The 144,179-nt window shown below is 40.2% G+C and overlaps 1 protein-coding gene across 1 annotated transcript; it reads right to left on the bottom strand.

The window, feature by feature from the left end:
• Nucleotides 1-15,122: 15,122 nt before the first annotated feature.
• Nucleotides 15,123-69,475, bottom strand: ENAH (ENAH actin regulator). The gene is made up of 13 exons (XM_069484609.1): nucleotides 69,321-69,475; nucleotides 63,173-63,350; nucleotides 41,425-41,509; nucleotides 35,764-36,083; nucleotides 33,753-33,863; nucleotides 30,813-31,117; nucleotides 29,734-29,879; nucleotides 29,515-29,572; nucleotides 28,652-28,700; nucleotides 24,804-24,870; nucleotides 18,876-18,954; nucleotides 15,966-16,023; nucleotides 15,123-15,459 (listed from the first exon to the last, which is right to left on the bottom strand). The coding sequence occupies exons 1-13, from the start codon at nucleotides 69,450-69,452 to the stop codon at nucleotides 15,422-15,424; spliced, it is 1,626 nt and encodes a 541-aa protein (XP_069340710.1). The 5' UTR covers nucleotides 69,453-69,475; the 3' UTR covers nucleotides 15,123-15,421.
• Between the last annotated feature and the right edge of the window lie 74,704 nt (nucleotides 69,476-144,179).

Raw genomic sequence — 144,179 nt, forward strand, 5'->3', positions numbered from 1 at the left:
AGGGAACATTCCAGCTCCTTCTCTGCTGAACCACAGCAGTGCAGTGTGGTCCTCAGCTTGGACCTTTCTAAGGAGCCACCGCAGTCTTCGCAGAGGGACAACTGACCTTAACATCTGCCTTCTTTCCGTGTCGTAGAAACTGTCCCCAGGTCCCTTACGTTCCTCACCTGAGACTATGGGACAAACCTTTTATACACGCAAGCCAGCAGCCACGGCTGATCGGTTCTTGGATTAAAACATTCCGATTTGTGGTCCACACAAACACATCACTACCCATCAGATCAGCGATCCCACTTTTAGCACACAGGTGTGACATGCACCGGCAGTGCCTTCTGGAACTCCGCGTGCCCTAACCTTCCTGGGGACACAGAGGAGCCCGTGACCGCGGCCATGCCCGCCTCTTCCCCACTGGGCAGCGAGCTCGGGAAAGCAGGCCGGGTCCTGAGAGACGAGGGGTGACTGCTCTGAGCCCATTAAGGGACTCTCATTCCTCTGGGCAGATGAAGAGTCGTGGGACGGGCCCAGATCTGCCTGGGATCTGTGGGGACGTCGCCAGGGGCCATGGGAAGACTTTCCTCCCATGGAGAAGAAGGGGACGGATGCACGAGGGGAAAATCTCCCTGGAGCTGGGGCAGAGACAGTGACCCTGAGGGCAAGGCTGGAGCCTGGCTGTGGCATTTGAAACTGTGTAACTCGCCCGCCCCGGCCCCTCCCACCGCAGGATCGTGTGGGCGAATAGCCCCGACGTGCAAGACCTAAACTAAGACCTGGCATCGTGTGCTGGGTCACCTGATGTGACCCGGCTGCAAGCTCCCCTCCTCGCTGTTCCCACCGGCGAGGTCCCCCCCGCCACGCAGCCCCCCTCGCCCGGGAGACCAGGCTCGGTTCCTGCGTGTCCCCGAGTGGCGGGTCTCACGTCCCGACCAGCCACGGAATTACTGAGACAAGCCAGTCCCATCCTCCCGAGGGAGCCGGGGTCACCACACCCTGGTGCTGTCACTCTGCGAAGCCTCCCGCGGCCCCTGCTGGCTCACTCTGTCCCCCGCGTGGCCCCCGCGTGGTGCGGCGTCCTCGTCCTGCGCTGTGCGTGCAGGTTCCCAATCAACTGCTGCTGGGCTCAGCGGTCCAGCGTTGGGGCGTGACCCAGGCGGGAGTCCCTCCGTCACCGACAGGTGACCAGGAGGCAGTCAGAGCAACACTGCTGCTGCGTAGGTGGCCTTGAAGCTGGGCGTCCTGCTACCCGTGGCTGGAAGCCCAGGGGCTCCCCTAATCCCCAGGGACCCCTGCTCTGAGTGCCCCCACCTGCTCTCACCTGCCGTACACTCGGGAAAGCACCAAGCCGCTTGGTTTATTTCCTGTGTCCCCAACCTGCCAGGTGACTGCACCTGTCCTGTAGCACATCCACGAATCCAGTAGTGATGACAGACCTGCTCCCAACCATCGGCTAGGAAAGGAGAGGCCACTGTTTCCTAAAGGGACCAGTATTTTTTTTTTTTTTTTTTTTTTTACTTTCCCTCTGGAATACTTAAAAACAATTTGGATGAGATTTTTTTAAATGGTTATATATTTTCCACACAGGGTCTAAACGTGTGGAAGAATGTTAACCCAGATACCACTGTGGTTTCTAGAAGACAGGGACCGGGTCAGGCGTTTACCTATCTTCTGTATCAGCACCTTAAAATCTGTTTCCTTTTAAAATCGGAATCAAACTCGCTGTCTCCCATTAGGACCCCTGAAGCTCTCCAGAAGCCACGGAGTCTGAGGTGGCACGTGCAGGATTTCATGGGAAAGAGCCAAAGGTTCCCAAATCCGTCCCACCCCACCTCCACCCTGCACTCCCGCCCCCAGCCGCGCCCACTCATGGGCTGCCTGGGGTGGCCCTGCACCCTCACGTTGCCGAGCCCTGCGGGCTGGTGACACCTGTCATTCCTGAAGCCCAGCTCATCTGCCGGCTCCAGATGAACTGACTCCTCCATCACCTAAGCGACACACGGTGATTCTTCATCTGTTTCTGTATCATTCTATGAAAGTTGTTACACTTGCACTGTAATTTTTTTAGGCTACTTTAGGCAACTAATTTAGGCTAAAATCGTTCACTGATCTCCTCCTTGTCCCTCTCTCCCCAAGCACATAGGGACTCAGGGGCAGGGGCTGCATTTTAGAGGCAAATAACAAACGCTGCTCTCTCCCCGCTCGCCTTACAATCCATGGGAAGGAAGGACAAAAAGCATCGGGGCCGCGTGACTTGTATGTTCCACTCTGACCCGGATGTCGAGGCTCCTGGGCATTTGTGATGGGCTTTATCGTGGAAAGACAACTCTAAGCTGAGCTACCATCTTGAGTACGATGATACTGGACCTGGCTCCCACCTGAATTCCAATTACATCCCACCCTCTCCATGCTCAGAGCTTCCTCCGTCCGAGGCCGTGAGCTACGGTCCGGGGAGGGGGTGGACGGGAGGCACCCGCTCTGCCAATGACCGACAAGCTGCCTCTTTGAGACGTCACTGTCTGGCAGGGCTGGAAAAGCTGGTTTCCATGGTTACCCCCCATTCTAAGCTCTAACCGACAGTTCTTGGATCCTTGGCCCTGTGGCACACCCTGTCTGTAATCTCGCTCGTTGAGTTGACAGCCCCAATCCCGTCCCTGCCGATCAGCAGCCTCTCCTGCTCTGTTATTCCACGAAGATTCCAGAAAGCAACTCTAAAATCTAGAATTCCAACTCTTCTGGCCCTTTGCTAACTTGCAGGCGTTTCGAGTAGCTATTTTTATCCTTTGTTTACATCACCAGGTTGCAAGAAAGCATGTGAGGCGCGGTGCCAGTCGGGGTTTAGGAGACAAAAGATCCACAAGGAGAAGTCAAACCCGGCTTCCTCGGCTTCCGCGCTAGTCTCCTGTGGCCTCAACCTCGTGCTGACCTGCCTGGCTCAGTGTTCACCGGAGAGCCTGACATGTGGATGATACTAAGTGAAAAAAGTCTTTTCCTTTTCTTGAAAACTTTGGAGAACAAAGGGGTTTTAGGGATTTGAACAGCTCCCAATTAAAAAATAATAAAAAATAATTTTCCGTAGTTCCAAAAACTATTGGCACTTAGCACCGGCGATCGGTATCTTACCGCCCACTCCAAGCCCTGAACCCCCAGACGACCAGGCAGAGTGGAGTCACCGCCTCGAATCAAGCAATTTCCCATTCCCATAATGATGAAGCCGTGGGAATTTCTCTAGGGAACGTCTTTTAGGAAAAAACAAAAAAGGCAGCTACATCCTTGGCTCTTGGGTCTGTGCCTCACCTCTCTGGGCCCGAGAGCGAGAGCTTTTTATAAAACCTGCAGACCAGGAAGGAACAGCTGGTCCAGGAATCCGCATCTTGTTAGGTGGCAATTTGAAATGCACTAAGAAAAGTTTAATTTCATTGAGTAGAAACTCACCTTACTGGAGGAAAAAAAAAATCTTCTAAGCGAATGCTTACAATAACTGTAGACACGAATAGGATTTTTGGAAAACGGGAAAGGAAGTTGTGGTGGGAACTTCTTGTGTCATGTTTCGGGGGACGATCAGCCCGCGGTTGGTGACCGAGAGGGGCAGGTCCAGCCCTTCCGTTTGCTGTCACCGCCATTCAGAGGGGGCCTCTGTGGAGGGGGCCCGTGAACGCCTCTCCGTGGCCACCGCCGCGTGCTTAGAAGTGGGTCAGGATCCACTGACGCCGAACACAGCACCCGCCGTGACCCACCAACGCTATTCTCGGCCACACACCCGGGAGAAACGCATCCATATGTTCACGAAGGCACACGCTGGAATATTCCTAGCAGCGCCGCCCACATCGGCCCCACGCTGGGAACCACCACAGCGCAGCGAGGAGGGACCGGCCGCCACTACACACGCCACGGCGAACTCACATACGACATCACGGGAAGAGTCAGACACGGAGTAGAACGAGTCCACTTACAGAAAGCACAGGAACGGGCAACGCTGACTGATGGGGTCAGAGGTCACTGGAAGATTCGGGAGCTTCTGGGGTGCCGGCAATGTCCTTCCTCGACCCTGGTGCTGGGAACATGGGGGGTCGGTTTGTCGGAAGTCGGGGAGCTGTACGCACACGCACACTTTGCTGTGTGTATGTTTTACTTCAATGAAAAGTTAAGGGGAGAAAAAAAAACAACCCAAGATGCAGCCGGGAATCCTGGCTGTGAACTCCCTTCCGTGGGTTTGAGTGGCCCGTCAGCGGGGACCTGTCTGTCCCAGGAGGGGACAGCCTGCTCCTCACCGCGGGTCCCCAGCTGGCTGCGACGGGACCACCCCAGGTGGCAACACCCCACCCCGTGGCAGGAGCGGTGGCAGGAGGGCCACCTCCCCGCTCCACGTCACAGCCCAGCTTCCCGCTTCTCAGACTCATCTCTGTGTTGGGCTCAGGAGTGACGACCGAGAGCCACAATCCTCCAACAATGACAGACATCCCTGTCACACCCCGGGTGACGTTTAAAAAGAGCTTTGAAGACCCGATCTTCAATGCCCTTTCCCACAGGAGCAGCTTCCCGATATTAAAATCAGTTCAATATGACGCTACCCCTTGGCCACAGGCTGTGACAGGCCTTGTGGCCATGGACAAACAACAAATTAGTATTAATAGTTCTTCTTACCTTGTCCGCAGAGAGGAGCCTCGAGCCTTGAGCTTTACTCACATGACGTCTCCATGCTGGTGTCTGCAGCTGCCAGGGAGGTGACAGGGTGACAGAGGCTGTCTCGGGCTCTGATTCCGTCACCGTCAGCCCGGGCCATCTGCGGTCGGGACCTGCAGCCACCTGCAGCCAGGTACCCTCAGCACACGAGAACCACCGAAGCTAGAGCAGGCAGGGCCTCGATCACCCACACACTCCACTCCGCAGCTGAGAGAATGGAAGTCCTAGGACACGACCCCGAAGGTCAGGGTCCACGGGACACGTCACCCTCGCCCACTCTGCCTTCTCCGCGGCAGCCACCCAGCAGCCACCATCTGTCTCGCTGCCACGCAACTGCTAAGGCAGCATCTTAGGATGTCAGATCTCACGACAATAATCTCCGAGAGTATCTTACTTGAAACCAAGGGGCCTCACCCATCTCTCCGTCATACGGTTTCTTAGCGTGTCCCCTCTTTGCTCCAGACAACGGGATTTAGCCTGGAACGAGTAACATCAAACGCAGAAGGCTGGGGGCAAGCTCATGACGACTTGGTCCAAGTGCCGCCTCCCGGCCTCTCTCCCTCGTCCGTCTGGGGGCTGCCCCGCTGGGCAGGGGAGGTGGAGACAGACAGCCCGTTCAGGAACGAGGCTGGTGACCAGGGAAAGGGGCCCGAGTCTTTTCACCTCCCTGAGGTCAGAGAACAAAGACAATGCAGAAATGAAAATGTGGCCATTAAAACGGTCACGCCCCTCCTGCTAACGTGCAGACAAGCTCCTTCCCAACCACAGACCCCAACCAGAACACCAAGTCTCCCGTGTGCTTTGGCTCCGCACCTCCGAAGTCCTCGCGCCCCCTCGTGATCGTGCGGGAGTCCCAGCCCCGGCTCACACACGTCCCAGAGAACGCAGAGCAGGAGCACACAGGTCACCGGGCTGGAGTCTGTGCTGTGGCCTTGGATGTCTCCAGGGAACAGGCCACTGGGTTTCCGTGGACGTGGTTAGACAGAGGAGCAGCAGCATTTGGGGAGAGGAAAGCGACTGCCTGACACTGTCCTCGGTGACAAACTGAAATGCAGAAGCCGATCGGGGACAGCTCCCCCAGCTTGCAGAACTGAGCATATTTTAAGGTCAGAATCGAGAAAACAAAACCACTCAACGCTTTTTCACGTCGTATACCTTTGGTACACTACGAACAAACGGGGAAATAAATACAAGTCTCCTTCGAATGAAGTATTTCATCTTTTTATTTCAAAAGAAGAAAGGATACCAAGAAGCAGGAGAACGAAGCAGTTAAAACCACAAAGCTGCAAAGTGGGAAAGAGAGTCCGAGAGGGGGCGATGGATCAGGTTCCAATGACACGGTTGCTTATGCGGACGCAGGAGTCGATGCTGCAAACCTAAGTCACGTTGCGTCCAGTGACTTCAGCAGGCCCACGGATCCACCGCAGGGACAGCACCAGGCCCCTTGCTGCTGAATCCCGACTTTACACAGTCTAGACACATGTCATGCACATACAGGTTAACACGTTGTGGGTACATGAAACTGCATGCGGTTCACACAGAGAATCATCTAGAAGGCACTGTATTGTGCAGCGGGAGCTGCTGCTTTCTGGCAAGTCCTTCCTAGGCTGGCTCACAAGTGGTCCTTTTTATTCCTTCCTACTTGAAACTTTGATGCAAAACCCAGGTGCCAGCCCGATCCCACCCTGCCGGCTATTTTGGGTTCGTGTCTCATCCTCTCGTCTGCTTCCCCGTCTTCAAAGCAGATGCCAAGCTTAGAAGATGATGTTGCCTGACAATGAGATGGATCCTGTTTGATTCAGATGCTCAAATGGTTTAAGTCAAGCAAGCGGAAATTTAAAATACCACCTTGCATGTGTTTAAGTCAACCTGCACTTTGAAAACACGGTTTCGGTGTGTGCCACCCTAGCTAGGCTCACGCCCAGATCGTCAGGTCCCGGCTCATGGGCTGCAAACGTTTACATCTTTAGCAAAGAAAACAGCTCTGCAGCATCTTTTAGGGACATCCGTACACATTTCTAGTTCTGAAATTCACAGCAAAGCAAGACGACGAGCGATTCCAATTCCAGTGTATACCATGAAGGGTTATGGGCTGCGACTACCCATTGGGACCGCAACAAATTCACCTTTACATGTTTTTCTATTGTGCTATTTTATTGTATGCTTTTGGTTTATCAACTTGGTAGGCCTGAAAAGGAAAATGTATTTAATATTCTAAATCTCCTGATAGAAACTGTGTATGTTGTTCTTTCACCAGGAAGGTCCATCACTGACTTCTCCACCCCTCAAAAAAAATAAAAATAACACAACAAAGCAACAACGCTTTCCTGCCATCCACTCACACGCCTGTTCTGACGCCACAAAGTCTCAGCAGAAAGCACGACCGAACGAACCAGCTTTCCTTTAGGTCAACCAGAGGGTTTTTTTTCTTTCTTTTTTTTTTTTTTTTTTTTTGAAAGAGACAGGGTCAGGCTGGGCATGGTGGCTCACGCCTATAATTGCAGCACTTTGGGAGGCCGAGGCAGGAGGATCACCTGAGGCCAGGAGTTCGAGAACAGCCTGAACAACCTAGGGAGACCCCCATCTCTACAAAAAAATAAAATTAGCCGGGCATGGTGGCGCACACCTGTAGTCCCAGCTACTCAGGAGGCTGAAGCAAGAGGATCATTTGAGCCCAGGAGTTTGAGGTTGCAGTGAGCTATGAGGAGGCCACTACACTCCAGCACCCTGTATCCAAAAAAAAAAAAAAAAAGGGGGGAAAGACAAGGTCTTGCTACGTTGCCCAGGCTGGACTTGAATGTTGAATCCCCTGGGCTCAAGCAATCCTTCCACCGCAGCCTCCCAAGCAGTGGGGACTACAGGCGAACGCCACCGCGCCTGGCTTAGGTAGAAGGTTTTGAAATCCCCTAGAGGCTAGGCAACAGAGAGCTTTCAACTAGACCTTACCAGGGTTCGCTTCTACCTAAAATTCTGCTCTGCTCACGGCATGGCTGTGGCTCTCCTCCTCTCCCTATCACCCTACGAGTGCTCCTATCATTACAGACCGCAGAGAGGCTTCTTCAAAAACAAAAACCTGCGAAAATAGGTATGCACTGTAACTGAAGATTATAGAAATATTTTGCGTCGACTACAGATGTTGCAAGATAGAATTCTTTCTAGCTCATTCACTGTTGTGACAAACATTTCATTTTCCCCCCAGAAGAAAAATACACATAATGAAAAGCACGTCTTATTGGGACAGGAAATGAATCCTAGAACACATACACACCTCCCACGCAAAGAACCAAAGTAAAAGAATGTCGGCAAAACAGGACTCATCTTTTATCATCCCAAACCTCAGACCTTTTATCCCCTTCTCTTGGATCTTAAAAAAGCAGTAAACCAGCCACTGGCTGCGGAGGATACAGTGAGTGAAGAAACTCGGATGAACCGTGGACAGAGGCAGGCGGTCCAGACCCATCACTGGGCAGCCCAACTAGGGGCGAAGCCGGCCGGCCCCGTCCGGTGACCGCCCACAGTCCCCCCCCAACACAAGGAAGGACCAAGAGCAACAGAGTGGAGAGAACAGAGAAGGGGTGGTCAAGTCTAAGAACACTGCAGAGACATGAGCTCAGCAACACTCTTTCGACAATGTTTTCTTCCAGAAACAAGGATATTGTATGCAAGCATCAAATGCGCTCCCAAAACTCAATTTCTGCAACGGGAACTTCCGATGATGAGGCATGGGTATCTACAACAAGGAAACCAAGTTGTTAAACTGGCTCAGGCTTCAAACTTCCACCCCTTAGTAGTAAGTACAAAGAAAACGATACCCCAACTTTAAGAGCACTTTCTTCTAACGATCTAAACTTTCTCAGTTATTTTTCTCGGAGAGAAACTCTTCTTCTCCCTGGAAATTTTAGTGGCAAAGTCAGTGCCCATTCCCAACCCTGCAAGGTCTGCTGCCCGGGCACAGAGCTGGCTGACGTCTACACAGACGCATCACTGCCGACTTTGACCGTGACGCCCTTCCACCTGCACCGGGGTGGCTCGGCAGTTTATGGTGACCAGACAGGATTTAGGATCACGATGTCCGGTTAGTCCACCGAGAATACACAGAACAGATAAATCTCAGACTCGAGGATAAATGAGTCTGGGGAAACTCTTATTTAACATTCAAAACATCTAATGCCACGGTCAGCAGAACAAAGCAAGTCTACGCCTGAAGTTCAACCTGGTAGTGGCAATGAAAATCTTAAAGTGATAGATACTTTTCACCTACAACTAGTTGGAAGCTGTTTTTAAAAATGCCGTTACAACTTAAAAAAAAAAAAAAAAAAAAAGGCAGGGTCGGGGGAGGTTCCACAGATGTGACTAAGGGCATAAAATGCGCTTTAGGGACCAAATGTTTTCTGTGACATACGTATTTTTTGAGACAGGGTCTCGTTCTGTCACCCAGGCTAGATTGTGGTGGTATCATCATCGCTCACTGCAACCTCAAACTCCTGGGCTCAAGCGATCCTCCTGCCTCGGCCTCCCAAGTAGCTGGGACTATAGGTGCACCACCACGCCTGGCTAATTTTTCTATTTTTTTGTGGAGATGGGGTCTCCCTCTTGCTCAGGCTGGTCTCAAACTCCTGGCCTCAAGGGATCCTCCTGCCTCAGCCTCCCAAAGTGCTAGGATTACAGGTGTGAGCCACCACGCCTGGCCAACATATTTCTTTTGTAAGGTTACAACAGGGTATATTTTAAGTATAAGCCAAGAACCTATTTTCTCAGTTTCCATAGATTAGAATGGAAACTTTTGGACATGATGGAAGAATTATCCTTCAATCTAAACACCATCCATGTAGATTTCTTTTCTTCTGACTGCTATTTCCCGTGTCATCCAAAGTACCAACTGCATGATCTTCTATTCTACGCCTAAGAATAACCCTAAAACCAACCAAGCCCAGAACACTACCCAGTTCCTTCATTAGTGGTCTCTTTGTGTCTTTTTAGAATCCTGACATCTACTACTAAAGACAGTTTTCTTGGAATTGAAGGGTTAAATCAGATTTACAACATGATAAACTACAAGGCTGTCATTTATATACAGATCTCGATCTTATGTTTACGGAATAAATGCTAACAAACTTGGTTCTCTAATGAACTACGCAAGCTTTTCTAATAAATGTTATTAAAATGGATAGCTTTACTCTCTTGGAACTTAATTTTTGCTGAGAAAAGGCTGAATTCAGTGACCCGTTCACAGGTATCCTTGAACTTTCTAACTACTAGGAGTTACATGCCTTAACAAGGTGAGACAAAGAACACTACTCAGACGGTTACGTTTTCTTCACTCCCGGTCACCGACCCGGGCCCGGAACTTTCTCCCTCCGCCTAGGACTCCCGTGGTCCCTCGTCAGGACCCCCAGGGGCTGTTCTGTGCTGTTGATCTGAGCGTTTAATGAGCTTCACAAACTAGGGGTGCAGCTCAGTGACTGCGATCCTTTGGTGCAAACACTTAACTGAGGTTTCATCTTCTATTTCTTCTATACATTAAATTAATCAGCAAGTACTCAAGGCCTGCTCCGTGCCTTAAATGACAGGAATACTTCAGTTTAGAGCGTTTATGGGCAACAGAGAACATCTACCGTAACTGCAAGTGAAAGTCATTTTTTCCCCTTGATCTTCACATCTGTAAATACCTTCAGATTTCAATGGAAATAACCGATGAGGCAACGATTCCTAAAACATCCTAAGTCACCGGAGCAAGTCATTTGTCTACCCTTTCACAATGATTCTGTACTTCGTAAAGAAAGCTGTTTGGAAAGACATAAATTTACATAATTCATATTTTAGCAGTTTTCAAATCTCTCTCCTCACCAAAACACTCACTTTTCCTCTTATGGGACTTGACCGTTAGTATTCCTTAAAGAATTTATCCTAGAACTCCATTGATGTTGACGCTGAATATCCATAACCATCCTGAATTTACTCTGTTTAATTTTACTTTCTTTTCTAACCAATTTTAGACTGTTTTAAATTTGAAGGTTTCATCTTTCCAGTAGTAACAGATATAAAAATAAATCTCTTGAGGTCTCAAAAATTATCTGGAAATTACATAAAGGGAACAAACCTAATAATCCACAATTTATTCTGATGCTGGGAACAGAGAAAACCTACATCACAGACTTCCAACAGTACTTGGCTTATGTAAATGGTTTTCCTTAAGGGGTTACTGACTTGAGCTGCTTAGTCAATTCAAACCAGCATATACTCAAAAGCAAACTATTCCTACATGTAAATGTTCTCCACCACGTCTTTATGTAGCCAAAGATACCTAGAACATTTTTGTTCACTCAGGGTTAAGGAGATTCCTGATAAATACTTGCATATCAAGTTTTGACTTCAAAAGCATCTAACTTACAAATATTAAATGGCTTTCAGTGAAAAGTCGGAGGTATTAAACATCAGTAATTGCAGTATTCTCTCAGGATCTTTTCCTCATTCCTTAGAGCTTTGGAGAGATGAACAGATACTACTTCATCTTCCCATTAAAAACAAAAATGGTACTACCAGGAACGGGTTTGGAGTTTGGAAGTGAATACTAGAGCAAATGTCTTCAGGGAAGCGGATTTCGTAATACCTACATACAGGAATGAAGAGCGCACAGAGAGTTCCTTCACATAGTTTTGCTTTATATGGTGTTATTTTTATGCTTATAATCAATAGAATTTAAATAAAAATGTGGTTATCTTTAATTTCTTTTTGTGGCCATTGTAACTTTACAACCCCATTAATATAATGGTTACACAAAAAGGAATTAAAGAGATCCTGGGCATACTTTTGGAAACTGCTTCCTAGGATGAAACTATGTAGAATTTAAAGGCCAATTCCTCACGATGGCACTCAAAGTATACATAAATTTAAGACACATAAAAGTTGTAAGTAGACAAATGTAAAAGGTTAGCATCTGTTACTTCATTCATTTTTGAATGAGAAATGACTTTTAGTTTTACATTCTGAGTTAGATATGAAGAGAAGCAAGAACCTGAGACAGGACAGAGCAAAAAAAAAAAAAAAAAAAAACCCAGCTGGTATTTTTACAACTGTGGACTCTGTAATGGCTGCCCATTTTAACGAATGACAGGAACACAGTTCATGAAAAACTGAGATAATGGGGGGGTGGGGGAAGAGGCAAATCTGGGTCTGGTAAAGAAAAAAATACGAGGATTACTGTATTTCTAACGAAGACATCAGAATTATAAATGGAATCAAAATTAATTCTTTATAAGAGATAAAAAGTACTGCTGCTTATACGTAGAACAGGTTTTAAGAAATCAGCGTAACGTACAGATAAACACACAGAATCTACTAGATTTGAAATTCACTACTTGGTAATATAAATGCCCTTTACCATACAATGTCCTTTGCCCTGCAAACTACAGAAAGGAAAGTTTTAACTGCATTAATGAGTTTAAGTATCTGACCATGTTGTAGAACAAAAGGAGCAAAACCAAACATTTATCATCATCTTGACTGTAAGAGGAAGACACTGTGTCAAGGCAGGCCGAAAGAAAATAAAAACAAACAGGAAATACCCAACAGTTATCTCAAACAGAAAGTAGATACAGTATCACATATTCCCTTTGTTTACATTATTTAGTATTCGTGACTTTTACGAAATCTTTAAAGAACAGTGACGTGATATGTAAACTTTAAATAGTGAAGTCTTGGACTTTAAAAGGTTGTTTTTCACATCCAATATAACTTATTTTAGAACTGACAAATCATTTCAAAAGATTATCTAAGTGTCACAAACAAGCAACATATATATACTGCAATTTTATTTCAATCGCACAAACGAAGTTAGCGTGTAGGAAATTTAAATGAAATAAAATTTAAATGAAATAGTTACTGTAAAAAGAGCACAGAATGGAAAAATCTAAAGAGGAGTACACCTAAAGCATGAGAATTCGACATTCGTTAGGGTTTCGCCTTCAGTTCTGATTGACACTTGATGCTTGCAAATTTTTAAACAAACTTTTAAATCATGATGACTATTCTGAAGAGATTTCAGCACCAGCACTAAGATTTGTACATTCAATTTGTTTGCAATTGACTTGTTAGCCATTTACATAGTGTATAGTACAGGTTTGTCACAGGTCAGATCACAGTGTTGAGGAAAGCAGTGCCTTCCTGTGATTCAAAAGGATCCCCAAGCTGTACTCAGCTTAAGACATCCAATGTACAAGAGCACAAAAACCATCATAATAATGTGGTTCTAAGGAACATAGTTTAGATAAAGAAAGTAACTTAAGCTTCTGTTTCCCATTTTCGTTACTGAAATCTCTAACAATGACACAATTGTCACGTATGACAGCAAATGTATAGAATTCAATCTAACTTTGTGGAAAGAACACATTTAGCAATCTGGGAGAATGCAAAATGATGGGAAATATAGCGTGATTCAACACTGGTTCTTTTTTGTCATTTTACACAAGACATCATGTTAATATTAGACCAAGGCACAAAACGTTTAGTGCATAAACCAGTTTAAGATTTAGCATTTTATTTTAGTCTTTTATCTTAGGTTGGACCACTTGTAGCCAGTACTCTACCTATATAGACTATTTAACTTGCCCAACAAAACCAGAAGAGCTTTCTGACCAGATTTACAGGGGACATAAATGTTTGTATTGTCAAAGTGTTTGCGTAACCAAAAGTACAATGATAAAGATGAAAATGCCTCCTATTTCTTTTAGAAAATAGTACTTTATGAGCTTGCTGCACCCTTAATGTCTTTACTGTTACTGCAGGACAATGAATACTTGATAGAAAAAAAAAAACTGTATATTTGAATTATGATAGCTCATCCATCAGTCTAAGCTAAAAATGAAATTTATACAGAAACAGGAACTACTTTCACAAGGAAAAAATTTCCTTATTGAAACTTCTTTGTAGTGGTAATGGCTGCAAATCTGCAGCACTAAGACTGTGCGATCAACAAGCTTTGTTTTATGAACTGAGATCTTAGCATGAAATCTAGAAAGCACATGAGAGTAAATTATTTCTTCAAAATTTTAGTAGAACATCTGATAACTGAAGATTTCAAAGCAAATATGGCACGTAATAACTCAAGCATAAATCAAGATGGAGAGCATGGAGAACTTTTGTTTTTCTGAATTTTCCAGAAAGCTACCATTGCAACATATAGGATTACTTCCCTATTTTCATCTTACCAGTTTCAAAGAAAGGGAGTGGGCTACATAGAGACAGCACGTGTGTGCACCGTGTACACACGCAGGGTGGTGGGCAGAGTGTCTAATTCCTTTGTCCCAACACCTAAGTCTCACTTTATTTACTAAAAGAAAACTGCAGAACTCCTCATTGGTTTCCCTTGATATAATGATTTCTGTGACCTTAATTGCTGCCATCATTGTTATTTCTTGTATCTCAACATAACAAAATTCAAAAGCAGCTGCTGAGTCAGGAACATGTATCTGAACACCTGTATAATTGCAGGGGCACCTAGGTAATAGTAACTGCCAAAGTCAGTGATCAAACTTTTGAGTTCCACACCAAGATATAATTCATGTGAAGCTCAGAATCATGTTTCAGACCATTGAAATTACGGATTAAAATACAAACAGCTGAAGACATGATGTAAAAGATTAAGTACTTGGTTTTGTAACGTATTTACCAATTAAAGTCACAAAATATTCCTCATTATTATTCATGCAGGTAATTGAGAAAAAAGACAGTGCAGAAATTAACTTTAAATAAAAAATTATTCCTTCCCTTCCTCCCATTCCCCTATACTCTACAAAATGTTTTCCCTGGGACTAGGCCTTGAAAAGGCCACTACATATTAGTGTGACATGCATTACTGTCTGCGATTAAAAAAGCTAACTTTGTGGTGATTGTAATTACATTATAAAAATGTCCACATGCATAAATCTAAAAAAGGTTGAAAACCTACAGTAAATCTACAATATATTGTTTTACATTTGACCACTGGTTTGTGTTATGTATAAGTCATAGATTTGGTAAAGCATTGTAACAATTTAGGAAGGCATCTAAATCTTTAAATTCTGGATGAATTTTATGTTTTAATCTACAAAATTGCATGAAGGCTAATTCAAGAGACTTCCTATCATTCTAAAATTCCTCAAGCTGGACAAATCATTTTTAGGACACTTTCTTATAAATATCAACCTCTGAAAGCACTTACAATTCCATTTGTTCCACATTTTACGATCTTAACCTACACAGGGCTGACCTCAATTATTCATGGAATATCAAATATGATAGGAAGACAAACCTGAGAGAAACATTTCCAATACAATAGCGTAACTTGCTAAATTCTTCATGAGTACTCTCTGAAAAAAAACTTCTTAAGCCTTTCTCCTCTTTATATTAGCAATGTATTGTGGAAAATGTGCAATTTTATCTTGACATGGAAATATCTCAATGCACGGTGATCTTGCCTGATGAGTTTAGTATTTTCTGCATAACTGTTACAGGAACTTTTATGCGACACTCTTCCATTCTGTTGTAAAGATCAGAAAAAAGCAGCAAACTGAGGGGGAATAGCTTATCGCCAGAGTCCTGGTATCTGAAGGCTTCCAGAGTATGTCGGGTTTTCCCTCCTTCCGACTGTTTGTCTCCATCTTCTTCTGACAGCTCATAAAATGTAGGGTTTGCTGTTGTTAACAGTTGTTGTTTGTAGGAATTTTTTTTTTCTCCAGATTAAAGTCCTATCTCTCCTTAGTTTGCTTCTCTATGCAGTATTTGCCTTGCTCAGTTCCTGCCTGATTGCTGGGTAGAAAAGGAAAAGCAAATATAATGATAAAGTAAAATAAGTGTGTGATTCATTCTTAAGTACTGTGTTCAAACTCACAGTAATAAAAAAATATATATTAATTTTGCATCTTTCACTGCATAGTTCTTTTACTATTACAATGATGGTACTAATTTCTATACAGGTGTATTTATTTTCCCTTTTTGTATACGAAATGCAAACACTGATCATCTGGGCCCCAAAACAAGAGGGCAGTGGAATGAATGCGTACAGGTAATCTAGGGAAACGTGTTCATCTGGTTTTCCATCTAATAACAGACAATACCTCTCCCCATTTTTACAAATAATTTCCATTATATGAAGGAGAGCGCTCCTCCCTGACACCCTAAGCCAAGTAAAGGGCGAGATACTATGGAAAAGTAATTGCCCTCAAGTAGTAAACTGGGTATTTTTAAATTCACATTTTCTAAAAATAACTGTTCTTAAATACTGTTCTAAAGGGGTAGCAAATTTGTGTACTTACCATCAATGAGCTCTTCTTTTAGCTTTGCTAATTCTTTTCTCATTTCATCTAAAATGTCCTAAAATATTAGAGAAAAACAGCAATTAAGAAATTAAAAATTACTGCTAAAAATATTCTTACTGATATAAAATTTTAAGAATGTTATAAAATACAATGTGAGTTTTTTTTTATTTCCAGTCATAATTCTACTACTTGGAAGAGACCAGCTTTGGTAAATTTTGTTTTAATATTATTCTTCCCTTCCCAATCTTTGCTTATTCTAGCCTAGCAAGGTATGAAATAAAGTGCTTTCTAAAACTAAAATGGGCCAGGTGTGGTGGCTCACTTGCGGCCAGGAGTTCGAGACCAGCCTGAGCAGGAGCGAGACTCTGTCTCTACAAAAAATGAAGAATTAGCCAGGTGTGGTGGCCCACACCTGTAGTACCAACTACTCGGGAGGCTGAGGCAGAAGGATCTCTTAAATCCAGGAGTTTGGGGCTGCAGTGAGCTATGATGAAACCACTGCACTCTAGCCTGGGTGATAGAGCAATACTCTGTCTCCAAAAAAAAAAAAAAAATTCTGTCATCCAGTGAAAGGTTTGATTCAGACAGTTTCTAGAAAAGAAAATGGCTCTGCTGCTGATCTTGTCCTCTGGCAGCAGTCTGAGAGGGGATGCAAAAGTTTCAAGGAGGAGGGCGTTACAGTCCAGTGGACGGCTGGCTCCCGGCAGATCTGTCATCTGATTTGAAGGATGGGGATGTCTCAGGAATCACCACAGCTGCCAGACCACGTCTCAAGGAATCTCGGATTTCCCTGGAGGGACCTCAGGGGCTGCCCTGAAGGGTGGGGATGGAGGGGGCGCCCCACGCAGCGGCCCCAGCCACAGGCAGCGGCCGCGCACTCGGAGCAGGGCGGGTCTACAATGGGACGTGCTGTCCGTGTACAACACCCGCCGGATTGCAGAAATTTAGTATGATAAAAATCACATAGAGGAACTCATTAGTGATTTTCAAAGCTTGACTACATATTTAAAATATTTTCAATAAATTAAGTTAAGCAAAATATTAAAATTTTACCCTTTTCTTTGTACTTTTTAAATGTGCCTACTAGAAAGTTTTAAAATGGAAACTATCAATTAGTTTAATTCTTTCATTTTACCAGTGAGGGAACTGAGGCAGTGAGTTATAGAAGTTATTGTATGGACTAACAGATGAATCAAATTCATCTTTAAATTATATCGAAAGTCAAATCTATTCTTTCTTCTACTCCATTACTTCAGATAACCAAGAATTTACCATATTTTCAAGTGTGTTCTTGAAAGTGTTCTATTTTAAAGCATTTTTCAAGAAGAGGGCCATATTCAACACATAGCAACACATGGTCTTGGTTATTAATGACCACATGCTTCCTTTTTAAATTATATATCTCCACTTTGCAAATAGCTTTGCAGAATAAAAATTAAGTTTATCTAAAAAAATATTTTATCTCTTCTGGGAACAGATATTTTAAAACTTACAATCTTACCACCTATTACTTTTTTCTGGAGATATATACATATTAAATATAATGCATAAGTATCTAAAATACGCATAGTATCTTTTTCTTTTTTATAAAACTGAGATAACTGTACACATTGGTTTTGTTACCTGTTTCACCTAACATGGGCAAGTCTTCACAATTCATTATTAAATATTCTTTTTTTTTTTTTTTTTTTTTTTTTTTTTTTTTGTTGAGACAGAGTCTCACTTTGTTGCCCAGGCTAGAGTGAGTGCCGTGGCGTCAGCTTAGCTCACAGCAACCTCAGACTCCTCGGCTTAAGCGATCCTACTGCCTCAGCCTCCCGAGTAGCTGGGACTACAGGCATGTGCCACCATGCCCGGCTAATTTTTTCTATATAGATTTTTAGTTGTCCATATAATGTCTTTCTATTTTTAGTAGAGACGGGGTCTCGCTCAGGCTGGTCTCGAACTCCTGACCTTGAGCGATCCACCCGCCTCGGCCTCCCAGAGTGCTAGGATTACAGGCGTGAGCCACCACGCCCGGCCAAATATTCTAAATTATGATCCCTTGATGGCTACAGAATCCTCACCATATATTTGCAAACTTCTACACAGTATTTTCTTTGCATAAATTCCTGGAAGCGAAACCTCTGAGTTCAAAGGTAAGACATTTATTTTTCAGGCTTTTGTTTTCCTGAACTGTTTCTTAGAAAGCAGAAACATACAAGTGTCTATTTCCTTACATTCTTATCAAAATCAGATTTGTTGGGTCCAATTTTGCCAATACAGTAAGTAAAATGTAGAAGCCTATTGTTTTCTCTACAACTGAAACCATGCACTTATATTTAATCTTTACGCTCTCATACTCATTGGGCCATGGGCCCACTCTCCACCACTGCTGGAACTTTGTATGAATTCACTGAACCAGAAATGAGAATTTGAAAAAAATAATACAGTACTATGCTACTAACTTATATAAAAATATTTTAACTCTGGCCGGGCGCAGTGGCTCACGCTTGTAATCCTAGCACTCAGGGAGGCCGAAGCGGGTGGATCGCTCGAGGGCAGGAGTTTGAGACCAGCGAGACCCTGTCTCTACTAAAAATAGAAAGAAATTATCTGGCCAACTAAAAATATATATAGAAAAAATTAGCCAGGCATGGTGGCGCATGCCTGTAGTCCCAGCTACTCGGGAGGCTGAGGCAGGAGGATGGCTTGAGCCCAGGAGTTTGAGGTTGCTGTGAGCTAGGCTGACGCCGCAGCACTCACTCTAGCCTGGGCAACAGAGTGAGACTCTGTCTCAAAAAAAAAAAAAAAAAAAATTTAACTCTATTCTTTTAAAATACATTCAGGATCCCCGTCAAATATATGCATATGGGACGTTTTAAAAAAAGAAACAAGTACTAGTAAAAGTCACCACCGAGTACGCACCTGTTTCAGCCTGTCGTAGTCGAGTCCTTCGGTCTGGACTCCATTGGCACTGGGCTGTGATAAGGGTGTGGATTTTGGTCTGTACAAATGAAATTTCCAGGACAGGTAAGCAACATTTTTGATACTGAATGAGTTCATAAACACTGGAAGATTGTGTCAACCCAACACCAGATTTAAATACATTTCTTAAATAAAACACACTTTGTGTAAAAGTTAGTTGTCAAAATTGTAGGACTGATTAGAACATAAAGCAGAAAGTATTTTTCATTTTTCTCAGCATTGCAGTTATTTATAAAGAAACTACAGAAAGGTGACAAGATGGTGAGACTTCTTCAGAACAAAGTAGAAGACAGCATTCTTTAGGCATGAGGCAGGTAACCAGGTAACATGTGCATGTTGACCAAGCCGTGATGAAGAGGCCAGCTGAAACATCTGAGGCCCAAATAACATAATCTTGTTTTCTCCTTCTTTTGAAATTTTACATTATCTACTAAATTACCTGGCAAACCAATGGAAGGAAAAATATAAAGACTTGACTATTTTACTCTAACACAAATCAGTTTACAAAGTCTATTATTCCTTGGATTGCAAGAAGAAAACATTTTAGTAAACATGATCTCTTTGTATATATTTTATTCCATTTCAATATCAAAATAAACAAGAATGTTGGAAAAATGATTAATAAGTTAGACCATATGGCTATTTCCCCATGAAGTTTTTATGGAGACACCATTTGAATGGTGTTTCACATTAACTACATTTATAAACTTATTTTGGTTTTAAAAAAAAAAAGGAAATGCCAGACAGAAGCAGATTGTCAATTATTATTGCATTTTCAAAAGTTCAGTTTCCATTAAAATTTTATGTGAAGAAATGTACCTAGTGATTAGGTATATTTTAAGTAGTTTTAAGTTTCAACATCAAATAAGTCAGTCATGGCACCCTCTCTAATTCTGGCAATAAGAGAAAATCCCCAGTGGAAAACCTAGAATTTTAATTGGCACTCCTCTGTTTTCTGGTTTGGTATAGTAAGTCGTCACTCTTTAAGGGCCACAAATCAGTGAAATTTAGAACTATTAGGCAAATCATATGTTTCCAATTTTGCAGAGAACCAATTTTAGAAACCTGAACCAAGACACAACAGGCATAATAACTTTTTCAAAGTTATAATTTCATAGTTCTTGTAGGACATACAAAACTTTAAGCCCATAGTCATTGCTCATGAAGATGAAATACTGACTTAATTTGCTTTAATATCAAAACATATCACTGCTTCAAAGATTGTTATGCATCAAGTCAACCAATTTTACTTCATTAGGTATCTGCTTACATGAATAAGGAAAAGAGTAACTTTCAAAAAATTTCATTCAGTAAGCACTGAGCTTATTAGGGGATAAGAAGATTTACATGAGCTGTATCGTTTCCTCTTGTGAGGATACACGGTCTTACTTTGCTGAGGAGACTACTTAATTCCACAGTCACTTTAGATTTACTGAGACCACAGTATGCACGTCATGGGGTTCTATGTAGAGTCACGTCTAGTGATTATTCTTGACGCACACTGTGTGTTTCACATATTCATGCTATTTATTCCTGTTCTCCAGAATTAAATTATTAATTACCCTGCTTTTCTTTTACTTTTCACATTTAAGTGGCACAACTAGCTAGTTATTTTCTCCTAAGTTATATGAATACCTCTGAAATTCATATGAACAACTACAGTCTGCTACTTAACTGGGCAGGATGTTATCAATAGATCCTTATTTACTAAACAATGCAAAAATTTATTATTTAATAAACAATTGTGGAAACATGCAATTTTTAAAAAATTTAATTCATGCTGACATGCAATCCATCACCACCACCACCACCATGATAATTAACTAAAGGGGGGAACTTTTCATACTGACGGAAAGAAGTAATCACCACTTTTTTTTTTTTTTTAAACAACAAAAAGGTCTATTGACATTATCCCAGGGATATGTGTGAAATGAGTGAGATAACTGAGAAGATTTATTACAAAAAAAAATCTCTGTGTTAAATGCTACTTTTCACTTTTCATACTAGCAAATTTTCTAAATAAGTCTTTTGGTCAGAACAATTAAACCACCTCAAAAAAAAAAAAGGCAGGAAAAAGTATTTCACTATTGCAATATAAACATTTTATGAAGATTTAACTGACTGACAAAATTAGCTTATCAAATATTTTGATTATCAATGGCATGAAAATAATTTTTGAAAACAAGGATGTGGCCAAAGGGTCTGATGGCAGAACGCCCTACTCACTGTGCTAGACAACCCCTCACGCACGCTATAACTTCTCTTCACAGCAGACTTGGTGTGTGCAGTGACACGGATATAGTTCAGTTATTTCTAACCTATGGGTTTCACTATAATTGATAAATGAAGTATGAAGGTTTCTCACAGGTTTTTATTACTTTATAATGAGTGTTGCCTTTAGACACCTGCCTGTAAAATAACTGTACTATAATGTTTAAGTCCCTATTCTGCCAAATTCTATAAATAGCTGAAAAGCATTTGAGGATTTTTCTAATTATCTGTTTTTTTAATTAAGAAAGAAACAGAAAGTTCATATCTTAAGCCTTCTTAATTAAAAAATGGTATAATAGGGCTCATCCTAGAAAACAATTTGCTCAGGATGTTAGATCTTAGGTTGCTAAAGATTCAATTTACTATAAAATATCTAGGAAATAGAAATTTTCCTCAAAGAATGAATTATCCACGGTTGTGGTTGTCATACTGCCCTGCGTTCCAGTAACAAACAGTAAGGGATCTTCTCCACTTTTTAAAACCTTGTCTCATTATCATAAGGAGAACAGCATTTAACAGAAAATGCTGAAGCTACAAATGGCCTAGATAATACATGTGGCCTTAGATTCTCATTCAAGTATTTCTGGTATGTTTACCATTTATATTCATCCTAATCCAACTATAAAGTCATGGCAGGATTTTTGTTAAAGTATTCAAAATAAAGTAAAAAACAAGGGATTCGATCTTCCTAAGTATCTCCGTGGTGATTACCAATCCAGGTAGAAAAAGCTCAGCCCTATCCTGAACATGTTATTTCAAAGTCTCAAATCACAAAGTCACAGCAGGATGATACCTGTGTAATGAATCATAGGACCTGTTGTCAAAAACAATCTGATTTTTCCTTGGAGAATCCCGTCTATGAAGGGGAAAAACCATTTAAAGGAATATACAATAGAACTTTCAAAACTAATTCTCATTATGTTACCATTTTATAGGTTTTCAGTTATAGCAAACAAAACAAGAATTAAAGGACGTCCTTTAACCTTAAAATAATCGTTTTCCCCAATAAAAATCAAGATATTTTAAGACTAATTTTAGTTATGTAAGGATACTATTTATTTGATAATTACAGAAAAAAAAAAGATCATCTCAGAATGGCTACCCTTATAGGCTGTAGGCACAGTAAAACCTACCTGCAAAGACTCAAAAAGTATCAAAAACACAAAGACATTTCTATTAGAGTGAATATCAAGCAACAGACTCAAAAAACATCACAACAATCACTGTAGCTTAAAGTATACAAAATTAACTCTCTTCAGGAAGCATGTAAAGCACTTCCCCCCCATCCTGAATACAAGATTTGTAAGATCTTAATAAAAACCAGAAGAATTCACAAACTTTCCAATGTTATATTCTAGTCATAGTTTAAAGCATTTTTAACTACAACATTCTTGCTTTTACTCTACTATGTCATGTCTTCACTTACGTACAGCATAACACAATATTCTCATGTACATATGGGGTATTAATCCATCTTACCACTAACATAATTTTGACACGGATGTTCAGAAGACAAACAGGTACTTAAACTTTCACTACAGTGGAAGGATGCGGTATACTTAAATAAAAACATAAAGTAGCCAAAATATTTGCTTTCAGAAGGAACAGGGGAGATAACTTAAGAAGAAAAGCAATGTAGTTCTTAGTCTTTTAAACATATTTTTAAAATCTTTTATGGTTTAAATCTGCTTTTGCTGAAATTTTAAGACATATGTATTAGTGGTTGGAGAAAATCTATCAAAAGATACATGAGTGGTCAGGAATAATCAGGTATTTCAGAATTTCTATTTTGGGAAAGGTGAGGAAAGCCACCTAAGAGTTGGGACAGGATTACAATGCACTACTGGATAATGAGAACCAAGATTCAACTAATCCATATAAAATTATTTTCAAAATGGTGACCTTTAGAGTATTTATTAAATTTCTTTTAGAAGTCTGAAAAAGTCTTTCAAAGAATATTTTCTCTTTTACTAAGCGAGAGACCAAACACACCAAGGAGCGTACTATGTGTGAAGAACCTCTTCCACGTCTCTCCTAAGACATGCCTTTTGGCATCAGTGAGGCTTAGCTTTAGGATCAACGGGGAATGTCTACCATGAAGTGGGCTGAACAGCACCATTTACATCTTCAAGGACAAACGGCACATCACAGTTCTGCTCCTGGTTATGTACTCGATAAATCAAGCCTCGTAATACACCACTGAGAAAAACCCAGAACAACCAGTAGAGACGTGTTAGGAGGCCCCCTCAGGTATCTGAGAAATAGATGCGCAATTTTTCTACTCTATTGAAAAACCATGTCCACTAAAAGCAACTCCCTTCTTTCATCTAAAGTCAGACACGATCATCTTTCAGTCACTTAGGAACTAAAAGCTCTTATACATTCAAAAAGATCCGGTTTCTTTGTGGAGCTTAAATAATTACATCATCACCAAATCTTCTTTCCTCCCAGCAGAAAGAATCACACAAAAGCCAAAACCAAATTTAGACTTAGGCTAGCACAGAACAGGTTTGTGATAATGTGAAGTCTACCGGGGACTTTAACGAGGTTTCTACGATTAAAGACACGTTTGCTTTTTATGAGGCACAAATAAGGCAAATGGCTGAAAAAGTAAAGACAAAAAACTCCAGTCTCTAAATACATACCTTTTTTTTCTGGGAAAAATGAGCCCTTTAAACTGTCTCATAGAACCAAGAAAAAGTTTCATCTACGTTAAAGATCTGTGATACAACGTAAATCCAGCCATGATAATTAGTACGCGAGCTAAAGGGACAATGACTTCACCCGACTCTGCCCACCTGTCGCTTACGGAAACCACCACGCACCAGTCTCGTTTCTGGGCACTGTCTTTGCCAACTTGATTATGCTTAGAAGTTTCAACAGAGATAGAGAAATCTTTCTTTACAAAATAAAAGTTTTAGGTTTTATTTTGCTTTCTCTTAAAAATTACAGTCTTTTCTCTCCAGATGATTTTTCAGCTTAAAACATAAGCTGAAACAAGCTTCTTCCAAAAATTGTATTTAGAAAAAGAATCTATGAAGGATGTCACCGAGATTAATCGGGGAAATGTGAATATATACTGTATTAGATAATATTATTGTTCAATGTTAAATTTCTTGAGAGTGATATAATTGTGTAGGAGATGTTCTGGTTCTTTGGGGAAAAGCTAAATTATTTAGGGTGAAGCAACATTTATTTGGGAACTGCTTTCAAACTATTCAGAGGAAAAAAATTGTGGATGTGTAGATAGTTAAGACAAATGTGGCAAAATGTTGACAATCGGTGAACACAGGTAATGGGTATACAGGAATTCTTTCAACAACTTTTCTGTAGTTTTGAATGTGTCAAACAAATTGGGAGGGATTAAGCTATCTTAAAATTTCAGATAATCTAGCTAATAAATGTAGGGTAGGATTTATCAGACGATCACTAGTAAAAACATAAGGAGTCTCAGTGCTTAGCCAATACTAGTGGGATTACCGGTATTTTATGTGCTTCTTGGTATAATTTCTAATCTATCTTCAATTTTTTTCTATAATGGTATTAATTTCTTTTTTGATACAAGTGAAATATAAAACTTAGAGAAAAAATTGGTACCTGGAGATAACAGGTGACTTGCTGCCATTCATTGTGTTTGTTCTTTCCCAAGGTTTTCTTGTTGGTTCTTTAAAAATGAGGACCAAAAGTCGTTATTAAATATCTTATATGCTTCCAGAGTTGTTATAAAACAAATAACAGAATACTAAATGCCATTATAACTGTTCATGTTAGCAATGTAGATAAATAAAAATGTTAAATGTAATTTTAAACGTTAAAATCTGAAAGGATGCTAATTTGTACAATTTCAGACCTTAAAATGAGAAAAAGTTAATAAGGAAATACGACAAATTTCCTAGGAAAAACTCAGATTGTTAAATCTAAATTATTATAATTCTATATACCAGATGGTAAGAAGTTTCCCTAACAAAGACAGGATAAGAATAAGGGTAGGATAATTTTAATTAATTAGGATAGTTTTAATTAATTAGAATAAGATAGTATTACCTATACAATTTTTAATTACTTTTAGTGCTAACGATAAAACAAAAAATATAATTTATAATGTGTTCATGTACTTCAACATTTCATCTAAATCCAAACAGTCCTCTTGGAAAAAAAGATTGAAACAAAATAAATTTCAGAATCATAGAATCCTATTGTACTTCCTTGATTCTTAGACAATACGTTCTTAGGATATGGCAGACAATTCCAGTTAAATATAAAGCAGTTCACTCTAAGCTCTTATTACTATGTAGTGACTCACCGGTTGGCCTTCTATTGTGCCTGAATTGTTTTTCTAACTTGGGCTGACTCACGATGCATCCTCAGCCTCACTAGACAACTGGGCAAACCCAGAAGTGGAACCTCGTCATGGAGGAAAGCATTTGGGCCACGTGAGAGTTAAATCTGTTTACGACTTGGGATCTCACTTCACAGTCTTAACTAACTGCTCTGCTCCGAGCTCCCCCGCAGCCCCTCTACTGGCCTCTGTACATTCTCCCGTGTAGCTTACAGTCTCTTCAAACTAAACATATGCAAAACTAAACTCCAACTCTCCCTGGAGACACTGCTTGTGGTTCTGGATTTCTGTTGCATGCGGGCATCTAGGTGTGAAACCTTGAAGTCATCACTGATCTTGCTTTACTCCTCAATCAATCAATTCCTTCCTTTTTCATGACTTTTTTTATGCCTTCTTTTGTACTCTAACAGCTAACATATTCTCTCAATGACCGCCACGGTGGTGGCAAGTTCTGGAGTCGGCCAGGGGACATCAAATGTTCCCTGGGTTTGGGACAGACAGAATCAGAAACATCCAACAGACACCAGCCTGAGCAGGTAAAAAAGAGGAAAGTCCCCAAAGAAACAGGGACAACTGGGCAGGGAAGGAAACAGTCATCAGGACACTGTCACCCAAGCGGCAGGCAGGAGGAGGAGGCAGTAATCTCAAAGTAGGTAACATGTAGTGAGTGCTACCTTTTAACAACTGGCTGAGGGGTCCTTTTTCAATCAGCCAAACCAGAACCATCTTTTGATCTCAAAAGTGCTCATGTGGTTGTGAGGAAGCGCTGTTCGGTCTGGCTCTGTGGGAGCAGAGACAGTACGAACTCTTCTCTCTAAGGGGCGCCAATGTGTTTCAGGGGAAGGGCTGGGTTCCCTTCGGAGGGTCTTTGCTGGCACCAGTATGGAGCTTCGCAACTGGCCTCCCCCCTCAGTGTTCCCCGATTCCCACGGCACGCTGCTCAAGTGCCACTTCAGTGTGCCTCCAACAGTGTCAGTGGGCTCAACGTCAGCCTAATACTTGTAGGATTAAGTCTAAACTCCTGGCCGTTCATAAAAGGTTCTCGACTTTTTTTTAGTTTCTAGCTCACTTTTCCAATCTATCCCAGTAACATTCCTCAAAAAGAATTCTCCACTCAAGCCAGGCAGTCTACGTACTATTTCCTGGCCTCTTCTCCAACTCCGTCCCTTTGCTCATGCCGTCCTTACTTGCTGAAATAGCATGCCCTGCCTCACTTTGAGCCAACTAAATACTCTCCAAGGCAAAGGAAAATGTCGCTTTTCCCCACAGAGATGACCCAGGTGATTCTATACATGATCTCCCTCTCTGACACAGTACTTAGTAATTCAACACATGTTGCAAAAGATTAACTTTCACTCCTGTGTGTCTCAGCTGGACCAGGAGCTTTTGTGCTCAGGGTCTTTATCTCTCATTTCTTTTTGGCCCTTCAAGTGTCTGACACAAGGCCAATTAAAAAAAAATTGATTGAAATAAATGAAAAAAGAAACCTCCCGCCCTTCTGAATAAATCCTTGATTTTATATCAAGGATTGCATGGCATACACATGCAAGCACACACAAAAAAACTTGTGCTTTAGTTTTTCCTATTTTAAATAAGGGGACGTATATTAGATAAGGCATTAACTTCAGGGAATTCATAAACATCTTAAAATTATGGACAAATCTGTATAAAAATATGATTCTTCCCTGCAGAGAGAAGATCTATAGCTCTTAGAATAGTCTAAAGGTTCTATGACCCCAAAGTATGGTCCAGTTTTAAAATATTTATGGTCCTAATGACAGCATATATAATTAATTTTGGCTTATAAGAAGGAGGATAAAGGTAAAATAACTGGGTCACAAAACAAGTGAATTTTTCATGAAGATAACATAAAATGAAGTCCTTATTCAGAGGAAAAACAAGGTAGGCTGAAGGAAAACAGTTCACAAAGTCATAATGTTAATTATAATATAGCAGTCAGACTACTGAGTAGTCACTATTCAATAATAAGAATGAGGAATTTTTTTGAGGGGGGAATAACTTACAATCACAAAAACAAAAACGGAAGTTTTTTTGTTTTTTTTTTTTAAAGAATACTAGATACAGCTGGTAGTCTCTAAATCAAAATATGTAGGAATTAATATTAACACTTCTCTATAATGGTTTCCTATGGACCATTTTCAGATACTAATTCATCAAATTTATTTATGTTACTTCATTCCAAAATAGATAAGGAGGTAAAAAATAGTTCAGCCCTTAGTCTTTAGTCCAAATGAAGAAATGACATGTGAATGTGTAATGATCTCATATTCTCATCTTGGATATAGTACTCATTAAGTACCTACAGTGAAACATACTTTATATAAGTAACAAATTCTATGCCCAAGAGTTCTCAATGCCAGAAATTTCACTGAATTCAGAAACAATTCCCAAAAGTTTTAAGGAGAATTTTTTAGCTTACAGTTAGAAGATTTATTTCCTTGATTATCAGTATCACCCAAATGAATGGTTAAAATGACAATCTTGTCAACTTGAGAATGTTCTGAAATAAACAGTGCTAGCTAACATGCTCACTTAATTTTTACCCTTAAGAATGAACTATTAAAAATACTTTCCATTCCTTCACTCATTCATTTTAGAGACAGGGTCTCACTCTGTTACTCAGGCTGGAGTACAGTGGTATAATTATAGCTCACTATAACCTCAAACACCTGGGCTAAAGCAATCCTCCTGTCTCAGCCTTTCAAGTAGCCAGGCCTACAGGCACATGCCATCATGCCCAGATAATTTTTTATTTTTTGTAGAGATGGGATCTTGCTATGTTGCCCAGGCTGGTCTTGAACTCCTGGCCTTAAATGATCCCCTGCCTTGGCCTGGCAAAGTACTGGAATTACAGGCGTGAGCCACCATGCCTGGCCTAATAATGTATTTTTCTTGTTTTAGTGAATAACCTCAAATTATTAACAATACACATAAATCAATGCTTTCAATTGTGAACAAATAACTTTAGCATTTTAATGATTCATCAGTCACTTGGTCCAAACATGGGTGAGGGGGGATTTTTAATTGGGGAGTATTACTATTTAGAGAAAGTTTATACAGGTTAAAATATTTCTCTTGAACTTACCAGGTGTACTTATTGAAGAGGCCTTAGAAGTTACAGGCTCTGAATCTTCCTAAATACACAGAAACATTTATGTTAACATCACATCTATCAGAAACCTGTTGCTGTATACATTCAGCGCTTTGTTCTTCCACTTCCAACATTCTTTCTGCCACTCCCCACTTTTTCCTTCCTCCGTCTCTTCTCCCTTCCATTTGGCCTAGACTCTTTCTTTCTCTTACCGCCCTAACATTTCCCGCCTCAGCCTTCCCACAGCTCCTTTCCTCACGTGTTCCACCTCAACGGGAACTTGCACTAGCCAATGCCACCAAGCCAGAGGTAAGACAGGGACAGAGGAATGGCATCAAGGAAGGCCAGATGTTGCCGGGGAAACAATTCCGTTATTTGTTAAACACCAACAGCAGATAAAGCAGGGTTTGCCCAGCTGAACTGGGGCGGGGGGATGAATGTTACATTCTTAAGGGGTATTGCCAATAACCACAGAGCTCCTAGAGGAAATGTATGAAAACTATTCATTTAGTCTAATTCCTTCATTTTACATTAATGGAAGGAAACTGAGATGCTAAGAAATGAAAAAAACGAGTAAAGGGTCTTTCGCTCATTTAAAGAAAGGTAGGCTTAGGAACAGAATTAAACTGCAGGTTTGAACATCAGTGATTTTCCTACAATTCTGCACACTCAATTCGTTACATTAAGAATGCCATTAAAATTTATAAATAACATTCAAAACAAGATACTTTTAACATGTGAATAGTTAAAAAAAAATAAGAAAATAGTTCAAATTGAATAATCTTGTGACACCATGTCGCGAATGAGCTACGCCTGAATTTCACGTAAGGTGCAGGAGACTGTCTGTATCCACTTACACTTTTGTCCTCTTTTTGTTCTGTTTCTATTGTTGATCCCTTTTCAGCAATTCTTCTCCTACAAAGAAAGCAAATCGGTTTGTAAAAATATCATCTAACTCTTGGTATAAAAACTACTCCTTCTCTAAGAGGGAAGAATTGCATCTAGTTGTTCTATCTGGAATAAACTTCACAAAATCTTCTCAATCTGGACATGTGCACCATAAAGAAACTTCTCACCTCCTGGCCAGCAGGGCGCTCATTTCTTCCATTAGGCCACCACCCCCCAGAGGAAGGGGGCCGTTTCCACGACCCGCATCTGCTTTGGATGAGGCCGAGTTCACACCGACGGCACCCCCTCCACTTGGGAGAGAGGCATCCTCCAGCTTAATGAGAATATGCACACATTAAAACTCCTATGTTAGACAACCAAATGTTTGTTACTATAGTACATTCAAAGCAGAAGGATACATCAGCAGTAATTTTAAAAAATACCTAATTTTTAAAACCTTCTTAAGAACCAATAGAGTAATAGCATTGACTTTCTAAATCAGTGAGAGTTTATCAAAATTAACACCACCGGTGACGGGATGAAACAATATGACACATCTCCTCCTCTGTCCAATGAGGACACAACTTTACTTTGGTGGTATGACAGCCAAAAAATGCATAACTTGCATCTAACCCTGAGGACACATCAGATAAGCTAAACTGAAGGGCAGTCTACAAAATAACTATCTTACAGTCTTCAAAAATATCAATATTATTTAAAGAAAGACTGAAGCATTGTCACACATTAAATTACAGAGACATTACAACTAAGTGCAACAGATGAACTAGAAAAAATTGTCGTGAAAGACATTACTGGACTGTAGATGAAATTTGAATGTATGACTATTTATAGATTACAGTATTCTATCAATGTTAAACTTCCTGATTTTGATAATTATACTATGGTCCTGCAGGTGAATGCCCTTGTTCTTACAAAATACACACTGAAGTATTTTGAGCATGATGTCTCTGACTTCCTCCCAAATCATTCAGACAAAAAGTGTATATATTGAAAAGAACATAAACAGATAAGGAACAATAAAGCAAATACTAGTAAAATGTTAACTGTTGATTCCAGATGATGGGTTTATAGAAATTCTTTATAATATTCATGCAACTTTTCTGAAAATTTAAATTATTTCAATATTTGAAATCAATGATGCTGATAACATAGAATTCATAAAATTAGAATCCAACACAGTCAATATTTCAGATATTTAGAATAAGACATATATTTTAAAAATACAATAATTTAGAAATATATTTACCCGTGACACTTTCCTAAGTTTTGCTCCAGCAATTGCAGCTGCAAGTCCAGTTAAAGGGCGATTGTCTTCCGACATGGATCCCGAAAAAAATCCAGATGCAGGGAGGGGAGGGGCAGGAGGCGGTGGAGGAGGAGGGGGTACTTGATTAGGAAGAGGAGGGGGAGGAGGTGGTGGTGGAGGACCAGAGGATGGAAGGGGAGGAGGGGGAGGGGGTCCTGGGGGAGGGGGCAGTGCTACCGGAGCCTGGGCAGGACCCGGTGGGAGCGGTGGAGGGGGTGGAGGTGCAGGTGGTCCCAAGACAATGCCTGAGAGAAAGAAACGTTAAGTAAGAACACCAACAATAGAGCTGAGTGATACTATTTTAAAGTGGAAAGATACGTAGAAGGCCAAGCTAAATTAAATTGACTCAAACATTTATCACTTATTAATGAGTCCAATTTATCATAATGTTTAAAGTCTGAATCAGTTTTAAACAGACACTAAAACAAAAAGGCAAAGTACATATAACTATGTTATGTTAGAGCTTTAGTAGCAGAACTATGCAATAGATCATCTAATTGTTTTCATGGGGATTTGGTAAATAAAATAAATTCTTATAGAATTTGGGAAAGAGGTAAGCATCCCTGAAAAAAAAAAAAAAAAAAAAACTAGTACATACAATGACAGTTAGTACCATTTGAAATAACTGACCAAAATAATCCGTGTAAACCTTAAGTGTTGAGATAGTAAATTCTACGATAATGAAGACATATATTTAGTTGTTCATAGACAAAGTGGCTGTCTATGGACATGAAAGAGGGGTGAGTCCCAGGCTTCAGTATTTTAATAATATTACACATTTAAATGCAATGTGTAGCCAGGGTTGAGAATCACTAAAGTAAAGGAATTTACTAGTATAAAGTAAAACCTCAAAATAACTCTCAGAAATAATTAAATAACACAAAACTTAAGTTCACAGAGTTGTTTTATCCTACAGGATTGGAGGTAGGAAGAGAAATGTTTAAATCACAAAGGGAGTAAAAAATTACAAAGGGAGCGAACACGAATTTATTTAATAACAGAATACTGAAATAGTAGGTATTCCCTTCATGAAGGCTTAAAAGGGGTGTTTTAGGATAAATAAAACGCTATAATCGCACTGGGTGGTAATTGCTAACTTTTTCAGCTTGAGCAGTTGCGCAAGCAGAAAACAAATTGTTCAAAGAAGCGTACAGAGCAACAGACTGTCCACCTTCTGCGGCCGTGAGAGCTGAGTATACAGCAGGCAGGTCATTCAACCTGCCAGGCTGGCTGTGCCTTTCCGGTCCAGTATTAACTTAGTGATACTAAATTGCACATACTAGAATTTTGACTCAACTTTTAAGCAAGTTAAACAATAAAAAAATAGACACAAGCAACAACAAGCCTTATGAATCTTGGGAACTAAATTTTTTTTTTTTTAAAAGAGGAGGTTTAAACCCAGACAATAACACTGTTTAAGTACAAATTTGTTTTCAGCTTCCTTTCTGCAATCTTCCCTAAATCACATTTTTAAATACAAGGGTTGCTAAGCATCTTCTTATTTGTGCACAGAACAAGGTCCTCCTGAATTTACAAATAATCCACTTAGAGATTACATCCTTCCTTCCCGGTTACCATAACAGCAAGGTGTGTGGGGGAGGAGGGACTCACTGTAGAGGATGCTGTTCTCTCAATTATCCCTTCAGCCCACTGCTTCTTGCAATTTTGGACCCTGAAACCCTTTAGGACATATACCAAGCCCGTCGTCCTCTCTACCCTCCTACAAAGTCAGAATGCTCCAGAGTGTTAAGGTAGCACCTGTCCTGAAACTCCAAAATGGGAAGCCCAATATATAAAGGCCCAAGATCAGAAATCAGAACTGTTTCACAGGAAATTCTAGGATGATGTATCTTTTTTTTTTTTTTTTGGAGGCAGAGTCTTGCTCTGTTGCCCTGGGTAGAGTATAGTGGCATCATCTTAGCTCACTGCAAACTCAAACTCCTAGGCTGAAGCAATCCTCTTGCCTTACCCTCCCTAGCAGCTGGGACCACAGGCACATGCCACCACACTTGGCTAATTTTTTCTATTTTTGGTAGAGAGAAGGTCTTGGCTCTTGCTCAGGCTGGTCTCAAACTCCAAACCTCAAGCAATCCTCCTGCCTTGGCCTCCCAGAGTGCTAGGATTGTAAGTGTGAGCCACAGCACTGGGTCTTTTTTTTTTTTTTTTTTAAAGGAAGGGTCTTGCTCTGTCACCCAGGCTGGAGTGCAGTGATGCAATCATAGTTCGCCGCAACCTTGAACTGCTGGGCTCAAGTGATCTTCCTGCCCCAGCCTCCCAAGTAGCTAGGACTACAGATACATGCCACCAAGTCTGGCAGAATTTTTTATTTTAAGAGACAAGATCTTTCTATGTTGCCTAGGCTGGTCTCAAACTCCTGGACTCAAGCGATCCTCGTGCGTTGGCCTCCCAAAGTGCTGGGATTACAGGCGTGAGCCACCATATCTTGGCCTTAGGATGATGTATTTAACGACCAAAGTTGGGCACAAAATATATCTCTAAGTCTCCCAGAAACTAAAGAAATACTATTTAGATCATATATTTATTATATGATAGATCAAACGGGTCACGTAAAGTTTTCCTATTGAAAGAAATGTGTTATGGAGGCCATTAAACACATTTAATAATGATAATGCAGAAGATACCAAAACCCAGCTCAATATGGAAATTCTTCATTTTGATCCTCCAAATGCAATTAATCCAACAGGAAAAACCAACTTTACTTTCTACTTTAATTTAAAAAAATTTAAAAAATACATGGCACTACTGCCTATAGACATTCAACTATCAAAACCATCCTACCCATTCTTCCAGGCAATTAAAGTTGCTGTGACACAGTATTTTCGAGGGATTAGCTGTTAGTAGCAATAACAAAAGCCTTACCCTGTTGGGCTGGAGTCTCGGCCGGCTGAGAGGCTGCCTGCAAGCCTGGCTCAGAAGCAGAAGAGTCTCCCAGCACAGAGTTTAGAGGAGTCTCAACAGAGGCAGGGGCAGCTGCAGAGGGAGAAGGGAGAACACTAGGCTTGGATGAGGGAGTTGAGGCAACAGGGGTGCTTGGAGGAGGAGAAGCTTGAGATCCACAGTGTGAGAGTGATGCGAGGGAAGGCAGTGGAGGCGGCGGCGGAAGAGCTGCTGGCCCTGAGGTAGGCGGTGGAGACACTGGATATGTTACAGAGTCCAGCAGCCCATTGGGTGCTGTCGGTGATGGAGGCATTTGGGGCACAGGAGAAGAAACACAAACAGGGAGGACAGGCCTTGGACCAGTAGCTTTGCCTGGGGGGCTGCTAATCATTATTGGAGGAGATGGAGGGAGGGGCGAAAAATTGGAAGTAGACCAGGCACAGGGCTTCGTAGCTGGAGGCTGAGAACAGGGTGTGTTCACAGGAGAAGAAGGTCGAGAGTTTTTGTTCAGAGGACGAGGAGCTGTAGCATAATGGGGAAGAACAGGGTGGAAGGCTGAACCTAAAGATGTTGCAAAACGTGTCGCTGAGTGTCGCAGTGGTGGTGTAGGGGGTGTGGAAGTAGGTGGCAAAGCAGTCACTACAGCATAATCAGGAGTGGCATCTGACACTGGAGCTGAGATGACTTTAGCGTATGATGGAGGAGGTGCTGAAGGAGGCTGGCAACTGGAATACTCAGGAAGTGGAGCGCTATACAGGGAGCTGTCTGAAGATGGAGCTGGACAGAAGGTGGAAAGCAGCAGCAAAAGACAGGATAAAAAAGGAGAGAGAAAAAGGGAGCTAGTGAAGCCACAAAACCAGCATTCAGACAAAATGTATCAATGTAGACTACAGTTAGTCCCACAGCATTAGCACATGTGCAAATAACCACTTTCACCCAGGAATACTTTAACTCGTAAATACATTTTGAGGTCCAGAAGCAGATGAAATAAGTTTTCTTTTTATCTAACGAGTGGATTAATTAATTAAATCGATCAATTTATCCTTTACTAGGAAAGGATATCCTACTACTAGAAAAGGCTAGCAGTAGTCTTAATTTTTATTATTTAGTCCACTAAAAGGACATTAAAATTACATGACTAGGACCATAAACAGAAGAATAAATTTAGTTTTCTTTAAAAAACAACAAATAGCAAAACTAGTAAAACTGGTAAGACATTTACTACAAAGGGTAAAGAATATCCTATTCATTCAGTGCTTATTTATGAAAAAGTTTTGTTTTGTTGGCTATAACTCCAGAAAATAATTAGGTAGGTAAAAACAAATAAATTAAATAAACCAACCAACCAATATTTAATCAACCCACACTGAAACTTTTGATATAAGCCATAAGGAATAAAAATAAATCCTATAATGAATGTTAATTTTAATGGTAAAATATCCCAAACTTCCACCCATATCTTAATTCTTATGTTTTTCAATGAATTCCATCAAATTTAGTAATTTTTAATTTTTCACAACACCAGAAAATAGATTTAAATAGTTTTAGAGATAATATTTTTTTACCTATCATTTTAATTCCTCCTTCAAAAATTTTCAGCAAATTTCTTGCTGAACGGTACTCTAATACTAAAGAAATCTGAGACAATTTGAGTGGGCTCCTAAGGGAAATACATTCCAAGTTCATCCACTATAAAAAATCTCCCTTAAAAACACACTTACACTTTATGGCCAATTTATAGGGAGTTAGAAGAATTAAAATGCCAGAATAAAAATTTCCAAGAGCTTTCTCTAAGTCTCCAAGCAACAAAAGCAATACAGAGAGAAATGAAAAGAAAACGTTAAAGTAGCAGCTGCTGTGTATTTTTCGTAATTTCGAATTGTACTGCTTAATCCCAAGCATCTCAAATGTGAACCAGTTTAATACACAACTGCACAAAATATCATCCAACCAAGCTCAGACACAAAAACAGAACAGTCTGTAAAGTTCTTACCAGCACTTGATATCCTGCGCTCTCTCTCCCACTCCAACTGCTCCCTTTCTAACTGTTCTTGTCGCTCCCTCTCCAGCCTCTCCCGCTCCAATCTCTCCAGCCTCTCCCGTTCTTGTCTTTCTTGCCTCTCCCGCTCCAGGCGCTCCTGCCGCTCCCGCTCCCGTTCTTGTCTCTCTCTCTCCAGCTGCTCCTGCTCCAGGCGCTCTCGCTCCAGCCTTTCCCTTTCTAACCTCTCTCTCTCCAACCTTTCCCTTTCCATTCTTTCTCTCTCCATTCTTTCCCGCTCCAGCTCCTTCTGTCGTTGCTGTTCTTGTAGTTGTCTGAAATAAAATTAAAAAAAAATCAAAAGCATGCACTCATCATGAAAAAGCCATTGTTTTCACAACAAACGTATGTGAACTTTATTTCTGATTCAGATAAAAGCAATGTTGAGCACACAATCAACATCTCTCTTCCCAGGTGAGTAAAGGCTACCTTAGAGATGCTGTATGTTTCATACACGCGGAAATAATTCCTCCGACCAGCATCGTGTCGGCTAAATGCTTTAGCACATTACAGTAAGGCCTCATTTTATTATGTACTTCTCACGAATAAAGTGTTGCAAATAAATTAATTTTCCAAATAACTAAACATATCACTTTAATGACTGAGAGTCATTATGTTAATCATTTAATAAAAAATTTGTAAAACTGTAATTTCCCTCATAAAATATACTACCAAGTTTTAACCGTACAGATGACACATTACCACTTCAGAAAATACAATGGCTGGCCACAGCGCAGTAAATGTTTGCTGAATGAGAAAAAGACAGTTAAATAAGAAGAAATAAACTGGTCTCAAACTCATGGCTTCAAGTGATCCTCCTGTACCAGCCTCCCCAAAGTGCTGGGATTACAGGTGTGAGCCACAATGCCCAGTTTAAGATTTTTGATACATAGTTCCAAACTGTCTTTAGGAAAAGTTGTGTCAATTAACCTCCCCCCCTTTAGCAAAAGTTGTCTTTATCTTACACATATATATTTCGTAGCATTTGTGGGGCAGATTGAGGTAATACCTTAAAAGCTGTTTGAAAAGCACCTGGAGCATAAGAACATTCAATAAATGTGAGCTGTAATAACATCTGGACATTTCAAAATGGGACCTTTCCTGGACTGGCTGATGAACCGCCTGGGTTCTGACGAGAAGCGAAGCTAAATGAGGGAACACGGATGCGAGCCTTTGTTCCTCCCAGTAGTACCAACACACGAGTAAGTTCCTTCCAAAAACCTCTCCCCTCATGTTTCCTAAGCTGACTTCAAAACAAAAGAAAAATTTTTAACCGCTCCTAATAAGCACTACTGTAGGTTTTTTTCTGTTTTTCTCTTGCAGTCATTGTTAAGTATGGTGACATATCCAAAGCGAGGCTGTGTGTTTTTGTGAGAGAAGTCGAGTAGGCTTTTTGTCTGACAGACTAATTTTTCTTTTAAGTTAGGATATGCACTCTACAGTAATTTGTAAGTTTCTGAGAAAACAATGTAATGTTTTTCAGAAACAATTACAGCACAAATGACCAATATTACAGCCACTAAAGCATTTAAAAAACAGTATCAGACACAGTTCCTCGTACCACCAAAAAATCTACCTCTCTCCAAAACAGCTAGCCCCAAATGTAAATACATACATAAAGCACTGCCCCACAATGAAATTAATAGCTTTTTTATATCTGTTCAAACATGTATTTCGTTTATTGTTGACTCAAAGACTTATTTTTTGAAGCAAGTACAATATAAATAACAAAATTTCAAAGTACATTTCATCCAGCCTTACCTACAATGAATAGTGTCAGGTAAAAAGAGTGATCTCAATTTTGACATAATGAAGTAGGAGAGCAAACCAGGAGAAATGTTCCGAGTTCATAACATTTACTAACACTGATGCTATTGACATCTGTCAGAAACTAAAACTACATACACAATGCTTTGATTGTCTAACATGAGCATTTCGCTATTCCATTAGTAAACAAATGAAAAGCAGAGAAAATCTAACAAGATATTTAAGTTTTAACACTACAAAGCTCCTGAGACAAGACCCAGTACTTACAACAGAAGGCGGTTGACTCTGGGGCCATCGTGCCTCTGAAGGGAAACCGGAGGGCTATAAACTTTCATGGCTCCAACTCCTCGGTTACATGCTGGGCCTGTTATTCCCCTTTTATAACTTTCAGGTAGTAGTGGTGATTTGTAAACTATTTATAGACAATAACTAAGTTCTACATTGAGACTAACATAGGACTGACTCACATTTCTTAGAATAGATTTTTTTCATCAAACCCAAGGAAGCCAAATACTAATACTATGAGTACTAAGGCACCAAAAATTGATTTAATAAATGATACACATATGAAGAGAAAACTATACTATCATCATATTGAAAGTACTGGACTAATAACATTTAACATCTAAAGCAAACATTTGTTTCATCAACTCAACTTTACACTGTTTAAAAATAAAATTAAACTTATAAAATATATAACTTAAAAAGCCAAATAGTATTAGAAGGCTCGTAACAAAACAGTAATCCTCTTACCGACCCTTACCACTTATGATTTTGTCCCCAGAAGCGACTACTTTCAATATTCTATCTCGTTTCTGAATATGGTAATTTGTTTGCAACTATTACTTTTTGATTTTTCAGAGTTAGATGTTATGTACTAGCTTCTTACTATACAAATGGTTCAATTCCTACATCCCTGACACCCCTAAAACCTTTTCTTCTCCATTCTCCCAATGAAATCATAACACCACTTTGGACACCTCAATATTTGCTTATCATATAAATTCACTACTGATCACATTCACTTTTCAGAACAATTTCTTTCTTACTCTGGTGCTAAAAATTAGCACTTTTTAAAATTTGATTCTTTTTCTATATACCTACCCCTGTTTTGCCCCAAACTCTCCACTGGAACTGTAAACCCTCTGACTGGTCAAACACAGCAAGTGATCAGGTTTGCGGTTTGCTTGTTTTGCGTTTCTCCCCGAGAAACACCCGGTCAGGGGCCCTTGGCCGTCCGGGCTACAGTCAGGGGCTGCCTCAGTCAGGGGCTGCCTCACCTAAGGTTCTGCCTTCACCCTGGCCACCCTGGGGACTGCCTTGTTTCTTTCCTAAACTGGACTCCTTGCTTCCTGGATCCTCTCACGGTTTCATCATTCTTTGAAACAGAACACATCTTTCAAGAGCTTCCTAGGAAGTTGTACAGAAGAGGAAGTTTTCAGATTGGAAAGAATTTCTCTCTGGATTTTGAAGCTCCCCAACTCCCCACCCCCCCCCCCAAAGCTTTCAAATCCTCTCTTTATTCTAATGTAGTATTTTAAAATTCCACAGTGATACGCCTTGGTGGTGGGTCGTCTTCTTTTCCCCACTCACTGGGCTGGGCACTTGGTGAGCTTTTTCAATCTAGACCAGAAACTGGCAAACTACAGCCCTGGGGCCAAATCTGGCCACACCAATTCATTCACATGTCGTCTACTGCAACCTACAAAGGAAGAGCTATGCAAACGGCGTAGACACCTCACGGCCCACAGAGACTAACATATTTATTATCGGCCCTTTACAGAGAAGGTTTACAGACCTCTGATCTAAAAGATCAAGTCACTGAGTTCCAGGAAAATTTTTTATGTTACTTATTTGCAGATTCAATTTACTGACAGTTTTGTTCTCCGAGTCTCCCCCTCCCATTATTTGGATGTTGGACCTCCTAATCTGGTCTTACTTGTCTTTCTTTCCCATATACCACCTCTATGTTTTATCGCTATTTTCAGGGTAACTTCCTCAACCTTATTTCTCAAATCTTCTGGTTTTTAATTTAATGCAGTTATTAATAAAAATTTTTTCCAAGCATACTTTCTTGTTCTCTGAAAGATTCTTTTAAGATAACTACCGATCTTTGTTTCATTCATGAAATATATTCTTTCAGTCCTCTGAAGCTATTATAGTATATTTTTAGGTTTTCTTCTGCTCCCTGCATTGTATCTATTTCATCCAATTTCAATTCTTTGTTTTGGTCTCCATGTTATAGAAGTTGCTCTCACAGGTTTGATGATCCCTGGCTGTCCATTCATATTTATAAGTAGCACTAAAGCTGATTAGAAGCGCTTAAGTAAATGAGCTTCACTGGTAGAGACCTAGAGTGTCAACATCTCTGCCTTTTCTCTTGGCCAAGGCAATGTTCCCAAAGAGGAATCTCATGGTTTCTTTCCTGGGCTCTGCAGGTCTCGCTGCCAGCGTCTAGGAGTCGAGCAAGGGAAAGAGAGTGACTTGGCCAACTTTCACTTAATCTCTATTTTCAGTTGGCACCTCACCCACGTCCTCCTAATTGTGATTTTATAATGCAAATTAATAATGTTTTTCATTAAATTTTTCAGCAATAGTGTAGAAAAGAGCCAGTTAAATAGCCAAAGTTAACAGGACAATTTTACTCAGCTTATGAAATAAAAGTTGGCCTGAGGATATTTTATTGTGCCTCTGAAAATGAAATCAAGGAAAAGAAAAATGATTTTTATATAAATAACTACATGAAATAAATTTTGGAAATACAATTTCTACTATGAACCAATCACACTAGACTGTGTTATACGTCCTTTCCCATTGTGTTTTGTTTTTTTTCTTTTTTTGAGACAGAGTCTCACTCTGTTGCCTGGGCTAGCGTGCAGTGGTGTCATCATAGCTCACAGCAACCTCCAACTCCTGGGCTCAAGCGATCCTCCTGCCTCAGACTCCCGAGTAGCTGGGACTACAGGCGTGTGCCACTATGCCCAGCTGATGTTTTCTATTTTTAGTAGAGACAGGATCTTGCTCTTGTTCAGGCTGGTCTCAAACTCTAGCGCTCAAGTGATCCTCCCACCTCAGCCTGCCACAGTGCTAGGATTACAGGCGTGAGCCACCATGCCCAGCCTAAATGTACCTTTATTTACAAAATATTCCTTACAAAATTTTATAAAATTGTTCCTTTGTATGGAGACTTTTGGGACATCCTGTATTATAAATATCTGAGCAGCAGAGGCATCCGCAGTCCAGAATACACACTGAAAATGGCCAAAGCAAACACAGGAAGAAGAACCTGGGAAAGACCTAACTTGCGGTCAGCATGCGGGCAGTGTAAACATACCCAAGCTGATTAACAAACGCACACGCTGTCTGAAGAACAGCCGTAACAGCTCCTCCACTCTTCTCCCCAGTCCCCACAGAGAATGATTTTGGATTCTGCTAAGAAACCCTATGGCGATTTCTCAAGATCAACGCCTTATAGAACCAGCCAACACTACTTCAACTTTCTAGTTAAATTAGTCATATGAAAACTGATTACTTTATAATTATTATAAACATAAAAATAAGACTTCTGGAATTGTAAAGACATTTTGTATGCTGTTAATTGTATTTAAATATTTTAAGTACACTATGAGTATGATTTTTACAAAAAAGCAGGTATGAAATTTTATAACATCATGTGTCCAACCTAAAAAGTATCTGGTCACTTATTAATGGTGATTCCAAAACTTAACTAAGAATGAAAGTTGTGACTTTCAAACAACTGACAAAACAATCTACTTTCAGTATTGGGATATTCCCAGCTTAGTCTTCTGTAATATAGAGAAAAGGACAAACAATAACTTCTAAATTTACCTTCTTTGAATTTCCAATTCTTCTTGGGATGGGCCATTTTGAACTTGGACAGGTAGTTGTGAATTTTGTCTAGGCAATGTTGGCCCTACAGAGGGAGGAAAACATTATAGGTGAATATTATCTTCATATCTAGCTGGATAGAGGAGATAAAATCATGAGAATAACATAAAACCATCACATATTTACAAATGTATCTTCTTTTTATCTAGCAAAATAAAATATAAGCTTTACATAACACACAGCAAATGAAAGACTGCAACATAATATTGTCATCATCTCCAGAAGGCTTACTTGAAACAAATGGAAAACATCAACAATAAAGGAAAAAGAAACATTTATATATGAAGAGCTTGAGTAAAACAAGTGTTCAATGAGCATCTGAATAGGCACCTAAGCTTGACATTTTCTAAGACAATGAGACATTCTCTTTAGGGTAATTATTCATGAAGTGGAGAAGGAGAACTTAAATGGAAAATCAGAATTCAAAAACTCACCTAAATAGAACACTGGAAATGAAAAACAGGAGAGAGAGAGCATGAGAACCTTATTACTAGACTGAAATATGCTAATGCATTTATCAAATTTGCTCAATTTAAGCTGCCATTTTTGTTTAATGGCCTGGCATTTCCAATACTGGTGAAAACAAACATTTGCTAAGCTTCCATATAACAATTAACCTACTTATCTGAATTTCTAATGTAATAAAGGTAATCTTAACAACTTCTCATTGGGGGTAAGAAGGAAAAAAACCTGCATTCACATCAACATGGTTCTGTCATGAGAAACTAGTGACCATCCGTTCCCACGTATCACGTACAATGCAGACCCATTTTTAGCATTTTGGATAGAATGCCACTAAGTTATGGGACAACTTAAATGTCACTGGATATAAAAATTAAATGTGTCATAAAATGAGATAAATACTGGACATAATATACAGTGCCTAGGGTTAAAACAGAACAATCTTGAAATCTTATACAGTAAACAAGAGAGTAAAGAAACAGTATTTATCTTCCACTCTTGGAGAGGAATATATGAGTAATGACATACTATACATATTTGTGAATTCTGGTGTGCCACCAAATGCTCCTAGCAGATATTTTTGATAGATTTTTATAGACCACTAGTATTAAAAAGTCAGTAAATAAATGCTTCTGTGTACTAAAGCAAATTCTTGTCATCTATAATCTAATAGTAGTACAAAGTATCTATCTTGTACTAGTGGAACAGATTTCACAACTAGAAGTAAACATGTATTAGGATGTAATACAGTATTGGTGTATCCCAAATGTAGAAAAACAGAAGTAATTCAATCTGAACTTACCTACTAACTTTTCCCCTCACCTCTTTTACAAATGTTTTTAATCATTTAATTTGTCCTATAAAGACAAATTAGATGACAATAGCAGTGATATATTTCATTAGATTTCCTACAAGTCTGCTATTTTGAGAACCAAATAAAGGAAATATAAAAATATATTATTCCCATATAATCAGTAACAACAACAAAAAACCCAAAAAGCTTTTGAAATCAAAATTAAATACACACATAAAGGTTTGCATAAATAAAAATATATGATTGTTGTCAAATAAACAGACTAGAATTCTTTCCTTGGGAAATTAACATAATGATGTAAAAATAAAAACAGACTGTCATATTAGGCCAAACGCTAATGTTTAATACTTTCTAGGGAAAAGATTTCTCTTCTGGCAGAAGGATGGACACATGCAAGATGGGAGGGTAAATTTGAGAAAGTATAAAATGTTTGGGGACGTACTTTATACATCCAAAGTTATATTTATCTAAACCTATTAAGTGTGAAGTATTTGGCATGGACAACTCACAAGACCATTATGGTTTAGCTATTTTTTAAAGTAATGTTTATCTGAATATTTAAGTGGAAACCTCAGGCTTCTTAAACAATGAAACAGGTGAATGTAATAGTTTAGACTTGTCTGGCCTCCAACTCAAAGAATGCATTCCTGCTACTCACATCCAGGACAGGCATCATATGTCAACAGCAATATTAATGGATTACGCTGGCCAGTTAAACTCTAAGTTTTAACTGAAATATATAAATTCAAAAAGAAGATGTCAAAATTCCAACTCAACACTATTGCTTTTCATTAAACAGGTTTTTAAAAAACAAAAGTTTGATAAAACTCACAAAACAAACTGAGAAAAAAAATCTTTTAGCAATCTATATAACCTGTTTTGGAATTTTTTTTAAAGCTTTTTAAAAGTTTACTGAGAAAACCTTTTTAGAAAGGAGGTTTTATTTTAAAATATGGATGATATTTTATGGCTGATATCACTAAACATAAAAATAACTTACTAAAGTTTATTTGTGTAGCTGAGAAGGAACGAAAAACTTCCCAGGGAGATCCTTTTAAAATGGGGAGAATTCTGATACCAAACAACTCTTAGGATTCTTTTCTAGTAATACATGGTTTTGTGGTAATGGGCTATTTGTCTTTCTAGACGTTCTTTAAATGGGGATTAGAGGGTGGCATCCCTCCCCTTGGCAATTTTTCACATCTATATTTAATCTGGTTGTTTTGCTTGTTTCTTCCTCATCAATATTGTCAAGCTGCAATAACTAGCACATTGAAATTTATGTGCATTTAAAAATTAATATATAATAAAAACACTATAAACATTAAATAAAAGTTCAAGGTAAATTACAAACTTCAGGCACACAATTACATTTTTCTTTCTTGTCAAATGTTCTCGTGGGCTACAAAATTGGCAAATAACACCAAAGGCCCCACAGGCGACAGGAAGCAGCAGCTGAGATTAGGCCAGGCTGTCAGCTGCCACTGTGCGCTCAGCAATGTGACTACTACTTCACACAGGTCATATTCCTAAACGAGTGTCTGTGCTCTCATAAAATATAAAACAGCCACTTTCACAACCATTTCAGTGGGCAAATGACATTTTACGAGCATCATGTGGTAGTTAATAGCTCTCTTTTGGGGAAAAAAGAGAGAGAAGTTAACAACCAAAGTTAAGAAAGGAGTGAACTGTAATCCTAGCACTCCAGGGGACCGAGGCGGGAGAACTGCTGAGAGGAGGAGCCCAGGAGACCAGCCAGAGCCAGAGCAAGATGCCTTCTCTACCAAAAATGGAAAAAATTAGCTGGGCATGGTGGCATGCTCCCGTAGTCCCAGCTACTCCGGAGGCTGAGGCAGGAGGATCATTTGAGCCCAGGAGTTTGAGGTTGCCGTGAGCTATGATGACATCATGCACTCTAGCCCCAGCGACAGAGTTGAGACTCTATCTCAAAAAAAAAAAAAAAAAAAAAAAAAATGAAAAGAAACAAGTGAAACTTTTTTGCTCCTACCATGTGTTATCATAAAGAATAGTTAACGTTTTGCGAGCTACTTCTCTCCCTAACAGCCAAAGGCAATGGTTGATCTTAACCTGTCCTGGCTAGAAGAGGTATATAGCAAAGTTTGTGAATTACTGTTTCTAATAAAGAAAATGTGGCAATGTCACTGATATAGTATCCTATAAATGCCGAAAAATCATACTGGGAGAATCTCTTTCTAAAACAGGAATGGCATTTCAGTCTTGCCTTCGATACTGAGTTTTGGTTAAAGCACATTTCACTTACTGTCACATTTTAATTTTCACAAATCTAGTTTCACACTTAACCACAGACTATTTAAAAACACAAGACTAAAAGACAAATAGGCATTATTATACACAATACAACCAAGTTAAACCTAGCAAAGTGGTAATTATATTGTTTGTACACAGTTAAATTAAAGGTAACAGTGGGGGAAACCTGCTTTTTAACATATTATTTTACAATTTTAAAAATTCACCTTTAGTGAGGCCAAATCAATCTTTTTTCTGCAACTGGGTAAACTATTATTCTACATGTGAACCTCAATGCATTAAGTAGAAAGCTACAGAACATCAAGTGGGTTTTTTAAAAATGCATTAGAGTCTTAATAACATAAATATCAATAATCACTCATGACTAGTTCAAAAGATAGCCTAGAAAAATCCCCAGGAGGAGGCACAAAAATCAGAAAAGAAAGTTACTGATTAAACACTTAATCTGCAATGTTTGATTCTGGGATCTGGGAGGGAGAGTAGGGACTTACAGAGCCACACAATAGGCTCACTGCTCTAACTGTCACCTGGAGGTGACTAAGAAAGACATTAGAATTTTCTTTTCTTTTTTTTTTTTTTTTAATTTACAACACATATTTCTTTGCCTAAACCAGTAAGTACATAAATTCAAAAATGATTCTCTTCATAAAGAAACAATATCAATAATGCTGAGGAATCACATTAAAAATTCTAAGTCACATGGATAAAATACACATAGCTGAACTGTTTATGTAAAATTTTAGCAGTACGGTATATCATGTTATAACTTTATCTCTCTCATAAAATAATCTGGCTACTCAAGGTGTACCTTAAAAAGGTATATATAAGTCAATAAAAGCTCAAATAATGAAGAGTCAATTTCTTGGGCTTTTAACATAGAAAGTTTTAGGATCAAATGGGGATAAGATTTCAGACAAGGATGTGTATCTATCTATAGATATAGATCTATCTACTTATAGATAGATCTATCTCCTTGTGTGAGGATGAGGATATGTACATATCTGATTATCTCTAATTTGGGGTGGCCACGTGACATTGGTTTGTCCATGCAAACAATACATACATGTGCACACATGTGTGTATATGAAATTGAGCGTGAAAGAAAACATGAGCCTAAATTCACTCCTAATCCACAGATATTTAACCTGAGTAAAGGAGGCTTTCAATCAGAAATCAACCTATTAAAGCAACTAATAGCTTACATCTGCCTCGCAACATGCACACCTAAAAGTAATTCAAGTTTAGCAAAAGCTCCCTTCGAATAAGGCATATTTACATTCCTCCAATCATATTGAGATGGATATAAATTTTTCCTTAAATTCTAAATTAAAAGTTTACTCCCAAACAAAATAAAAACAAAAATGAACAAACAAACAAAAACCCCTGTCACTGGTGTTGGAAGAGGTGGACAAAAATAGTTTTAAGATCCTAATTCTAAATAAATCCTCACTAACAATCCAACTCAAAAGCTGACCAAATCACCTACATGAACCACAACAAATAGCACAACATAAAAACAGTAGCTTGCTGTATATCCCAAATATCACAAACCAGACTATGGCCTAAGGAAACAAAAATTATGAAAATGTGCAAGTAGTATGTACCACAGCTTGAAAAAGTAATGTAAACATAATGTTGCTTACCACAGAAAATACATCGCAAATTAGTGCTGTCCTGGGTAGCAGTAACCTTGCTCTGGGCTGCAACAGACACCTTGGTGTTAGAAGCTTCAAAGGACAACGGGGCCATCTGAAGAACTTCACATAAACTAAAAGGTGCTTTGAAATGTTCAAAACGTATTTATACATACGTCCTATCTAGATCCTCATCCTGGAAGCTCTGTAATTTAATAAAAACGTATCCTCTTTAGCATAAGCTCTTTAAAAATTTTATATGTAGTCTTATTTGTGGAAAAACCCTATAAGCAGCCATAGATCAAATGATGCACTTACAGCTCAATTATTTCCTAAGTTATATCATGAGAAAGTGCAATCCACATTTTAGGATTATGTATTTTAAAAGTTAATGGCAATAAGGTAGAAGTCAGGAGTCTATGGCCATTAGAGTTAATTTCATGAGATCTACCCTCTCATTTAGGAGAACTGCATCTGAAAAAAATTTAGGGGAAATTCTTAAGATTATCTTAACATGAGATTAACTCATTTCTACTAGCTGGAAAAAGACCAAAGCCTACTGCAATAAAGAGTTTTATATTAATTGATATGAAATAGTATCTTTCTTTGCTTTGCACTTTGAAAAAAAAGTCAACTATTCATTGTTTTACCAAGCCACATTTTACTGTTTCTTTTTTCCTTGACATGTATATATATTTGACAAAATATCTTTATTAAAAATGTGTGGCCACATCAAATAGCCATTTATTTAGGCTATACATTGAAATTTAACACAAGTGTCAATGAAGTAAATTCTTTTTAGGAGGAAAAAACTCAATGAGAAGGTGTTAATTTATGAAAAGGGGAAGGGCTTATCCAAAATCAAGGTGACACAATTGGGATGACAAAAACGAAAGTAAATTATATATATTTCTTACTACCACTTTAGTGACATCCAAAACTTTACAACAATAATCTTCTGTAAAGAAATTCTTTTCAGCATGGGAAAAGTTTTCTTTTTCTATCAGTATTAACCAAGAAACAGTTACTGGTTAAAAATACGTATTCTTTAAACAATACAACCCATGCTAACTAAAAAAGTTTTAGTAGAATCAGAACCAAACCAATTTATATTTAAAGAGTGCACATCTAAAAATGGTAATAAATTTTAAATAATCAAGAGAATTTTTCATCCTTTTTAGAAATTAAACATAAAAGTCGTGCTTTAAAAATAATCACATACAGCAGATATTTGCAAACACAAAATAAATAAGACTGATAAATGTCACCTTTGCTAAATACTCCCAACCGATTACTCAATCTATTATTAAAGTTGCATGCACAATATTTATCTTAAATGACATAAGATATCGAAAGACCAACAAGCATAGAGATAAAATGTCTACCAATCTAATGAAATCATTCCAAAGGAGATAAACAATTTAGAAAATTTTCAATAATTATAGTTTAAACTGCTTTTTAAAAAATCTACCTTACCGATCCTTGTAAATGGCTACTTCTATAAAACCTTTATTAAAGACACATGCCTAGTCTTCAGTTTTTATACTTCAGTTCCTTTAAACCATATTTAAAAGGGAAGAAAACGTAAGGACAATTAAAAAAAAAAACTTACAAGAAAAACCTGAGAAATTATCTCGTCTCTGACAACAAAGAAACTGCCACATCCCGTTACCAAGCATTTTGGCAAAAAGTCACCTGACAATTGTCACAATGCAGGTAAACCTTATTACTGCATAAGACAAAACACTTTCAACCAAAAATTCCCAATCTTTCTTACAATTTAAACTATTAAGCGACATTCTTGCACTTGGTATCTTTAAGCATCTTCTTTCTGATGACTTTTACTTCATACCATCATGTAAAATATTGATCTAAATTCTGATATGGTTGCTTGAATTCTACTGCAGTTTGCATTTCCCGAAAATACTAAATTATTCATTCTACCATATACATAAGGCTAACAGAACTTCCTGCTTAATAATGATGCCTTAACTCTTTCTTCACTTAGTCGACAGAGTAGAGTGGAATATGAGAAAGAACATTCACTGCCCAGGTTAAGCACATTCAGGAATGTTTCCAGCATAGTTTTAAGACTAGCACTGATAGTCCATAAACCGTACATTTTACCTCTGAAAGGACATTTCTCTTTTAAGTTAGCCATATTAAAACAGGTGTGGGGCTGACAGAAATTAGGGTGAGCCCCAACGGAAAGTATGAACTGGGAAGACTGAAATGAATCCAAAATGCAAAATTTAACATTTATATTAAACTTCTAGAGAAGAAAAATGACCATCTCCATCAGCTACTCTGACCTTAGAGTGAGTGGCCTTGTCACGCTTGTCCATTTATTACTAGTGAATGCAGTTGGTGAAACAGCCACCCGCAGGCTTTCCCTGCCTGGAACACTCTTTACCGTTAGGTGTTTTGTATGAGCAGGGAAATGTAGCGACCTCGGGTGAGATATTAATAGTGGAAAGTAACAGGCTGTTTGAATTTGATCACTGTTCCTGTATTTCATTACTACAAACAACTACTACAGCAGACCCCTCGCATCCATGCTTTCCCACCAGAGGTCATATTAGCAGTTAGTCCCAAGGCAATGTGTAATGGGGATATCACCCATCCCAGCATTTTTTTCTGAAGATTAAATGAGATAATCTGATACGCCTTCTGCGGAAAGCTGGTCTGCTGAGTGAGTGAGCAGAGCACCGGCATCTAAATTAGTGGCGTTCACACTTCTCACAATTAGTAAGGCCCCCCAGGTCTCTCTCTCATGATTGCTAAATTCTACTACTGGCACATTTTTGAGAGGCAATAAAAGCAAATGTGTTTGTGCAGAAGGGAGGCCGGCACTGCAGTGGTAGGGCTGCCTGCGTTCAACAAAAAACAGTTACCATATTGCAGGGCCCTGTGCTAGGAGACATGAGAATTACGAAGTCAATTTTATTCCAAGCAATGGCATTTTTAAATTGGCATTCTGAAACATTTTCAAAAGTATTATTTCAAATTTTGTTTTAAAATATATTTTTTAATAGAAGAAAACTTCTATGTATCTCAGGAAATAGAGTACCATGCATCTATAGCCACACATGAAAAAAATACCATCAGAGAGAACACTTCCCTTATTTTTTTTTTACTCAATCTTAGGCAAAACTGTATGCAGATTGGGTTTTTCTACTCCTTCGTTTCTTGAAATCCTCTCCCAACTTACGGTCTCAAATACATTTTATACTCCTCTAAGCAAATATGAAAATGACTGCTAACAGTTGATAAATTATCAGTGAGCTGATAATTTATAAGGCTCATTGGCAACAGTCTTACTAAGTTCCTCAGTCTACTATCTGTTCAGTAAGTCATTCATATTTAGTTGTGGAATGAATGACTGTCTCTAGCTAAAGAAACGTGAAGAGTCAACTAAAGTTTTGGGGGCTGTTATTTACCAATCCTGCCATATGCTAATCTTCTAAAGGCGAGAGTAACCCAGGGTCCCCACCCACATTCACTTCTCTGCTTCCTAATCATGACCTGTCCATCCAATCACCTGACCATGCCCCTAACCCTCTGTTACTAAAGGCATTACTAAATATATGCTCAGAGAAGGCACCACATTCCAGAAGAATCATGTTAACAAACACGATTAGCTTATCAGAATGTTTGCTAACTCTAATCAGTGCTCTTATCTATTCAGTTACAAAAACTAGAAATCGAGGACTCTCCTCACCCCTTCCTTCTCTTTTACTCCTATTTAACCAATCTACAGGTCCTGTCAATGCAACTTCCTAATTTCTTTCTCCAAACTATCTCCATCGCCACTGTTCTTGTTCCATGATCTCTTAGTTAGTTAGCAGTGTTCATAATGGGCTACATACATCCCAGAAGTTTAACACATTATCGGGGCAGGGGAGAAAACAACAGCACTTCTATTTGTTAATTTTACTCATCATTTTTACTTTTTTCCCCCAATATATGTAATACGTAAACACCAAAGTATGTGTGTGTGTGTGTGTGTGTGTGTATATATATATATATATATATATACATATAAACAATAACACATGAATCAGAGGGTATGCTGAAAAAGTGAGAGACCACCAGCCTAGACCATTATAATAGCATCACCTAATTAAACTGCCCACTCTAATCTTATTTTCTGTCCCTTCTGCCATAACAGCCACTGATACTTTAATAACTAACCAGGTCAAACCATTCCCCTTAGTAAAATCTCTTCCACTACTTCCCATTGCTCTTAAGATAAATGCCAAAATCCAGTGCTTTCTCCCCATGATATGAACGCTGCCAATTCATCCAATTCATGCCCTGCTGCTCTCTATGCTCCAGGTACACCGGTCTCAATTTCTCAGGTGTTCTATATGGTCCTCTCTCTGCTACATGAGCACATGCCTCCTGCCTCTGATACTCTTCTCCTGGCTAACCGGTATGCTTCTCTTTGTACCAACTAGAACTTTCTGACAATCAACACTCAATTAGAGTTACTATTAGCCCTCAGACAACTAAGATAATAACTAAGTTACTCCTCCTTCCCTAGAAATTATTCCTTCAAGTTTTCTTATATGTGCTTTTTTCCTATTAGCCACTTCAAAAGATTTGAAAGGAGGTAAGCATAAATATAAAATTAGATAATATCAAATTTTCTAGGAAACATGAAAAATCTACCTACAGACTTAGGAGAAAAGCTTTAGTACAATATTAAAATTAGGCAAAGAGGTCTAAACTTATATTTGGGGAAGAAAGGAGGTTTGTTTTGGTTTCTTTTACTATGGATGGGAGTGGGCAACAGCGAGAAAACAGACCTGCAAAATTGAAGTTTGGGGGTAAAACGACAAATTTATCCAACTCCACAGGCAAAGGCAGGCGCATTCAATGGTATCATTTTAAGGAAACACACAATTGTGTTCCTTTATCTGCATGTAAAGAACTGAATCTCCTTTAACCAAGAAAAAAGGTATATTCTAAAAGCAGCATAAAACAAAGACTTTCAAGACGATGTCTGTTTTTTCCTACTTTTGTAAGAGAAAAAACAGTTAAGAGAAACCCAAAAGGCGATGGTTCTAATACTCTAATACTTTTAGGGGTGGAAAAAATGAAGAAAGTGGAAGTAGGGCAATTCTGGGCAAGAAAATTGAACCTGGGGACAAGAGAATAAATCTCAGAGAGTTCACAATTTGGCCAGGCATTCGCCTCTATTGACATTCAATCTGGCACAGAAAATCTGCTTTACATAATTTACCAAGTTTTAAAATGTTGATTTTTTTTTAAGTAAAGAATTGAGAAAGGCTTTTTGCTTTGATTTTAATCACTTTGCCTTAAAAATTCTTAAGATTTAGTCATAACTTTGCACCATACTCAAACAACTTTAAAACAAGAGCCAATTACAACTCAGAAAGCATGCCTAGATACAAGAATACATGCCTTTTACTAGGATTTGCTTTGCAAAATGGCATGCATGATAAATGCCACACGATGTATAAACCTTGAAAACATTATGTCAAATGAATGGAGCCAGTCAAGAAAGCCCGCATCTAGTCTGATTCCATTTGTAATGAAATATCCAGAACAGGCAAATCTTCAGCAACAGAAATTAGATCAGTAGCGGCCAGATGCTAGGAGGTATGGAGCAAGGGGGGTGGGGTGTGGGTGGGGTAATGACCTAAGGTTGTGGCTTTCTTTTTGGTGCGATGAAAATGTTTTAAAATTGTGGTGATGGTTGTACAACCCTGTGAACCACTAAACCACTTAAATGTATGCTTTGAAACAGACAAACCGTATGGTATGTGAAGTAAAGCTCAATAAAGTTGTCACAGGAATAGAAAGTGCCATGCTGTGCATGTGTTCTTCAACTCACAATTGTTTGTAACACAATGTTTAAAAATATCTCAGTGCCCATCACTTTTCATTACAAAAAAATATTAAAGCTGATTATCTCTGAATGGTGGGGTTTTAGGTATTTTTATCATCCTCTTTATGTTTTTTTGTACTGCTCAAATTTTTATGAGCAGCACACAACTTTATAATCAGAAAAACGTACTTATTTTCACTTGAAAAACAAAATGCCGTGCTAGAAACTGGAGATCTACTAACAAGAGTGGTTCTTGTCAGACAGGGCTCTAACTGGCTCCAGCTTCTGACAGGAGAACTGGATGTTAACAAAGAATGAAGTGAATCCATTAACAACACCAACGCAACCCCAGACATCTGGGACCGCAGAGCCTGGACCCGAATGCCCTTTGCAAACACCAGAGCTGGTCTGGGGACAGCACATGGCTGCCACCCCGTTTCAGCAGGAATCAAAACCAGAGGGTTTCTAGGTCACCACTCTCTGAGTACATGTCCCTTCAGACGTTTCATCAAAACCCAGGACTGTCCCAGTTAAACCAGGACAGTGGTCTCCTTTTCCATGGGAACCTCACTGCCCTTGCCCTTCCCTCTCTCTCTCGACACACCAATTCATGATACTTCAAGAAGTTGCTTACCAAGAAGCAACCTCTATCTAAAACAACACAGGACAGCTAATATGTAAATGAGAAATCTAAATGACATTTACTTTCAAAATTCAAAACTGCATGAAAATTTTATTAAAAGAATAGTTTTGTTGAATACATAAAAAATTTTTAAAGGTGAGTTTATCACATATGGGATTTTCTTTAAGAGACCAGGTCTCGCTCTGTCACCCAGGCTGGAGTGCAGTGGTGCAATCATAGCTCACAGCAGCCTCAATCTCCTGGGCTCAAGCGATCCTCCTGCCTCAGCCTCCTTGTGTAGTTGGGACTTTAGGTGTGCACCATCACAGCCAGCTAATTTTATTTTTTGTAGAGATGGAGTCTTACTATGTTGCCTAGGCTGGTCTTGAACTCTTGGCCTCAAGTGATCCTTCCAAAGTGCTGGGATTACAGGTGTGAACTACCACGCCCCGCCTAAAGTAAACATTTTTAAAAGCAAGGAAGAGGCCTGGTCCACAGCCACTTCCCAGGGTGAAGAAGGAGGCCAAGTGGAGAAGTCAGGTGGGGGCCAAGTCATTCCCCCAGGCCTTACCACAAGAACCCCCCAGAAGGCAGGGCACAAGAGTGATGTTACCAGGAGGGCTGTCTTTAAAAAGACAATCTGGCCACCCCTGCTCTGGCAACAATCTTATATCGAACTTGTTTTTAAGCAAGTCAAGACCCAGCCAGGCAGCTGCAGGGACCACACCATCACTATGCACAGCAAGAAGAAATGCACAAGAAATGCTGGTGGAAAGTGTTTAAATAACACTGAATTGAATTCATATTTCATGACTTAAAGGGTAAATTTTGGTAGAGAAATAATTGCTAGGCTAATTGACAATGTAGAAATATCACAGAGCCCTGAAAACCCAGCTCTTGTCAAGGATGTGAAACTTGAAAATAAAACTGTATTATACAAACTGAGGCAAAAGCACTACTTAAGACAAAAGAGATATAATTCAAGTAGATCTCCCAAAAGAATAGTATTCCTTTGGAGCAGTAAAATAGTTCTGGCTTCCTAAGAACTAAATTATAGATACTCAAACATCTATTGATGTAAATAATACTATAATTATTACTGCATGTGTGTGTGTGTGTATATATAATTGAAAGCTGTTCATATATCATATCTTAGTCCACATTAAGGGGAGTGTAGGCTACATTGCAAAAAAAAAAAAAAAAGTATGTATCTCTTGGCCTGCTGAAAGAGATAGTTCAAATAATTTGATATTTATGCATGAATGAAATCTGCTAGTAAGTGCCACTATATGAGCACTGTCACTAACTTTGGCCCTGCCAAATTTATTCATATAGCCCAGAAATTAAGAGTTTAAAGTGCTTTGAAAAAAGTAAGGCAGAGAAAGAAGTATACCACAAGTCCTATTATACTAAAAGAAGAAAAGGAGGTGCAAGGCTGGATGCAGGAGAACGTTTAGTTCATGAGAGCGTGTTGTCTCCTCTCCCCTCTCGTAAGAGCAGAAGTGGTTCCTGCAATTCATTTCTTACCATCAATGGACAACAAGTTAGATTCTATTAAATTAAAGCCTCTCTTTATCCAGTTTCAAGATGAAAACGTTCCATACAGAAGTATCAGAATTTTTGACTGTTTAACATCTGGTGAAATGCTTAATTTATGGACAACCAGTAACAAAAATTTATCAATACGGATAAAGCAAGTTTGTGTAAATTACTATTCTCATGCAGGAAAGCAGGCAAATAATCACAGACAACATCCCCAGGTCACTGCAGCACAATTAACTGTTAGGAGTATTGTAAAACAAGCCTGGCAGAGCCGAACTCAGCAGCTAGAACTGCATCAGACAGTATTAATACATTATAAGGACTGTACGGTGCCCAACTGCCAGAGAAGCAGAGAAACAAGAATGCAAGATAGAAATAGTGTCTGTGTGGCAACAAACTTCAAGCTAAAATAACTTTCTGTACGATATGAAACCCGTATTTCTCACAAAATAGTGTCTGCCTCTTTTAGTCACTTCAACATTCCCACTTTGGAGCAGGACAAGACATCTTAAGTCCCACAACATAAAACTAAAGCCATGCTCATGAAAATTGAGACTTGAGCTATGATCAAACTAAAGCAGCTCTCCAAAACAGCTAGTGGACGGGAACTTAAAAGTCAATGTTCTAAAATAATCTATTATAAATAACATATATTATATGTATATAATTTGCATATTATAAATAACATAATTGTGAAAAACCACAAAATGAAAAGTCACAAATATACGGACTCACTAGAAACCAGAGAACCTGGATTTTTCAGACAACAGCAGTTACTGCTGCTGGATAGATGGTGGTTACAAACCTAAACTGCTGGTGATTTTATACATAAAGCACGATAAAGGCCACCAGACCTATACTGATAGCTGGTGATCACGACAGGAATTAGGAATAATCTTTGCCCTCTTCTGTGACTTGCAAAGTCCCACTTTCTGCCAGTCCCCCAAGACTGTCTTCTTCATGGGGAAGAGAGAAGATGAAATACAGAAAGAGAAAGAGTTTTAGAAGACAGGAAAGAAAGGATTCTCTGTGACAGGCAAAGCTCGGCATGTCTACCTACGTTAAAGAGAAAGGAAATATGGAATACTCAATTCCCATCTGATAGCAAACTTCAAGGTTTCTTTGCTAAGCTGTCTGGAAAAGATAAAAATACAAATTCTGTTCCTGATCAACAGCTCTCCCTGATAAATTATGGCAGTAGCTTTCAAAGGTTTTGGTCTTGGGAGCCACTTATACTCCTAAAAATTATTAAAGACTGCGGAGAGCTAGCTATTTATGGGGGTTATATCGATCATTCACTGTATTAAATAACTAAATTTTAATTTTTAATAATTCACTTAAATAATTAAAAAGCTGTTATGTTTAAAATAACATTTTTTTTTTTTTTTTGAGACAGAGTCTCACTTTGTTGCCCAGGCTAGAGTGAGTGCCGTGGCATCAGCCTAGCTCACAGCAACCTCAAACTCCTGGGCTCAAGCGATCCTCCTGCCTCAGCCTCCCGAGTAGCTGGGACTACAGGCATGCGCCACTATGCCCGGCTAATTTTTTCTATATATATATTTTTAGTTGTCCATATACTTTCTTTCTATTTTTAGTAGAGACGGGGTCTCGCTCTTGCTCAGGCTGGTCTCGAACTCCTGACCTTGAGCGATCCACCCGCCTCGGCCTCCCAGAGTGCTAGGATTATAGGCGTGAGCCACCGTGCCCGGCCTAAAATAACATTTTAATGAAAAATAATTATTTTCTCAAACAAAAAAATTAGTGATTACAATGACGTGGTTTTCCATTTTTACAAATCTCTTCAGCGTTTGTTTTAATAGAAGACAAATGGGTTATTTCATTTGCTTTTGCATTTAACATGTTGTGGTATGCTCATAATATCCCTCTTGTTCAAAAACTTACACTAAATCTCTATCGCTCACAGCTCTCAAAGGCCTTTCTGATCAGAATTACCTTTCTGAATTTATTGCCGCCAGACAAAACAACTCCCTGCTCTACAAACAGCTCATGCGTCCCACTTTTTGCACTTGTATGCTATTCCTCAGGCCTGAAATGCCTTTCCTCCTCATCTTTCCATGTTTACTTTTTAACCATCTTTCAAAATCTAGCTCAAAAAGCCACCTTGTCATTAACATATTCCCCAATTGCTCCACTGAGAAGAAAACTCATTCCCTTCTTAAACCCATATGGCATTTTATTTGTCCTCGGATATGATTTCTCTCTTGTATTATGGTTGGGTCTTATTAATAGCTCCCCTACAGGAGTGAAATATTCTTAAGGACAAGATTTGTGTCTAATCTGCGCTTGCATTACAGATGCACTCGAATGATGAATAAGGCTGAGCGTGGTGGTAATCTCAGCATCTCAGCACTTCGGAAGGCTGAGGCGGGAGGATTACCTGAGGCCAGAATTGGGGGCCAGCCTGAGCAACAGGGCGGGACCCTATCTCTATAAAAATTTTTGTTTAAAAATTAGCCTGGTGTGGTGGTGCACACCTGTAGTCCCAGCTACCTGGGAGGCAGAGGCAGGAGAATCGACTGAGCCCAGGAGTCTGAGGTTGCAGTGAGCTATCATGACACCACTGCGACCACAGCACTCTAGCCCAAAGGCGACAGAGTGAGACCCTGTCTCAAAAAAAAAAAAAAAATCTTTGAAGATCTTCAGTTGGAAGGCAGATACCTATGGTCTAAAGGCTGAAGACCCAATCCTCTTTGCGCCTCCACCTTTCTAGGTATGTGTGACCTCAGGCAAGTCCCATCTTTCCATATCAATCTCCCTAACTGGAAACTGGGAGTGACGATAGACACATTAACCTCAAATTATTGTGAAAACTGAATTTATAAATGGGGAAGACTGTGGAGGAATGAAACAGGACACGACAGCACCTACAGAAAGACTCTCACAACCACCCAATCCCCAAACCCGCTACTTGTTTAATCCTGACAAGCAGCTATGCTTTTTATCTGTTTCAAAATGCTCCTTCTCTAATAAGATTACTTGGTTTAAGAAAGCTAAAAGTAAAAACCACTGTCCAAGATTATCTTTGGGATACTTCCCAGGTCCAAATTTGTATGATTTCATGAAAGCATTAATTAAGTGCCCCAAATGCAATCAGTATGTCCAGAACCAGTTTTTTTTTTTTTTGTTTGTTTGTTTGTTTGACACAGAGTCTTGCTCTGTTTCCTGGGCTAGAGTGCAGTGTCATCATCATAGCTCACTGCAACCTCAAACTCCTGGGTTCAAGCAGTTCTCATGCCTCAGCCTCCTGACTATCTGGAACTACAGGAGCAAGCCACCAAATCCAGCTAATTTTTTTATTTTTTGTACAGACAGGGGTCTCTTTCTTGCTCAGGCTGGCCTCAAGCGATCCTCCTGCCTTGCCTGAAATTCAAGCACTGCCCAGAATGTCAGGATCACAGGCGTGAGCCACTGTGCCCCTCTCAGTGCCAAATTCGTCATCCACTGTGCAGTGTTTCCTCTAAAGCAGCTCCTCACCATCTTCCGCTCCATCTCAGGTTAACAGTACCATCTTTACCAGTGGCCCAAACCGATACACCTGGCCATTATCCTAAAACATCATTCTCTCCTTCCTGGCCTGCTCATTACATTTTACTGACAGAGTAGAACAACACTGACTTCTAAAATTAGATCTCGGTACAAATGCCACACTAATGCCATTGTCTAGCTGTAGGCCCTTGGGCCAGTCCAGGACCTCCTAGGAGCCCCAGTCTCATCTCTAAAACAAGGATAATACCACCCACCTTGTAGGGCTGTTATAAAGATTATCAGTAATATCTATGCCAGATTAAGACTGTACACACAGCAGGTGACTAACAGATTATTCTTGCCTCACAACTGCTTTAAGCACTAAATGAAGACAGAGATAGAAGGCTAGAGTACTAGCAGGTACAGCAGACACCTTGAAATAAAAGCTGGCGACCTCCTCTTCTCTCTGCCCCTTCTCCCTGCTGTGTCAGTTCAGGCCTCATCTTTCTCACAGATACAATCACAACAGTGTCCTGACCTGATGTTCGTGCTTGTAACTCCACGCTCACCAATCCATCCCACTTGTCCTAAAACACAAACCTGGGATAAGAATGTACTCAGCACGCTTCAGTGGCTCTTCACCCCCTGCGTGATAAAAGGCGCACCCACAGCTGGAAGTCCAGGCCCCGCCCAACCCCGCCAGTCTTAGCTCTTGGGACTCCTCCCACCCCTGCGTAAATTCTCATGTCCAAGCCACAACGTGGCCTATTTGTTGCCTCCCAATTGCTCCATGCTCTCATGCCTCCAAACCTATCTAGAATGTTCTTCTATCACTGATGGGGCCTCCTCATTCTTCAAAGCACAGCTGAAATATCATCTTCTCTTCAGAGCTTTCCCTGACCCTAGCATTCTCTTTGCTATTCCAAAGGCCTTTCTCCAAGCTGCATTCACAAACTGCATCCTAATTCTGCTGGCCTTGTTTCCAGTAGCTCCAGCCCAACTGTGCAATCCTGGAAGCGAAGGGACAGGCTTTGTCGTGTCAGTACCACTCCCAGTGCCCATGCGCAAAACATGCTTATTTGGAGGTACTTTTGTGACGAAAGCTTAATTATCTTAGTATCAGCCATCTGGAAGAATGAAAAATGAAATTGTCACTCTAAACAAAGTATTTCTAGAAACAGTTTTCGAGATTTTTTTTAAACCTAATTAATTCCAAAACATATCATAAAGAGATTTAAAAATGCTGAAATAAAGCTCATCCAAATGCTTATATTGGAAGATATGTAGGGCCAAATTATCATTAAGAAAAAAAATGAATGGAACCTCACTGTTTATTATAAAATCTGAAGAAAATTTCAACCATAAGGAGGTATCTTTGACTATGTTCCCATTTTCAATAGATAAAAAATAAAATCTAGCAAAAGCAGTCTTTTCGTTAATGGTAAAATATTTTCAGGCTTTCCTTTTGGCAAAGTGTGCTTAATCTTGGTTCAGTAGAACAAAAGCCTGGCTATGCATATCACTTTTTTTTAATCGATTTAAAAAATTATTTCCTATTTTCAAATGATTTAAACCTTTTACAAATAAAACAGATTGTGCAAATTTATCTCCACCAATCATCACAAAAATTAACTTTATAGTTTATATAATTAATCCATAACAATTACCTACAGAAATCTATAAATGTATTTGATAAATTAATATAGAAATCAAAAATATCTGTTTGGATAATATACTTGTTTAAAATTGAGTCCATTTCCATTAGAGAAAGGAAAAGATACACTGTAGCATTTGGTATAAAGGAAGGAGCACTAATTCAGCTTTTTCAAAAATGTTAGAACATGTGATTTTTTTTTAATTCTAAATATAACTCACTGTATTTAGCACCTCCTGTACTTTCCAGTATATTAGATAATTGCACACCAAGTTAAAAACAAAATAAAGGAAAACATTCCCGACACCCACCCTTTTCATAAAAAAATGGAAATATTAAACACACACATGGAGCAACTTCTAAAGGTCAGCATGACTAGCTCCCCCAAAAAGCTATTTTTTTCTTAATTTAAGAAATTTGAGAATTTAGGGGACTTAGGGAGCAGGGAGGAAAGGAGAATTGTGTGATTATTGGTTTTGGCCAGAAAGATGAGTTAGTAATATTCAAATCCAGCTTTCGAGAATCACACAGGTGCCTGAGTTGCTGTGGGTCCTGACCTTCGCACCAATCAGCGAAGCTCCATTTTTTTGGTCAGTTTATACATTCAGCTTATTCTAATTTGATTAAGTGTCTGTAACTTTAAAAAGTCTGAAAATCACTGAGAAGGATTAACCAATAATGACAATGGATAATACCGACATTAACACCTAAATAAACAAAAATGTAAACGGAAATGTTCAATATGGAAAAATGGTTTTAAAACATGGTAAAACATTAAGAAGCAAGACTATTATCTGTAGTTGCTTTACCTTTATGAATAAGTTTGTTCTATTGCTTCTGATCAGAGTTTTATTGGGCCGTTTGTTTGGGGAAGGGACACACAAGTGAAGCTTTTTCAGCTTGGTTTTGGCAGAAAGACAGCAGATGATTCCAGCAAGGAATTGGCTGTGAACCCAAAGCAAACAGCTTTGGCAGAAGATATGATCAAGCTGAGTGGTGACATTATTGGGTATGTTTGTTTGGATGGACGGGAGGAGGGCCTACATAATAATGCTGGGGTAGGGTACATATCTATTCTACTTTGGGGACATGCATAATAAATTATATCCCTTCCTAAGAGCACTCCTAATTCTTAATGTCTACCCCCTCCCAAGCTTCCACTTCCAAACCAATTAATGCCATAAAAAAATCAGAAATTAGTGCTTAACTGCAGTAATTTATAAAAAAGTCATTTCCTAAATAAATCAGACTATTTAGAACATTAACCAATTTATATGCTTTGTTTTCCATGATAAAAAAAACTACAGAACCAAAAGCTTCTTTGCCAATGACTTGGTCCCTGATACAAGGAGACAGCTGAAATGGATCAAATTCTTCCACCATTCTCTCTCTTTCCTCAGCCCATAGTATTAGTGGCTGATATTGTGACAAAAGAAGAGAATAAAGTATCAAAATCATCTAAGAAGACTCCTATTAATTTTTTTTACCACACTAAAATGCTTGCATAGTTAGTGAAATAATGGGCGATTTTCATATGTGCCAAATTTTCTATACAGTGGAATGTTGTTTCTTAACGCTTATTATCTCCCTACATTAAGACTCATTAATGCCAAAAGATCCAAGATCAGAAAAAAATTAATCAGCATTTGCATTTTGAAAGCAAACTGTATGACTACTCACTGATAAAAACAATCCTTCCTATTTGGTTTAAAAATATCAATGACAAGATGAACAATTTTAAATAAGTAATATTTAGTTGCTAATATAAGTTCCTGATATCAATAATATTTAGTTCCTAATATCACCAGATACTCTATTGAAGGTTTAAAATTACAAATAATGCTAGTTTGTTCCAAACATGGATGGGGAAGCCAAACGTTGTCATACATTACACTCTCCAAATTTTGGTCCCTTAATTATTTGTTATGTAATTGAACTATCTAAAAGATATTAAGAGTCACAATTCTACCTTCCTCTCTATGGTAAAACTACAGTGAACAAAAAGCAATTCTATGCCTACGACAGAGTGCCGAAAAAATACTGGTGCCTGCAAGAGCAATACAGAGACTTAGAGAAATGATCTACATACAAGACCGCACAGACTTTCCCATGGCATTTTCTGTACTTAGAGACAAAGTAGGAGAGGTTCCAGTGGTTTACTTTTCAAAATAGATAAAATATAGGAACTATGTACAAGTTATTTATAGGTATTAATTTCCTCAAAAGAAGAACTAATACAAAACATCTATAGGCACAACTTAGTTTCTTCGAGATCCTAAAATGTCTTCTTGCTCTGAAATTCATCATTGAAACAGACTAACACATGAACTAGATGCTTCAATCCTTTTTAGAATAAAGCAAGGTATAATTATAATTTAACATATTTATAACAGATTTTGCAACTCTAGACCTTCAACAAACTATCAAATTTTCATCTGACTATAACTTCTGCCTCTTAAAATATATAAATTGTTTTTAGCACATTTCTATCATTAAAATACACACATGGGCAAGAGTAACCATATTTGTATTGTTTCTTTAGATAACATTTATTTTCCAATTATAAAATCTTTCTCTTCGAAGAAATAAACACATTGCTGTATTTCTTTTTTTTTTTTAAACCAAGACAAAACTGAGCTCATCCCCCAACACACATACAAGTTTTAAATCCTGGGGTTTTTTCTAAAGTGAATTATCTCTATATATCAGCCAGGTATGGTGGCTCACGCCTATAATCCTAGCACTGTGGGCGGCCGAGGCAGGAAGACTGCTTGAGCTCAGGAGTTTGAGGTCTACGTATCTTTCTAAAAACATGCAGGGTCAGAGGAGATGCAATTCATGCGTGTACCACCAGAGGGCACTCCCAAAATCCTTCAACAACTTTCAGAATCCAATTTTTATCTACTAGGAAGGAGACCTAGTCCCGTACAAGGTTGATTGACTCAGTAGTGGCTTGAAAAATGTGTTTCACATAAGTGTTTCCTCATAAAAAGAAAGATGGTAAATAAGCATAATTCCTATCCACTGCATCTTCTCTGAGCCTCATGTCCTTGCAAAAAAAGTTGAGTTTCTAGAGCAGGATGAAACATAACTAAATAATTTCAAATGAGAGGGTTGAAAAATGACTAGATTAACTAAACTCATAGGATTATCCTTCTAGATTATACATTTATCAACAAAGGTTCACATTTTTGTAGAAACCAACAAAAATTCAAGAATTATTTCAAATATAACTATTATTTCAAATATAACTATGATTTAAAAGTTGACAAATACATATTTAACATATACATGGCACTTCAAGACAAGTAAACCACGGGCACCTTACCTGTTTCCTGTGAATTTAACACTTCTAAGGCATGCATCATGGCACTTGCGAAGACATTGGCATCCTCTTTGCTGCCAAAGTTGAGACCATACACCTGTCTAGCATCTCGCCACTGGTGGAAGGTCTGTGTAGCTTGATTGTACTTCAACCCTTTAGGAATGGCACAATTTATCACGACCTAAAAGATAACAATTCTTTATAAAGTCAAGCTAATAACTGGCAGAGTCAAGGATGTCAACAGATCCTGACTGTATATATTCACTCAAACCTGCCCCTAACAGACCCTGGCAAAACGGTTGGAACAATTATCTATGGCAAAATCAGTCTGCAGAAATATCAGTCTGATAGAAGTTAATTTGTTTGATGATCACAAAGGTTTGCCTTAAGACAGTAAATCAGCAAACCAAAAGAAAATCTATATCCCTTATTAAACACTTTAACTTGTTTAAGTACTACCAATACAAAAACATACATAAAATCTACGTGCCTATCTCAGTGAACTTCCCACGTAGCTAATAACCTAACTAAAAAGAAATCAAACATTAACACCAGAACCACCCCACCCCCGTCCCTTAACTCTTCCCACCTCCCAAAAGGCACTCGCCACACTTCTAACGTCATGAATTACTTTTGCAGGTTTGATTTTATGTAATTGGAGTTACACGGTATGTATTATAATGTATCTGCCCTCTTTCCCTCAAAATTATGTTTATGAGAACCATGTAATTGTAGTCTGTTCATTTTCATTGCTCTGTGGTATTCCTTGTTTATTTACCCATTCTCCCACTAATGAACATTTGGATTCTATGCAGGTTGGGATATTACAAAATAGTGATGTTATGAACTTTCTACTGAATGTCTTTTAGTTAACACAAGCACACATTTTTGTTGGGTATATACCCAGGAGTAGAATAATCACAGGCCGTGCATATGTTCAACTTTAGTAGAAAACTCCAAGTAGCTTTCCAAGTTGGTTCTACCAATTTAGACTTCCACAACAGTGCACAACAGCTTGCACTAACTCCACATACTATGCAACGTTACAGTTGGTAGTGTCGGTCTTTATTTTAACAATTCTAGTGGGTATGAATTCTGTATCATTGTGGTTTCAGTTTGCATTTCCCTGATTACTAATGAGGTTTAGCACTTTTTCTAATGAGGTTTTAATACTATTTCTACATACTTTTATTGGCTCTCTAGATATCTTCTTTGTGAATACCTGCTTAAATTAAATCTCTTGCCCATTTTTCCTGATTTGTCCATCTTTTTCTTCATTGATTTGTAAGAGTCCTTTATATATTCTGAATACGATCCCATTGTTGGTTATCTGTGTTGCAAATATCTTGTATTATTTCATGACTGCCTTTTCACTCTTCTGTCTTGATGAACAGAAGATCTTCACTTTCTGCCCAATTAGCAATCTAAATGTAAAGTTACTGCTTTTTGTCTCCTGTTCGTGAAAAATTTCTCAATCCCAAGGTCTTGAAAATATCACCCCATTTATATTACAGAAGCTTTACTGTTTTACCCTTCACGTTTACATCTCCAATCCACCTGGAATTTGTTTATGCCTATGGTGTGAGATGGCACACACGTTTCTATTTGTTCCAGTATGGCATATGCAGCTGACCCAGCGCTGTCCATTAACTGTGCTGCACGTTCACCTTTTTTAATAAATCAGGTGTCTACATGGCTCTATTTATCCTACTGGTCAATACACCTATCTTTCTGCCAAGTACTACAATGTCTTAAGTATTGTAGCCTTATAAGAAGTCTAGATGGCCACTAGAATATGTCCTTCTCTTCTGTTCTTCACTATTGCTTTGGTTATTCTTGGCCCTTTATATGCAAATGCAATTTGTCAATTTCCACCAAAGAAATCTTTAGGACTTAATGGAGGTTTGCACTAAAGCTAACAGATCAGTCTGAGAAGAACTGATATAATAAAACTATCTTCTAACTCATGAATATCATATACCACATTTTTAATTTAGATTTTATTTAATGCTAGCTTGCTACATAGGGGTCTTAAATACCTTTTATTACATATCTTAAGTGATAAATTTTTGTTGCTACTGTAAATACTATCATTTTTAAAATTTCATTTTCTAACTGATGAAAACTATTGATTTTTGTATAATGACAATGTACCTGGAAACTTTGCTTAAAACTCATTTATTAATTTTAATGTTATTATCTAATCTATTTATTAATTCTGACTATTCTACTATTCTATTAATCCTAATAGTTTACATCCAGGGTTTTTCCCCTAAATACATAATCAAGTCATCTGCAACTGATAGCTTTATGTCTTCTTTTCCAATCCTTGTACAGCTTATTTCATTTTCATATCATCATACGCTGGCTAGGAATTGCAATATAATGTTGAAAAGAAGTGGTAATTCCAGGTATCTTTGTTTCTTTCCTGATCTTAGAGGAAAGCTTTCTTAATTAAACCATTAAATATGATCTTCATGCATTATTTTTGTAGATACCTTTTATCAGACTGGGGAATTACCTTCCTATTTCTCAACAGCTAAGCCTTTTCATCCTAATCGGATACTGCATTGTATCAAGTGCTTTTTACCATCTCTTGAGATGACTGTTTGGCTTTTCTCTTCTTATGTGATAAATTACACTGATAGATTTTCTAATACTGAACCAACCTCATATTCTTATGACAGACTTGGTCCTCACATATTACCAATTTTTATATTAATATGTCCCTGGATTTCTGTCTGCTATTGCTATGTTTAGAGTTTTTACATCTATACTCACGAGTGAGATTAATCTGTAATTTCCTCTCTATTGTATTCATTCCAGGTTTTATGTCGAAGTTATGCTGGACCCAAAATGAACTGGGAACTAATCCTCTGGAACAAATTGTTTAATATTAGTGTGATTTATTCATCAGAAGTTTGGTTAAAAAACCACCACCAGTAGAGCCATCTGAACAAAGAATTGTCTTCTTCTTAATTCTTTTAATTATGGTATTAATTTTGTTAAAAGTAATTAAGACTTCAGATTTTCTATTTTTTCTCACCAGTTCTGGCAAGTTGTGTTTTCCTAGGAATTTGTACATTTGATCTAAATTTTCAAAATTACTGGTATAAAGTGGCTCAAAACATCTCCTTAACCATCTTATGTCTGTAGGATCTGTAGTGATATCCTATCCTTCCTGATAATTATTTATACCTTCTCTCTTTTTTCTCAAGCTGTTCCTCCAAGGGACTTTAGAATAAATCTCCTTAGTGTTTCCTTTCTACTGCATTAATGTCAGCTCTTTATCATTACTCTCCTAATTTATTTGGCTTTCATTGCCTATTCTTTAATTTCTTGAGGTGAATGCTTAGGTTGGCTGAAAAGTCGTCAATACTTCTTTTCCAATATAAACATTTTAGTCTCTAAATTTCACCTAAAGCACAATTTTAGTTGCATTCTATCAATGACAAAAGGTATCAGTGTTGATATGTAACATGTTCACCATCGTTCAGCTAAACTAATATTTCTAAATTCATTATGATTCCTTCTTTGACCCATTGGCTATTTAAAAATATATATCTTAACTTCTAAACTTATGGGATTTCTCCATTATCTTTCTCATTTCCAGATTAATTCTGCTGTGGCCAGAAAACACACTCTGTATGATTTCAACCCTTTGAAATATGTTGATACTTGCTTTATGCCCAAGCAAATATTTAATTTTGAAATTGTGACATGTCTATTTGTAAGGTATGTATACATATGCCAATTAGGTTAAGTGTGATAACTGTATTATTCAAATCTTCTGTATTTTTATTAATTTTTCTTCTGACTACTTATTCCATCAGTTACTAAGAGAAGTGAGTTAAAGTCTCCCACTGCGATTCATGAATCAAACCTTTCCGCTTCTGTTTCCAAAATGGCAGCACAGAAGCAAGCTGGCTGCACTCCTCCCTCTCCACAAACCAAAAACAAATACACAATGACAAAATCATTACCAGCAATACTCCAGAACTGACATACGACAATGAGACAGTTCTTGGAGCCACAGAGAACTGAAAAAACTGAGCAGACGGTAAGAGAATTGAACTTCCATATCCACAACACCCCCCTGCCCCCCATCTGCCCAGCACCAAGCTCATGGAAAATTTTCCCCAGACTCGTGGCTTCTACGCTGGAAAAGGTGAGCTCAGGAAGGACACCCAGCTGCCCCACCATCTTAGGAGACCTGTCCCTGCCTCAACTCACAGGAAGGCTGAAGGGACAAATATCCGTGAGGACCACCAGAGACAAAAAGTGGGGAAACCATCATCCCCGGCCCTTCAAACTCTGTTCTGTAACTCAGCCAAAAGAGATGCCAAATCAGAATGGCTGTTCAGCAGCACCATGTTTGTTCTAGGAGGTTCGTTCCACTGGTCAATGGAGCACAAACCCCTAGCGAGCCTTCCCATAGCACTGGGATATCCCCACTGGGACAGGTGACACTCTGATAGGTTACTACAACTGAGCCAAACCTGAGCTTAAGGCATCATCTAGTACCGAAAAGGAGGCAGTGACCTAGCAGGAAAAAAAGAAAATCAACAAGTAAATTACAAACAATCTTTAGACAAAAATACACAATTAAAACTAAAACGGGCCAGGCTGAGAAGACTGGAATAAATACCTAATCGTTCAATGCTAAGGCATACATGTACATCCACAAGAAACACTATCCAACAGGGAACCATAACCTCCTCAAACAAAGCAAGGAACTGCTGACTGACCCTAACCAGACGGCGATATGTGAACTCTTTGACCAAGAAATCAAAATAGCAGCTTGAAAGAAATACAGCGATCTCCAAGATAACACAGAAAAGCAATTCAAAAATATATCAGAGAAATTTAACAAAGAGGTTGAAATGGTAAAAAAAAAAAAACAATCAAATCTTGGAACTGAACCAAAAATTCATTAGAGGCTCTCAACAGCAGAATGGATCAAGCAGAAAAAAGAATCAGTGAGCTCAAAGACAGGCTATTTGAAAATACAGAGAGGAAAAAGGAAAAAGAATGGAATGAAGATTACCTTTAAAACATAGAAAATTACCTCAAAAGACTAAACCTAAGAATTATTAGTGTTCACGAGGGAACTAAGCAAGAATAAGGGGTAGAGAGCTTATTCAAAGAAATTATAACAGAAAAATTTCTAAAACTTGAGTAACAGTTAAATGTCAAAATACAGGAAGGTCAGAGAACACCAAACAGAACTGACCCCAATGGGACTACCCCAAAGCATACAATAATCAAACTCTCAAAAGTCAAGGACAAAGAGAGAATCCTAAAAGCAGCAAGAGAAAAGCAAGTAATATATAAAAGAGCTTCAGTCTGTTGGGCAATGGACTTCTCAACAGAAACCACACAGGCCAGGAGGGAACGGAACATTTTCCAAGTTCCAAGTGCTAATCGGCGGGGCAGGGGGGCCAGACTGCCATCCAACAATACTGTATCCATTTTTCCTGCATGTGTAGAATGATTTTAACACCTCTGGTAAACACTTTTTCTGAAAGTCTTTTGTCAATCTACTCTTTTCCTCTGTCTGCTGCTCCTGATCTGTTAAGGCCCAAGAAATCAAGTTATCAGATAATCCAGCTAACCTTCTAGGAAATCCAGACCAGGGAATTAGTAAAAGCTTAGTTGTCATTCCCGACACGAACTGCAAAAGCTTAACTATCCCAGCAACCTCAACATCTACCATTTTCCTCTCACATATGAATTTAACAATATTTTCTGAAACTAGTGACACTTTCAACTCCTTCCTCCAGCCCCATCCCCTACACCTTTGGCAGGAAATAAATTCCATAAACATACAATCTGCTACGTAAGTAGTTATTTCATTTTTGTTTGTCTTAAATTTACTTTAGATTCCAAAAACTAGCTCGTTGGAAGGCCATAAGATCTAATGAAGATTCATAGGAAAAACTCATAGTTATGTTTTTGTACAATTAGTCCTAAATCTTCAACTAAATTGAGGCCTCATAAAAGGCAGAAAGAGTGCGGAGGCAAACCCTTCAGTGTTTCCCAGCACAACTATTTTGATTAGAGTTTTAAAGCACTACTTTATCCTAGTGAATGTACCAAGTCCTTTCGTCATACTAGATCACCTTACGTAAGAATTTTAATGAACCCTTACCTGATGGTCCTGAATCTTCCTGCCCACCACTCGGAACGTGTTGTTGCCGGTGTGGTGGTATATATGAACTCTGCTGAACCCAGTTGAGCCACCAGCTGGCACCCACTTCTTATTGGCATCATCATAAACCATCACGGCAGCTCTCGCCTGACAGATACTCTGCTCACTGTAAAAAATAAAATATTCAAACTTGAGATATTTGAAATATGGTTAAGTGTCCCACATAGCCATATAAACCTGTCAGTCAACAATGAGTGCTGCTGCTGGGTGCGAAACAAAGTGAACAAGACAGAGGCTTTCTGTCTTTATGGGTAGACTCTCATGCAGAAGATAAACTAAAAATTGAAGTATAAGAAGAAACCAAAAGGAGGAGATCAGGATGCACAAAGAGCACTTGGACAAGCAACACAATAAATGTTTTCTCCTAAATCTGAGTATCTAATTCATTCATTCAACTGAATCCAATTACAAGTATAAATTAGTCAACATTTGTTTGATTGTGTACATGTTTATTATATTGGTGACCTGTCTGTCATTACTCCTTTACTGACACAATTATTTTTATCATCAGGCTTGCTTCAAGGCCTAGAACAAATTCTGATAAGTACTCTCTGTCCCTTGAGACATGGAGTGGCCACTAACAATCAACGGGCAGCAATGTGACCGAATCCTTGATTTGCCTTGGGCAACAGAACGTCCTATCCCTCAAATTTCTTCATTTAAAAATGGAAAAGTGGACCAGGTGTGGTGGCTCAAGCCTGTTATCACAGCACTTTTGGAGGAGGGAGGGGAGGATCACTTGGGTCCATGAGTTCAAGAACAGCCTGCGCACAACATAGCAAGACCCCATCTCTTAAAAAAAAAAAAATTTGAAATTAGCCAGCTATAGTAGCCCACACCTGTAGTCCTAGCTTAGCTACTAAGGAGGCTGAGGCAGGAAGGTTTGCTTGAGCCCAGGAGTTAAAGGTTACAATGAGCTATGACCCTGCCACGGCGCTCCAGCGTGACAGAGCGAGGAAAGGAAAGGAAAGGAAAGGAAAGGAGAAAAGAGAAAAGGAGAAAAGGGGAAAGAGAAAAGGAAAAGGGAGAGAAAAGAAAAAGTGAAATGAGTTGATTTCTAAAGATCTTATTCGATTTTAAATTCTAACCTCCACTGATAAATATTAAAAAGAAAAGACCAATTCTATGATAGGATCTTTAAATCTTAGCTTCATCTACTTCAATTATTTGTTACCAAGTAAGCCCGAGATACACAAATAAATCTAATTTCAGATTAAGCAATAGGTTCATCTTTTGAATATTCTATAATGCTGCTGGAAAACTTGATTTGAATTTTGCCTTATTTCATGTCGTGTTTCATTTTTTTAAAAAACTCAAATACCAAAGTGAGCAACAGAAAAAAAAAAAAAAAAACAGGTATAACAATTCAATGCTAAAAATAACCTCCACGTAGACAAGCCTGATGCTGCAGCAGTAGTTAATGGAGATCCTCCTAAGTAGCCCAAACAACCCCATCCTTAACAAAAGCACTGCTCATTTTTTACCAGTTTCAAAGATTTTAAACAATAAATCACGTAGATTCTTCCCCAGATTCTCAGACACAAACAGTCATCCTCACACTCTCTCCTCTTACTCATGCTTCTGCCCCATCTCTCGGCCCATCTAGGACAGATAACGAATGCAGTTTTACAGGACGCAGTATGTGTTTTATTCTTGTCCTGTGACTTGATGACAAAAGATCATGGGAGACCTAAAGAGGTCACAACACTGAGTAACAAAATTGCTTCAGAACAGTGAGGTTATAATTGTTTATCATTTTTCATTAGAAAAATTTTACAAAAACTTGTAACAATATTTGTGTAGCAAACCCAATGGTACTGTCTAAATTTTTATGCCACACTGAAATTTTTTGGTAGACTATTTCTAGGAATAAAAACAGTTCAGTAACTAAAGCTTGAATTATTGGTAAGAGATTAATTAAAGGGCATTTGTCAGTACAGCAGTTGAAACCTCTTCATCATTCACAACAGGAATATTTGTTAAGTGACGACATTTATATAACTCTACACAAAGATTACATGAAACAAGCTAAAGCAAAATGCCTCTTACAGCTTACAATTCAAGAAACATGTACTACTAAATGTAAATAATTCAATAAACAAATCTGTAGATTAATACAGAATAGTATTTTCCCACTTTCAAAAATTAATATTTTGGACCCATGTCTCTTTAAGAAGCCCCAATGGGATATAAGCTACAGCAATATCCCATTGTGTAAACTAGGTCACTCTGTGCCTCAAAAAAAAGTTAAAAAAATATATATATAAGAAATTTCTGTTAAACATAATACAGGAAGTCCTAGCCAGAGCGATCAGGCAAGAGAAAGATAAAAAGGGTATCCAAACTGGGAAAGAGAAGGTCAAATTTATCCTTGTTTGATGACAATATGATCTTGTATTTAGAAAACCCTGAAGACTCTACCAAAAGACTCCCAGCATTGATAAATAAATTCAGCAAAGTCTCAGGTTACAAAAATCAATGTACACAAATCAGTAGCATTTCTATATAGTAATAACAACAGTCAACCTGAGAGCCAAATCAAGAATGCAATACCGTTTAAAATAGCTGCAAAGAAAACAAAATACCCAGGAATACACTTAAGCAAGGAGATGCAAGATTTCTATAAGCAGAACTACAAAAACACTGATGAAAGAAATCATAGATAAACAAATGGAAAAACATCCCATGGTCATGGATTGGAAAATCAACATTGTTAAAATGTCCACGCTGACTAAAGTAATTTACAGATTCAATGCAATTCCCAACAAAATACCAACATCACTTTTCACAGATCTTGAAAAAATAATCCTAAACTTTATATGGAACCAAAAAAGTGCCCAAATAACCAACACAATCTTCAGCAGAAAGGACAAATCTGGAAGCATCACATTACTTGACTATAAATTATACCTAAAGGCTCTCGTAACTAAAACAGCATGGTACTGGTACAAACGTAGAGACATAGACCAATGAAACAGAATAGAGAACCCAGAAATAAAACCATGTAACTATGACCAACTGATTTTTGACAAAGCGGAGAAAAACATACTCTGGGAAAAGGACACCATATTCAACAAATGGTGCTGGGAAAACTGGACAGCTGCATGCAGAAGAATGAAACAGTATCCCTAACTCTCATCCTATACAAAAATTAACTCAAGATGGATTAAAGACCTAAATGTAAGACCTGAAACAATAAAAAATTATCAAAGAAACCACAGGAGAAACTCTTCTAAACATCAGCCTAGGCAAAGAATTTATGACTAGGGTCCCAAAGGCAAATATAGCAACAAAAAAATAAATAAATGGGAATTAAATTAAAAATACATCCGACAAGGGGCTACTATCCAGAATCTACACCTACGAGTTCACTAAATTTCTGCTGAATCAAATACTTGGTATAGGGTGAAGTGATAATTTTTTTTTTAAGTATAGCATAAGAAAGCACCATTTCACAGCTGAGTTTTAGACAAAGTTAGCAGAAATCTTACCTTTAGACTACTGGCTACTTTCTTGTCTCTGATTTTCCCACAATTGGACATATTTGCACTATAACCTGAATCCAGTATAATTGTAGAAAACGTGAAAGGTCAGCAGACTCGGTGAACTCTAGTGCAGCTATTTATTTATTTAATAAATACCATAAACATCCCAACATCTTAAAATTACAATACTACATTAGAGGGTTTTTTTTCTTTTCTTGGAGACGGGGTCTCACTCTGTTACCTGGGCTACAGTGCAGTATATCATCATCGTTCACTTCAACCTCAAACTCCTGGGCTCAAGCAATCTTCCCCTCTCAGCCTCTCAAAGTGCTAGGACTACAGGCTATAATATAACTAATGAATACAGCTAGGACTACACTGGAAATAAATCAGAACAGCATTGTCTGTGGTGGGAGCAGTGGTTGTTAAAGCAACGAACAACATGGGAAGTGGCTTCAGTGAATTTTGCCATCACCCCCAGAATGTTCTGTATCTTGAAAGGAGTTTGGGTTACACGTTTACAATTGTCAAAACTCACCCAATGATCTGTGCGTTGCACTACATATATATTCACCACAAAGGGAAAAAAATTATAAGCATTATAGAATCCTAGTTAATGATATACATACTGACATAATTAGAAAACAAGTGTGCTGATGACTATAACTTACTTTTTTGAAATGCAACTGAATAAACAAATAGATAAAGTAGTCATCCCTCAGTATCCGCAGGGAATTGGTTGCAGAACCCCCACAGATACTGAATTCCTTGGATGCTCAAGTAAGACCCTAACATAAAATGACGTAGTATTTGTATATAACCTACACACATCCTCCTGTATACTTTAAATCTGTAGATTATTTATAATACCTAATACAGTGTAAATGCTATGTAGTTATTTATATGTTTATTTGTATTATTTTTATTAGTGTGTTATTTTAATTTTTTCATAGATATTTTCTATCCTCGGGTGGGGAACCCACCAATACAAAGGAATGATTGTATACACAGAAGGATGGAAAGAGAAATATGGGACAAAGAAAGTACAGTAAAATGTTAATGATAGACCCTAGATTAAGTATACATATGTTAATCGAAAAATTCTTTCAACTGCTCTGTATTTTTGAAACTTTTTGCTATAAAATGTTGAGGGGAAATTAACCACATGTTCACTTCTATGCAGCTTGCTCTATAAAAGAACTAATTATGCACAAACTTTATAGCTATAATAAAAATTACGTAATACAGCATATTTCCATATTTTCATTAATAAAAGGGAAAAAGACTGGCATGTTTTATTCCTCCATATTCACTCAAATAAGAATTCTAAAAATTTTACGTCAAATGGGTTGAGGCACAATGTGTAGATGGAAATAATCGAAGTTTGGTAGGGAACGTGGTGACTAATCCCTCCCTCTATCACGCAAAACACATACACCCCCCCAATCAAGGCTTAAACACACAGTCCACCCTCACTGTTTCAACTAATACCTGTGAAAAAGTGCCACAAGGGTATTTACAGTCCATCCTTCTCTCCTGAGCTTCAAACGCACATAAACAACTGCCTATTATGTATTTCCACCTAGATATTACACACAGCTCAGAATACAACCTATTTTCCTCCCTTACCCTATCTGCTCCTCTCTCCCTATTTCCTTTGCCAGATGAAGAATACCACAACCCTACTGCCCGGCCCCAGCTAGAAACCAGAGTGCTAGCCTAGACTATTCCTTTGCCACCACCCCTACATCAGTCACCAGCCCTGTCAATGCCACCACCCAAATGCCTCTACTAATACCTCTTCTACTCTGTCCCACTGCCATGACATTAATGCATTATTTCTTCCCTGAATTACTACAACAGCCTCCAAAACAGCCTTCCTACCTCCAGCTTCTCCTGCTATAAGCCCCATAGTCAGCACTTCCTGGGAAACTATAATATAAGCATCTTAATATTGCCTAGAAAATACAATGTTTTAAGCCAGGCATGGTGGCGTGTGCCTGTGGTCCCAGCTACTGGGGAGGCTGAAGAGGGAGGATGGCTTGAGCCCAGGAGTTCAATGCTACAGTGAGCTATGATGACAACACTGTGGTCCAGCCTGGGCCACAGAGCAAGACCCCATGGAAAGGAAGGGGAAGGAAAGGGGAAAGGGAAGGGGAAAAGGAAGGAAATGAGGGGAAGGGGAAGGAAAGGAAAGGAGAAGGGGAGGGGAGGGGAGGGGAAGGGAAGGGGAAGGAAGGGGGAAAGGGAAAAGTAAGGGGAAGGCAAAGGGGGAAGGGAAAGGGGGAAAGGAAGAAGAAGGGGAGGGAAGGAAGGAAGGAGGGAAAACATTCTATTTCTGCATAGGAGAATCTAGTTAAGAACATTTTAATTAGGCCCTTTTACAAAATAGATTGACTTCCCTGATCTTATTTTCAGGTAAACTGTTAAAGACAATTTATTCATGTAAACAAGTCACTTTTTTAGTTAAGCCCAGAGGACAATGGTGATCTCAGTTTTCATTATAAAACTATTGCTAAGCACATATGCGTTATCAGAATCACTGATGCATGGACTGTATGTTTTTTTTCTCACACAGCCTGTAATTCAACAAGGCTTCAAATTTTTCTGAGATTTTTAACATCAGTACTAAATTCTACAGACCCCAGAGTGGTTCTTTTTAGAAGCACCAGAGCACAGATTAAGAGCAGAGAACGTAGAGTTTAACCTAAGTGAATGTCAGTCCCAGCTCTGCCGTTTCATAGCTGTGTAACCTTAAACAAGTTTTCATTTAACCTCTGTAAGCCTCAGTTTCCTGATTTCTGAAGCAGGATATTAACAGTAGTACTACATGGCACTGTTGTGCGAATCAAACCATGTACATAAAGCACTTCAAGTCCCTGGCACACGCTGGGCACTCCATGATGTTAGCCATTATTGTTATTACCAGCAGCAACAGTATGTGGGCAAAGGGAGATAACAAATAAACGGAGCTCCAGAACCACAAGTGAGTACAACCACAGTGTACCCTTACCATCTGACATGTTTGTTGACAAACAAACCCAAAGAGCCATCACATGTCTCAAACCACATTTTGACCAAGGTAAGAATCTGAACTTTCCATTCTGCTGGTCTGGTATGTGGGGAGTAAGCTTGACCAGCTTCTCTATCCAGTGCGTGAGGCCGGTCCACTTCCTCTAATCCGCATCCCAGTGAGACTTTCTGCATTTCTACTCACCCTTGCGTGCCCATTTTTTATGGTGGATATTATGGGCTACAGTGGTTATTTGTGAATCTGGGAATTCATGATGGCCCTGAAATGCCAAGAGTAGATGAGTACGATGCAAATGGCTGTTGCTCTGCACTTCTCTATGGGACGGATACACAATTCTAACTTCCTGTTTCAATTTAACTGCTACCACATGTGACTTAAGGTTTACGGACTCTTCAAGTCCTAAGAAATTGTTTTTTGTTATTTTTTAATATTTGAATTTATTTCAAGTCAACTTGAAATAAAATATAAATGAATATAATATTCAGGTACATTAGCTACTCTGTCAAACCAAATCAATTAACAACTGATGTTTCTCGTGCTTAAATAGAAACACTTGAGGAAAGCCTGGTTTTCCTATTATCCCTAAGGAAACCCTTAATTTTCCAAGAACATTTCTTGGACATTCACGGTTCCAGACCAGATATTTATAGTTTGGCAGATACATTCAACATTCATCAGCTGCCAACTCCTGCACAAAACTACTTCATAAGTTGTGAAACTCTTATCCTGAAAAGCAGTCTGTCCACTACAGCTGGGAAAACATATTTCTCTCCTCCTTCTCCACATATAGTTCCTCCATAAAGACCAGGAATTCAGCCCCTCAGCATAACACATCACCCCTGGAACAAATTCACTAAATCAAATGAGGTTCGACATACATTAGTTCCAGGGATTAGACTAGCTATGATGATTACCATGTAACAAAAATTCCAGACAAAATTACTTGAAGATTTTATGAGATGGTACATCATAGACCTTCTGCCCATATATGCTAAAGAAGTCAAGGAGCCCTGAAGAATCTGCAGCAAACAAATTTCTTAAAAGTTTCATATTTTCAATGAATTCACTCCATTACACAGCGTATTTTAATATGACGTCTGCCCCCAAAATCTTCCAGTAAAACTGATCTCCAGGTACTTACATGACAACTGTCATTTATCTTACGTTCTGCTCCGTATGCGAGCACACTGCAGCCCGCCCCTGCAGGGAGTACATGTACCCCAATACGAGAATACAGAGGTACCAAAGAGTGCTACAGGTGCAACGAGAGGAAGCCTGAATTTTAAGGCAAATACCAACACTTTAGGCAAGCTTAGGAGGTGGAAGAATACACAGGGAGTGCAAAGTCAGTGGTCATGTGATTGTCACTTGCAACAGAATAAACATGATGAAAGCTAAGAGTGACTTAGGAATCACTAGCATATGATGTTTTGTTCACACACTTTGGCAGTGTGTTCCGAAAGTAATTATAGCATAGCATAATCAAAGAAAATTACTGGCCGTAATCTGAAAAACGGCGGCCCACTTTTATCATTCGTCTTCAGCCAAATACAAACTGTATGACATTCAGAGATTTTGGAATTTCTTGTCCTGTGCTTCTGCAAAATGTTCAAACAAGGTGGAATAGTAATTATTACTTTTTTTCAAGCTGAATAAGAGAAGGCCTTAAAGCTGTGCTTTTCTGATAACGTCAACAAAGTGCAGTTATTAACAATCAATGGGCCGGGCGCGGTGGCTCACACCTATAATCCTAGCACTCTGGGAGGCCGAGGAGGGAGGATTGCTCAAGGTCAGGGGTTTGAGACCAGCCCGAGCACGAGCGAGACCCCGTCTCTACTAAAAATAGAAAGAAATTATCTGGCCAACTAAAAATATTAGCCGGGCATGGTGGTGCATGCCTGTAGTCCCAGCTACTGGGGAGGCTGAGGCAGGAGGATTGCTTGAGCCCAGGAGTTTGAGGTTGCTGTGAGCTAGGCTGACGCCACGGCACTCACTCTAGCCCAGGCAACAAAGCGAGACTCTGTCTCAAAAAAAAAAAAAAAAAAAAAAACCAATCAATGATTGCTTGCAGAGAAGACTGCCTGCTGAAACCTGCTGAAGAAATGACCAAATTGACGTGAGAGTACACCTGTAAGATACAGGGTTTCAGCAACAAAAATTCTCTTTTTAATCTGTTTCATTTCTAATTTGAGTGAGGACATCTTCAAACAATGCACAAAGTTTCAGCTCCTAGGATTTCAATGCAATGACATCACTACAACGGTCTACTAAATCCTGTTGTTCCCATTGGAGCAACAGTCTCTCTTCTCGCCATTCCTTTAATCCCGCTATTCCTCAGTGTGGAATAAGAAAATCCTTCCTCCTTTCCTCCACCACCTTAATTGTTACTGGTCAGTCGTCATCTCCCAGTTCACATCCAAGTGGTCTTCTCATACTGCCCTCTTCCCAAACCAGCCTCAGGAAGGTCTCCAAGGCCGCAGAACTCCAAAGATACTCCTATAGCAGCAGGATCTTCACTGTGTTACACTTCCCAGGGTAGAGAACTGCATCACCTCTATCTACAGTATTAATACTTGAAGAATATTCACATATTTGCTGAATGTCAAATAAAGCAAATGAATCACAATGTTCAACATGAACCATGGACAACCCCCATTTTAGTCTTTTTTTTAGGCTGGTCAAGTGAAGCAGCGGGAGTGGAGCAGGACAAAGGAATCTGTAACTGGTTGTGATCAATTAGCTGTAAACACCACTGCACGCAGACCAACCTATTTTAATCTTTTTAAATTTTCATTTCTTAGAGATCACCTTGGAAATAATATGCAATTTTGTATTTCACATCAACAGGAAAATTTATCTTACCTTATAGACATCTTTGTTATAAGCACAAAACACTTTATATAGACAGCTTTGCCAAAAGCACAATCAATGAAGGTTAGAGACTACATATGCTCTAAATAAACATAGAGGATTGATACAACTGAGAAAAAACAGGTGTACAGAAACTCAACACATGGTGTCAGAGCTACTTTACTTAAGCTTGGAAGCAACTCAACCTTAAACTACCAAATTAACCATGGCGCAAAGAAACTAAGTATTTCCACTAACCAGTAAATTTTAATCAAATGAAATGTGGAAACTAAAGTTGATTTAATGAAATATATATATTGAAATGAGTAGCTGGTCACACTTATTCTAACAAAATGAGGGGGAAATACTCCCAGCTTTCCAACAGAAAATTAGGCTCCTAATCATGACATGCACTTTGCCATGACAGTTAGGTGCCTAAAATCCAGCAGGCACTACCCAGTCTCAGAACATTCTAAAGTACGATGTTCATACCCTTTAAGAATTTTTATTCTCATGTGTTAGCTTCTCTCAACTTGAAGCAGCTATCAGCTGGCACAGGACCCAAATCATGATCTTACTGTTCAAAGTAATTCACATACATCTCCAAGCAACAGCTGTGTAATCTTTATAGTATATCTAAAAATATAAAGTTCAAAACATTACATGAGTTTCATCTAACATTTAGAAATATGACTGAACAAAATACAGTTAATTCATGTTAAAGGAGTAATTTAGCAGAAGGCAACATTTGAAATGATGAGTAATCCAATTCATAAAAAATAAAAATGTTTATGGGCTATATTTTAATTTTAGAAGTGTCCTCTTTTTTTCCTCACGATATGCAATGCCTGCAACTATACTTATGCATTCTTATTGTTATTTCCCTACTCTGAAAGAGGGCACTCTTTTTGGCTAAAAATTTAGAAACTATAGTTTTCTCAGTATCTTGACATAATTCTAAGCCCTCCCACAACTTTTGTTACTGAGAAAGAATCTTCTGAAGCTGGCGTATTTTGTCTTTCCTTGACTGACCTCATAAGCTACTTAGCTGCAAAAGGCTCACGGTACCCTTTAGTACTCTATCCTGGAAGTCCTACTGCTAGTGAGACAGACAGCTGTGTACACCACATAGTACTCCTCATTGAAAAATCCAATTTTCAGATATTTTTCTCCCTTTAGTGATAACCACAACAGGGGCTCATATTTTACTGAGTGTAAGGCTGCCAGGCAAACCCACCTGAGCAATCCTCCTACCAGTCAGACCAGCGCTTAATCAGCAAATAATAAGAAGGGCTCAAGTTGAGTTTAGCCCTCTCTGCTCTTTAATTTCCTGGTTCCCAAAATTACACAAGTCTTATTACAAAACTAGGAGGACCACATATAGCCACAGCGAAGCCACACAGCATCAGATTAAGGAGGAAGGGGGGAGGGGCAGCTTTAAAAACCATTTTTTAAAAAGTTCAACTATTTATACTCATCAAATACCACTTAAATTATGCAGCATCAACAACAAAATGACTATAAATATCCTTCCCCAATTATTAGCCTGAAAAGAGTGATTTAGCATACATAGTTAGATAGATAGCTCTAAATCCATCGTAACAGTTTCTATGAAGTTTTATAATACTTCTTTGTTCTAGGAATACAGTCTCAAAACCTGATCTTATAGCAGTCTCATTTCAAAAGCCACAGAATAAAAACATCATGATCATATGATACTGGCACAACTTGGGCAACAAAAGGTTAAAAATGAGTGGTTAACCTGAAGTTGGATAGGCTACTCCTCACCCACAGCTTCATCTTCATGAAGACTGCAACCTTTCTTCAAGATGTTCAAAGGAAAATTAAAGTGAAACATCTGACCAGTGAGATACCAATGTTAAGTAAGCTGAACAGCCACAGTTGTTAGTTGTGCCATCTTGGTCATTCTGATGAGATCTAGGATAGGAGATTTCTAAATCTGCTTCCCATCTCTCCCCTTCTTTCATTTATACTCTTTAAAACAATGAAAGCTCTCCAGCCAAGTACCGAGCATCCTTCCTACAAGGAGGACATACACCCAGAGCAACCTATTAGTTGTGTCCATTCTGCCCCAAAACAAATCATTGCCTACAGAGACTCTGTGTTTTATAATGGTAGCGCCTGGGAACAAGGTTAATACTGAAACAAAATATAACCCAAAGTGGAGGATAGTACACAAAATAAATAGTCCTTACTCATCAAAAATGTCAAGGTTAAAAGACTGAGTTACTGTCCTATATTAGAAGACACTAAAGAGATGTGAGAATGAAACCCAACATGCCATCACAATTGAATCTGGGCAAGAAAAATATTTTTTTCTTTTGCTACACTGAAACGGAACAAAATAGTAATAGATAATGCGTAAGACCTACTGAAGGTACAGTCTAAGATCATATTCTGCTAAGATCTAGATCTGAAATCAACCTGGTTAACTTTTTATTTAAATCTTTACTTTTTAATCAGTGGCATTTTAAGAGTTTCCCTCTGCTTAATGGTTTTTTTTTTTTTTTTTTTTTTACAATTATTAATATTCTTTTTCTGAGACAGGGTCTCACTCTGTCCCCCAGGCTAGAGTGTGGTGGCATCATCATGGCTCACAGCAACCTCAAACTCCTGGGCTCAAGTGATCCTCCTGTCTCAGCCTCCCAAGTAGCTGGGACTGTAAGTGCACAACACCACGCCTGGCTAATTTTTTTTTTTTTTTAAGAGACAAGGTCTCACTATGGTGCCCAAGCTAGAATATTGTTTTTAGATCTATGCTTCTATATTACCTCAATCCTCCTCCTTCATTCCTTTCTAAAGATAAGTTAGCAGCTAGCTGCAAAGAACTGAAGAAATCTACTTAAGAGCACCCAGCTGGACTGAGAGCCACTTCACACAGTGTTTAATACATCAATGCCTAATGCATGTTGCAGAGTTAAGAGAATTAAGCTGTTCCACTTACAATAGGATTCTCATACTTTCATACGTAAGTATCAAAACGTAATTTTTAATTACAAATCACTTGGGAGGAGAACATAAAATATATAATATCCTGCTGTCTTTTAAAAGAGAAAGACCCTACACAAAAGTAAATGGAAGAGTTAAGAAAGTGAGAAGGAAAGAAGGCCAGGCTCATGCCTGTAATCCCAGCACTTTGGTAGGCTGAGGCGAAAGGATTATTTGAGGCCAGGAACTCGAGACCAACCAGGGCAACACTGCAAGGCCCCATCTGTACAAAAAATAGAAAAATTAGCCAGGCATGGTGGCACACACCTGTAGTCTCAGCTTCTTAGGAGGCTAAGGCAGGAAGGAGAATGACGTGAGCCAGGCGCTTGAAGTTGCAGTGACCCATAACTGCGCCACTGCACTCCAGCCTGGGCCACAGAGTGAGATCCTGTCTCTTAAAAAAAAAAAAAAAAGACAAAACAAAAAAAAAAAAAGTGAGAAGGAAAGACTGAAGGAAGGGAAGGAGAGACAGAGGGAGGGATAGGTGCAGGGAGAGTGAAAGAGAAAGGCAAAGACAAAAAGCACATCCATAATAAGAACTAAAAATCCTTGTGGGGATGAGGTGACAGGAGACCTCATCCAAGAACATGGAAGTACAAAGGTACTTGTCTTATTGAAGAGAAGATACAAACACTGGTAAATTTTTTTAAACCAGGAGTAAATAAACATACATACACATATGGCAATGGCTAAGAACACATATCTTTTAAACCAACAGAAGAAAATGCCATCTATCCAGTGGAAAGCAGGACAAAAAAGGAGGAACAAAGAAGAATAAAAGGATGGGAAAGATGTAAAAGACTAAAGAAAGCTGGAAAAGCAATTTTAATACCCAGTAAAATAGAAAGTAAGGCAAAATTATAACATAATGGTAATTAACAGTGGAATAGAAATGGAAAATCGTCCTTTTAAACTACTATAATATTTGATTCAAGCACAAAAGAAAATTCAACGCATGCTAAAAACACTGGGTTAGACAGTGCTGGATACTCATTCAGCCTCAAAGCATCACTCTACAGATCGCTTATTAATTACAAAGAGAAAAGGTGCCTTAACAATGGAGAAATCTGGTGGACATGACCTTAACAAAATAATCAAACCTAACATCCCAACATTTGGAAAACTGCTATCATGGGCCTCCAGATAGCAACATCATTGTGTAATATTCCTGCCCAAAAATGTTTAGCCTGAATCCATTCATGCGGAACCAATGAAATATACCCAAAATAATGGATGTTTTGCAGAACTGTCCCGGCCTCCTCAAAATGGCAATGTCAAGAAAGAAAAAAAGGGGAGAACTGTTCTGGATTAGATGAAAGGAGACTAAAGAGACATGAAAATTAAATATAACTGATGGGATCCTGAATGAGGGGAAGGAGGCTACAGGAAGAAGAGCAATTGGAAATATTATCAGGAAATGTAAGAAAATCTGGGTATGGACAGTGTATCAGATGATAGTACCATGGCATCAATGTTAAATTTCCAGAGTATAACTACATTGTGATTACACAGGAGAGCGCAGTGTTCTTTACATTTAGGGGTAGTGTGATGTGCAACTAACTTTCAAATGGTGCAATAAACACACATATAGAAAATGAGTAAGAAAGCAATATAAAAAAACTAATAATTGCTGTTATCTATGTGATGAATATATTAATTTTCTTTGTGATATGCTTATAAACTTCCTAAAGGTTTGAAGTTTTTCCCAAAAAGCAACTTAAAAGGAATTTAAAGATATATAAAGAAGAGATTTTATACTGATGAAAATGACAAGAGACTATGATCAACCCAACATAGACAAATTCACTCTAAACAGGCCTCAAAATATACCTAACAATGGAATTGTCAGAAAACTCAACAATTATTCTTAATTTAATCAACTCTGTTCAGAACTGCTTATAGATCAAGCAGACAAAATATAAACAAAAAAATCAAGTCCTGAACAGTACAATTAGAAGGCTCAAATTGTACTTTTGAAATACAAAGAAATACATCCCAATGGACAAAGAGTATTTTTTTTCCTAGCAATCCTAAAACATCTATATTACTAAACCATGTATTAAGCATAAGGAAAGCCTCATTAAAGTCCAAAGGGTCTATCTTACAGATTATGTTCTAATATAATAATACAATGACATCAGAAATCAATAAAATAACATTTTAAAAATACCGAAGTTTGAAAACCAAAAAGCTTAATTCAATAATCCTTAGGTTAAAAAGGAAACCAATAAAAATTAAGGAACACTTAAGGACCTAGAAAGCCACATGTGTCCTTAAGGCCGAAGGTTCCCCCACCCCTGTGCTAAGCTTTCAAGAAACAGTTTATTCCTATCTTATACAAGCTGTTTCAGAAAGTTAAAAAAAAGCAAAAGCTGCATAACAACACTATAAAGTTATAGGCTAAATAAAATATTGACTAACCAAATACAACAGTGTATTTTTTAAATTCTGCATATTAAAGGCTAAAAAATGCATACGGTTATATAAATAGAAGCGGAAAAAACTAGAAAAGATCAGCACCTATTTAACAATTTTGGTAATCTAATCAAATCTGGAATAGAAGGGGGTTTCCTTAATTTGGTAAAAGTCCTATATGCCAAAAATCGATAATAAATACTATAGAAGAACTCAGATACATTTCCTTTAAGTCAAAGAAAAACATTACCATGCTGTCTAGCACAGTGACTCTGGCCAACAATGTAAGAAATGATAACATATGAAAAGGAAGAGATAAAACTATTGCTGTTGCCAATGACATCATCCATCTAGAAGAACCAAAACAATCCGCAAATATTAGATAACATTTCCCTACCAAAATTAATCTATAAATGTAATGCAATCTCAAATTTCCAGTTGGATTCTTAAGAAACTCAATAAATTTTGCCTAAAATGTTTATGCTAAAATAAACGTTAGCCAACAGCTAAATCAACCTTAAAAAGAATAAACTTGCACAACCAGATAGTAAGACATACTATAAGGTATAGTCACAATAGTAAGAGTGAGGTAGGAGCACAACAAATGGTCAAATAGAACTAAGTGAGAACTCTTTCCATGACATAAAGAACTAAATAACATAATAAAGGACAGAAAGGCAACACACATCATGGCAAAAAAATGGATTGTTTGATTAGTGGTTCTTGACCACCCAAAATATGAAGACTCAACATTTAAACAGTCATTTTCCCTAAGTAAAAATAATTAAACAAACATGAGAATTACACATGGAACTTCTTTAAAGTACTAAAGTTTTTTTTTAACTACATATGGATCTTTACTAGAGTCCAAGGTACGTATTTAAAAGCTCCTAAATTATTAAAAGAATAACTCCTAAAGTTGAGATACTATAATTTGCAGCTCCTATAAAATTATTTTTAATAGTCCATTAACACTTGAAATTAAATTAGAGAAAGTTGGAAAAAAGTGTACCTGCAAATATAACCTTGCTTTTCTGTTTCTCCAAAATTGCCGTTCTGTTCATCTTTAAATTTAACACTAGTATCAAGCTTCAGTTTCAAAAAGGAAAGGAATTGCTATGTTTATTCTACCACGGCCTCAAAATGTACAGAGAGGCATTCATTACAGGAATGCTCTGGCTACCTAAGTGCTGTGAGTCATGTTTATTTTCAAAGACAACACTTACGGAATATCAATCAGAAGGACTGTGAAAAAGTACATTAAGAAAAACATTAGTATTCACCAAATGTGAAGTTTTAAAAATTAAAGCATCAACTAATACACAAAATTGTAACAGTGAAATTGATTTATACAAAATTTCACGAATTTAAGTACCATATGGCTATGGTTTTAAGTGGTTAATATAAAAACTGTTGATCACTTAGAATCATAAAGAAAAAAGATTATGGTGCAATCATAAATGTGTTATATAAAATAAATAAAAATACTACCTGACAGCCTTTGACATATTTTGAGGGGTCAATCTAAACCTTATTTATTCAACTATGTTAATACAAGATAAAACTTTTTGTGAGTACTACAGTCTCTGTTCAAAACTTCTAATAAGCAAAAGCTTGTACGTATGCCAAAAAATCTTTAGTCAGTAACACACTATGAGTAAAACAATAACACATTATTCCGCTAATTAAACTTGGAAACTTGGGCTACTTTTAGTGGCAAATATAAAACCGAAATTCCTTATCACTTTGATTTTGAAAGTAACTCTGTTAGGGAGTATTCCCAGCATAATTAAAGTCCAGTCTCTTTCACCATTTTTGGTCAGTGAAGTTATTACTGTTTCTTTTAACTTTGGAAAATGAATGTCGGCCGGGCGCGGTGGCTCACGCCTGTAATCCTAGCACTCTGGGAGGCCGAGGCGGGTGGATCGCTCAAGGTCAGGAGTTCGAGACCAGCCTGAGCAAGAGCGAGACCCCGTCTCTACTAAAAATAGAAAGAAATTATATGGACAACTAAAATATATATAGAAAAAATTAGCCGGGCATGGTGGCGCGTGCCTGTAGTCCCAGCTACTTGGGAGGCTGAGGCAGTAGGATCGCTTGAGCCCAGGAGTTTGAGGTTGCTGTGAGCTAGACTGACGCCACGGCACTCACTCTAGCCCGGGCAAGAAAGTGAGACTCTGTCTCAAAAAAAAAAAAAAAAAAAGAAAATGAATGTCAATGACTTGCTGAGGAGAATGGGCAAACAAACACTGCTAAGGGGGAAAAACGAGGGCTTATTATAAAAGGGGGGGAATGAGTAGGTGAGGAAATACGTGCTAGACAGCTTGTAAACAAAGAGGAACCACGTATTGAGTGACTTATCCACTAGAAATAAACAGCAATGTTTAAAAATTGTACAAGTGTTAACATAAAACACTGCACTATATTAATAACAGTATGTACAAGACTAAACAGTAGAAATCCTCCTTTTATTCAGCTAAATATCACCCAAAAGCAACAAATATTCTTAAGTGGGGGGAAAAGCAGGACTTGAAAATAAGTGTAATTCACATTGTTTAAATAAGCCCCAAGATCTTTGACTAAATTGAGACGGAAAATAAAAGTAAATAAATAAGCCCCAAGAGAAAAGAGTACAAGAGTACATGATGCAAGCATACTTTGGTCAACATCAATTAAACATTCAGTTCGGGGATCTGAAGGGTTAAACATTCTATACACAGTAGGGATGATGTCAGCCTCTGGTGCGGATTTCTCACAGGGCTTATGAAAGAAAATCTGCGTGACAGAAAGACAAAAACATGAACCTAAAACAATCGAGGTATTTATTAATCTGAGATAAAAATAAGAACTACCAAGCTAAAATCTCAAAAAAAACAAAAAAAGTCCTAAATTGCATAATCTATTACCTGAAAAGATAATATTACAAATAAAAGAGATGTAGAACAAAAGCGTACACCTGCCCTTTTAGACACTTAGTTGTGCTATACCACAAAACGTACTCCTAGTGATGGCCAACAAAGTAGTGAATACATTATAATCTAATTTTTAAACAGACTAGATACCAAGTTCTATAATAGCTTTTAAATTTTATTGCCAAAAAAAAAAAAAAAACCTCACCAATTTTCTTGGTATTTAGCCAAGCAATAACTAACAGTTAAAACTAGCCTTCTGGTCATACAGTACTTGTAATGTGCAAGCTTTAACCTTCACCAAAAAAAATCAAGATACATTGAGGGAGTGTGTGTGTTACTGTAACATAACCAAGTACAAGTAAAACTCAAGCGCAGTCCTAAACATGGGCCACCATTACGACTTCTACTGAAACTAATGCTGACTTACAGTAGGAGTCCCTCCTAAATATGGTGTATTACATCCTGTACTATTTTTAAAGTTTTTTTTTTTTTTTTTGAGACAGAGTCTCACTCTGTTGCCCGGGCTAGAGTGAGTGCCATGGCGTCAGTCTAGCTCACAGCAACCTCAGACTCCTGGGCTTAAGCGATCCTACTGCCTCAGCCTCCCCAGTAGCTGGGACTACAGGCATGCGCCACCATGCCCGGCTGATTTTTTGTATATATATATTTTAGTTGTCCATATAATTTCTTTCTATTTTTAGTAGAGACAGGGTCTCGCTCTTGCTCAGGCTGGTCTTGAACTCCTGACCTCGAGCAATCCACCCGCCTCGGCCTCCCAGAGTGCTAGGATTACAGGCGTGAGCCACCGCGCCCGGCCCTAAAGTATTAATATTACCACATAATTAGAAAGTCAAAAGCAACTAAATAGATGTATTCGAGAAATCATTTTAAGACTAATTACAGTTAGCTGGAAACACATGCTTTGTCTTGAAATAAAAATGATAGTACTATTTTAAATAAGCTCTTTCTATTAAATGCTGATGAAATTTCTAGTGAAAAGTTTAAGAATGCCAAGAAACAAAGAGCACTGAATCAGGTGGAACCAAATCAGGTAGCAACAGAAACAAAGGGAAGGGAAAAAAAAAAAAAAAACAGACAATGCAGGGAACAGAAAAAATTTTTAAATATATGTCATTATTAATAGTATCCTCAAAGAGGGGGAAAAAAAGGTATGCATCCATGAAATAAGAATGTTATTAAAAGAAACACTCATTAAAAAAAATTTTTTTTTTAAATAAAAAAAGACAGAAGGGCCAGGGCAGTAGCTCACGACTATAATCCCAGCACTTTGGGAGGCCAAGGCAGGAGGATCACTAAAGCCCAGGAGTTCCAGACCAGCCTGGGCAATATAGCAAGACCCTGTCTCTACAAAAAATTTTTAAAATGAGCTGGGCATGGTGGCATGCACCTGTAGTACTGATACTCAGGAGGCTGAGGCAGAAGGGTTGCTTCACTTGAGCACAGGACTTTGAGGCTGCAATGAGCTATAATTGCACCACTGCACTCCAGCCTGGGTGACAGAGCAAGATCCTGCCTCGTTAAAAAAAGTAGTAACAATACTTAATTCTGGCCAGGATACAGTAAACACTCTCCATACATGGGTAAAATCCTGAGATTTTTATTTTTCCTTTACATAGTCCACTGACAACTGTGGCATCATTTCTGAAAGTAAATTTAAGTTCTACTCACAAAGTAACAACCAAACTAAGTAAGCAAATAAGCAAATATGCCTCTAAGCCCTTGTGACGCTACGCTTCTGGGCTGACAGGTCATCTAGATACCACAGATGACTCTACTAGTACTGACAGCTTGTAGGCCATGCCTAAATAGAGACTGGGGTTATTAAAAACCTAGCTCAGGACTGAGACACGTTATCTGATGCATAAAGGTCACCATATACCCAAATTAACAGTACCCGCTGCAGGTTCTTACATCTGTAGTATTAAGTAAGTATTCACTTAGATAATAAGAAGGATCTTAGTCACACAGTGCTAAGTGGACAGTGGTCACAGGCAGGCAATTAATTTAATCTCTTGTCTAAAATCTTGACTTAATTAGTATCATCACAAGTGGTCAGATAGTTGATCCATGTATGCACCCCCACCCACCCACCCACTAGAGGAAGGTTAGGAATGAGTCAGCTAAGTAAATTTTACTATCAACGCTTCTAAAGGTTACTAGGATTTACATTCCAACACACAATATGGATAAATCTTGTTTGACATTGCCATCTGAACAATCAGAAGGCATCTTAAGTCTCTATCATTACCAAAATATGGTTAGATAATATACAGTTAATTTTGAACTCAAACATTCTGCTACCAGCAACTTATGATTCAATTCTGAGCAAAGGCCAGGTGTTGTGGCTCACACCTGTAATACTAGCATTTCGGGAGGCTGGTTGTAGCTTACTGTGGATGTCCAGAACTGTGAGCAGTACACTAATGTTGTTTATAAATTGCTCAGTCTAAGATATTTTTGTTATAGCAGCAGAACAGATTAAGACACATAGTTTATCAAACATTTAATACAGTTTATACATTTTAATAGCTTTATTGAGATATACAATTTGGTAAGTTTTGACAATGTATATACCTGTGATACCATCACCACAATCAAGATAGCAAACATATCCCCAATTTAAAAGGTATTATAAGCATGTGAACAAAAATTTGGAATATAGGAAAAAGAGAAGTCACTCACAGATCCTAACATTGAATTTGTGTAACCTTTGGTGTCCTTTTCCATTTAACAGTATACTATGAACACTTTTCCATGTTGTTATTAATACATGGTCTTAGTAATAATAAGACTTTTTAAAGAGCTGAGCAATGGCTTATCATAACATCTTTACACACGTAACATGATAGTGGTACACAGATTTTTTTTTCGTGTTGGAGGTGGAAATAGATTTTCAGCTTCTTTTGAAATAAGGGATATATGAGGAGGGAGGCAAGGAGAGACTAAAAGAGAGCGTAAGTAGTTTGAATGGTCCCCTCTCGTCTAAAGCAAGTACTTCCCTCTGCAAGGGCTGTGAGAATAGAGCTTTGAGAGGGAGGACAGGTATGGTACAGAGAGCATTTAAGTTCTGATTAGGTGACACTGGAGCTGTGGTAAATGATAAGAGTGCCTGGCTGGGATGTATTCAGTTGTTAAAGGCCCAGCCACCATGTGGGAAATGTTTGAATTTGATGTATGCAATTGAGGAAAAGCCAATAAAGAATTTGGGAGATGGAGCAACAGGACCCTTATGGTATATATGTAAAATGATCTCAGTGGTTGATCAAGAGGTAGCTGTAAAGAGGTAATTCTCATGGCCATACTGAGTTAGAAAGGTGCATGGTATTGTGAGAATGGTCGGTGTGAAAGGTCACATCAAGATTCTAGAACTTGGTATTAGGAAGATAGATTGTCTCTCCTAAAAGGAAGATTTTAGGCAAGTTGAAATGGGGCAAGGACTTTTCAGAGATTTGTTTTAATTCAGGACACATTTTATCATCTGCAAGGAAGTAGGTTTTCAAAGATTAAAAGGGATTGTCTCCAAAATTAAGCAGCTTATGATCTGTTGATGTGAAGTGAACATACCTTCAGAAAGTAAGATAGGGCTGAGAGAAGTAGCAGACAGAAATTGAGGCTCCAGATTTGGTAACTGTGAAAACCAGAATGAACCAGGTATCCCAAGTTGCATGGAGAAGTGAGTGAGAACAGAGGAAAGGAAATAACTAACGAGACGTTTTTTTATCAGCAAAGACCCATAATTTCACTTGCAAATTCAAAGTACAATGATACTTTCATTAATGAATCTCCTAAAAAATATAGAAACTTTAAATGTTAAAAGCTTGATAATTTAGTGGAGGCTGGATGGCCTATCCTAGACAATGAAAGGATGCTCTGATTTCCTCCACATTTGGACTCTATCTACCAGGGATGAAGAAGCCAAGATTAGGTTCCCCCAAAGTGGAAGTACCCCAGATTCTGATGCTTGTGGTATCTGCCACAGGGCTGATTCTCTCCAGGCCACAATCGTACATGGTCTCTACATCCCTGCATCACCAAGTGGGGACGCTACAGAGTAAGTGCCCACCTAACCTGGTGAGATGTGAAATGGCTCATCCCCTAGTCTGTCTGACAGCTGAGGACGTGGGGCCCTCAGAATTTCAGAATCCCTACTCTCATACAGAATCCATGCCTGAAAAGCACACAAAAGCATAAGATTGTCAGAGCTGAGCAACGGGCTTAATTTAAAAATGGGTTTTCATTCCAAGAGTCAAAAGATGTGAGATCCTTAGTTAGGGGATGAATGTTTAGTTTTAAAAACTACGGTATAATCCATCACCTAAAACAAGATAAAGTAAATAGAAATACAGATAAAATTCATTTTCTTAAATAATTCTCAGCTCAAATTCTGGTTTTCTTGGCACACCTAAAGCAATATTAAGTGGACAGGGATGATTTTTTTTAAAACTGCTCAGAGACTTTGCAAGAAATAAAATGTTGGCTGGACACTGTAGCTCACGCCTGTAACCCCAGCACTTTGGGAGGCTCCAGGAGGAGGACCACTTGAGCCCAAAAGTTTGTGGCCACGGTAAGCTACAACCAGGCCACTGCTCTCTAGCCTGGGCAACAAAGCAGGATCCTGTCTCAAAAGGGAAAAAAAAAAATAGAAATGAGATGTTATCTTACCAACTTTCTTTAAAAAATTTCTCAGGATAAAGTTGAACGCCTGCCTTCTTCTTTTAAAGGAAAGAAGTGTTGCAAGCTACATTCCTCAACAAGCTCTATGGTCCTGTCCATCTAACAGATCACTAAAATAGTAATCTTGAATTTCTTCCCTCAAAAAACTTCTCCTGGTAAGACACGGTTTTTTAATATATAACTTAATTTTGATATTGTCCTCCCTAGTGGAATATCATAGTGGGTATCTACTGCCAGCATTCTTTCTCCCACGTTAGAAAACTGCTTGTTCCCCACTACCAAGCGGTGCTCATCACAGTAGCCTCCCCTTCACTAGAGAGGGGACAATGACAGAAGCCGCGCTTCTCACCAGTCTTTTTCAGGACTTTTCTGCATGAAGATTACAGGAAATGTCGTTTGACATCAATTTATGAAAGCTGGAGAAATCATAGACTTCAGAAAAACATAAATAAAGCCAAGCAAGGATAAGAGAGAGAACAACTCCTGTTCAACCAAAATTGTCAGCTGTTCTCATCTCTGCGATCCTTGAGCTGCCCCAGCTCCAGCAGCTCTCATTGTGACTCTGTAAGCTACACTAGGATCCTCCTTCAGCTAACCTGAGTTTTTATCAGGGTCAGCGAAGAATCTTCTTTGATACACAATCAGCTTAAGCACAAACAGGGTGCAGTCTCATTAAGACTGAATGCTATGGTTTGAATGTATGTGTCCCTCCAAAATTCCTACGGTGAAATCTAATCACCAATGTGATGGTATTAGAAGGTGGGGCCTTTGGGAGGTGATTAAGCAGGTCATAAGGCTCTTCTCTACTGAATGGGATGAATGTCCTTTAAAAAGAGCTACCGCGAACTAGCTAGGCCCTCTTGCCTTTGTGTCTTTAGCCATATGAGAATACAGCAACAAGGTGCCATCTATTAAGCAGAGAACAGCCCTCATCAGACACCAAATATGCAAGGGCCTTCCTTGATCTTGGACTAAAGGCTCCAAACCGTGAGAAATAAGTTTCTGTCGTTTATAAATTATCTAGTCTAAGGTATTTTGTCATAGAAGCAAGAACTGACTAAGACACTGAAGAATTACCACTTCTGGAACACTACTGATGTCCATCTCTAGCTCAACTACACTATGTTATTAACACTGCATTTCTTCTATTCTAATCTCACACTTATAAAGGAAAAAAATACAGTAACATTCAAATAAATGCGGACAATGCTCCACAGAGCCACTGACACTGACAAAACCGAACGGTTGAGTAGGCAAGTTGTACCACCATGTAACAGTTCAAATTGCTGTTTGTCAGCTGAATTTGAAATAGCAAACTGAGAAAAAGGAATAGTATTTAATGACACAGGTATACAGCACAGGAAAGCTCCCTTAAGTAAAATCCTTTAATAAGAATTTTTGTACTCAGTTATTGGTAAAGAAGTAAGTAAAATTTCTTCTGGTCTATGAGAAGAAAAATTATAGGATCTAAAGCTTACAAAAGGAGAAAGGAAAACATTAGTTTCAGTATGTCTTAAATTGATATTGTTTATAATTTCACCACTATGTTATTTTTATAGTTGAAACAGTGAGGAAAAATTGTCATTGAAATACCCATCTATCGGTAGATATAAATTTATATGAAAATATCACATACTCTGATTCGGACATATGGTATTTAAGGTGCCCATTAGTTATATAAAAAGAATTAAGTGGTCAGCTTTTTTGAAGCTCAGAAGAGAGAACTAGCCAGAAAATACAAACCTGGGAATCAGCAGCACACAGGCTGCGAAGCCCAGGGACTGAACAACGGTGGGGAGACGGCAAGTCTGAGGGGGAGAAGAATATTAAACGGGAGGAAAGGACCGAGAGATGCAGCCAATGAGCTACGGAGAACGGAGAGCTTAAAATCACTAAAGTCAAAGTGGTTCGAGGCAGGATGGTCAACTGCGCCGAAGCTGTTACAAGGCCAGAAGAGACCAGATAAGAACTCCCTGTTATCAACTTTCAATAGCAATGCTTTCCCTTGACTTTCCTTCTCCTTAGAGGAAAAAAATTCTATCCATACTTAATTCTTTCGAACTATCTAACAAGTTTTTAGGGAGAAGCCACTTTACCTCCAGAGCCGTTCATGATTTTCTAGCTAAAGAAAGTGGCAGTGACTCAGGCTGCACCTAAGCAGCACCCGGGACGAGGTGGCTACCGAATCTGACTTCAGATGCCTCCACAGACACAGAGCCCAGCAGCAGGGTGGAGGACAGAGCCAAACCTACTCCAGCTTTCAAGGGAAATGTCACGTGAAATACATACTGCTTTGTCCCCTGCCATCCAACTTATCAAAACAATTACGGCGTTGAAAAAGTCAGCCACATCATGCATCCAAAAGGATGCACCGTAACCAGGCAGGGACTGCACCAAAACAGGACACAAGCAGTTTAAGGAGCAGGAACTAGTTAAGCCAGGCCTTCCTCCTTTCAAATCCAATCCCAACCACAACTATAATTCCAGGTGTAATTCGGGATAAAGGCCCTGTGGGAGCCATAAGTCAGTTCTTCTTAGATTTAAATTAAAGGTCAACATCAAAACATTCCCTGTTGTTGCTGGTCAAGGTGAAATGGACACTCCATATTTCTCTGACTGGCATGAAAACTGGTACAACACTTTTGGAAAGCTTTTTGGCAATATGATTTAAGAGCTTTTAAAACTGTTGCTGTTTCTTCAGAGATCTAATACTATTTCTGGAAATCTATCTTAAGGAATTAGTCTGCAATTAGGAGGGGGGGAAAACCCTTTGCGTTCATGAAAGCATTATTCATTATACAGAATCACTCTAAACCATGTAAATAGCCATTTAAAAGGAAATAGGTAAATTACAGTGAAATATGCAACTAATAAAATTCTGAGCAGTTTTTTTAAAAGCATAGCAAACGCATAACATATCAAGTAAACAAGGCAAAAAAATGTACCTAGTATAATCACGCATATATAAAAATAAAAGGAGGAATTTTCTGTTTTAAAGATGGTACAACTGTGAAGAGATGTGGAAAGCAAAGACTACAGAGTAAATCTGGTTGTCAGGGTTCAGCAGTCTCCAACCCTTTTGGCACCAGGGACTGATTTCATGCAAGACAGTTTTTCCACAGATGTGGAGGAGATAGTTTTGGGATGATTCAAGTGCAATACATGTATCGTGCAGTCAAACCTCTCTGCTAATGATAATCTGTATTTGCAGCCGCTCCCCAGCACCAGCATCACCGCCTCAGCTCCACCTCAGATCCTCAGGCATTAGATTCTCATAAGGTGCCGCAACCTAGATCCCTCCCATGCAGTTTACAGTAGGGTTACCCCCCCATGAGAATCTAACGCCACTGATCTGACAGGAGGCAGAGCTCAGGCAGTGACGTGAGCAATGGGGAGCGGCTGTAAATACAGATGAAGCTTTCCTTGCTCACTGCGCACCTCCTGCTGTGCAGCCCAGTTCCTGACAGGCTACAGATTGGGGACCACAGTACCAGAACATTCAAGGGGGTGGGAATCAAACAGGGAAATGTAAATTCCTTAAAGAATGGTAACAGAGATATATTGCACAGCAGAAAGAAAGCAGTCTGCAAAAACCCACCCCTATGTATCAACTGCAAGTTCAAATGACGCCTTGCAATGCTTTTCTCCCTTTACATTCCTGCCTGTTATTGCTCTTTAGACTGCCAATACAACAACTAACTCCAGATTATCCACGAGAAAGAAGATAATGAATTTAGAAAATACTAAGAAGATGATCCAATGCCAACTGGCTTTAAACTCTGGATGGCATCATATTAGAGTTCTCTAACAATGCACTTTCCTATTTATACCTGTATTAAACTACCTAAAAATACTCTGCATTCTCTATATAGTCTACTGGAAGAACGGCATAGAAAATGGTCCAGAAACAAAATGAGAAAGGAAATTAAATTCTGTTTATATAATTAACCATAATGTGTATAATTTTACATACAAACAACTATAATATAAACTGCATCCTTTTATAATATCTAGGGGAAAAAAATCTATGAAAGACTGTAGGGATTTCCAGCCAAATTAAATTCATTAACAGTCCAAAACGCTGTTCAAGTGTATTAACTTTACTAGAAAAAGCTACAGAAAGTAATTTTTAAAAAAAGTCACTGCTCTTACCACTAAACAGAAAAGAAAGTAATTCCAAAAGAGGACAATAAAGCGTAATGGTTGAGAGCACAGAAGAGTGAGACTGCTGGTGTTTGAATCCTGGCTCCACTAATTATTAGTTTTTGTGTTCCTTTCTGTGCCTCAGTCTTCTCATTTGGAACAAAAGTGTTTATCATACAGGGTTGTTATGAAAATTAAATGATTTAGAAGACGGCTTGAACTAAGTTACTAAATGGGATGCAAAAAGCTACTATCCAGTTCTTGAGATGAATAGAAGTGATGGTTGTACAACAATGTGAACATACTGAACTGTACATTTAAAAATGGTTAAAATAGTAAATTTTATGCGTAATTTACCACAATTTTTAAAAGGCTATTATCCATCACCCATTTGCTATTAAAGCATTTTAATTTATCCTGGCAGATAATAAACTATCACATTCTACATGAGACTATACAAGTTTAGAATTCCTACAAAAATAATCTTTCCCAACTAAAGGGTTTTCAGGATGCTGATATCAACTTTGGGGTTCATACTTTGGAAAAATAAATTTCAAAATAATGCTGTGCTATGATAAAGTTCTGGTGTTCAAATTATATAACTTGACTTCTTAAGCAAAAATTTACTTTTTAGAAGTTGGTAGTATTAGCCCTCTTACAGCAACAAAAAATACTCTGCTCTAACCTGAAACAACTTGAAACAGATCTATAAACCTTTTCTTTAAACACCAGGGTTTTAGTGTATCTTCTACATAAGACAGAAAGACTTCACAGGCCTTAAATATAACCAATGACAAATAGCAACAAAAATCTTTAAATGCTTGTTTTAAAATAAAACCTTGCAAAATAGCCCCAAACCACTTCTCTCAGATTACAAAATGAGCATGTGGTGAAAAGGGACAGAGAATACCAATTTACTATACCCTATACTGACTGACAATTTTTGTTGCATAGCAACAAGATTCTGCAGTCTGAAAACAGCACAGAACTCCTTTTCTTGATTTGCCAAGCCACAATTAACCCCATGAAGACTGATAAAGTAGGCAAAAGCAAACCTGCAGAAACTACTACCAACATTAGAAGTCTAATGATAAAAATTCTAAAACTATAAAATCATAAGCTAACATTCCAACCTATTTACAACCTTGAAGTATTGGTATGCCTTCACTGTCCATGTTTCTCCACACACTAGTAAAAACTGCTAATGCCCATTTTTAGACATTTCTTTTGAAAGCATCATCTGCGAGAGTTAGTTTTTTAAAAATCCTAGGTAATAGCATACCCACACATTTTTTTGTTTCCTAATTTAAAAGAAGCGATTTTATCCTTTCAGTTTATTTTCTAAAAATCATAATTTATAAGAACAGACAATAATTTCCTAATAAGTTTTTCTCCTACTTAAAATTTGTTTAAACCATTTTATGGAATGCCTGTATAGGTAATTAGTAACATTTCACCTCATCTAAAGAACAAAAAAAAACATTGCAGTTATTCTTGCCATAGCTTTAAATACTTTCATTGTTTAGAAAGTAGAGGTTTCCCCCTTTGAGAATGCCAAATGGCTGCGAAGCCCCAACTAAGATACAGGTTAAATAAATACAGAAAAAAATCAATCTAAAACAGTGGTTCCCAACATTTCCAAAGATGAGAAGATCCTTTAAGTTCATGAATAGTTGTTCTTATTTTAATACTGTATATGTTGACTGAGAAAATGTGATTCAAAAGCACTTAAAATTTACCTTTTTTTTTTTTTTTTTTTTTAGATAGAGTCTCACTCTGTTGCCTGGGCTAGAGTGCCGGGGCGTCAGCCCAGCTCACAGCAACCTCAAACTCCTGGGCTCAAGCGATCCTCCTGCCTCAGCCTCCCGAGTAGCTGGGACTACAGGCATGCGCCACCATGCCCGGCTAATTTTTTCTATATGTATTTTTAGCTGTCCAGCTAATTTCTTTTTTTTTTTTAGTAGAGGCGGGGGTCTCGCTCTTGCTCAGGCTGGTCTCAAACTCCTGACCTCGAGCAACCCTCCCGCCGAGGCCTCCCAGGGTGCTAGGATTACAGGCGTGAGCCACCCCCCCGGCCAAAATTCACTAGCTTTTAAATGAATCTATACATTATCATAAAAGCATTCTACATATACTTGAAATATAATGCACATGAAGGCTGGCATCTTTAGACTACAGACAAAGCGTAGTATATCCACACAGGGGTTCAAGTATTCTTTAAAATAATGCCACAGCTGGCCCCGCCATCCCACATATTGGAATTCATTAACCTACTGGAAAATTTCAAATCATTTTGAAGATAAGACTCAGGGTAAAGTGCATGTAAGTTTGGAAGTGAGATACAGCTGGGTTCAGGTCCAAGTTCCACCACTTAATTGGCCATGTACTCTTGTGCAAGGGCATTACTGAAGATAATACCTACCCTGCACGGTGGCTTAAGGATTGGAATACTATACAAGAAGTTTGTGGCACTTTAGTTTTTTTCCTTAACCTGTCACTCAAGTCTTGTACGATCCAGCTCAATCTACCACATATCCTACCACTTCCTACACAAACTTCAACATATGAGTTGAGACAGCATTAGATGTGATCTTAAGGGTGGAAAATGAAATCTGAGAAGTAAACAGCATTGAAAAGTAAAATAGTAAGAGGCTATATTAAGTATAAGAGCATGGCCTTTGGAGTTACGCAGGATTTTGATTTGAATCTCCGCTGTCATTTATCAAGGGTGCGACTTGGGCCAAATCACTTACGCATCCTAACACTGGTTTCCTCCACTGTAAAACAGCAGTGATGACACTGATCTCACGGCTTATTCTAATCCATTAAAGGAAATGATCTACATGAAGTTGCCCAGCCTGTCTTTAAATGCTAAACAAACAGTAGCTATTACTTATCAAAGCTATACGTAATGGGTCAGCCCACTTGGTTTGAACCCAGTGTGAGTAACTGCCACCCAAAGGTTAGCCTCAGCGATGCTCTGGTCCATGGCCAAAGACTCATACCCTATGCCAGGTATGTGTTGGATCTTCAGGTGTTGGGCCTCTGGATCAGTGAGGAAATTTTGTATCAGGTCTATGAGACCCAAGAGTTAATCTTTTAAAACAATGATTTAAGTTTATTTTAAATACTTATCAATGAGCTAACAATGAAGTAGAAAGATTTCCTTGAATTTTTTTTTTTCCATTTCACTCATGTTAAAATTCAATAGCTGCTGTTTTTTTTTCTTTAGGTAGTTCCTAATTTACAAATGAGCTTATAGCAACTGATTATTAGGATACAAATTGATTTTCTTTCTTGAAACACTTTTTATAAATCGTGGTTGGGGCACCAAGCTAGTCCATTAACGTCTAAGTAACCAAATAGGTATGTGCTTTTTGCAATAAAAGTAAGAAACAACACAAATGTCACCTCTTTTCATTTAAACATAAAGCATTGAAATGTTTAAAATATGCTGAACATATTTTTAAAATGTGTAAGTTATACAGTAGCTCCTGACATTACAAAATTTAAAGAGGTTCTCAAAGGGGGTGATGTGGACCCTCATAAACATTTGGCAATGTATGAAGAAATTTTGGTTGTCACTACTGGAATCTAGTGGGTAGGGACTAGGAATTCTGTTAAATATCCCACAAGTCACAGGACCACCTTGCAACACAGAATTATCTGGCCCCAAACATCAACAGTGCTGAAGTTGAGAAACCCTGATTTAGGAACAGGCACTGATATTGAGAAAAAAAAACACTGAACTCTCTTTTAAAAAGACCTGAAAGTATCATTTCCCCAGCATCATTTGTTGAAAGATTATCATTTCCTCCATTAAGTGGTCTTGTCACCTTTGTCAAAAATCTACTGAACAACAAGAAAAAAAAAAAAAAAAAAACTGAAAACATGTCAGAGTTTACTTCTGGGCTCTCTCTTCTATTCATTAGTCTATAGGTCTGTCCTTATGCCAGTAGGTCACTGTTCTGTTTACTGTAACTTTGTATTAACTTTTGAAACTTGGAAGTATGTTTTCTCCAACTTTGTTCTTTTGGCTATTCGAAGTCCCTTGAAATTTCATAAGAATTATTTTGCAAAAAAAAAAAAAAAGGAAAAAAACACCATTTGGTTTTTGATAAGGACTGAATTTCATCTGTACATCAGTTTGGGTAGTACTGTCAGCTTAACAACATGAATTCTTTCAATTCATGAACACAGAAGGTCTTCTCGTTATTTTAGTTCTTTAATTTCTTTCAGCAGTATTTTATAGTTTTCAGTGTACAAGTCTTTCACTTCCTTGGTTAAATTTACTCCTTCAGATTCTACTGTAAATGGAATTGCTTTCTTAATTTTTCTATTGTTCATTGCAGGTATATAGAAGCACAACTGGGGCCGCGTGCAGTGGCTCACGCCTGTAATCCTAGCACTCTGGGAGGCTGAGGCAGGAGGATCGCTCGAGGTCAGGAGTTCGAGACCAGCCTTAGCAAAAGCAAGACCCCGTCTCTACTAAACATAAAAATAAATGATTTGGACAGCTAAAAAATATATAGAGAGAGAAAAAATTAGTCGGGCATGGTGGCGCATGCCTGTAGTCCTAGCTACTCGGGAGGCTGAGGCAGGAGGATTGCTTGAGCCCAGGAGTTTGAGGTTGCTGTGAGCTAGACTGACGCCACGGCGCTCTAGCCCAGGCAAGAGTGACATTGGTATCTTTGGGTAACAACAAACAGACTGTTCTGAAATGAGTTCACACAGGAATAAGGAAAGCCATGGCTGGACTGTTTTTGAATGCCAGGCTATAACATCTCTTCTGTGTGCTACAGGGGTGCAGGTAAAGCTTGTTGTTTTTCTTTTCTTTCTTCTTTTTTTGCAGCTACAGGTTCTGGACAGGTGAAGGTTTTTTTTTAGGAGGAAGTTTAAGGAGGATGGCTGATCACATAGGAAACCACGCATTATAACTGGAAGGTAAAGAGAGAGAGGAGGGAAGAGGAGAACTTGTATCTCATGATACAAATAACCATTCTACAGTCCAGGTGGCAAATCTCAAAACAAGGTAATGAATTATTAATTCAGTTTTGCAAAGAAAGAAACTGAGGTTTGGGACAGTCAAGGTCTTTCACAGCTAGTAGAGTGGCTTTTAAGTCAATGCTGATTCTATTAAACTTGACTATTTCCTCCCCAGATGAAAACACCTTGAAAAACTTCTATATCCAGAGGAATATAAGGTAAAAAGATGACATTCAGATAGATTTCCCTTAAAGTGGACAAAATAACACCGGCAATCTGCTGAAACTAAAAGGCATAAATTCTAGAGGAAATTTAAAATATTTGAGAAAGACATTTACAAGGGTACAAACCAAAAATATATGAAACTATCCTTGCCCTCATGGTACCATGTAATGCTCTTCACAGCTCTTAAAAATAAATTAATGCCTCCTCCCCCACGAAATCGTAAGCATAAGGAAATGGGTCATGTCTATGTACACCTTTACCTATTTATAAGTGATTTTTTGAGGATTTTTCTTATTGGCCATTTTGCTAACTTTGGAATCACAGAGCTAGGAGAATCATGCAGGACTTAGGCCATCATGAAGAGGAGCTTGGTCTCAATTCTAAGAGCAATGGGAAGCCATTGAAGTATTTTAGATGTAGGGGTGATCAAATCTAAATTTCAGAAAGATCTCTCTGCTGCATAGATAACAGATTGGATGGGAGTAACAGAACAATGCAATAAATCAGAGAATGCAGAACAACACATACGTAAAAATGTAAGCCAGGACAAAATAGGTACAAGGGTCATAATATGAAAGTTCACTGTCAGACTCCCAGAAGTTCAGGGAAGCAAAAGTAATCCTAACACAAAAATACTCACCAATGAACCAACCATTTATAAAATAAGTCCCCATCAAACATCCCTCCCAATGCAGCATTAGCCTCTCTCTGCCCATTTCACCCCTGCCCTGTCAGTTTCTCAATGACTAGCAGATATTTCAATCACAAAGCAACACAATGCAAATGATTTACAAAGTTTAAGTGCAAACCTTCCAAAAGATGCAGGCCTTTGTGAAGTCACTGAAAATGATGAAAACTGTTTCTAACCAACGGCAAAGCAAAACGAAAATCTGAGACAGTGACCAGAAGGGGGCATGAGGAAACTTAACGGCATGATTTGAGTATGTTCTGTATCCTAGTCTGATTGATGATGACACAGGTATGCATATATAGTAAAAATTCACCAAGCTGTATGTACACTTATGATTTATGTATTCATTTAGCTGTATGTAAATTATATCTTTAGGGGGTTGCTATGGTTTGAATGTTCAAATGGTGAAATTTAACTGCCATGGTAACAGCATGAAGAGGTGGACTTTTAAAAGCAGATTAGGGCCGGGAGCGATGGCTCACGCCTGTAATCCTAGCACTCTGGGAGGCCAAGGCGGGAGGATCGCCTGAGTTCAAGACCAGCCTGACCAAGAGCGAGACCCCGTCTCTACTAGATATACAAAGAAATTAGCTGGACAACTAAAAATATATAGAAAAATTAGCCAGGCATCATGGCACATGCCTGTAGTCCCAGCTACTTGGGAGGCTGAGGCAGGAGGATCGCTTGAGCTCAGGAGTTTGAGGTTGCTGTGAGCTAGGCTGACGACACGACACTCACTCTATTCCGGGCAACAGAGTGAGACTCTGTCTCCAAAAAAAAAAAAAAAAGGAGATTAGGCCATGAGGGCTCATGAATGGATTAATGCCATTATCGTGGGAGTTAGTTATCGCAGGAGTTCAGCCCCCTTCTCTGTCTCACTTTCTGGCCATGTGATGCCTTCTGCCATATTATGATGCAGCAAGAAGGCCCTCACCAGATGCAGCCCCTTGATCTAACATGGACTAAGACAGAGGTTTTTAAAAAGGGCATGATGGTGCATGCCTGTAATCCCAGCTACTTGGAAAGCTGAGGCAGGAGGATCACCTGAATCCAAGGAGATTGAGGCTACAGCAGAGACCCTATATCTTTAAAAAAAAAAAAAAAAAAAAAAAAAAGAAAAGAAAAAAGAAAGAAAAGAAGAGATAGTCTTACTTCCTCCAAGAATTACCGGGATCTGAACGTGAAGCCTGAAAATCCTACGGCCTACCGGCAGCCAGTGTGAACACGAAGTGAACACCAAAGATGGCACAACATACCTGGGTCCTCAAAGGCATCAGGGAGCCACTGAGCATAGTACGTGTGGAGCCTACCCCATCTCTGGACTTCCAATTACATGAGATAAACTTTCTTAACGTTTAAACACATTGTGTGTTTGTTACTTGCAACTGAAAGCATTTCAATTGATATAATAAATTAATAGTCGGAGAAAACTGATAAAGATGAGATTACTAAGAGGTCAAAAGAAAATAATCTAAAAATCAAAGTAAAGCCCCTAGGAAAACTAGTGAAGCCCTTGAATATTTTTGCAAAAATGACTTTATGATCATATTACGAAAGTTGATCGTAACATAGGTACGGTTTCATGCTACCTTACAATTTTGTCAGAAAAATTATGTAAAAATATTTTCAAAAAGCAATGAACATTTGATTCGTTCTTCTTCCATTCTAGGACTTTAACACAGCTGGAACCAAAACATGAATGTTTTCATAATTTTGTTTCAGTTTTCAAAATTAGACCCAAATAAAGCCTTTTCTCCCCACCCCTGCCACGTACTATTATCTCTGAAATGTTCTAGGTCAGTTCATTCTACAGGGCCTTATTCCTGTATCACTTATTTTCAGAAAATAAAGAGCCCTTATATGATGAAATCACAAGGAAAAATAAATTATTTACTCACACATTAACATTTGGAAAATTCAAATACAGGCCTTGGTTCATAAAAGTTAACCATTACAGAGAGGTGGTTAAAACTATGGGCTCCAGAACCAAACTACCTGACATGGAATCCCAGGTCCACCGTCTACTGGCCAGGTGACCCTGAGCAAGTCACTGAACTCTCTGTGTCTCAGTTTCCTTACCTGTAAAATGGGGGTAACAACAGTTCCTACCGTTTAAGTTGTTAGAGGAATATTAAATAAGTTAATACGTAAATTGTTCAGGCAGTATGTACTCAGTAACTATTAGCTATTATGGTTTTTAAAACTCAAAGAAAAGTGAGGAATATAAATGCCAACAATGGAATTAAGTTAATTAGTGAAGGAAAAACTTTCTAAAAAACACAAGCTTTAGGCTTCAATGACAAGCACATACATTTTAAATAAAATTAAGACTAAGAAAAATGAGAACAAATGTACTTATGATAAAAATAAGCTAAAAATACACATATTACAAATGCTTTTATTATGTACTTTTTATATATTAAAAATTATGCATTTAATTTCTAAACATATAAGGGTTTTTTTAAAGGTACCATGTCAAACCTATCAAACTAGAAACTAGTGTGTTGCTGTACTTTTACTAAAGATGAAATAAAAAACCTTAATATACAGAGAAAAAAACAGAAAACTCAGTATTATAAAAGGTCAATTCTCTCCCCTACAAATAAGAATCCATTAGTTTAACACAGTTTTAATTAAAACCCCAACAGGTTTGAGAGATGTGATTTTTCTTTTTTATTTCATTTTTAATGGTTTTAATTGATGAAATGACTCTAAAACTAATCTGAAAGAACATATTACACAGTGTAGCAAATCAAGTTTTGAAAAATAAAAAAATGAACAGTAACTTATTTTACTACATGTTAAAATATATTATAAAGTAATTATAATATAGAGTAATTAAAACAGTAAGGTACAATACTAGTATAGAATTAGACAGACAATGAGTCCAGAAACAGAACTAAGTATTTATAGGAATTCACTATACAATGCATCTGGCACTTTAAATCAGTGGAAAAGGATGGATTATTAAACAAATGATGCTAACAAATGACTAAATATTTGACAGTTAGACACTAATCTCCCATTTTACACCATTTCACGTGGCTTAAATTCAAACATAAATGAAACCATAAAAGTAACAGAAGACAATGGAGGTGAACATGTATATAATTTTCAGTTGAGGAAGGCATGACACCAAAGGCAGAAACTATAAAGGCAAAGACTGATGGATGTGACATGAAATTTTAAAACTTTTGTAGCAAAACAAAGAAAATTATTAGACAAGTGACACTTAGAAGATACATACAACAGATTTTGCATTATGGGCTCCAATGAATCACACCTCTGGATAAGTCCTTGAGTAGTCTCCTCGCACAGTGACTCCGGCCTTGACTGCAGAGAGACATAAGCAAACAGGATACAAGCACAGGTTTGGTAAGAGCCTGCATACTGGGGCAGGCTGTTACTGCTATGTGAGAGACAGAAGTAGGGCTGGAAGGCGGGTATAGAACAGACAGACACATCGGATGAACAGAGCTAAGTGAAGGAAAACCCATGAATGAGTCCACGTAAGACCAGAACTGCCCAACCAACCCGTATGTGTCGTATTAGGTTTTGAGGTGGTTTGTAAACAACAGTAGATAACTGATCCAATGTATGTGTATATGCACTATACAAGGGTAATATCCTTATTAAGATATCATAAATCATTACAAGACAAACTAAACATCCCACTGGGAAAACATACAAAGCACATGAACAGACATTCACACAAAAATAGAAATGTCCGATAAACACAGGAAGGGATGTTCACCCCTACCAGTAATCAAAGAAATACAAATTAAAACAATAAGATAACAGCTTTTGCCTTTCAGACTGGCAAAGATTAAAAACGTCTGACAATACCTAAGTGTCTGTACCCCCCTAATATTCTGAAATTTAAAAAAAAAAAAAAAAAAAAAGGCTGATAATGCCCTGAGTTAGCCAGAATATGGGGAACTGGATCTCTCAACTACACTTGCTAATTTGGTGATGTGTATCAAAAACTGACTAAGATTTCCTTTAGTATTGTCATTTTGTTTATTATTCACTCAAATATCTACTGCACACTCACAGAGGCCTATGATAGGAACTAGGAATACAAAGCCAGCTCACACAGGACCTTAATATTTTTCTTTTTATTATTAATTTAAGTTTTATCCTAAGATGCCATTGAAAGCTATAGAAGGGGAATAACAATACCTGATTTCCACTTTAAGATTATTCCGAGTGATGCATGGAGAATGGGGGACAAGAACGGATATGAGGAAACACTAGAAGTTCCGGAGAGAGTTAACAGTGGCCTGGACTTTAGCAGTGTCAACGAGATGGACAGAAGCAAATACAAGCGACCTGGCAGGATGCTGGCAGACTGAATATAGAAAAGTAAAAGAATTGATTTTATTTCTAGAAATTTATCCTAAAATATAATCAGACATGTACACAAAGACATGTATCTAAATATGTTCACAATAGTGTTTTTAAGAATACAAACAGTGGAACAAATCTAAAAGTCCATCCCTAAGAGACTAATTAGGTAGATAAGATCATCCATTTGAGGCAATGAAATACTATGCAGCCACTTAAAATTATATAGATCTGGGCCAGGCACAGTGGCTCATGCCTGTAATCCTATAGCACTCTGGGAGACCAAGGTGGGAGGATCACTTGAGCTCCGGAGTTCAAGACCAGCCTGAGCAAGAGCAAGACCCCACATCTACTAAAAATAGAAAAATGAGCCAGGTGTCATGGCACGTGCCTGTAGTTCCAGCTACTTAGGAGGCTAAGGCAAGGTGACTGCTTGAGTCCAGGAGTTTGAGGTTGCAGAGAGCTACAATGATACCATTGCACTCTACCCAGGGCAACAGAGAGACTCCGTCTCAACAAAAACAACAAAACAAAATTGTATAGACCTGTATTTAGTGACAAGAATTATATGGAAAGCAACCAGCTATAAAAAACACAATATAATACAGTATAGTTCCATTTTAAAATAGAATATTACTTTTAAGTATACTCATTTCCACATAAGCACATTTATCGCTGCATATACATTATGAACATCTAGAAAGGTATATATGAAAATATTAAAATGCTAGATGGTTTGGATTTGAGTTAACATCTTTATACTTTCCATACCTTATAAAATCTGTGCAAAATCCGTACTCTTTTATAAAGGAAGGAAAAAATAATTTTAAAAAAATAGTGACCATTTATTTGGATAAGAGTAATTGTTCATTTTCTAAAAATACTGCAAATACAAAGATTAAGGAGACTAAAAAGAAATAAAAATAAGTTTTAAATGAAAACTTAGGATTCATAAATCTTACACTGTTAAAAACTTAACAGTCACAATTTTGCTTGTAATACCAGTCTTACATGAGGCGAGAATTTGGGGGAGGAAGAGAAAGAGTGCAGAACAAAGTAGACACTCAAACAACCAATATTTAATAATTATAAAACCTACACAGAAAGATCCCTTCACTGAACTATAAAAGGAGCAATTTGGACTCCTATGAGATTTGGCCTAAAGAGCCATTCATTTTATTATGTTCTTGGGTTCTTTATAAAGTCTCTCCCCTACCAAGTTGGCAAATATAACACAGACACCAAAAAGAACAGAGCTTGAGGACCTCTAAAGCACCGTTAAAGGCAGTCATTTTGATTTCATTTCATCAGATATACTGTTACCAAGACCAGATGTTCTAGAAGGCCTTTACCACTGGAAAAGTACTCAGTTCATTTAATAATGTCCTCCTGACTACCTCATTCCCCAAAGACAAAACTCTTTGGTATTTGAGACTATTGTAAACAGATCCAAGAAAATCACCACCCAGATCAGTTTTCTGACGATTCCAATGGATTTGCTTCATCACATTTTATCTGCGACCTTAGTCATCCTTACTTAAAACAGGGCTACCAGAGAGATGGCCACTTCCTGAGCATGAAGATACAGCTCCAAAATCTGCTCAGGCCCCTGAAAGGTACCACCATCAAGGTTTCCACCTCAGCACCTCCACCTGCCAGGCTCCCTACAGAGAAAAGCCCAGCAGTTCTGTCTTCAATCTCTCTTCTTTAGAAAACACGAAGAGGTCAACTTAAAATATTAATCCAAAGTAATAAAAATGTCAGAAACAACAAATGTAAAAAGCAAATGAGATCCTCTCCAGGTGTTGTTTATTCTAGAGAATACGGGCCGGGCGCGGTGGCTCACGCCTGTAATCCTAGCACTCTGGGAGGCCGAGGTGGGTGGATCGCTCGAGGTCAGGAGTTCGAGACCAGCCTGAGCAAGAGCGAGACCCCGTCTCTACTAAAAATAGAAAGAAACTATATGGACAACTAAAATATATATAGAAAAAAAAAATTAGCCGGGCATGGCGGCGCATGTCTGTAGTCCCAGCTACTTGGGAGGCTGAGGCAGAAGGATCGCTTAAGCCCAGGAGTTTGAGGTTGCTGTGAGCTATGCTGACGCCACGGCACTCTAGCCAGGGCAACAAAGCAAGACTCTGTCTCAAAAAAATAAATAAATAAATAAATAAATAAAAAATAAAAAAATATTCTAGAGAATACGTAAAAACAGTAATCCCAGGATTGGGCAGGGGGAAGAGTGAAATATGATTTCCATACCATAAAATTCACCATTTTAAAGTGTTAAATTCAGTAGATTTTAGTATATTCACAAGGTTGTACAATCATCACCACTAATTCCAGAACATTTTCATCAGCCCAGAAAGCAAGCCCATACCTACCCACAAAAGCAGTCATTTCCCATTCCTCCCTCACTCCTGTCAACCACGCCTTTGTACAGATCTGCCTGTTCCAGACATTTCATATACATCATATCATATAATGTGTGGCCTTTTGTGTCTGGCTTCCTTCACTTAGCACAATAATTCCATCTATGTGTAGCATGTTATCAGTACTTCGTTCCTTTTGATGGCTAAATATTATTCTATTGTATGGATATACCACATTTTGATTATCTATTCATCAGTGGAGGGACATTTCGGTTGTTTCCACTTTTTGGCTATTATGAGTAATGATGCTGTGAACATCTGTGTACAAGTCTTTGTGTAGACATATGTTTTCATCTCCTTTGTGTATATACCTGGGAGTGAAACTGCTGGGTCATAGATAATTCTATGTTTGACTTTTTGAGGAACTGCCAAGCTTTTCTAAAGCAGCTGCATCATTTCACGTGGTTGTTCACATTCTTAACACAAACTTAAGAGGTATCAGACTTTCATAGAAGAAGTAGGGGACTTACTCCTATCAAGCCCATTTTGTATGCCAAGTGTTATGTCAGAATTTTAATTTTCCCAATAACTCTATGATGCAGAAATTATCTCCATTTTACAGAAGAAATCCAAATCTCAAAAAATGTTTGTAACCTACTCAAAAATCAATTAGTTAGTAAATGTCAAAACTAGAATTCAAATCCACAGTTGGCCACAAAAGCCTACACTCTACCCTACACCATACAACCTCTGCACTTAGATATGCATACACTGCATCAAAGTTGCATGGTAATAAAATTTATTAAAATCATTATAAAATAGAACCTTCCCAATGTAAAGATGTTTCCAGAAAATGTAAGAAATATCTTGCATAAATCACCCTCCCTTTATCTTCTTTAGTAAATGATTTCTACAGTTACTTAAAACAAAACATACCTATAATTCACCTAGGTATTATACAGATTGCGTTCTTCCATCCAAGCTATATGCACTGACAAAAATGTATCTTCTGCTACCAACAGAATTGTAGCCATCCAAAATTTCTATGTGGATCCCGTAACCTTCAATGTGACTACATTTGGAAAAAAAGGGCTTTTAGGGGGTAATTAAAATTAAATGAAGTCACACGGGAGGGGCCCTAATCCATAATCCAACAGGATCAGTGGCCTTATACAATGAAGTGGTAGAAATTCCCCACCCCCCACCATGCCACCCCCCACTCCACCATGTGAGGACACAAGCAGAAGACTGTCTTCCGCAAGCCAAGAACAGAGCCCTCACCAAAATCCAACCACACCAGCAACCTCACTGGCAACCGCATCTCGGACCTCCAGCCTCCAGAACTGTACGAAGATAAATTTCTGTTGTTTAAGCCACCCAGGATATGGTATTTTGTTATGGCAGCCCGAGTGACTAATAAATACATCTTTCTTCATGAATATAATGAACTACCCAATTACTGGTATTTGAAGCACTGAAAAGAATCGAAGCAAAGCAGGCATTAAATGTAGCAGAAATAAGCTAAACCAATAGAGATGCATAAGCTTGCTATTCAAAAATATTTGAGTTCTTTGATCAAAGAGGCTAAAAAACAGAATGATGGCTCTTCTATTAATTCAAGCTTTAACGATAAAGTCAAGAAATTGGCATCCTCCAGAGGGCTTTGAAGTTAGACAAACCTAACTCTGACTCTCTGGCCCCTTCTGAGTTTTGTGTATGAATAAGAAACAAATTTTACACCTATTCTTGCGGTCAGGATGCTGGTTTTTGTGTTTGCTAGTAAAATTATTTAAACAAGTACCTACTAAATACTATATTACTCCCTACAATACCCACTACAGCTTCTAGAACATTACATATACTTCAAAAATGGTGATTGTTACTGTTAGTGAAGAGATTCTACAAAAGACCATCATGGTCAAAGTCAAAAATTTAAATGAGAAGCCACTATTTATTGAGTATTTTGCCTGTACCATGAATATAAAAATGCAGTCCCTGCCCTCAAGGAACTTACAGCGAAGAGGAACAAAAGATCCAGATAATTGTAAAACAGTACAATAAATGCACCAGCAAAAAATATGCAGAGTGCACTGGAGCACACAGGATTGGTGGGGGGAGGTCCCGTGGGTAAGTCAGGGACCACTTCCCACGTCTGACCAGGAATCCCCTCCTCGTTTCTAGCCCAGAAAACGTCATAAACCCTTATTTGGAGAAGCAGCCACTGAGGCAGAGCCTCACATCTGATTTTCTCTTTAACCTCTACTTCCACTCAATTCTATCCATCAATTTCAAAGGAGGAGAAAAGAAGAGGAAAAGACAACTTTAAGTTGGCACAGGAAGGGTTTAAGTAGCCTTCCCCTCACAAACGCATAAAAATTGAAATCCCATTTTTCCAAATCTTTTTTACAATCATGATAACGACTGGGTGTTTTACAAGTTATACAGTCACCCCAGTTCTAAGCTGTGTGTAAGATAAATTACCAAAACCTTCAATCTAGTATGTAATTTCTTCTATACCAGCCAAATGGTGCCTACCTACTTGTTTTGCTTATTCCCACTGTGCTAACAAGGTATCCAAAACCTTGGATACCGTGTAAACTTCAGTAAATTTTCTCTATTAATCCACACTCTTATTCAAGATTTATTCACTTAATAAATACCTACAATAATGACATTCAAAAAAAAAAATGAAGATTTGGCTCTTGTTCCTAAAATAAATGTCTGTGGGAAAGTCACACATCCAACAGCTACAAGTATAAATGAAGACCCGTAGGAACAAAGAGACTACTATTTGTATCCTTTCATGGCTATCTCACTTGACACAACAATCCTGTGAAATACTAAGATTACCTCCATTTTTATTTGTTTTACCAATTTGTTAAATTAACAGATCAGCATATAAAACTAGGTCTTCTGACCCTTGATTGTACCACGCTCTAAACTGTATATTAAAATTTAACATTCCCATAAATGAAGATACTTCAAACACCCTAAACATACATACAGGAAGGAAACAGCTTGCTCACCTATAAAATAAACAAAATGTAACCTAGGTGACATCCTTGAGCTAAATAAGGTCCACAGGTGAAGCAAACGGTCCAAAAGTTTTACCCAACTAGTCCTCAAAACAAGAGGAGTGACAAAATTGTTTAATGATTAGAAGTATACAAAACACTTTCTCTTCTATTATCATTTGATCCTCACTACCTAGTAAAGAATTATCCCTATTTTTACACATTTTTAAAAAATACAGCAGTGAAATAACATGATTAGCTTAAGGTCACTCAGCTAGTTAAGTGGCTTAGATGAATCCTCACAACCCTATTGCACCTTTTTACGTGAGAAAAGTCACAAGAGTATCAGTGGAAGCCAGGACTATTTAATATGGACCCAAGAATATCAATCCAAAATCTTCTGAGTTCTTCTTGGCCACTAAAACTATTTTAGATTAGACAATCTCCTGTTTAAAAAAAAAAAAAAAAAAAAATCCTGAGTACTAATCAATTAATTTCAAAAACACAATCACCTAAAAGACATACACTATATTTTATATATTTATATATCTCAATCACAAAGCATCTTATAATATTGAAACGTTACATAAATGATAAATAAGAATAGAATCAAATAATTGGATGAGATACTAAAAGTACCAGTTTTTTGGTCTCAACCCTTCTATTGTTGTGTATAATATACTTTATTTTTTAAATCCTCATGTTTAAGCAAATTATTAACAAGTAAATTTGTACACTGCATTTTACATGTATAGAATGCCTTATGGCTGTTTCAGGAACGTAAACTATTACTCAGTTCTCTTCTGTGTAAGATTACATTATATCACAGTGAGCATGCTATTCCGAAAATTAAAGTCATCTGAGAGATGCCACAAATACTTACACCATAACATATTCATCATATCCTCTTTTCAGAATTCTGACCAACTTAATTGGAAATTCTTGCCCAGGCATTCCTATTTCTGGATGGCCTTTGAAACATCAGAACTACCCCTTAATATAACTGAAAGACTCGACTTAAAAGGCTAACATTTATGTCCTACAATACTTGAAAGCATCACAGACACTAAGGAAATAATATAACCTGAAAAGCCCTTTCTTAAGCACCAAAATATCCCAAAGCCTTTTGCAACCAGCACAAGAGCCTTTTACCCCATACCAGACAATCTTACTTTTACAGGTATCTAAGCAAATGTGCACACTACCTGAGTTGCACAAACCACCTAATCCAATTCCTTCCAAAGTGAAAAGCTGATCCTCTTTTCTGCTCTTAAATTATTCAAAATTAGCCTACAAAGAATTACTGTAGACTGCTTAACCAAACTTTTCAGACCTGTGTACCATGTTCTATATTTATGCTACTGGAAAACATTAGTGTGATTCCTCTCTCTCTATACTTAAAGAATAGAGCAAGAAAAGAGCTTAAAAAATAGAAGTTACATTTTATTAGAAAAGGAATTTTTAAGTGAAGACATAATTTGCCTGTGACAGACTGACAACTATACATGATAGTGATTAAACTTTACTGAATACCCAAAATTTTAAGTTTTGGGGGGATTTGCAACATCTGAATTATACAACTTTATAGCCGTTTTTATTTAAAAATAACCCACTTTCACTATTTTCATCTCTCAATGTTAACATAAATTTACCAAAGTTTGAAAAAAACTGGTAACTTCTGGTCTGTAATATCCCTATAGCATTAAATGTCTAAAACAGAGATCAACAATACATAGTATTACAAGATATAACAGTATGTGTATTTTATTATAGATCCTGAGTTTTCAAGGACATCAGTAACTTGATTTAAAAAAAAATGCTCAAACGTATGACTGAAGTTTTTCAAGCCATATTTTACAAAGATTGTGTTTTCTGGTCTTCATGCCGTAACTACTTTTTAAACTGGTAACATTACATTTGAAAATAACTTGTGTGAATCACCAAGGAAAAAGGGGTCAGTCACTTAAGAGACACAGTATTAAACACATTCTTTAAGACCATGCTAAATAAAGGTCTATAACAGAATCAGAGAAAAAAATAATTCAAATTCACACTAAACTTCAGTGAAACAACACAGCTATATCACAAAGAATATATGTAAAAAGGCAAAACAGGAACATATTCAACCCTGATAGGGAAAAAAAAAAAAAAAAACCCCATGAAAACTAAAGTTTAAAATGGAAACTACTTAAATTGAGAAAGAATTCCAATGACATGACATTTTCCTGCCCAAGCTAAGGAATTTGTAGATTATATCATTCAAATCTCATTGTATTACATTATAAAGGTCTTGGCAACGACTGGCCATTAATCTTTAACACAAAGGAGATTCAAATCCAAATGAACTGTAAGACTATCTCTTCCAACAGACAGAAATTGAGTAATTTACTTTATCCACAATTGTTTAACCTAAAAGGAAGGCCTTTAAGGATGATAACGCAGAATGGATCGGCCTTCTGTCTACCAAGTCCCATTTCTCACGAAGTCTTGCACCAATCCGAAAACAGAAGGTTATGGACACAAAACAGGCTTGAGAAAGGCTGAAAAAAAAATCTCCAATGAATGACACACCACATCATGGTTTATTCTCCTACACAATTGGAGAAACAAAAATGAAAAATATCACACCATATGTTTCATCGTATCAATTAAAAAATATTTTACGACGGTACATTCAATTCTTTCCTTTGGGGCTGCAAAAATAATTGAGTTTCAGTTTTATTGATTACAGAGGAAAGGGAAAAAGCAGCTGCTGCAATGCAACACAGGCTGCTACAGGGGAAGGGGAGAAAAGGGTTTTCCAAACAAATCCCTCCCCGCCCCCGCTTACACACCCCTAACAACTTACTTATCCCAGCCTTTCGCCGGCCCCCCAAGTAAAACTAAAAAATTCTTTCCCTTTCCCTTCCATCGTGAAATTTCACCTTTCACAGCTCCTTCACCTACCCCTACCAGAGGCACTTTACTGCCCGCAGAGATTTCAGACCTTGCAAACTTTTCTTCCTTTTTTAATTAAACACGAGAGTTTTGGGGGAAAAAGAGTGCATGGAATTCTGACATATATACGGAAAAATACCTGTCTCCCAGCAACATACACGCTTCGATTCTCGAACCCCTCCCCATCTCCCGGGTTTTGCATGCAAAGGGTGGGGGGAGGGAGCCAGGCGCAAATTAAATTTAGGAAGGGAAATCCTGGGCGAAAGAAGAGCATTGGAGGAAAAATGAAAGACTAGCAGAGCGAGACCCCCCACACGAGCGGGGCTGGGGAGGTCTACAAGAAAGAAAGAGAAATCAGAAGGGACAAAAGGGGGAGGGGGAGGAACAGACCCGAGACCGGGGGAGACGCGCCGGGCCGGGCGAGGGAAGGCGGGGTCCCAGGAAAGGGGGGTCGCGGCGCCCGCGGCACAATGGCCTGCGCGACCCCCGCCCCACGCGCTCCTCACCTCATGGTGCCGGCGGCGCAGAGGCTTCCCCAGCAGTCGGGAGACGCGGGAGGCGCCGAGCCCAGGGGGGGGTCTCTCCTCAGCGACAGGCACGACGCCCGGAGACAGGAGACAAGCGTCCGGCTCCTCCGTCGGCGGCCAGGGCGCTACACCATCTCCTCGCACAAAGCCGAGGCGCCGGCCCGGAGTATGAGAGAAGCGGGCGAGAGAAAGGCTGGGGAGGGGGCGGAGAGGCCGAGGCGCGGAGCGGGTCTCCCGGCGGCCGCCGCCTCCCACCTTCTTCTTTTCCTCCTCCTCCTCCTCCTCCTCCTCCCGGAGCTCCCTCGGCCGCCCTCGGAGGGGTGCCCGCCGGGGCCGCGCGCCCGGCCGCCGCTCCTCAGGCCCGCGCCCGCCGCGCCCGCCGCCGAGGCCGTGTGCAACCGGCAGCTGCTGCAGCCGCGGGAGGAGAGTCGGGATCGCCGCGAGGAGCCCGGGAGGGGGCGGGGCGCGCGGCGGAGGAACACGCAGGCGCCGCCCTCCCCTCCTTCCCCCGGGGCGAGGGGGCGGCGGGGGGAGGGGCGGCGGGGGCCGGGCGCCCTCCCCCGCCGGCCGCGGGCCCCCGCCGGCCTGCGGAGCGCGGGAGGGGCGGGCGCGAGCGCGCGGCGGCGGCTGAGGGGAAGCTCTTTGTTGCTTCCCCGCCCCGCCCCCTGCACCCCCCCTGGGAATCGGGCTGTCCCCCACCGCCACCTCTCGCTGGCTGTCGGCGGGGTTCCTTGCCTGGGGTTGTCCTTGGCCGTCAGCCCCCTCCCCGGTGCCTCCCGCTGCCTGGAGGCCCCGGGGGAGCTCCCGGGCCTCTCCCGCGGCTGGGTGCGGAGACTGAGGCGCCGAGACCGCCCGGGCGCCGGACCCGCCGGCACCGGCGTGGGGAGCCGGGATGCGTGACTGGGCACGGGGCCGGGCCGGGGGACTCCCGGGCTGCCCGCGGCCGGTGCCCTGGCGCGGACTGGTCCTCGGCTCGCCCTGTTGCTATCTGGGGACCGGGCCGAGGGAGTCGGAGGGCGCCCGGGTCAGCCCCACTGCCCGCCCCCGCTGCGCAGCTGCTCCCTGCGGCTCCTCCGGGGCTGGGGGGGCACGTAAATGTAAAATGTGGTCATCATTGTTCTCCTCGCTCCCTTTCTTCCCGAGGAATCCCAGCGCGCTGTAGCAGTTTAGCGAGCTGATATGCTCACTAGGTACAGGGATGACTTCATCCCCAAACGGGCGCCGCCAACCCGCGGGGAAGCGCAGTCGCCGGGCGCCGCGCGCGGAACCGTGTTGCCGCAGCGTGGAAGCAGAGAGACGCGGCCGGTGGAACCACTTTCTAGCGTCACTGGCAGGAAGGGAATCCCGGGCGGGGGGCGGGGAGGGATGTGAACGAATGATACGTTTGAAATTTGCCGTCATTCCCATGGTCTTGAAATCACCTCCTTTAAAAAGGTAGATATAAAATGCAGGCGAGGCGAACTCATTTAATTAAAGTCAAGGGGAGGGGGGCATTTAGGAAGCCAAATGTATAGTTAGGGGAGTTTTTCGGTATCCAAAAACAAGTCCGATAAGCAAATAAAATTTTAAACTGGACAAATCACAGCCCTCTTTTAGGCCCGAAGAGGGGGGTGTATTTTCTATGGAAAAGATAACTAGGATGGAAAAGGTTTGTTACTACAGGGTTCCCATTACTGGAGGATCTAATCCAAAATGGAGGCCCTACCATGACTCCACGAATCCGTTCAAAAGTTTTGGTGTTTTGTTTTAAGATGCAGGTACAATTCAAGTGATAGTTATGAAGGTTGGGATAATGTACACTTCCAAATGAAAAGGGAACAAGTTATAGTCATCCTTGGTCAATGCCTGATTTGTCTGTGGTGGAACTGTGTAGCCCACTTTTAGCTATTAAAAGCTTCCTGGTTTCAGAGCTCAATACCGAGTTATTTTCTTTTTGGAACCTGCAGCCTCAGACCAACAGCCTTGTAGAAGCAGTGACCTGGAGCTATGGCACAGGACCAGGGTGGCCTCAGGTAGTGGAAAGCACGATGCTGCTGCCCTAAACATGGTGTACTTGAAGAACGCTAATTTCCACCCACATATCTAATTATGGCTTACCATCACAGAGAGCGTTTTATTCAAATATCTCCAAGCACTGGAAAGAAAACACCCTTGCCAGTCAAATGTCCTTGTTGCCATATTGCAAGTAGAGACAGGGAAATACAGAGCTCAAGTAACTGGATCAGTTAGTGCAATAGGCGTAATTAAAAATCGTGGCTACTAATAATGTCTTTTGCAGCAACTTGGATGGAACTGGGGGCCATAATGAAGTAACACAGGGATGGAAAACCAAATGCTGCATTATAAGTGGGAGCTAAGCTACAGGTACTCAGGGGCATACAGAGTGATACAGTGGACCTTGGAGACTCAGAAGGAGAAGGGCAGGAGAAGGGTAAGGGAAGAAAAACCACCTATCCAGTGCAACGTGCACTATTCGGTGATGGGTACATTAAAGCCCATACATCACCTCTATACGCTTCATCTATGTAACCAAAAACCACTTGTAACCCTAAATCTATCGAAATAATAAATAAATGTAAAAAAATATCGTGGCTATGATGACGTTCATTGTCTTACATAAGATACTGACTGTAGTTTAAAACACATGCACCTCAAGTATTATTTGCCAAATTAACCAAAGAACATTTGCTGTGGAGGCTTTTTTCTTGGAAAAAGTATTAAGACATATTGAACCATCTTGGAAAAGTATTAATAAGACTTGTTCAACCACAAAAAAGTCACACCAATTTCCTTAGTCCATTCATACCAATACAGTAAATCCAACAGAGCTTATGTTTCAGGGAGACTTCTTAGGAAGGGCCAAAAGGGGTGGAGATAGTGCCGTAATGACTCAAGCGATCTCCTGCCAGACACAAGAAACAAGGATAAAAATTCCTTACAGATGACTCCATAACCTACTTCTCATTTGTGAAAGTTAATCCATCCTGCGCTAAATAAGTGATATATCACATCATCTTTATTCTAACAGCAAATGTTCCAATGGTATGGGCACCAAATTAAGCAATCCAAATGGAAAATGCTGTTCTTATTTTCTATGTTTATTAAAAATGTACCAGCCAAGAATTTTGGCTGCCTACAACCATTTCCATCCTTTCGGATGGCAGCCTGCCCACTCACAAGTTGGTCATACCATTGCCTTTTGGATTTAGATATTGCGATGGGTGGCCTGACCTCCAAAGGTCATTCTGTGGAAGGGCAATTTGTTGGCTGTGACAAAATGTTAGTGCTTCTTGTTCATATTTGGTTTCACATTCAAAGAGAGCAAAAGCGAAACTCGAGGTAGGAAATCACAGACTAATTCTAATCACAAAGGAAACTTTGTGGAATGTGTTACCAGATAGAATAAAAGAATTTTAGAGACGGAAGGCATCTTACGTCCAACCCACTCATTTTTCAAAAAAGGAATGTGAGGTCCAGAGAGGTTAAGTAACTTTCCCACAGCCACACAGTCCCTTTGTGGTAGAACTGGAACTTAAACTCGGGATTCCCAATTCTTGGTCCATTGCTCCTTCCACCATATCATACTACCTTCCTACCACATAAGTAAGAGTTGATTAAGGTGGTAACAATTAAAGCTCATTCTCTTCTCATAAACTCTGCTTAAAAATTAGGTGAGGTTGTGGTGGTTTGGCTGAATGGTGACAATCATTTGAACTATTGGGTTGCCCAGCCCAAAGCCCAAAGCCCAATGCCTACTCCGTCATGTAGGCACCTAGATATTTGGAAGGTGAACAAATGAATGAATGCATGAATGCTCTGATTTAAGATAAAGAGAAAACTATTCATCAAAAGAAATAGACTCTCTTCTTAGCACCAAGTATATAGATGTCAACTTTCCCACACAGAAACTTTTCACCCCAGCCTGATATCACACACAGTAGGAGGCTTGCTCTACGCCCTCGGTGTACACAGCCATCACAAGTTGGTCTACACGTCTGTTGGCAATGTGTACTCAGACAGAAGATGAAATAAAACATGCTTCTGTTGAAGATGAGTTTGCTGCAGGAGTGTTGTCAGTCTGGCTCTGAGGGTTCTCTCAGAACATGCCTTGTTTAAATTCGTCTGATAGCATCAGTGTAGGCTTGTCCTCCATTTATGGGCATGAGGAGGATGCATGACTAATGCTACTCAGCAGTCAGGAAATCAATGTTCGGGATTGGAGGCACAGTCTCCACCATCACCCAAAAAAGGTTCTCCCTTGAAAAATTAGAATTTATTCGGGGATGGGTGAGGAAGAGAAGGTAGTTTGGAGTGAACTTGATTATATACTTTCTACTTGTACATAACAGTATCATATTTTCATTTGTGGCAATTACTTCACAGTGTAGTTTTTGTTTGTCTCCCCAAGAATGGAAAAAAATAATAATGTAGAACATGATATTCCAGTAGGATTCCAGATATTTTTATTAGTCATCTTTCAGCTTTAGCTGTCCATATATAATCTCGGCTGTAAAATATTATCAGGAGACATAGACATTAGAGGAAACTATTTGCCTCTCTGCCATTTGCATTTTTCTTCCATTTGTCATTTTTCTCCCTTCCAAATTAGGATTTATTTAGTTAATTTCATTTCTTCTTCCCCAGAGTCTCCTTCTTTTCTTAGCTTTACAGTGTTTAGATTTGGCAGAAGACTCCCATAGCCTCAGTGGCCTGGGAGTAACGTTAGTCAGTGGAGGCCATATTCTATAAAATGCAATGCAGTATTTTCACAAAATTCAGCCATGGCTGCCAGTTAAAGAATATGGCAGGCGGGCTCCATTTCTAGATAACAGTCAAATCATGGTGCTTTAGAAATTGGATTGAAAATAAGTATGGTCATAAGCTAATTCTGAACTCTTATCTCTTATTTTATAAAATCTAGCTTGTATCTTGGGAAGAAAAAAAGACTGGTTGCCCTCTTTCTTGCATTGAATGGATTTACTTGTCCCATTTACTGTAATCAAACTGGAGAACACCAGTCAACTTTCACGTACATTATGATCAGGTGACAACTGACCTCGGAGTATTTCCTCAAAGGAGATCAGGAGAAAAGTTAATAAAGAAAAGATTATTTTCTGGATAATTACAGTAGAGAAGAAAGCTATTACCACTAGGATGTATCCTGAATAAGCTGTCTAAAATTAATTCACACTGTTTAACGCCATCCCTTTTGTAGCTTTTATCCCACCTTTCAGGTAAGTTTCAAAGCTCATTAAACATCCCCAATTATCTTTCTCTTTGAAACTGTTGCTAAGCATGGTGACCTGGCCAAATTCTAGTCTGAGAAATTATCTTCAAATCTTCATTTTCTAAGGTTTAAAGTCAAAATTCAGTCTCTGGTCAAGTCTTCCTAAAGTTGAAAGGAAAGCAGAAAATAATCAAGAAAATAATTTCCTTAAATGTCATTAGTCCTAATACTTTCATTTGGCCTCCAAATATTCTAATACCCTTAACCCATTTATCATTAGTACCAACTTACGATGAAGTAAAATGGTGATACTGTACTCATTTTGTATATGAAAAAGTTGAATCCTTTGATCAAGGTAGCCAGAGGCTGAACTACATTTGGTAGTAAATGAATTAAAGAGCAAATCAAAAATTAGAGCCATTGAGAAGAATTTAACCTTTTATGTCAGTCCCCTCTCCTTAGGAATATTTAGTTAGAACCTGATACAGATAAGCTTTACATTTGAGAAAAATAACGTTCTTTGAGTCACAGGAATTCGAGAGATGACGATAGCCAAATGCTCGGCCAGCCAATAATGGTATTTACTAACCTGCTAGGCACTTACGTACATTGACTCAGTTAATGCTCACAGTATTCCTATGAGGTGGGTATGGTTATGGGCATCCTCAATATACAGCTCATGAAGGGGAGGCACAGAAAGGTTGAGAGACTTGCCCAAAATCACACAGCTAGTAAATGAGAAATCCAGAAAGGCCATTTCCACAGCCCACACTCTTAATCTCTGCCCCAGAGGATCTCTTCTAATTCACTTTACTACCTCTAATTTAAAAAAGGGGGGGGGGGGAAGCCTCAAGGTCCACTTAGGAAATGGAACTAGCACGGTTAAAAACAAAACAAACAAAATACTCTCAATCACTTAACTCCTCATTCCGCCATAAGAAACTACAGAGGTAATCTATCTGGTAAATCATGACATTCCTATCTCCTAGACTATAAATAAACCCTTCCCTGAGGCAAAGATTGGATCCCTAGTGCCTACACTGGTGGCTTGTGCAATATAGGGGCTTACTAAATGAGTCTCCAAACTATGAGCTCCAAATTGATGTTAGGACCTCATTTCCAAAATAGCAATGCTACTGAGAAGTGGCCAGTCGTAATTCATTCATTCACCGTTCCTTCAACTTAGATATCCCAGGCATGCAACTAGCGGAGGTTTATAGAGTTTATAGGGATAGTTTCTTAAACTAGCTCAGTGAACCAAAACCTCGTATAGAAATGCTAATATTTTTGTTGAATACAGGGTAATAAACAAAATGAAGCCTGTGTGTGGGTGTATGTGTGTGTGTCGTGTATTTTTTGTTTTTTTAAAATTACAAATAACTACATACATGTAATGTATAAAATTTGACGAGTTTGGACATATGCAGATAACTGGGAGCCCATGTGTATCTTTAAAGGTGTTTTGAGAAGTATCTACATTCTCTTTATTAGTATTCTAATTATTAATAGTGTCAGAGAGACTAGCTAAGGAATACCATACCCCTAAGGTGACCTTGTGCTATCTTTAGCTTTGGTTGTTTGCAAAGCAGTTGGGCATAAAAGTCTAAGTCTAGGATGAGATTTACTAAAATCTTTGAAAACAACTCATCTATTTCGTCATTTACATTCTCATGAAAGACTTTTTTAGGACTTAAGTACTCATTTAAAATTTATCACCAATGCATATGATTACAATATTCTAGGGAAAGGCCCTGAATAGAAACCTACTATCCTAGCTTCCCATTCAGGTTTTCTTGTCTAACTCAGGTGGCATTTTATATCTGTCAAGCATCTCATAATTAGTTTTTCTTTAAATAACTCCTGTTTTGTGTGTTTTTTTGGTAATGTTCACAGAGCATCTCATTGTACTTGATTTTATTCAGTGTCTCTCACTTGCAAATATTTCCTTTCAAAAGTTCACAGTCTGATCTTTTCCTTCTTATTTTTCACTTTATTTTCTCTCCCACTACTAATGAGATGGTGATTCTTGATTTGCTTTATTTGAGTTATTTATATCTTCAGGCCTCTGTTCAATATCAATTCTGGTTTGGCATTCTCTTCCTACTGAATGATGCCCAAATTAAGTTAAGAAGCTTTCCTGAGAAAGCCGGCCTGTGCTTCTTCATGTTCTTCTGGTATCCCAAGCACTGGACAGTCTGTTTAATTTTGAAAGTTGATGTAACCAGCTAAATTCATAGTTTATGTCAGCTTTGACTCAGGAAGTTCTTTCCAGAGTAATTCTGTTTTAAGACTAGATGGGGAGATAAAGAGTAGGGAAGGAAGAATTAAAGAAGTCTAGGTGGTGATTATAAATGCATAAAAGTTAGTGACATGGGCAATTTGATCTCTTGGGTAAGCGCTATTCATTTGGCATCAACCTATCGAATATAATACGGTTTATGTTAACCAGCTCCTAAGGATGTGGCTCCTAGTTAGAGAACAATCAACAGAGTATGGCAACAAGGGTCCCTGATGCTAACTTAACTACTCCCACCATTACCATCACCCCCATCAAACAAAAGGAGCTTTCTGCTTTGACCTTGTATCTGGTTTGTTTTATCTGGATTCTGGTTGCAACTGACAGAAACCCAATTCAAAGTAGCTTAATGTTACTGTATATTTTGAGTCTGCTCTTCAGGCTAGCTAGATCCAGGGACTCAAGCAATGTCACCATCTGCCGCTCTTAGCTCTGCTTATCTTTGCCTGTCTTTGCGTTTTGACCTATTCTCTCCTACTACGTGTATTCTCAATATGACTTTCTAGCAGCACTGTGAGCCCAAAACTAGACAGGCGTTCCAACTGGCAAGGGCCCTGATTGGCCCAGCTTGAGTCACATGGTCATCCTGAACCAATCACTGTGGCCAGTGTGAGGAGCTCTTTCTAATTGGCCAGGACCAAGTTGTGGGTCCACCTGTGGTCAGGAGGATGCTCTGGGAGGGGTGGGGCATAAAATAATGCACTGGGCAACCAAATCCAGTCACACCCACTCTTCCCGGCTAGGGGGTCTGCCTCTCTGTTCTTCCTTCTCCTTACCCCTCTCTCCTTCCCTCAAGGGTCTCTGAGGAGTTTGGGATGTGGTTGCCCAGCACATTATTTTGTTTTCCTTTGGCCCCTCCCCCGCGGATGCTGAGCTTGGCCATGTGACTTTCTTTGGCCGATGGTACAACAGCAAATGCGACACCAGCGGAGACTTATAAAGGGCTTGTGCATCGGGGCTGCCCTTTCTTGCTGCTCTTGGGCGACCTGAGATGTCCGTGTGAAGAAGCCTGGGGCTGGTTTACTAAAGAATGAGAGACCTCCTGGAGCAGCACCAAGTTGTTAAACATGAGGTCCTGGACCAACAGCCCGCCAATCCGCAGATTATGCATGGGGCATTCTAGACCATTCCACCGCGGTTGAGCTGATCTAGACCAAAATGACGGCCCGGTTAACCCACAGAATCATGAGAAATGATGTAAATGTTTTAAGGCAACTAAAGCCATGGAGTGATTTGTTATACTGCAAAGTTAACTGACACACCAGTTTTCTTCTTTAAGAACTTCCCATAAGTCTTTGAGTAGAGCACTGGCTACTGCACCGAGGGAGAAATTTGTGCTTGAAGCTTTTGTTCCAATTACAAGATGTTCAGTTTTGCTCAGGCTCTCAGATCAGGGGACCCTCTGGAGGATTCTCAGAGTACGTGAGCCCTCATGTACCACAACTGCTCACAACTGGTTGATTGGTTGATGTTCTTCGGAGTTCTTCTTGTAGAAGTGGGCAGGAAATCCAAGACGGGTAAGGATAAGCAGAAGGATAAAAGGTAGAACCTCTTAGGGCACCAGATTGCCTGCAGATAAGACAGGAGCTCTTGAAGCCGTCAGCAAGAGCTGTGAATTGTATACCAGGTGATCTGGATTCTTGTTTCCCTCTCTGCTTGTTTTCCTTTTGTTATCTAGAAATCTTCAGCAAAGTCTTATTCAAATATTCCAAACTGCTCTCAGCTGGTACACAAGGTATTAAAGGAAGAGTCTTTGTGTATGCTCAAGTTCAAGTTTGTAGCAGGAACAGCACCCGTCTCAGTCTATCGGTTTGTTGGCAGAGGTAAATATCAGGAAGATACCCTCTAATCCACCTAATAAGCTCCTTAGGAATCAGCTCCTACCCGGGTACACTTGGCAAAGTTCTCAGTGAGAGACCGTTGTCTGTGTGTCATGGTTCAGGTGGCAGGCATGAGTTGGGACAAAACCCATGCTTCTTCCCAATTTGAAAAAGACACTGAGGTCATCCCTCAGAAGAATTCGATGAGGCCATTTCTCTCAAATGAGGGACCAGGGAAGGAAGCAGATATTCCTGGAGGTCTCAGAACAATATTTTAGATCTTGGCCTCCAGACTTACTAGGCAGCAGTCCAGTGGAGTAACTGTAGTGAAGTTAGATTATATGAGATCCAAGAAGGCTGTAATAAGGGAACTGAGAGCTCAAGACACTTAGATCTCAATAGAAGCTGACATGTGGGTCAGGAAGAGGAAAAAATCAAGGCTAGTGGGAGGGGGAGGGAAACTCTTTACAAATACCTGGGGTGCAACAGTCTGGAAGGGGCCCTGGGAACCAGCGATATTGCATATCAGTATAAATCTGGCTTTGCTGGAGAACCCCTCAGTTTTTTCCACTGGGGCCCCAACCCACTGTCTGCTGCTCTGGAAAGGTTGACTGTATCGTGATCTATGCCAGAGGACGAGAGACCTATATTAATCACTCCTTTTTTTTAAAAAAGGTTTCAATGGACAGAAAGCCAGATTGGCCTAGGAGAATTCTTTCTCATGTAATGAAAGGCAGGGATGACCAGCATCTCAAACAAGTCAAGACTCTTTCTCTGTTTTTCATTTTTTCCCTCTCTCTGAGTATTAACTTCTTTCTCTCAGATTGGCTTCTTCACAAGGCTGTGACCACAGCTGCCAGCAGCTCCTGGCTCACCTCTTCCTTGGCCACCAGAGAAGGTCAGGCTCTTCCCCAATAAACCATAGGTGGGGAAAACTGGAGAAAGGCTCATTGACTTACTTGGGTCATGCGCCCATACCTGACCCAAATGCTGGCCAAGGGCATGAAGTACTTTAAGTGCTCCATCCTGGGTCCTATGCCCAGTTTGAGCAGCTCCCGAAATCATACCCGTGGAGGGAGGGAACAGAGGCTCTTTACAAGAAGGGAGGAATTATTCCCTGAAGTCACAAATAAAAGAGTTCTAAATTCTTCTGTCTTCCTTACCAAGTTAGCCACACAAGACTTTTTTTTTAATAAAAAAAATTTTTTTATTTACTTGGAAGCATTCAGAATGTCAACAAAACACCTATAAGTTTTTCTTTTCCTTTTTTATTTTTTATTTTTTGTAATTACAGAATGGTATTCAGTTAACCGAACAATGACTTCATATAAGCTGCATCAGAGAAAACCGAAGATGAAAAAACTGCCATCCCCATATATAACTAATTTGTGCTGTGCACCAACAAGAACCTGCTTTAGATTTCCATGCCAATGTACAACGCCCATACTGTACCAGGCAAGGTTAGTGGCCACTGCAAATACCACCAGGACGGGGCTAGCGAAAGACACATTCGGTAATGTGTTCCCTATACACAAAAAGACACTGTACAGTTTAAAAACAAATCTTACACAGCCTTACATTTCCATTTTTTTCTTTAAAAGGAGTGAGTTGTGTACAGGGCAAGAAAAAAACTGTGCTAGAACCAACTTATTAATCATCATCTTCATCTTCATCTTCCTCCTCTTCCTTCTTTTTCTTGCTTTGCTCAGCTTTGACGACTCCCTTTTTTGCTGCGTCCGTCTTTCCTTTAGCTCAGTGTGCAGCAATATCCTTTTCGTGCTTTGCCTTCAGCTCTGCAGCCTTCCTTTCCTAAGGCTGCCGGTCCCTTGCCGCAGTGTCCTTCCACGTCTCTCCCAGTTTCTCTGCAGCATCCCCAATGGGTCGGCTGCATGTTCTCCTTTGATTTGGGGGCGATACTCAGAACAGAACGAGAGAAAGGCCGACGGAGGCCCCTTGGGTACATTGGGATGCTTGAACTTCTTTTTTGTTTCCGTTTTAGGAGGGATATAGGTTTTCATTTCTCTTTCATAACGGGCCTGTCCGCCTTTGGCATATCTGCAAACTTGCCTTTCTCTTGAGCAGACGTGATCTTGCAGGTCTCCGAGCACTTCTTAGAAAACTGCCAAGTTGACTGAAGCACCTGGGTGCTGCTGCTTGTGCCCCTCCCGACGAGTCTGCACAAAGAGCACGTGTGATGACATCGTGCCTCTCGGCTTCTTAGGGTCTCCTTTGCTCATGTTTGGTTATTCGTCCTCATCACGACACAGAGTGGCCCAGGGCCCGTCCGGCTCTCACTTGCCCTGCGCCGTCTGTGATGCTCAGCGTACCGCAGTTGCCACACAAGACTTCTGAAGAGCAATTTCCTGCCTACCATCTTTCCTCCCCTCTTTCCTCCCCGACCCCGGCTGTGGACTCTTCCCCAGTCCTGCCACACGTGCTCCTAGGTTTGTGGCTTTCCTCATGATGTTTTGTCCACCTCGGTTGCCCCGGGCTCTTCTCAACGTGACATAATATTCACTCTTTAAGGCCCAACTCAAAGATCTCCTCTCTGCGAGGGCCTCCCGACTTGATCAGGTAGGACTGACAGCCATTGTCACTGTTTGGCAGCACTTGGTCTATGCGGTTAATACGGTGCTCACCGCAGGGCATTGGAGTCGGGTGTTGGGCTGCTGGTCCCCCTTCGCTGGAGCTTAACTCCTTAGCAACACCATGGTGTCTTCCTCCTGCTTGCGTTCTGAGGGCCTCATTTAACGCCTGCGTGGTAGCGTTGGTTGACTGAATGTGTAGATGGACAACTTAGTAACTAAACGGAAAAATAATTGCCTTTGAGCAAGTTGTTTACCCGCTCTAGACCTCTGCTTCCTTATCTGTAAACTGAGACAGTTAAAATAGCTGATGTATCGTGTCTTCCCAGTTCTAATGTTTTTAAAATTCTACGTGTATATTTTGAAATCCAGTAAGATAGTATATTCGAACATATTTCAAAACTGGATGATGGTTCAAACGGTGCTAATTAGATAAAGCTGAATTATCACTGACATTTTGAGGGGCAGCTTCTTATTCCCTGTGAAGTGATAAGATAAAAATAGTGGGACTCTTCTCAATTAACTTTGCTGGTGGATACGATAATGAAGAATTGCACTATTTTAGTCTAAATCTACAAGGCAGCAGCACAGCACATTCTCGCATTTTCCTATAAATTTATGCCTTTATATTTCTATATGTTGTGTTTTTCTTCTTTTACAGTTTGGGGGAAGACCACAGGAAGAAGAAGGATAATACTTAGGAAACTATAGTCTACCATTTAGCTGTATAGTCACAATTGAACCAATCTAGTAATTATTACTTAAATTTGTAACTTGTAGTATTTATAGTCTAAAAAAAGTTGTTTACTCAAGCATATCAAGTTAAAAATATATCATGGGCCGGGTGCAGTGGCTCACGCCTGTAATCCTAGCACTCTGGGAGGCCGAGGCAGGAGGATCGCTCAAGGTCAGGAGTTCGAGACCAGCCCGAGCAAGAGCGAGACCCCCGTCTCTACTAAAAATAGAAAGAAATTATCTGGACAACTAAACATATGTATAGAAAAAATTAGCCGGGCATGGTGGCACATGCCTGTACTCCCAGCTACTTGGGAGGCTGAGGCAGGAGGATCGCTTGAGCCCAGGAGTTTGAGGTTGCTGTGAGCTAGGCTGACGCCACGGCACTCTAGCCTGGGCAACAGAGTGAGACTCTGTCTCAAAAAAAAAATATATATATATATAATGAAGACACTTTTTTCCATATGGAAATATAACAAATATTTTAAATGATGCAAATTATATATCATATTTTTGACCTATAAATCCAGGTGTTTCTTTTCCACATGATTATCCTGGCTAAAGTTAGAAGCTAGGCAGTCTCTGATACCTTCTTAACTCCCTTCCAGTATTACAGCATTTGTTAGCTGGCAACAACCAGAGCCAAATGTACAATTTGGATTTCAGATTCACTAAGTGGTAAATCATTTGTAAGACCCAAAATACACAAAGCTGCAGCAGCGACAGTATCCTCCCCAAGCACTTCAGAAGGATCCCAAGCACACTGCCAACATTTATTAATTGCTCTATAAAAAGACACACAGGAAGGCATGAGCCCCGAAGTCTGACAACGCCAAAACATCATTAGGATGACTGCTCACTGTCATTTAGTTCTGAAGCAAAAGCTGCTCATGGAATTACAAAACAATTAATAATCATCCAGGACTCCTTCATATGCTTTAAGAGTTCTTGTCCAAATTATGGATTTTCTTCCTCCTCTGACAGTTTGAGTGCCCCGTTGAATGGGCCTGTTTTGCATGTCTCCTTCCCATATGAATATCACCGAACATTCCTTCCATTTAGGAAAAAACACCAGACTCGGGATCTGAAGATCCTTTATGGGTGTCTTTTGTCACCTCCTGCCGGTGCTACACAAAGGAGGCGTCACCTGGCCATATGCTCACAGTGGCCGGAGTGACCTGGCAGGCGAGCCCAGCCCGCATCGTTCACGCTCCTCAGGCAGGTGCCTGGGCTCCAGGCTCCCCGACCTGTTCCACACGTGTCCTCCCGCACCAGCCGGCCTCTCTGGGGGGCTGCAGCAGGACCTGCCGCCGCAATGTGTCCCTCCAATCTTGGGGGCTTCCCGGGAGCAGCCCCCGGCCCAGGCTGTGGGAGGGAGTTGATGAACACATTGAGATGACAAGCTGCACACTTACCACGCAACTGGCTCATCCAAAGGGATCCCACCCTTTGTCCTACTCTCCATTTGGGTCACAGATCATTCAATATATATGTGTTGCACGAAGGATTTTAAGAAGCGCTCAAAGATCACTTTTGGCTGATCCCATGGCAATCACCAGAAACAGAGAGATACAACCCCATTTAGGGTTGGGTGACTTTCTCAGACAAAGCAGTTTTGAAGCAGGGGGGGCAGGAGGGAATTGACCAGCCTTACCTCGAACTGTTAATGCCACCCTTCCAGCTGGGGACGAGGGGCGGGGGCGGGGGGCAAGGCGTGCTTCAGCAGGGCTTATCAAGGCTTGGAAAGTTCCGGTCAAACTGACAAGCAGTCGAATCCTGCTAGGATTCCGCAGGCCACCGGTGGACAGCACTCCCTGGGGAGTTTCTGGAGTCCTTAGTGCAGCTTTGTCCTTATTACTTTTAAATTCGGAAGACACTTTTCTTTGGAAAACCATAAACAAAACTAAAAACACCTTTCTGGTTCTAGAAGGGAGGGAAAGGTTGAGGATGCTTCAGATGGAACAGTTTGGGCTAAATTCTACGCTCAACAGTCACTGGATAAATCAACTACACGAGTCCTGGTTCCCAGGGATGAGAGGTTGAGATAATGTGACTCATCTCACGTGAGAGAACTTGTGATGACGGCTTGCAGGTTACTGACATTTCACGCAATCCACAGTGCCGTTCAATCTACCTGTCTCTTCTCTCGGGATAAAATGTTTGTTAATGCCTGCCTTAACCTGCCTATGGGGTTATTGTGAAAATAAAATCAAGGGACACAGCTTTTGTGTTCAAATGGATGTAAAAAGGTTTATATTGAATGTGCTAATGTACTGAAATTATCAACATTTTTACTGACAGAATGTCTCACGGTCTAATTTGCCCAAAGTCTGATGTTACGAACTTACGAACTGCCGCCTTTTTTTTTTTAATTTGTGAAGAATTTGTAATATTTTTATGTTATGGATATTTTACTATATTTTTTTTTAAAAGTAACATCTCCTAGCAGAAAGTTTAGGGACCCCTAGTGACACTTTTTTTCCCCCCAAAGATCCAACTTAGGACGAAATTCAAGTTCCCTGATCAGAGTGTTAGAAATCAAAGACAAGTGCTTATTACTTGTCTAGAATATCTTATTTTGTTCCACTTATTATAGGACTAGCTTAGCCAGTAAATTATATCTTATTTCTCACTCACCAATCAACAGGAATGTTAAGTGGATAAGTAGGATTCGGGCATATACTGAAAGTATAATTGCACTGGTAACCTAAACTCCAGCAAATACTCTCAACAATTCAGGAAACCGCGAGCTACTTTTCCCTGTAAAATGTCTCAGTTTTCAAAAAGCTCAGGTGTCTCTGTCCCCTTTCAGAAAAGTAAAGTAGTATTATGGTACTTTACTACATGTTCATCTGTAAATTCATTCGTATTAAAAGCAAATAATATTGATGGGAGTCCCAAAATTCCATACCTTGAAATACCTGCATACACTGGGCCACATAACAAGGAGTGTAGACAAATATTTGACTTAATTATAACGTTCGGTCCACCACTCCTAGCCTGGTTCGAAGGAGAGATTGCCTTGCTCGGTGGAATGACTTCTTTAACAATGAACCATTCATTCACTCGTGATTGCACCAGGGGAGAGAATTACCAGTTCTTCAAAATAGCCTTTTAAAGTAAGAAATTAGCTTTTTGGGGCTGAGGAGTGCTGGAAACATGGAGGGGGTGGGAAACTGGATCTAGAGTAATTGGACCTGGGCCACCTAGGACTTGGAAGCCAATTCCAAAACTCAGTTCATCTGAATTCTAATCTGGTGACCCTATTCCTGCTTTTAATGTAAAGAAATCCTTACCAATCGTGCTGGACACAGCTGATACCGGCGGAGACCTCACCTGGTCTGCTTGGCAGAAGGAACAAACGCTGAGCGGGCCAAGCGACCTTCTGCCCTCTCGGTCTGGAAGCCATGGTGGGGACAGGTGAGAAGGTGATGGGAGAACACCTACTTACCCTCTGAAGAAGACAATATTTCCTCCAGAATTGTCTACACGGCATTGTTCATCTGGGTTGAAGTCTCCTTACAATGAAACAGCCCTGCTCAGGGGGTTCTTATACCAACGAGCAACTGTAGTGTTATATGGCCTTATTCGCCAAAGTTATTAATAGCAACGAGTTTTAAGGCGGGAAGCAATGAGTTTTTGGATGAGGTCAAGAAACAGTTCTGGCAGAGACAGCCAGTTTGAACGAGGAGCCGACTGAGCCTGGGAGAGGGAGCCCAGCTGGACAGCAGCAAGACGAGCCCACTCACAAGGGAGGGAACGGGCAGGCCCCAGCCACCACCTCGGCACGTCACCTGCATTTAATGCATCAGAACTGAAACCACCTCCCTCCGTTCCCATAGCGTTGTGGATGTGAGGACCAAAACCACACGCTGCCTTTACACTGAATACAAGCGATGGGATCTTGAGAGTGAGGGCGGCAGATAAACCGTGTCCACTGAAGAACTGGGTCCAGGCTGGTACATGCTACAGTCCCACTGGTAAAAATGGGTTTGTGCAAAAATACAGTTTGGGCCGGGCGCGGTGGCTCACGCCTGTAATCCTAGCACTCTGGGAGGCCGAGGCGGGTGGATCGCTCGAGGTCAGGAGTTCGAGACCAGCCTGAGCAAGAGCGAGACCCCGTCTCTACTAAAAATAGAAAGACATTATATGGACAACTAAAAATCTATACAGAAAAAATTAGCCGGGCATGGTGGCGCATGCCTGTAGTCCCAGCTACTTGGGAGGCTGAGGCAGTAGGATCGCTTAAGCCCAGGAGTTTGAGGTTGCTGTGAGCTAAGCTGACGCCACGGCACTCACTCTAGCCAGGGCAACAAAGCGAGACTCTGTCTCAAAAAAAAAAAAAAAAAAATACAGTTTGAAGAAAATAATCTATTTTCGTCAACAAAAGTGGACCGGGAACATGGTCTGTTCCTAACTTGGGTGAATTTATTCTGGAAACCTTTTCTGCTCTAACTTTCAAAGGCCGATCCCAGGAGAAAACATTCTACTGCTCAATAAGGGTATTGCCTGATTCACTTACCAGCTATGAGATCAGTCCTGATCTCTGTAGTCAGTGCTTGAAAATAATCAGTGACAAGAGCCTAAAGGGGGTGCTCTTTTTCTTCCTCTCCTTTTTAGTCCATTTTTTTTGTTGGTTTTGATGGAAATCTCTATATTGAGGGGGAGAGGTATTTGCTTATTGTAAAACATGTTTTTTAAGACAGCGCACTAGACGTAGTTATGGCTATATTGATTTTGGTTTTATAACATACATTCAAATATTATATATATGTATACATATATGAAACCATCTGTAAGTTATAAGCCATAATAATAAAACAAACATTTGTGAAACCCACCCCCCCATTGCCAGTGACTCTCTTCTTTCCTCACCTCTAGGGATAATCACTATCCTAAATTTGTGACTTCTTTGCTTTAAAAAAAGTTTTGCCACATACGTAATATTTAATATATTGGTTTGTTTGCTTTTGTTGTTTGGGGGCTTTATAAAAATAACATACTAGTCCAGGCGAGGTGGCTCACGCCTGTAATCCTAGCACTCTGGAGGCCAAGGGGGCCTCGGCTAATTTTTCTATTTTTAGTAGAGATGGGGGGTCTCGCTCTTGCTCAGGTTGGTCTCAAACTCCCGAGCTCAAGCGATCCTCCCGCCTCGGCCTCCCAGAGTGCTGGGATTACAGGCATGAGCCACCGCACCTGGCCTATTGCCCATTTTTCTGTTGGGTTTTTATAAGGCACCTGTTGAAGAATCTGCATCACATTCTGTGGTATTTTGCATGTTTAACCCAGGGCTTAGCCGGAGGATTATTCCTTTGAGGGTGGTTTGGGAGTCGAGAAACTTGATTTGGTCTGAAGGGGCGTGGGAGGGAAACCATGGCCTCGTAGCTTTACGGAAGCCTTTTATTGACCCCGGCAGGAACGAGCCTGTGTCTATCCTCCGCTCTCTCGCCTGGGTCTTGCACCTTTTGATTCTTTCTTGAAGTTTTAATAGCTGCTGAAGACAGTACGAGGAGGGTGTCAGCCATTCCTGGGTGACACTGCTGGGGGACAGCAGCCACCTCCCCGTTCCCTACCTCCTTTCTCTTCGCCCCAGCTGCACATCCGGCCTTGGAATCACGGGCGCTGCACGCTCCGCAGGCGTCTCCTCATGTCGTCCACAATCTAATCCCAAACTGCAGTTCTGGATCTTCTCTTTCACACCCCTCTCCCTCTCTCGGCATTTCATGGTAAGAGAGAAAACCTCTGCTCGCTGGGTGCTGCGAATGCCACGCTCTGACCAGGGAGTCCCTGTTCGTGCCTTTGCCCTGCAGGGCTGTCACGAGGCTGTCCCCGGGCCAGGCTGGGTGTTGTGGTTTGTTTGGCCCCACTGAGTCTCGTGTTGGAATTCAGTCCCCGTGTTGGAGGTGGGATCGGGTGGGAGGTGTCGGGACGGTGGGGGTGAGTCCCTCCCGAGTGGCTCGGTGCCATCCTCCCCGGCGCCAGCGAGTTCTCACTCCCGGTTCCTGCGAGAGCCGCTTGTTAAGGGGAGCCTGGCACTTCCTCCTCTCTCCTGCGCTCCCTCTCGCCATGTGCTCGGGGCACACGCGCTTCCCGTCGCCTCTGCCGGGGGTGGGAGCAGCCTGCAGCCCCCCCAGAAGCACGTGCTGGCGCCCCGATCCTTGTGCAGCCGGCAGAGCCGTGAGCCCAATAGACCTCTTTGTTTTCCCTAATAAGTCACCCGCTCTCAAGCATTCTCCTACTGCAACACGAATGGACTAAGACAGTGCGCCTCGTCCCGCTGAGGCTTCGGGTAGCAGCGTACCCGTGAAACCACTTCGCAAAGCGGTTGGCACTTCTCCACGGTAACCATGTTTATGATCGGGGTCCGTGTTATTAACGAAATCAATCATATCGTATAGCCACACCAATGTCATACAAACGAGAATAGCACACAAGCCTCTGTGATAACATATGACCTAGATTATGAGTGCGGTTCCTGTGAGGACCCTCATCTGACCTGCAGCGTGATTTCATTATTGCAGGGTTCACGGTGGCCCTAGTTTTGCTCTGATGACATCATCCTTGGTCGTAGCATTGGGCCCTGTTTCCCATAGCTCGGTGGTTCTCAGACTGTGTTCCTTGGAGCCCCATTATTCTGGGGCCGACTTTCAAGCTGACGTCACACCCTTGGTGTCAGCCCTTTAGATGCCAAGCCGGTGAGAGCAAAGAGGAGGTGTGGCTTGGCCAGAGCTCTGGGCCCCTCTGTTACAACTGGATCAGCCCTGTGTTTCCTTTTTTATGAATAGAACCCACGTAAGAATTCGTTTTTATAAATGCAACTTCTTTTTTAAAAGTGTGACCGTCACTGGAGCAGCTCACCGTGAGGCAAAGGTCCTTACAGTAGCTGGGGCTGCAGCTGTAGGGGAAGAGTGGGCTGGCACTTGCTGATGGTTGGTTTTCCCTCAAGTGGACAGACAGCTCCGAACATTTCTGACGCCTGGTCAAGTCTCCATGCTTGTTCCCCCCGTCCCAGTTGGTAGAACCTTCTGGTTCCTTATTGCGGCAGACTGTGGGTGGGCTGTCTCCCAAGATCTGTGTTCCCTTCCTCCATAGTAATGGGATTTCCGCCCACACACCACTGCCCCGCCGGAGGCCTCATTTCCCAGCCTCCCTCGGGTTCAAGGTGTCTATATCACGATGCTCGCACCCACGGCCGGTGAGCCCGGGTGACGGGGTCATTCCCACACCATTTACTTAAAAAGAAATTGCTTACGCAGGACTCTTGTTCCCACAAGCTGAGCACTGACAAAGTGGTGACCTGCTCCCCCCTGCTGACGAGGACAGCTCTGGAGGATGGTGGCACAACAAGACAGAAGAGGCCTGGGTCCCCGAACGGCTGTGTGAGGCACAGGTGCCCCACGAGCCGGGACAGCTCGCCTCCAGATTGTTACAAGGTCTATAATCGATCGCCACGGAAGTGTTCTGCGAGCCTGTTCCCCAACAGAACCAGAATTTTAGAACCGAGAGACGTCTCAGGGTCATTCAAACTAGTCCCGGGCTTTGCGGTGTTTTGGGGTAGAGAAGCTACTTTTGGATTTCTGAGGTCTTGAGATCACCGCAAGCCGGGGTTTGGAGTGGGAACGGGTTTTACACAGAGACCGCTATGGTCGCTTCCCTCCCTGCCGGGACCTGCAGTGACGAGGGTATAGCAGGGGCAGTAGGAGCGGCCCAGGCCAGGCGTGGCTGCTGTGAGCAACAAGCTTAGGTCTTCTGGAAAGTTCCCTGGAGACCCCTATCCTGGTGCAACCTCCTCTGCTTACGGAGAAGGAAAGCGGGCCCAAGTGTCTTGTTGAACGTCACACAGTGATTTAGTGGCAAAACTGGGACCGGAACCCAAGTATCCTGACTATCTGATGCTACGACACCATGTTACTTTTGCAGTTGCCTCGATCTGCCCCAGATACGCCCCCACTGCTCTCGAGCCAGGTGGCTGAGATTTCTGGCCTCCTGCCCTGAAGTATAAACTGTATCTATGAGCCATGACAACATGTTTGATCCCATCTTACAATATGTAGTCTAAGTCAACCATGCTCATAGCGAAATGAATATTTATGTCTGTTGATCTTGGCCCCTTGTCTATTCTCGTGCCACCTGCTTTCCTTCTGGAGTCTCTTCCCCAGAGCCCTGCGCTCGGCAGGGTGACCACCTTCTCCGTCCTCCAGAACTCTCTGCAGTTTCCCTGCCTTTACTCAGCAGACCCGGCTCCCTGGCTGGTCCTGCTCCTTGGCCGCCTTTCCCCTGTTTGCCCCACGAGGCTCAGCACGGAAACAGAGAGCGGGCAGGAGTCCCTCAGATGTCAGCCCCTGAGACGCCAAGACAAACAGGACAGATTGCTTTAAAGTGCGATCTTCAGAAATGCGGGGACGAATAAACATCAAGCCTAAGCTCGACATCTGAAAAAGGCCACCACCCCAACTGCAGACTCTCGGAGCCACGGTCTCCGAATGAATGGCTGCCGGGCAGGGACGGCTTTCTCCCAAGAGGGCACATCCTCCGCTGCTCATACGTTTCTCCTGTCAGCGCCTCTCTGCTCGAAAAGGAATAAGAAAGCTGCACTTGAATTTCACTCTGGTGCTTTTTAAGATCAAGCAGGAATCTCACATCCTTTCATTGCCTTCTATGTTTCTGTTCTTTCTCCCTTTTCCTCTTTCTTTTTAAAATTTAGGTCACTTAACAGACCGGGGTCATAGCTAAAAATAAGTCTTCATTGTCCTGAGCTACCTATGATGTCATTTACTGTATTCTTAGATCTTCCGAGTCAACACTTCAGGCGTGTGGATACACACGTGCAAAACAGAACCTCATCTCGCAAGCAGCTTCCAGAAGTTTGTGGTGTTGCTAAGGCCCGAGGCCTAGACTGTTCCAGGGCACACGCGTCCAGCTTGTCACTGTCCTTCCATATCACCTTCCATTCAGAGGTCTTCCTGGGATGTGTAGCCACGCATTGGTGCTTAACGCCTCCCCAAAGAGGTAAGTATTAGTAACTCTGTTTTTAACAGAAGGAGACCGAGGCCCAAGAAAATGAGACGACTAGACTGAGTGACTGGGGAGGTTTTCAGCCAAGTTAGATATAAAATTTGTGTTGTGAAAAACCCAAGAATGCAAACTTATCTGTTTTTGGTACCTACCAAAAGGTGATGAGCATGCAGAGGGTTAAATCTGTGGGGCAAATAAATTCTGTGGTGTCAGCTTAGGACAGAACATACTGGGAAGGCATAATAGAAAAACAGTGCTCTCACTCAGCTTCATACCTCCAGCACATTTGTGGACTGGGGTTAACCAAGGCTGGAATTCCAGAACTCAAGTTTCCCAAGTGCGGCAGGCCGAGGGAATATCTGTTGGCTGCCTGGGAAATCTTCAGTCAGCATTCGTTTTCATCTGCATTCGATATTTTGACCCACTATGTAAATAACTTTCTTTCTATTCTTGCGTTGATAAGGAGCCTAAATCCTGGAATAGAGGAAGAAAAAGTCTATCTCCACTTGGGTCTAGACGTGGCCCACCAGTCATGGAGAACGCTAGCTGCGTCCATTCCCAACCAACTCCTCCAGCCTGGCACTAAAAGACACTGGACACCTTGGGCTGCAATGACCATACTGTGCATTTGTCACTTCACCATAAGCTGCCATGAGTCCCCAGCTGTCTGTGTTAAAATGCTCCATCTCGGCCGGGCGCGGTGGCTCACGCCTGTAATCCTAGCACTCTGGGAGGCCGAGGTGGGCGGATCGTTTGAGCTCAGGAGTTCGAGACCAGCCTGAGCAAGAGCGAGACCCCATCTCTACTAAAAATAGAAAGAAATGATATGGACAGCTAAAAATATATATATAAAAAAAAAAAATTAGCCGGGCATGGTGGCACATGCCTGTAGTCCCAGCTACTCGGGAGGCTGAGGCAGGAGGATCGCTTGAGCTCAGGAGTTTGAGGTTGCTGTGAGCTAGGCTGACGCCACGGCACTCACTCTAGCCTGGGCAACAGAGTGAGACTCTGTCTCAAAAAAAAAAAATAAAAATAAAAATAAATAAAATAAAATAAAATAAAATGCTCCATCTCCCCAACAGCTGGACGCCCCTTGAGGGCAAGAGACTCTCTTATATTTCTTTCCCAGCTTCTACGGTGCGCCATATTGGTTACTCTACCTGTCAGGGCCCAAGCTGGGAAGTGGAACCATGTGTGGGTGTTAAAGGGTGTATTAGGCGATTGTGGGAGAAGCTGGAGAAGCGGTTCATGGGGGCAGTTGGAGGATCAGTCACTAACCAGCCTCCGGAAGCACTGCTGTGAATGGACCAAAGTTTGCCGAGGGACACGGACAGCCGGGCACGTCCGGTGGCTGGGCGCGAGTGTGGAAGTAGAGCTGGTACAGAAGTCTGTGGGAAATTACTGCCTTTGCATCTGGTGGTGGGCTGGGGCCACGCCGCTCACGGGAGGAATTTCGGGGTGTGGGATGGGAAGCTGGACAAGCTGGAACCCACCGGTACCCCTGCACCTGCCTGCCACGGCATCAAACCACAATGACCGTCAGAGAATAGCGCTGTTGCTTTGCTTCCACCTTCCAAATCTTGCGCAAACTTCTCTTTTGGCCACTTGAACCTAGATGCATACAGAGAAAGGTATTTAGGGAAACCATCCCAGCCAAAGCAAGTCGCCACAGCACAGTGCAAGATGAGCACAGGTATGTAATTGTCGCTCAGAACTCACCTGGTCAGTTTCCAGCATGAGAGGAAAAGCCCTACCTAGAGTTAGGAGATCTAGGTCATGGTTCAGCCACTAAAAATGTGTCCTTAGCTAAGCCACTAACCTCACTGTCTCCGGTCCTCACAGGGGGAAAGAAGCGATGACTTATCACCCCTTGGAAGGTTCGTGCAGAGGTGAGTGAGTTAAAATGTTAGCAGCGAGCTTGGATAACTTCCAGTCAAAAGTTCTAAAAGACACTAGATTCTGCAACATTATTTCTCTCAGATTTTCCTGCTGTGCATTTAAAGCATGTTTATTTAGAGCTGAGTCCCCCGGCTAAAGTATGGGTTTGAAAATGAGAAATTCCAGCTATTTTTTCCTCCAACTATAATCTTGGTGTGCTATGAAATTTGGAGCAAGTCATTCAACCGTTCGCTGTCAACATCTCCTTACATACAGAATGGGGATAACAACATTCTGAGTCCTTTAAAGAGATGAGGCCCCCAGGGTCTGTTGCCTCAGGCCCTGCAGAACCGTGTGAGCTTCACCGGGGCAGTGTTCTAGAAGGCTCCCGGGGCTTGCCTCTCTTATCTCTTTGGGACAACAGATGAGATTGCGCCAGGGCATGCTAAACCCGCACTCGCCCACTTCACCTCGAGCTGGAGCTGCAGAGTTTGCTTCCTTTCGCGATGTACCATCAAACACAGAGAAACAACCAGTCTGCTGGTTCCAGTCAAATCTGCTGCAAGGAGTAAGAAGCCCGCCTGACTCCGTGCGTGGAAGCGAGGACGGGGAGCTGGGAAAGGATCGGGGAGGTGGACCCGGGCCAGGGCTGAGGAAGCAGAGCCGGAGCATCTGCTCTCTCTCTGGACCAAGCGCTTCCCACAGACGAGTGGGGAGTTCTGCCAGGGCCTCCCTCCAAGAGGAGGTTGTGCGTGTGTCTCCTTAGGTAGAAAAACGATGACCTCAACAGCTCTGAAGGACACGAACCTCACACACTCACAAACACACCAGCTTCACCACTTCACCCCCTTGGGTCTGGAGGGTTTTAACTTCATGGCAGACAGGGGGATTAGGAAAAGACTGCACGATAATATTCTCCCCTGTGTTTTTCATTAAGAATGGGTGCCTTCCCAGGCCTGAGTACGTTAGTGTCTGTCCTTAATAATTAATTTCTGGGGCATTAAAGGTTTCCATTCTTTCTACGTAGCATTCGTAAGTGTCCACCAGAGCCTACTAACGAATGTGGACGCAGGACATTTGAACGTGAAGTCGTACCTCTTGCCTTCAAAGGTAACAAAGCTCAGAGTAGCACTTTTTCATCCTTAGCTTCCAGCTGCTCGCCGGGTGTACTCACAGGGGTGAAGGCTCGCGTTGCACCACCCGCATTCCCTCCCACGGCCCTGCGGGCCAGGGCAAGCTCAGGCGAGTCTGCGGACGGGCAGTGAGTGAGGTCTGAGCAGTTACCTAAAGTCAAGCATCAATCTATTTGGTATTTTAAAAGCCCAGCATAAAAATAGCAGTAAAAATATTTCATGATAAAAATAATCAATTCCGAAGCCCTTTATTAGCTTTCCCTCCCTTTCTTAATGGGAAGACTTTTATGTAACTTGCAGCACTTGGGGCCCATGTCATGTTTGTTATGTTTATATAGTAACCAAAGACTCTGGATAAATATTTATGTAGTTACAAAACCTTTCACAGGCCCCAAACTTGAAATAATCCAAAAAAAAAAAAAAACCCCAAAATGCTCCATTTTGGGTAGTTGTAAATCCCCTGTTGTCAACGGGCTCGGACATTGGAAAGGAAGGGGTAAGCCCGAATGGCTCCCATATGTGTGCCGTGAGCAGGCTTTGCGGGGCGGGGGTGGGAGGGAACACAGAGGCAGGGGCTGCATGGCGGGTCTGCACTGGGTGGGTGTCCGACAGTCTGGTCATGCCCAGCGCGTCGCTTTGCACTTGTCAGCTGTCGCCCGGGGCTGCCTGGGTGATAAATGAATAATGGGCTGCCCAGGGCTCTTCTTACACTAAAAAATTCAGCACATATGGTTCTGGCCCGTTCTCCATCCCATCCTATCCTGTGGTCACTCTGGAAGTACATTTATTCCTGGGCCACAGCAAAGAATATTCCAGCTTCTGGGAGAGAATTGAAGGCCAACAACTGAGGTCATCGGCCTTTAGGGACAGGACGTAAAGAAATCATATGTGAAACCCGGATGTAGGGTCATCTAGAAAAGTGCCCAGGATCCGTGCGGTGGGAGAGTGGGCAAAAAGGGAAAGAATTTAACAGGGGTGGTTCCTTTGAGTACATAAAGACTCACAGGTGCACATTTTTAATTGGTCATCATTTGAGCATTTTAAGAGAGAAAGGGTTAGCAGAAGATGCTCCTTGGCCCGTATACATGACAGTCATCTGGGGCCAGAACGCTACAAAACAGTAGTAATACCCGGATCTACCTCCCCGGTGGTCGTGAGACATGAAAACAGCAATACGGAAGCTGCTCAGCACAGCGTCAGGCACAATGTGAGCCGTCACTGTCCCCCAACTCTTGAGACCCTGGCTCCCTACCCTCGCTGCAGGGAAAGAGTTAATACCAGACATAGGGAGCTAGAATGACTAGAAAAATTGAACATAAAATCTCCCCAAAGGGTCTTCGCCTTGGAGGAAGGACGTTCATGGTTCTGTTCCCCGAAAGCTATGGCCCGGGGGTGTGGGGAGTCTCTGCCCACGAGGAGAGCAACCCCACCCTTGCCGAGGCTGCGTGGGCGGAGGGCTGGCTTCCTAGGATGGAGGCTGCGAGGGCCTCTTAGTCCCGGAATAGTTCAAAGCATTTCTTGAAGCTTTGCTAGCGGGGCAAGGAACACTCAGCAGAACCTGAAATAGCCCCTGTCAGGGCTGATGGCCAACAGCTGTGGCAATGGCAGCTGCTGTGACCCACGTCACCGCACGTGACCCCAGGCATGGGGATCCCTGACAAATGGTCACGAGAGCCTCACATTTTTTATCTGTCTGGAAGCCAGTAGGAGGGGAAAGGAAGCCACACACTGATCCCAAACAAAGGCACCCAGTCCATTCAGGTAAATTTCTTATCCTGCTGTCCCCCTGCTTGCCAGGGAGCCCATGGAGTTTGAGAAAAAGGGAGGATGCCCTTACTTTGGTGATAGGAGACGACTACTCTGTCATCCTGTGTTTAGGCCAGTTTTCTTTCATTTCAAAATGCAGGTAAATTTCCCATCAGAAAAGAATTCTGTACCTGGGGCTCTCTGAATATTGTTTTGAACACTGAACATTGTCTGAGCTGGAATAATGATACATCTCTAATATGCTTTGCACCACTGTAGGTGCTTTCTAGATATTATTTCATTTAATCTCATAAAGCATATCTCTAACACTAAGATTAAGCAGCCAGTGAGTAGCAAAGGCGGAATTCAACCTACCTCTTTCCTCTACAGAAGGCTGCCTGGTTTTTCCAGGAGTCTCTTGAAACATCTTTTTTCCTTCTTAAAAGTACTTTATAAAGTTTTCTGATTATAAAAAGAATGTATGTTTATAATAGAAAACTTGGAAAATATGAAATATGTGAAGAGGTAGTAATTCTACTACTCCATATACAACTGCTGTTAACTTTTAAAATTCTTCTAACATACTTTTCTGCACATATAAGATTCCTTTTTTCCCCAAATTGGGATCTTGAATCTTTTTAGACTTTCCAAAGGTTTTTAAATTTCCTTGAAATACCAGGAAGTCTATTTCACCCAGGGAAGCAAGTGTGGACGTCTGAAGTTCAAATATAGTTCAGAAGACTGGCGGCACAGTTTCCAAGGGGGGAATAAATTTGGCAAAATGCCTTTTTCCGCCCCGAAAGAGGCTGTGAGTGCCTGGCCATTTGTTTCTCTGGCAACAGGGCCACCATTCAGTGGCAACCAATGGCTATTAGTGTCATTAGAAGTTCTTAAACCTCTTTGGGCGTTAATCATGCTCCAGATGTTACAAAAACTTAGTGACTGAAAATGTATGCACATTAAAGTCTTCAGCTGCCGCCTCAAGGTCATGGTGACTTCAGCTTCATCCTCTTAATTCAGTGTTTCAACCAGACCCCATCAGTGGGATTTCAGCCTCATTATAAACCAAGGAGGCTGCATTTTGCATACACTTCGGCATTTTGTATTTTCCTTCGGCCGCCCCGGTGGCACAAGTGTTCCTTAAAAACATCTCTCCGTTGACAGGCAGCCCGTCATGGGGCCCTTTGGTGGGCAGGAGAGATCACAGTCTGTTTTGATTCTATCTTTGCCCCGAGATACCAACCCAGAGCATTCTTCCCACTTGGATCAAATGGAATTATTTTTGGTAGAGGCTGCTGTGCTCCAAAGGCAGCTTATAATCTTTTCAAAGGCCCTCTGCGTTGCAGACACAGGGGCTTCCTGACAGTGTGTGTCTAGAATTGCAGCGCTGTCTCTGCCCCCAAGACTACCTGTGACTTCGCCCTTTCTGCTTGCGTGTGTCCGCGAAGATACACGGATTGCTTCGGCGCTGCATGTAGCAACAGTGGCGTGTGTCATTTCTGACAACCACTTCCTGAACTTCGTGCCTGAGTGTTGTGCGAAGTGTTTCTATCGGGTCTCCGCGGGGCGGCAGGAGAAGGCCGACCGTCCGCACCTGCCTGGGGCTCTTACACGCCGCTTCACACGGCCCCGTCCGGGATTTTTATATACTCACTCACCAAACGGAGGGCACGGTCCATTTCCCTGCAGCTCCGTTGGATAAATATGGAAAAAATGCGGACCGATGTCATGAACCACAATGGTTTTGCGTTCTGTGTAATTTGAAGACAAGATTCCTTTGCTGTGTGTCACCTCCTATATTACCACTGTCGCCCAATATTTCGTAACTGTCATTCTTTGCCAGTGCCCACACGCAAAGATGGGTTTGTATTAAAAAATAAATGAGAACAGCACATTCTGATGCGGTGTAGTGTATCAGCAGTTTCCACCGGGAGCTCGCTGCCTGCCCTTCCCCTTTTAGGAAACAAAGGACACAGGCAGAGCCTCCTTCTCCCGTTACAGCTCCTGGGGAGAAGGGAGAAGGGATGTCACATAAAAGAAAAACCTTTTTCCTTTGAAATCCCTAAATGTCTAAAGATGGGAGCAGCCACGGGGCGGAGGGGATGCTGTGCGGTGCAGGCTGATCTGATTTGGGGACGACCCCTGTTCAACTGGAAAGCTCCATTCCTTCCAACCCGAACAATCGGAAAACCACAGTTACAGCAGCTTCAGCCTAGAGGGGTTTATTTTGCTCAGCCAACAAGGAGCCCAGAAGTGGGCAGTGCAGGCTGAGTCCTCAAGGACTCAGTTCTTTCTGTTCCACCAGCCTCCCCACGTGGGATTTTCGTCCTTGCGCTTGTTGCCTCATGGTGGCAAAACGGCTGCAGCACCTCTGGGACTCATGACTGATTTTTAAGGTAGGCAGAGCCAGACGGCCTGCTTTCATCTGGAAAGCAAAAGGTTTCCCTGACCCTTCAGCTGATTTTGCTGTCTTCCGATTGGCTGGGACTGTCACATGATCACTCTTTGGGCTTAAAACATGAGTTTTAGCAGGGCGTGTTGCTGGCATGAACGACATTGAGTTCTGCTAGTGTAAAAGAGGAGGAATGGGTGCAGGCCGGTCACGTGCCTCACAGAGCTGCTGTCCTTAAGACACTGCCCAGAGGGTGGTGGGGACCGAGGGCAGGCGGCGGACGGACCAGCATGCTGGCTTCGTTGCAGACGTAAGCGGCCGTCGGCATGATGT

The sequence above is a fragment of the Eulemur rufifrons genome, chromosome 11 (assembly GCF_041146395.1).
Source record: "Eulemur rufifrons isolate Redbay chromosome 11, OSU_ERuf_1, whole genome shotgun sequence".
In the NCBI taxonomy this organism is placed as follows: domain Eukaryota; kingdom Metazoa; phylum Chordata; class Mammalia; order Primates; family Lemuridae; genus Eulemur; species Eulemur rufifrons.

What these genes read in the sequence shown, in the direction of transcription:
- ENAH (XM_069484609.1), bottom strand. Translation starts at nt 69,452, where the DNA reads ATGGTTTATGATGATGCCAATAAGAAGTGGGTGCCAGCTGGTGGCTCA. An exon ending in AACAAAAAGAGGACAAAAGT is followed by an intron (nt 28,701 to 29,514) that starts GTAAGTGGATAC and finishes CTGTGTATTTAG; the next exon opens with GAAGATTCAGAGCCTGTAAC. An exon ending in AAGTCACCTGTTATCTCCAG is followed by an intron (nt 18,955 to 24,803) that starts GTACCAATTTTT and finishes TCATTTGTACAG; the next exon opens with ACCAAAATCCACACCCTTAT.